The sequence below is a fragment of the Triturus cristatus genome, chromosome 1_2 (assembly GCF_964204655.1).
Source record: "Triturus cristatus chromosome 1_2, aTriCri1.1, whole genome shotgun sequence".
Taxonomy (NCBI): Eukaryota; Metazoa; Chordata; class Amphibia; order Caudata; family Salamandridae; genus Triturus; species Triturus cristatus.
Window position 1 is genome coordinate 314763888 of NC_140580.1, and position 144179 is coordinate 314908066.

General features: G+C 45.4%; 1 protein-coding gene and 1 pseudogene across 1 annotated transcript; both read left to right on the forward strand.

Moving 5' to 3' along the window:
- Nucleotides 1–21229: 21229 nt before the first annotated feature.
- On the forward strand, nucleotides 21230–90903 carry EIF4EBP2 (eukaryotic translation initiation factor 4E binding protein 2). Its single transcript, XM_085603868.1, has 3 exons — nucleotides 21230–21571; nucleotides 53680–53856; nucleotides 85194–90903. Exons 1-3 carry the CDS (start codon nucleotides 21439–21441, stop codon nucleotides 85223–85225), a joined length of 342 nt encoding a protein of 113 aa, XP_085459994.1. The 5' UTR covers nucleotides 21230–21438; the 3' UTR covers nucleotides 85226–90903.
- Nucleotides 28847–31346, forward strand: LOC146867236 (tubulin alpha-8 chain-like; annotated as a pseudogene).
- Nucleotides 90904–144179: the final 53276 nt, after the last annotated feature.

Consider the following 144179-nt stretch of genomic DNA (forward strand, 5'->3'; position numbering starts at 1 on the left):
ACCCTGAAACAAGCTTTTACTGAGGCTCCCATCTTGAGACACCCAGACCCTTCTCGTCCTTTTTTGGTAGAAACAGATGCATCTCAGACTGCTATCGGAGGCATTTTGTCACAAAGAGACGTTTCCACTGGCTATTTACACCCTGTTACCTTCTTTTCCCACAAACTGTCAGCAGCAGAACAGAACTACTCCATAGGGGATAGGGAGCTCTTAGCCATTAAACGAGCTTTCGAAGAATGGAGACAATATTTGTTAGGAACCCTCCATAAAGTTACCGTTCTCACAGACCATAGGAACTTACTGTTTCTGAAATCTGCACGAGCATTGTCCACAAGACAGTTACGGTGGACATCTTTCTTTAGCGAATATGATTTTGTCATCCAGTATCAGCCTGGAAGAAAACATGGGAAAGCCGATGCATTATCCCGATTGGGGTTTGATACGTATGAACCAACCCTTGACCCGCCTCCTATCATCACTGCAGATCGTATTGTAGGGGCCCTGAAACTAGAGGAGGAATATGTACAGAAAGTGAGAGAAACACAAGGCTTAGAAGAGCTAAAGGAATGGGAACAGAAATATCAAGGGAAGAGACTTGAAGGATTGTTTTTTTTGTTTTGTTGTTTTTTTTTTTTGTCCTCATACTCAACCCATTAGGAACCACCCAGGCTTTGGAGAGAAGAAAAAGAATAACACCGCCTCAGTACGCTGGATTTGTAAACTTTATCTTCAGACAAGCTTACCGGTGCTTCTTTTACTCAAACAATGGCCAAAGGCAATATCCACTATGGGGCCCATTGCTCAGCCTTAGAGGCGGTGGCAACTCATCCATGACCTGCATTTAAGGGAGAGAGGATATGTCTAGGAGAAAGGGCTATGTAATCCTTGGACAGGGGGAAAAAAAAACCCCTATCTCCATTTCATAAGTTTCCAAAATTCTTGCTTCTTCTTACTTCCTGGTCTTATAAGGTCCATCTTGGATATCCTTAGGAGAGAAGCCTGCCAGTCTTGGAATTCCGGAGGTTTAGGATCTTTCCATTTGATACAAATCTCTCTTCTTGCTATTAGGATGGAGTAAAATAGCAGATTCCTAGGTGGACCAACCAGGTTGGGTATTAACCCAAAGAAAATCAAAGGTAAGTCAAAAGTAATAGGTATCCCTAAAGAACTGAACAGCATTTTCCCCACTTGGTACCAGAAGCTCGACAAGAGAGGGCAAGTCAAAAACATGTGGACGTCTGAACCAGCCTCTTCTCCGCATCTTGCACAGCAAACGGGAGGACCTTCTGCAAATTTAGTTAGCCTCTGTGGTGAAAAGTAGGCTCTATGTATCGTGAAGATGTGATTCCTTCTTAACCAAGCAGGTTTTACAATATCCCACAGCGTCTTACAGGAATTAAGCCATAACAGTTCAAGGTCAACCTGTGGGATACAGCTATTCCACAGTGAAGATGGTAGTTTAAAGTCTCCATCCATCTCGTCTAGGATAGTACGGTACCAGAATCCAACCTCTTTTCTAAATGGGGGTTTCTGCATGGCCTGCATCTCCAACTGTGTAACCTTACCTAAGATGTATTTACTTCTAATAACATAATTTGAGGCGGCCCAGCTAGAAAGTTGGAGATATTTGAACCTAGAGAGAGAAGAACCTGTATTCTCCCGGAGGACCTCCCAAGGAATCAGTGAGCCTTCCACAAAACGTTCACCCCACCTCACTATGCCTGCCGCCCTCAACGGTAAGGACAAACTATCTTTTAGGCACTCTGGTGTCCCTGGAGAGTCCCAGATTGGAGCTAAGCTGGAAAAATACCCCATCTTCATTGCGGCACGCAGTTTGACCCAAGTTTTTAGCAAAGCCCATAATACCTTTAATCTAACTTTTTTTTTAAACTTGGGATCTTCATATTTAAGAAGTAAGCCATCTTCGGGAAGGCCACTCCCTCTTAGCATGGACAGGAACATCAATCCCATACCGCTACTTATTGGCCTCTTTAGTAGCATCCGCGAGTGGGCAAATTGAAAGGCCCAAGCATATATTTGCAGGTCTGGAGCAGCCAGGCCGCCCTTCTCTCTGCGTCTTCTTATTTTCTTCCAGGCAATCCTAGAGCCCCGAGAAGCCCAGATAAAAGTATTAAGTTCACTCTGTATTTTTGCTAGAAGAGAACTCTCAAAAAATAAGGGGATGGAATCAAAAAGAAAAGTGAACTTTGGCAAGATTGACATTTTGATCAGATTGACCCGGCCCAGCATAGACAGAGGCAAGTTGGCCCAGTTTTTCAATAATTTCCGAATTTCTTTTATGATTAATGATAAATTGTGGGAGGGGATCTTGTCAATTTCATGGAGGATGTGGATACCAAGATATCTTATAACAGTTTTTAGAGGAGGAAGGTGAGAATCTACGTACATATTCCAGGCCATAATTTCGGTCTTCGATGTATTAATCTTGTAGCCTGAAACCGACCCAAATTTCTGGGCGAGCTCGATGACAGCTGGAAACGCCATATTCAAATTTGCTGTAAAGATAAGAATGTCATCGGCATATAGTGCCACTTTCCTTTCCCACTCTCCATATTTAAATGGAGACACCCTGGTATCATCTCGCAACATCTGTGCGAAAGGCTCAATATATAAGTTAAATAATAGAGGGGAAAGAGGGCAACCCTGACGCGTGCCCCTTGTTATCACAAGGGATTCTGTGAGGGAGTCATTAACCAGAATGTTGGCCGATGGATTACAGTATATGAGAGAGATGGCTCGTCTAAATTTGTCACCTACTCTGAATTTGGCCAAGACCTCCGACATAAACAGCCAGTTAACCCTGTCGAAGGCCTTCTCCGCATCCAGTGTCATCCCTGCCAATGGGAGAGACCATGTTGAAGCCATGTCAATGGCTCCAATTAAATCATAGGTTAGATCTGACAGGTGACGGCCCTTAACAAAACCCTTCTGGTCTAGATGTAATAATTCACCTGCGACTACTCCAAGCCTACTGGCCATGATGGATACGAAGATCTTATAATCGGCGGTCAAAATTGAAATTGGCCTATAAGATTTGCAATTTGTGGCCGATTTCCCTGGCTTCAATATCAATGATACTGTTGCATTATTCCAAGAGGGCGGAGGAGGAATGCCTTCTTGTAAGATTTCATTAAACAAGATAGTCAGAAATGGAGCAATCTCTTTAGCCAAGCATCTATATATTTCCGAAGGGAGGCCATCCGGCCCCACTGCTTTCCCCTTTTTTGAACCCATTATAGCCCTAAATACCTCATCATGGGTGATTGGTATATCTAATTTCGTTTGTTGGTCTGGGTTTAACTCAGGAAGATTTATACTATTTAGCAAAAACTGAACTTTAGCAGGGTCAGAATTCCCCTCTTCCCTGTATAGATCCGAGAAGAAGGAATAGAATTGTGTTTTAATATCCTCATCAGAGGTATACAATACCCCGCACTTAGTAACTGAGCTGATGTAATTCCTTGCCCGGTCCGATTTAATTTTCCAGGCAAGAAGTTTCCCAGCACCTTCCCCATACTCAAAGTGGGCGATCTTACTAGCTTCCCATCTTTGCAATAATCTAGAATTGAGAACAGACTCTAGGTCCCCCTTCAGGGACCGTAGAGTCTCTTGAGCACCCTCAATACTGTCTCGGTTGCCCAAATCGATTTCTACTTGGATTGCTTTGATCTTACTCTCAATGTCTGCAATGTCCACCTTATATCTCTTTGACCTATAGGAGGAGATGCTTGTCATATGTCCCCTCAAATAGGCTTTAAGAGCCTCCCATATAGATACCGTCGAGGCAGATTGGGCATTTCTAGCTAAAAATAGTTCAGTTTCTTCTTGAAGGTCCACTATTACCTCTTCCAGCATAAGGAGAGCACGGTCCATTGACCATGTCCTCGCTACAGGGGGTGCCGGTTTATTAATAATTAGGCTTACCGCAGAATGGTCCGAGAGGTGGGACGGAAGATAAGAAATATCCCCTACCCAACTTTTTATTGATTGACTCACTAGAATAAAGTCAATCCTAGATTTATGTCTATATTTGTAGTTGCAAAACGAGTACTCTCGTTTAAGGCCTGACTTTATCCTCCATATATCTAGATAACCCAGTTGTTTCATAAAAGCAATGAGACATGTTCTAGTTTTATGGGATGTAGGTGCCCGATACTGTGAGGTTTTATCTAACAGGGGATTCAATATCATGTTAAAATCCCCTGCCAAAATAACTGGGCTAGAAAACGCTATTAAAGCAGATGTCATGCTGTTAAGGGGTAAAGGGTCGTCCTGATTTGGGCCATAATAACCTGCGATTGTTATCCTTACATCCTTTAATTGAAACTCTGCTATGGCCCATCTACCCCCTGAGTCCACAACTTTAGAAAGAAGTATTGCATGGGTCGCTTTTTTGACCAAGATAGCCACACCCCTGGTGTTAACAGATTGAGTGGTGCAAACGGCGAAATCCAACCACCCCAACCTCTTAACCAAGACAGATAATTCTGGCTCGGTTAAATGCGTCTCCTGCAGTATAATGATCCGCGCACTACTGTCACGTAAATATTGAAAGATCCGATGCCTCCTAGGATTAGTGTGCAGGCCATTAACGTTCCAGGAGAGAATGTCTAAACTATTCATATCGCCGAGTCATCCTCATCATGCAAAGAGATCCTCTTAATAAAAGACCCCACATACCACTTATAGCAAATCTACCACCAAAAAAAACCCAAAATGGGCTATAAAAAAGAGAATGAGGACTTTTTTTTCTTTTTTTCCCCCAATGCAACACCCGCCCCAATCACCCCCCCGTGCCCTATTCCCAACCCCACCCTCTCCTCCCCTGGCCACCCACCCTCTTTCCCACCCGTGGAAACCCTTGCCCCAAAAATCTGGACCTAGTCCAGAATTCGACACCTTAACCGCATAGTGCCAAGCACTCGACTGTATTGAGCTACGTGCCTATACTATTTTTTTTTTTTTGCTTATTTTTTGTCATCCAGAGAGCAAAGAAGGTAAAGGAATAAACTTTTTTTTTTCCAGTTATCTTCCCCTAAGTTGTTGTAGAAGCACATCCGCTGCCTCCACAGATCTTAAATTGTGCATTTTATTGTTATACATCACTCTCAAGGCAGCGAGAAACTTCAACTGGGCTACTGCACCCAGTTTACGGAAATCTTCCAATCTTTTACCTAGCTCCCATTGTCTTTCAAGAGTACATTTTGAGAGGTCTGATCTAATCTGGAAAGTGAAGCCTTTAGCTGAAAGTGACTTCTGTTTAAGAGCCAGGGTTAGTAATTTCTCCTTGAGGGTGTATGTCATGAAATTAATTACAATTTTCCTGGGCTTCTGTCTTTGCGGGGATTTGCGAAATGGATCTCTATGGATCCTTTGTATGTCCTGCAGTAATTCCACTTCCGATATATCTGGACTCAAAGCTTCTTTTAGAAGGGAAACAATAAACTGCTTAATATCGCCCCCTTCTCTATCCTCCGGAACATTAAGAAGTCGGAGGTTGTTCCTCCTACTGTTGTTTTCCAGGGTCTCCATTCTCTCAGCTCGGATAGCTTCACTAGTTTTTAAGGACTTTATTTCATCCTCAGCTTGTTGAAGACTCGAAGTAAGATTAGAGACATTACTTTCTAATGCGACCATTCTAGTATTTAGAAGATCAATTTTTGTCTCTAAAGATTCACAAAAACTCCTAATCTCCAGCTGATTAGCGGTCGAAGCCTGAAACCCTAATTTGATGTCTTGAGAAAGTGCTCTTAACATTTGCCCAACGGAGTACTCTGGATGTTTATCTATTGGAGACAGAGGGGGCTCCCCACTGGGATAGGACTCAATTGTACCATTCTGCAAGTCAGTTATAGCGTCCCCGCACTGAAACTTAACCCCGTGTTAAAATTGCGAGGGCTCCCCTAGAACCAGATCATCCTGAGGAGAACAAATTGATAGTTCGGAGGAGCATGGAGCAGGCAGGTCTAAGGAGTCTTGCATTAAGCTAGTGCAAGAAGTAGGACTTTTAGGAAGTGCCATAATCTGAGGTAACACCTTAAAATAGGACCTCAAAGATGGTGTAATTTTGAGAGTCCCCCCCAGTTGGCTTTTTCGCTTCTGTTTTAGGGTTCGTACTTTACAGGCCACCGGGGCTAAAGCTAAAACAGGAGATGCAGCAGGTACAAAAGATTCTAATTCCGTAGGATAAATGTCGTCTGAAAGGACTTCCAAGCTATCTGACTTAAACTGGCCAGATAACTTACTAGTAGAACATGTCTTCTGCTGCAGCTTCCTAACAGTGGCAACAGTAGCAACAGTGGCGACGATATTTTTAACTGGTTTAATTACACTCCTTTTCACCCCCTTTCTTTTATTTTTAGGGTCCTGTTTATCTAGGGTAACCGCCTGCCCCCCCTGGCGCTTAGAGCTTCGGGTGGCACAGGCAGTCTGGCCTTGCTTAACATTCGCCGTTCACCCTAATAGGCTTACCACCTCGCACACTTTGCCTTCAGTTACCAGCAGCTGCTCAGCTGCCTTTGGGTTGCTTTCTGTATCTCCCTCCAGGATGACGCTTCTCACGAAAGCCGAGTAGAGCGTCCAACCCCGCGTCCAGCCTCGCGTGAAACACCGCTATCCGCTCCTCGCTCTCCGAAGCTCCTGTGACACCCGAATCCAGCGAGGGACTCCGGGGAGAATCAGAGGCTGCAGCGAAAGCCCGGAAGAGAGTCCGCACATTGATGGAGTGCGGGAGCCGGCTGCCACGATACAAACAACGTGGCAACAACGGCAACAATAATCCCCTTAGGGAAAAAGACAAAAAAAACAATTCACGTTGGACTCTCAACCTCTCAATTCAACGCATAGGCTCCATGTTAATTCACCTATGTCGAGCGCCAGGCATCACACAGGTTCAGGTGCCGCGACCGCTAACTCATGGCCGCCATGTTTCCTCCCGGACCTCTTGGAAGGTTCGAGACTTGAAGGATTGTTGTACATCCAAGGAAAGCTTGCAGTCCCTACCGCTGAATTACAAGAACAAGCCTTGAATTGGTGTCACACGCATGTCCTTGTGAGGCATCCTGGTTATAAAAAAACCCTTGACTTAGTACGTTGTTACATTTGGTGGCTCTCCTTGGCAACCGACGTGCAGATGTACGTCCAACAGTGTCACGTGTGCGCACAAGGCAAGAGCTCACATCAAGCCCCAGCTGGTCTATTACGGCCCATGCCAACCCCACCTAGCCCCTGGCACACACTTTCAATGGATTTTATAGTAGAGCTCCCTAGAACAGCAAAAGGGCATACAGTAATATGGGTGGTAGTGGATATGTTGACCAAGTTAACCCATTTCACTCCTCTAAAAACACTCCCCACGTCACAGGAACTAGCAAGGTTAGTTGTGCAACACGTGGTCCGATTACATGGATTGCCCACTGTTTTGGTTTCTGATCGAGGACCCCAGTTCATATCAAAATTTTGGAAAGGGTTGGTTAAACTGTTACACATAGACATGAGGTGTTCTTCAGGGTATCATCCACAAAATGACGGACAGACAGAGAGAATGAACCAGTGTTTGGAACAGTACTTAAGGTGTCAGCTGTTACAAACCTCGGCAGATTGGGATAGTTACTTATGGGCGGCTGAGTTTGCCATTAATAACAGTATACATTCCTCCACCAAGTTCTCTCCGTTTTTCACTTCATATGGTTTCCATCCCCGCTTCTTACCTGCACATGTTCCCCTTACCGCCCCTGTCCCTGCTGCCAAGGAGTTCATCACACAAATACAGGAAGTACATAAATCTGCTGTAGTAAACATTGAAAAGGCCAAAGCGGCGTATAAGGAGAGTGCCGATGCGCATCGTCGTTCAAGTCCTGAATATGCGGTGGGAGACAATGTCTGGTTATCCACACGCCATGTCCCGATCAAAGGGGCCAATAAATTCACACCACGATACATAGGGCCTTATGTGGTCACTGAAATCATCAATCCGGTGGATTTGAGATTAAAACTCCCAGAAACCGTGAAGATACATCCGGTATTCCATGTCTCATTGCTGAAACCTGTTGTGCCTGGTACTGAACTACCGACCCTCCCAGCTCCTCTCGAAGTCGACAACGAGATCGAGTATGAAGTAGGGGCTATAGTGGACTCCCGGAGAGTGCGAGGGAAACTGCAGTACCTCATTCATTGGAAAGGGTATGGACCAGCAGACAGGACTTGGGAACCTGTAGGTCATGTTAACGCTCCCCGTTTAATACGCCTGTTCCATCGTAAACATCCTTGGAAACCCAAACCAGTGGGGGGTTCCGTAGGGGGGCTATACTGTCATACCTGTGCTCAAGAGGGAGTCGCGGCAGTATCCGAACTTCCGCATTCCCCGATATAAAACACATCGCTTCGGAAAGCCTGACGCTTCGCGTTCTCGTTGCTGAATACACACGTCACTTCCGGGTATTCCCTTCCGCCTCCGGGACTCGCTCGTCAGTGGAGAAGCGTCGCGCTGGATTCCTGTCCTTCTGTTTCGGATCGTAGAGGAGAGTTACCTGAACTGAAGTCCCTAGAAACACCTTGGTCTGGTCCTTCGCGGGAACTTCACCTATTTAAGGTGGTAACGCGCGCATTAGAGGGGTTTTTTCCCTCCATTGAAGCTCCCTCAGCGGGCCGCTTTGGAGCTCACGTCAGTAGCACTTCGATATTCATTGATCCACAGGCTCCCGTGGTGGGTAAATAGGGGCTTTTGCCAAGGCGTTGTGGCATCTGCCTCTACTTATAATTTATCGCCACTATACATAACTGCACCCCAATCTCTGCTGTGCTTATCAATCCATGTTGTATTGTCTTATATGTCTCTAAACGTTACGGAATGAATATCCTTTTCTTCTATGCCTTACCTATCATGCTCATTATGGCAAGGAGCCGCAAATAGGTACCATAGAATCCCATAGGGTTGTGACGAGAACAACCTACATTATAGCGCAGGGGTCTCCAACCTTTTCTGTGTTAAGAGCTACTTCTGCTCAAGGAAAGTCCTGCTGAGCTATTAGCATATGTTATCATTGTATAATAGTGGTAACATGTGTTAACATTACACTATGACCACTCTAAGCAGGATTGTCAGTAGTAATCACCCAAGCATTCCAGACAAGGTTACCAGCAGAAATAGCAGGAAAGCATTTCTCACTATTAAATGCCCCCCCCCCCTCACTAATGAAGTTACATTCAAATTATCAAATGCTCTGCGGCACAGAGGACAGAACTAGAGCAGTAAGTCCCCCCCTCAATTCAGCTTGAATTACCATTCGGCTATCAACTTTAAATGTGTTTTAGAAATAAAATATTTTGTCTTCGTCAGCATATTAGTTATTGAAAATACGCATATTTTTTTAAATCAAATACCACTTTCCATTTTGGGCAAACAAACTCAGTTTCCAGAATAAAAATCTTTTCTAAAAAAACATATTTGCCATTAAAATATCAGTTTTCAATTTTAGAAAACACACAATCCACAAATATCAGTACTATCACGTACAAATGCCTCACATAGACAGATTCTGCTTAAAGTGCCCAGGTATTACAATCATAGGCAATGGATGCTCACCATAGCACCAAGGATGCTATTTTATACGAATAATGCCCACAGTGATACCAAGGCCAACGTACCAAGGCTGGGCGCCATAACATCCAGGATGCCCAACGTATATCAGTTATGGCCATTTTTATGCAAGAAACAGTCATCCTTTTGTCAGGGCTGGCTAAAAGTAGGCCAGTCAATATGTCAATGATGGCAGCCGATATGGGAAAACTACACCAAAAAATACCCATAATAGTCAAGGATGACCATTATTACAGCATGGGCACTATTATGCCATGAACGGAAACAATTGCACCAAAGATAAAACCCTTATGATGCAGGCCAGCATACACATTTGACGGTCCTTAACTCTAGACGTAGCTATTGCTATTGGTTTGCTTTCACTCCAAGTGTTTTGAGATGAGCGGTGCTGCCTTCTTTAATATGCATAGATTCTCTGGGATTGTCTTTGCTTGTCTTCAACTCTGAGAGCTACTTTCAGGGTACTGGCGAGCTACCAGTAGCTCCCGAGCTACTCGTTGGAGACCCCTGTTATAGCGTATGAGTGGACTTATTGGTTGTGCTATTAACAACCAAGGGGGATTAATGCTGCCACATGACAGTCCATGACAACGCTTGCTTTAAGAGGGAGCATCACACTGGTCGTTTAAGTTGTTATCACCTTTTTGTTTGGACATCCGAGGAAGAGGGGAGAATTACAGGTAGATTCTGGGACACTTATTGAGTCGTTATTGGTCTGCCTATTAAGCTGGCTGTCTGCTAACGTAACCTTTTGTTTGCAGGACTTCATTTGGATCTCAGTGGGGCTCTCGAGGTGCTGGAAGTGCGCTGGACCTGCCTTGTTTCTCATTCCCTTGTCTCCCCTCTTCCCCCCATCCACTTGTTCTGCTTTGACCTTGTTGGGCGGACTGGTGGTGGAGGGAAGTTGGAAATTGTCTTCTGTTTCCTGCTTCCTGCCCCCGCAGAGACCTCAAGTGAGCCTGACAGTAGGCCTCTGAATTTCGAGGACAATCCTACTGGAGGCTTGGAACACTTGTGGTCCAATGCACAAATTTGTAGAACGTCGTGAAGGGGTTGCACTCGACAATAGTGCACAGTACCCGGGTATTGCTGTTCCTCGTCACTCGTGGGATCCACTCACCTCAGGTTTGCTGGGGACTCACAATGGCCGTCGAGAAGTCAGGAAATCCACTTTTGGGGCTGCAGGGGCTTCGGACTCCGGCGGGAACGGGAAAGTCTGCGACCATTGATTCAAAGTTTTGGTGCCTGCCAAGCAGGGGAGTCACTCCTTGACTCCAAGGGAGATTCTTCAGTCTTCCAAAGGTAGTGGAATGTCGAAGGTCCAGGATTCTTCTTGTAGAGCGTCGTCCAGGGATATCTAGTTTGCAATGGCAAGGTTTCCCTATCTTATACTAAAGGAAAGGGAGGGACTAGCTCTATGACCACTCCTATGGGAGGGTCAGGGGAGTGGGTGGTTACACCCACTTCCTTGTGTCCAGTTTCACGCCAGAGCAGGGGCAGGTAGCCCCTGAACCGGTTTGAGCTGGCAAATGCACAGAGGAGCCTACTGCTCCCCCAGTGCAGGACTTCAAAGCACTCTAGGAGTGCACCCACCCAGCCCCAATACACTAAATCCTGTCTGGAAGGTGGTGACACCTCCCTGTGACAGGATGCCTATTGTTGGGCCTCCTCCACTGCGAGTTTCAGTCAGCAGCAGGAGGGCAGCCCAGTGTCTGTGCTGGTGGCATCCATTTTGTGATGCCAGGCTCTTTCAGATTTCTACTGTGTTTCCACAGTAGGTACATGTCTATCCCGCTATAAGGGTGGGATCATACTCCCACCCCAGTTACTGGTGTGGGGGTATGATTCCAAGGCGTTTGACACCAAACATGACATGTTTTGATGTAGCCATCCCAAAGTTAGCATTTACCGCTAGTTTATAATGCACTTAAGAGTATATGGTTTAACCGCATCCACAAACAGCCACAGAGAATAGACTCTGAGGGCTGCAGAGGCACCCCCTCACATGGAAAACCAAGCACCCTGCCCTCAGGATTGATAGGGCCTGCCTTAGGGGTGACTGATAGGTTTAAATGTGTGTGTGTAAGGTGAGATATAGGGAACCTATACCTCAGTGAGGAGTGCTAACACTACCTCACCCAGGCTGCAGTAGCAGGTCTGTGGTGTCAGATTTAGTCTGCTTCCCAGGGGTGGCATAATACATGCTTCAGCCCCTGGTAGGCCTGTGAAGTACCTATGCCCTTGGCACCTAAGGTACCATATACTAGGGGCTCATAAGGTACCACAGTATCTAATCACTAGTGCATCTAATATGCACTCCAAGTTGTTGAGAGAGAACAGAGAAACTGGGGCCCTGATTAACAGGGACCCAGGCAGACTATAGCCAGAAACCAGTGTAAACAACAGAATAAAAGTGGGGGCAACATAAGTGCAGATCCTACTCTCCTACATACACCATTGCAAGGGTTATACCAAATCATGCCATAAAGTAAAGTAAAGTATCTGTGCCTGTTGTTTTGGGTCATTACAAAACATTTGTCATGTTTGTGGTGAAACATTTGATTTTGCACAAATTGTGCTTTATGGCACAACTTATTTTTTAGTGACGACATATCTAACCTGAAGTTAAGGTAATAAATATGAAAATTAGCAGCAAGATCATCAAATGCATCGTTTCATCATTACTTACTTTAGAAATAATTGTGCTTTATTTTTGCAGGTCTTTGTCTGCCTTCTGCTGTCCTTGAACCATCTGCTGGTTGACAGGGTGGACATGGCTCATCATTATCAACTGAATGTAAAAGAGACAGGTCCAGGAGTAAGCCTCTTGTAGCTATGTTGTGCAACATGGCACATGTAGCCACAATGTTACAGTTAGTTTCAGGACTGTACAGAAGTGCACCGCCACTCTTGTGTAGGAATCTGAAGCGACTCTTGAGCAGGCTAAAGGTCCTATCACATTACATGTGTTTTTATGCACTGCATTGTAATGGTGCTCGCTTGGAGTGGATGGATTCAAATATGAGGGGAGGATGAATGAGCGCGCAGCAAATGCACTGTCTCCTATAATGACAAGAGCAAATAATGATACACTGTCATGAGTTACTGCTTCTGTACTATGTGCTACACAGTGTAAAACAAATTTACCTAGTAGATGCCCTTCTCCAAATTCACCACCAATTAGCCGTGTGTAGATTCCACTATTAGGAATAATAAAGGAATTGTTTGTACTACCAGGGAATCTGGCCAGTATATCACTTATGATATTTTAGGCAGTGCATATCACATGTATGTTTAATGAATGGCTACATTTCCTATTTCTGAAGATATACTCATTTACAGAGGGAGGACATATTGCAACAATTGTCCCATCAATACAGCCAATGACGTGTGGGAATTGTGTTATCAGGTAAAATTTCAATTTAGTGAGCTGCAAGTCCTGCGGTATGTTAGGTAATCTGCTGCGTTGACTGATTTTCATGAGCATTGCATACAGAAATGCATTAAAAGAGGATGATGCTGCACTTTGGGATACCCCTCCTGCTGTAGCTATTACCCCCTGGTAGCTTACTGAGGCTAAGAGGTGCAGGGAACATAACACCTGCACATGGGTGGGACTAGCATTGGTCCTGAGAGTGTCACGCTGCAGTTGCTGGTGATGTTCAGCTATTAAGTCTGATATCGCTTCGTAAACAGTCAGCGGGACCTGCCAGAGAGGACTGCAAGCCCCAGAAGCTCACGGGGCTCCATCAGCTGTCCTGAATTTGCCCGTAACCGAGACCGGGGAAATACCCCTCGCGCCTCCCGCTTCGCAGGAGACGCTTCGTAAACAGTCAGCGGGACCTGCCAGAGAGGCCTGCAAGCCCCAGAAGCACACGGGGCTCCATCAGCTGGCCTGAATTTGCCTGTGACCTCTAAGCCCTATATAATTAACTGAGCATTCCGCCTCGTGGTACGCGCGCGGACGAAGCCCGGACCAAGGGCGGACCCGTCTAATCCCGTCGTAGCCAGGATGAGGCAGGGCAGGGCTACGGGATTACCATCTGCGATCGGGTTCTTTGCCCGGGGCCCTAAGTTGACGAAGTGCTACGAACTCCAAGAAGGTGAGCGCGTCATTGTTCCTGAACCTAATATAGACTGCTAAATGAACGAGGCACCACAGTTGTCACTTGTAATGGATAAGGTTGGGGCATTAAAACCAATGGCTTCCAAGACAATTATCAGGCACTCAACCGAAAAAGTGGGTGGGAAGCTAAAAGGAACTTTGGACGCTTTCTTTGTACGAGCAGAATCGGCTCTGGAACAAGAAATATTGGGGGTTGAAAAAAGACTTTCCCTGGACATGGTGACGGCCCAGAGGAGGCTGTCTCTGGGGACTATTCCAAAGATTAGAACCCCGCAAGTACTGCATAGTGGAGCAATTGAAGGAGAAAATAGTTTATGGTTTGCAGCTGAGAGGGCAAACCATAGGGAGGTGGTCTCGGAGGCCTCAGCACAGGAGACAAATGCACCGGAATTATTCATTGGGGAGCTCGCGCCCAAATCAGTGGGGCTATCTGACCAGGTCAAGGATAAAAGAAAGACTGGGGCACTTGATACTTGGGACTCACTATCATCGAGTGGGGCTGATGACTTAGAAGTAGGGCAGATGCATGCAGGTAACATTAGATGCAACGCCCTGATTACACATGGATCTAGAGAGATGGTGACCCGATCTAAAAGGGCTCTCATAGATCAAGGCAGTACTGGAAAGACCACTAGTTTGACCACTGAGACACCAACAGTAGTGAAGCGCACACGGGGGGCGCCATAAGGGCATTGGCAAATCTAACAAAACCATTCCACACAAAGAAAATAGCATCAAAGGTACTGAGGAAGAAGGGATTATTCATTGTGTTAACTGTGGAGGGAGGGCGATTGGAGAGAGGATAGATGCTGCATTCTGGTTGAGGTTGGACACTCTTTTTTCTTGTCAACTAGCCCCATTCCGGGAAAAAATTACCACTCTCGAGGAGAATGTGTTGCTACTCTTAGCACAGAAAAACAGTATAACGATTCCCAGCACGCCTAGTAGCAGTGAATTATCAGAAAGGCCAATTATTGCATCTTTGGCCGGGTCGAGTGCAGGGCAGGAAGGAAAAGAACCTCAAGATGGGCATTCTAGGTCAGGGACAAATGATAAAGATAATGTCCCCTTAGAATAGCGAAGGGCAAAGACAAAGACTGTTAGCAACAATACAGGAAGAAGGGAGCAGGAGATTATAGCTAGGAGAGAAATAGCACAGGACAAGCAATTAACGGTAAAGGGTGTGAGATTGAGAGACGAGGCGGATGTTGGGGATGAAATGGGCAGCATCCAACCCGCAGCTCAAGATAGCGTGGACTGCGTGCGTAGTTCTCGGGACCTTCCCGTATTGGACCTATTACCAGCGGCAAACCCATATACCATAGTCATGACTGGAGTTCCTGCCCCCACTGACCCTCGGCCTGAGACCACCCATATGCTTATCAATAAGGCAGTCCACTGGCTTACCAGAAACACCGATTATAGGCCTATTGATCATAGGCACCTGCTGATGGCGAGAAGGGTGTTGTGGATCGGTGCTAGTAGGAAAAGTTTCCCTGGTGACACGGTTATTTTGAATTTTAGATACCCGTGGTTGGTACAGAATCTTCTGGCCCAATCTAGGGACAATCACTGGGGGGGGGGGGGGAAATGAGTCCATTCAGTTGCTATCACCGGCCTTTTTTTTATAGGGACTTAAGGAAGGGCAGCCTAGGAGAGAGGAGATGTAATGATTTGGAAGGAAGGAAAGAAGCAGGGCTCTCGTTTGCGTCATACAATCGCTTTGACGTTCTGGCAGATTCCCAATGTCTGAATGAGATTGACTGACACACGGGGAATAGGTGTAAGGGGACAGACCAAGGTGAGGCCATCACACCATTAGGTCATGAGGAAGGCGACATCTCTCCCGCAGGGCATAAAGACCTTTCAAATTCAAAGCTAGGGGCCACAGTGAGAGGGAGACCCTGTCTACATGAGCTGGCATAGTGTCAATCTTTTGAGCCAGTGCTGATAAGTGATCAGTTAAAGGACACTCTAACCCCTTCAATGGAGATAACTTTTAAGATTATATCCTGGAATATTGCGGGTCTCTCATCGAAATTAACTAATAATGAGTGGTTGAGCCATATTAAAACCTTTGATATAATATGTTTGCAGGAGACCTGGGAGTGGGAAAAGGATTCTTTGGCCTTGGAGGGCTATAAGCTGTTCTTTGTTCCAGCGAGGAAAGGGGCTATGGGCAGAGCAAAGGGAGGCCTTGCAATTTATGTGGATCTCAAACTCAGAGGGAGGTGGAAAGATCTGGGTTGGGATTCGGATGTTGTACAGGGACTAACGTTTTGCACTAGGGGTCTCAGGATATTACTGGTAAATTTCTATAATGCCAGATCCGGGCCTTCTCCATTAGCCAGTCTGAAAGATCTAGAATCAAGATTAGAGTTGGTATTGGCGCAGGGAGGTCAAACGTATCAGATGGTATTAGTGGGAGATTTTAATTGTCACCTCTGCCCAAATGCCAGAGGATACGTAAACGGTGATTGGTCAAGTTGCCCAGTGACTAGTGGTCCCCATCTAGATCACACGACCGAGGGATACGAAATCAATAAGGTGCTGGGAAATTATGCCTTGGAACATACTATGGATTTGGTGCAGGAAGGGTCACGCAGTAGGGTTCCCCCCACGTTCAAAGGCAGAGGATGTGAATCCTTTATAGATTTCATCTTTGTGTCAAATATAATGAAACAGGTGGTAAGGGGATTCACTATTCAATCTAGTATATTCAGTGATCATAATCCCCTTGTAATCACCATTGTGGATCCCAGTGGGAATAGACATAGAGAGAAGAGGTGTGAGAAGGGGGTACTAACAGTAGTCGACCAAGGGAGAAGAATTAGATGGGCCCAGACAAATGCAGAGGTTTTCTATGTAAATTTAATGAAAAATGAACAGGAGAACATCTGGAGGTGCCTGAGTCTGGAAGTAGAAGGTACTGACTTAGTCAGGGCCTATGAAAGGGTCACTGTGCAGATCGATAGCTTATTTCGATCGAAGTCTAGGGACAGAGGACAAAAAGCAAATGGTTGGTTTGACAAGGCCTGTACCAGGGCCCAGAGAGATCTTAAAATTGCATTGAAAATAAACCCGAGGGATAAAAAGTTAGTTGTGGAGTATCGGGATCTTTACAGAGAAGCAGTAAAAAGACGCAAACACGCCCTACAACAGCAGGCATGGGAGGACTTGAGGGTAGCACAAGAGACTAAAAACATGACAGCATTTTGGAAGGTTATTAATGAACCATATTTCCAAGATAGGGATAAACCCAAGGCAGTTAATCATATCCTGCCAGAAACATGGTTGAAGCATTTTGAAGGCCTCTATAACAACTGTTCTGATGAGAGTTGCCCAGAAGAGACAAAGGATCAACCTCAGGCAGGAAAAGTTATTTTCTCCCTTGCTGAAATTAAAGTGGGTATAGAGGGCCTCTCTCGAAATAAGGCTCCGGGCCCTGTCAGGGTTCCCCCTGATCTGTTTCTCAATCAAGTGTCATTGTGGGCACCTATACTAACAAGGGTTCTAAATGCAGCGGTAGATACGGGTATGCCACCATCGTGGTCTTCCGCAAAAATTGTGCCAATCTTCAAAAAGGGTGACAGGGATAGTCCATCCTGTTACCGTCCCATTTCTCTCATCGATGTATCTGTGAAAGACCTGGGTAGGGCGATCTTAAATCGCCTTCTAGACTTGGCAGATGACAATAAAATCATCACGGACACACAGTATGGGTTTAGAACTGGACGCTCAACAACGGACCAGTGTCTTAACCTGTACCTGCTGACTGCCAAGTACACGGTCGCTTCCCAGGGGACCGTGTACTTGGCCTTTATGGACTTGACAGCAGCATTTGATAGAGTAAATAGGAAAAAACTCTGGGAACTTATGGAGGGGATGGGAGTGGACCAGGCTTTGGTAAATGTGTTAAGATCTTTACACTGGAACACAGTAGCGCAGATTAGGTACAACGATGATGGGAGTACTACTGTTCAATTTTGCACAAGGGGAGTTAGACAGGGATGCATTCTGGCACCCTTTCTATTCACCCTTTACATCAATGGTTTAGAAAAAGCCCTGGTGAGATTAGACGTAGACTCGCCCAGGATAGGAACTAGAGGGGTGCCGGTTCTGCTTTATGCAGATGATGCAGTGCTTTTAGCTCGAACCCCACGGGGCCTGCAAAAATTATTAGACGGGTTTGTATCGTTTATGGATGGACTGGACCTGTCGGCGAATCTCGCCAAATCATATATCATGGAGGTTGGAAAGGTCCCACCAAAGAAATTTAAGTATATGATTGGACCACACTGCATTGAAAAAAAACAGTCTTTTTCATATTTAGGCATGGTAATTGACTCGAAGCTAAATTTTAAACCCTTGTTGATGGAAAAGTGTCGCACTTTCGCGAGAAGTGTAGGTGCCATCAGGAATTTTGCAAATAGGTTGGGACGCTGGTCCCCGGAGCAGATTTTAATTCTTTACAGCTCTGTTTGTTGTGCAAAAATACTGTATGGCAGCGAGATATGGGGTTTTGCGGATACTAGGATGCTTAATACAGAAGAGAATAAATTCTTTTGGAAACTGCTAAAAGTCCCACAGAGTACCTCGTCCACCATCATTCATGAGGAATTAGGCGCTAGGTACTTGAATGATAGTGTGAAATTAAAACCTATCAGCTGCTGGGTCAAAATTTGGACGAACCCAGATGCAACACTATCTAGAGAGATTATTAATGATTGTCTGAGTAGGGAAAAAGGGTTGGCTATCCCGTGGTTAAAATATGTCAAAGAGTCCTTTGAGGTGTTGGGTCATTCTGAATTCTTTTTTCACCCAACAAAATTGCGGGTGAGGGATAAGGAATTTGTGAAGGGAGAGATGCTGAATCAATTGGGCTCCTGTAGAGAAGACAATGAGAATATTAAACCAACAGTGAGGGCCCACCTGCTAACCAGATCAGCCTTGCATATAGAACCTTATTTATCTCTCATTCACAATGCCCAAGACAGGTTTTTAATGACACGTTTTAGGTTGGATCTAGTACACCATTGCTTGGCTGTCCCAGCAGGTTTTACGAGGACTCTGGAGCTGAAGGGTCCCTGCTGCTGCGATCTACGATCTCCGCAGGATACCCTTCACTTCGTATTGTTATGTCCTTTGTATAGGCATCCAAGAAAGCTTTATTTGAAAAGCATTTTAAAAAAACAAGGGTTTAGGCAGGCAAAAGTGGCCCTCTTGTATCTTAAAATATCATCTGAGATATTAACCATGCATTGCATTATAAAGTTTCTTCGACTGGCGATGCGCCTTAGAAACACTTTAGGGGCGTCTTGAATGGAATTAGTTTAACGGGGCGTGGAAAATGATTTATCAATTTTGTGTTTTAAATGATTTTTAACTGGGAAAATATTAATTATTAATGTATTGTTTTTATTTCATTAACTTGTGCTTTTATGGTATTGTGTTATGATGCCGAATAAAGTATTAATAATAATAATAATAATAAAGTCTGATATCATTGCAGAATCAAATGTATACTTCTCATAGATTTCCTTCTCAGTCTGGTTGAACAATGCTATGTGCATTCTGAAAATGAGCTTTTGTCTCCTTCTCTGCAAATCTGCCAGGATCCTCATCCTCCTTGCCATGACGTAACGTGCAGCCAGCATTGTGGAAAATGCTGAGGCACTCCGGTCCTGTTTATATAGCTTGAACCTGGGTGTCACCTGATTTGAGTTAGTGGTAAAGTGTACATGCAAAATGCTCACTTTGCGACCATTCGAAATTTGCAAATGGTTTGAACATTGAATTTGTGATTACCTAATTGAGACTCGTAATTTGAGAGTCACAATTTGGTACCACAATTTTTTAAAAATCGCAAATTTTACGATTCCCTAATTTTGGGCTGTGAAAGCCTTTCACATATTCAGAAAGGCTATTCTGCATTCGCAAACACTCAAATTTAGCGATCCGCACTGTTTGCGAATGTAAAATCGTTTGATACATATGGCCCATGAATACATGCTGCAGACGTATTTTTTATGCAGTTTTATATATCACGAACTCGCCCCGAAGGTATAGGAGCACTTTACATGAGTATGTTTCTTCACACAAAGACACATTCATTTTTTGGTAGGCACGGGGAGATTAAGTGATTTGCCCAGAATCACAGGATGTTGAGCCAACGCCGCGACTCGGACCTGGTTTCCCAGCCCCAAAATCGGCAGCTCTGGCCGTCAGGCCACATCCTCGGGGTTCTTTTTCTCTAGCCTACCCAAAAGGCAGCCCTCCTCTGGGAGCAGGTTCCATTCTTCCTTTCCCGCGAAAATACATGTGGATTGTAAATCCTTATCACAAGTTAGCTACAGACATTCTTACGTAGTTAAGGGCTGGAAACGTAAGGTCAGCTCCCATAGGCATCGAATGCAAGCTGGTCTTCTAAAAAATGGTTTCACTGCGTACACAATGAACTGTGTAAGTTAAGAAACATTTTCTTTGCAAAAATACTATTTAGTAATGCATTTTGTTAATACGAACAAGAAATAATGTTTTGAATGTGCAACTATTCTACTCAGTCATTATGTGAAATTGGGTGAGATTGGGAAGTTTAATCTTTACAAACAATATGTTGCTTAGAAAAATAATACATTTTTATTAAAATCAGAACATCCTGCAGTTATGTCTAGCATTTCTAAGCATGACACATTAAAGTCCAACTTCTAAATTATCTGTGCATAGTTCAGCACTATTAGGTTCACTTCTAAGTAAAGGAAGCTCGCTTTTTAGTATTTCTAAGGCCTATACGCATAGCTATGTGTGCCTTTTGAAGTTTGCACATTTAAAATGTGCGTCATTGCTTTTAATTGTTAAATGTTAATCTAAATAATTAGCATTTTAGTTAATTGACCTTATCATGTCAGCATGGTTAAGCTTTGACTAACTGTTTGATTTGCATTCCTCCCACAAACCCGACCACAAAAGCATATGTGATATTGACTTTTTGAGACAAATCCTCCTGAAATATTCATGTAAACGCTTACTGGTGAAATTCCTTTTAAGATAATATAATGAATCCCATTCCAAAATGACCGACAAAGGTACAATCCGTCATGTCCACCAAAGCATCATAAGTAATTTAGGCGGGTGGGCATTTTTAAACTCATTCTTTGGATTTACTCTAAAAACAGAATACAAAAAAAATGTAAGACAATGAAAGAAGGAAACGTTGAAAAACTGTATACTGCAAGCTAACGTAAATATATTTATAAAAACAATAGCATAAACTATGTTTCAAATATTCAAAAAAGGCATAATTCTTTATTTCTCACAGTTATTACACAATACTACTGACGATATGGTGTTGTTGATATTCATAAATTTGTGTCGTAACATTTAATATTATGTATATATTCCAAGATGGCCGGCTTTTAGACAAACTTTAGTGGCGGTCGTCAACAAGAACATGCTTACATCCGTAGTATTTTTTCTATATCTATGCTCCTCGCTGCCGCTGGCTCTTGCTTCCTGACGGCGAGACCGAGCTGAAGGGCGGAGGAGAGTGAGCGAGGAGGTGGCGGCGGAGGTTGGGAGAGAGCTAGGGGAGTGAAGAGAGAAAGTAAGGTCCCGTAGGCAACCCCTGCCCGGCAGTCAGGCCTAGCAGCGCAGACCTCCGCCCAAGAAGCCACGGTCTCAGCACAGCCCGGACATGAACACTGGACACCACCACAGCCAGAGCAGGGCCATCCCCACCAGAACCATCGCCATCAGCGACACAACGCAGCTACCTCATGACTATTGCACCACGCCTGGAGGCACCCTCTTCTCCACCACCCCAGGAGGTGAGAGTCTGTTGGTGTGAATGTGTTTATAAGGAGTTGCAAAGGGCGGTGCTAGAGTGGCACATCTTGTTATGCATGGGTAGGGGGCCAGTCGGCTTTGACGCGAGTGTTGATAACCTTGCATGCGAGTGGATGGGTGTGCGTGCGAGGTGTAACACTCGTGGCCTTGACTAGTTGTGTTAAGTACTCGGTATGTTCGGCACATGTGGCTCTTAGCCTATAGGGCCACATGTTAACATGTTGTGCCTAGAGGTTAAACGACACATGGTCTCACAGCCCATTTGCCTCCAGACATGCAACGCACGCCGTTTCTTTGCCAACTGAGGGTCGTACCAACGGTGACCTGCTATGCACCCTAAAACAAGTAAGGAAAATCAGTCTCTTTTCATGGTTGGATAGTTGAAAATCGGTTGTTTCAAAGAGCGTTGTTTTGAAACCCTCAGCCTGTGGGACACATAGTCTTGCATGGGCCCAGTTGTTGATGAACACCTGGCATTTTTTTGCATGTGGCCATGATGAACATTTAAGTCTCTTAATTGTATTCTCCTAAACTGCCTTTTAGATACAATATATGTCGTAGTTGTGCAGTGGTTTTTGTGCAAACCTTGCATATGGAGTGTACCCTGCAACTTACCAGAGCACTGCTGTGTAACCTGCATTTTAATTGGTGATCCTGCATTAGGTTGCGGTAGGGCCAGTATTGCTACAACCTTTTTGGAACAGTGGCCTTTTTGAATGGAAAGTGAGGTTTCTTGAACTAGTTTGGTGCATCATTTATATTTCATGATAACACAGGATCGTCCTTTCGGGGGTAGTAATTCTTGCAAGATAGGCTGGGGTGCCAGTCGCGGTTGTGCGCAATACGGTTTGTCGAACCATATGATTACCCGAATTAATCACCAGATGCTTATGTATTCTCCCCCCTTACACCCGATGAAAAACATCACAAGCCGAGGCCCGTAGTTATATTGCCCAAGACTAGTTGGTCCGGCAACTTGGCCTTAATGTGATCAAAGGCAGTTGGTGCGGTATTTGTAAACAGACGCGTAGAAAAGTGAACCCGTGGCTGTTTCGCAATGGGGGATTTCTAAGCAGTCTGCAGCCTTGTACACTTCATTCAGCTTGTGGTGTCACAAAGTATTTTTAATAGAATCGTACTTTTTTCGAGTAGTTTTTCCTTAACTTTATTTCGGTAGGATTTAACTTCCTTTCCTGTACGTGAACGAGACGTTATGAAAAAAATACAAGTCGTGTTCGGGAAAAATATACAAGACATTTTTATGGAAGCACGTCAGGCCCTGCCCTTTTCTTGGGACGCCAATTCCTAGAAATGCTGCTGCTTGAGGCATGTGTGGCCAAGCGTTCGTAGTTTATCCTCTCTCTCTACATCCTGTTCTCACAAACAGTGACCCCGAGAGTCGTAAACGTTCGCTAAGGAATTGCACAAATTTACACCGACTGTCAGCAATGTATAATGTTAAACGTCAAGCTTCTGGGGCTTGGATGTAGATTGAATTTCTGCATTGCAGAAATCAGAAGTGGCATGTTTTCACACCGATGGGGTGTAAAGTTCACTAACCTTTCTTTATATACCTTAATTTCCTTTTACATATTTTTCCATCTTTAAACAGCATTTGTGTACTATGAGTTTTTTGTTTATTTATTGAAAGCAACGTCCATTAGTCTTTAAAAGATGTCTTATTCCTTGAATTCGAATGACCTACCCTTAAAGCAGTGTGGCCCATGAATGTCCAGTGACTATTACACGGCTTTTCGCTTCCACCGTTTCGGTCTGTTTTAAGTAATTCTGATCAATCGCCAGTTATGCATTTCTAGTAGTTGTTTATGCCTCCCAGTGCAAGTTTTTAGGTGTTAATTCTCTAAGGTTGATAGTGTCTCATGGTTTTCCTGTTTCGGCCAGGGATGTCATAAGTGCTAGTTGACAGTGCTCAGCAACAAACTTTGACGTCAACTGCCATAAAATATGGGTAGGACAGTTATAAAGATTGTTTTATTTTCGGGGGAAATTTGACCACTATCTCCATTTAAAAAAAATGGATCACCGATGGAAATTGAAACCTTGCCTTTTTGTAAAGCAGTTGTTGGCATTTTCTCAATTAATTTTGTGAAACTTCAAGTTATTTTTTTTCCATGATGTAACCCATCACAAAATAAATTATTTATTGACACTTACATTGCCCCCCCCCCCTCTCTGACCCTGCACTAATCACGAAGTTTAAACGTTGGTCGGACTGTGATTTGAACCTTCGTTCTGTTAATCCAACACTCATCTCCTGAATTGCACATGTACATGCATTACTTTATCTGTCCAAGCTGATGGGGTTTAACATTATATACCCTGGTGTATGCCACTTCTAGGCAGTCTTCCTGTTGCGCAGAAATGAGCAAAGTCTCTGTCTGGTATTCTTACCATTCTAGTCTTCTGCTGTTGCTGCTAAAGTAGAGTCGAATGGTTTTTAATAGCTTTTAGGCAAAGTAATAAAAAAACACACTTATTGAACTGTCACTAAAAACCTTTACTCTGGTAAGAGTAATGTCAAAGGGCCCGTGCTCGAAATGAAAGTGAGCAGGTGGGACTCTTACCTCCACTTGCTTTGTTCTCTCCGAACCCTCCTGAAACTATTCCCTTGACCGTCCCTAGGTTAACTGAAAAGCTAATAGGGCAACATATTTATCCTAATAAAAAACTCCTCACATGATGGGGAATGTCCATCCATTAGAACTATCACAAGTAGCATGCTTAACAATAAATATTTCAGTGCTCTAAGTTGACAACTAAGTGGCCTGGTTGTGCTATATTTATTTTGAAAATTAAAGTGCACAAATCCACGTTACAGTTGCTGCTAAACATTTCTAGGCCCTCTTGGAGAAAAGTGGATTCGTGCAGGAACAGCTTGATTTTCAGTAGAATGCTGAAGTCTAGGTGATTGCCATTTGCTCAAATAGAAAGGGTAAGAGTTTGACAGCTTTGTCACTTGCAAGGACAAAGACCGTTAATCCTAATGGTCTATGCAAGCCTTAAGCTAGAAGAGTGACCTTTTCTCACAGTTGAAGGCTGTACTGAAGTCTACAAAACAAAGTCTGGCCCTTTTTTAGTTGAAATGGGCGAGAATCGTATCTTCACAGCTAAGATATTGTACACACTGGAAGACCCATGTATTTTAGGTTAAGTGTTTAAGGACAATAGCAAATATCTTACTTTCTGAATCCAGGAGGACTATCAAACGTTCACCTTTCAGGTGAATGTGTAATAAGCAGCATTTTCGAGGCAATGCTCTTTCTGTGAAATTTCCCAATATACTGGGAGAAGTATGGAAGACCTAGAAATAAGGATTATATTTAACCGTGGTTGTAGGCACACTTAGGGGTTGGTGATGGTGACTTTTTAGCCTGATTTTAGTTTTGCAATCGCTGTGGATGTCCCAAGAGTTGAGAGTAGAACGCTTGGCCTCAGTTAGCCAGAAACCTGATGTAGAAGGCTATTGTCAGTACCAAAGCTCATAGCCAGTTGATCCACTGGACAAAATCCATGCTAAAGATGGTGGCAGTAGCAGTCATGAATCTGTGTGGATCAATGACAATTGTGCATCAGTATGAAGAAACAGCTTTAATGTATTGCAGGGAGTTCGCTGCACTGCACCATCTTAGTCTCATACAGCGTCTGTGTGTCAGGACTCCTCCAGCACATGCAGCCCCTGTGGTTCTGCCAAGGGACTCTTAGATGTGGATGAGGCAGTCTACCTACCCCCATTTCTAGCCAGTTCTGTCTATTTGCCAAGACTTTTCACAAACAGAATGAGCTATTGATTTCTCTAGTGGGCAGTTTCTTACGGATGACCTATAAAAGTAAAATACACCATGGGTATAAGTTTGAATAGAAAAAGAAGTAAAAAAATACCTTCAATGGGTGAAAATACTAAAAAATGTAGGAGGACTGTCTGACCACCTCAAATGCACCGTATCAGGCACTGACATGCACTTCTTTTAAGGCATCTGTGCACTTGTGAAGAGACAAAATGCAGTTGCAATGCAAATTATTCAATGAATGAAGTGGCATATGCCCATTGTCCTATGATGTATAATGTGATGGGTGGAAGCAAAATGTGAATGACGCTTCAATAGATCAATGGACGACGAGAACTTTCTGAAAGCCCTTTTGTGCATTTTGATATATTTTTTAAAATATAACCAGAACGCTGTTTCTAGGCCAAAAATTAACGATTTCCTTTTCAACTATGAATCCGCAAAAAACCCTACATTTCTGTTTCCACATTTTTCAGTCGTTTTGATGATTCAAATGTAGGAACATCCGTTGCCAAAGGGTCTAGCCATGGCATGCTGTTGAGAAGATTATTTTTTTTGTTATTGTAAGGTATGTCACAAAAAGAAAGCCACAATCACAAACATGTCAGCCACATTCTTGCAATAGAACCTTAAAATAAAAGAATGAGAAATTGTCATTTTGACAGAACAGTACCTGTACCTTCCTCCACTGCAGGTGTGCTTAGAAAATAGACGCATTAGGAGTATCCGCGTTGGCTGTTAATGGCCCCGTTGTGTAGCGCGACACTGAATGCGCTTTGGTTCTCGATTCTACTTAGTGCGGACCTCCATTTGTGATCGTTCTACGCTGCGACAAAGCGTGGATATTAAATAATATTGAATTCAGGACTTTGTTCCAAGTTTCACATTTTAACCTGGGCAAATACCCTGCAGAATGTTTTGAATTGTTTGCTTCTGGGACTGCAGTTTATGCCCTGAAGAAACCCACAAGGGTGAACCGCGTTGGCTGTGTTGTATAAATCACAAAGAATTAATTACAGCATTGAATGGAATTACGAAAGCTGTCGCGGTCATCGTGATTCTTTTTTTTTATGTCAGGAATTTAGTCCAAGGATTGAGCTTCAATTGTCCTTGCATATATGCCTCTTATCTTTGTGTTTGGGTGCCTAGAAAAGGTTAGAACCTTTTTAGTTTAGTGCTCATGGCATAAAAATTATCCATACAGGCGACAAAAATGAAACTGATAAAACATAGAAAGAAAATAGCTTTGGCACAGTATTGGCCCACTAAGTATGGCACTGAAGTGCATTTCTCTTTAAACCGATGTGCATATGACATCAAATAAAGTGCTAGTTCCTCAAAGTGCAGGAGAGCCAATGACTGAAATGGGGCGCCCTGTTGCCCTATGACTTATGCTGTGGCGGTTGAAAGCATAATGTGAATGCATTTGAACACAGTTAATGAAGAGGACTGACCCAAAATCTCTATGTACGCATTTGTGGATCTGTTTTTGTATTTACTATCCTTTTTAATTCCATAATTTAATTCTGTGAATTTTGCCCATTGAACATACAAGTTAAAAATATACAAAAGATTTGAGACCAATGATATAATTTTTCTATGAATTAGAAAACCGAAATCAATTAACATGCAGGACATTTAGATCATAGCTACTCTTTCTACTTTTATATATCCTTTTCCTCGGGTCATACACAGCTCAGATATTTTATCAATCCAAAGACAATAAAATCAGTGATGTCTGAATTTAGGATCCTTAAAACGGGTAGATATTGTCTTAATCCTGCGTTCAAGCAGATCGGGCAGAACCATATCCTCCTCGGTGCGAAAGAATAACACATTTTCCTCTATTAGCCCTATTCTCCCAAAAAGGACAACTATCACTACTTGTTCTCCCCGAAGGCCATTTGACTGTAAAGCTATTAATGGGTATAGTACCCAATCTGAATTTCATATAAAGGTTTTTGGCATAAGGGGAGTTAATGGTGTCCATGAATGGTTCAAATTTCATCATAGGCTTAATGCTCAAAAATTGATCAGGTCTCCCTGCGTTACCCCTACACTCCATTTCTAAGTAATGTAAGACCGTTATCTCATTTTTTAGCTGGCCAGTGAGCTTCTAGTTATATTTTTGGGGTTATCCTACAATCTTTATAATCCCAGTGTGTAGAGCTATTGTCATACAAGCTTAAACCAAGGTAATATATTGGAATTGTTAATTCTCATCAGCTCTTGTAGTTCCATTCTATATGCCAATAATTCTGCAGTATGCCATAGCCTCACCTAATACGGACGCAGTCTTAACATTTCTTTATGAGCAATTCTCTTTGCCCGTAGGTCCAGAAAACAAAGTCGTTTTGGAGTGCCTGTAGTCATGTTAAGGAACAATGTAAAGTTTTTCTTGATTGGTTAAATGTAGAATTTTCTGTGTATCATATCTTATCTCCACACAGTGGGGCTCCTTGGCCCTTGAGACTACCTGGACACTGTTGCTTTATGCACCATAAAGACAACTGCAGTTCTATACTGCGCCACCAATTCACATTTAGCAATGGAAATATATAGGGATAATGAAGTTATTTTAACATCTAGGTAGTCAAAGAAGCTGAATGTTTCTAATACATTATATGAAGCAAACACAAGGTGATGATGGACGGAGTGCTGAAATATTTCAGAAACTCGCCCCCAGTCACAGATCTGGGTTGAATCCATCATCGTTCTTTAGCTCACTTCCCCACCCCAGTTCAGACCTAGCCATATGCAAATCAGTGTTGACCCTGTTCCTTATAGAAACGGTCCAGCCCGAACTGCCAAGCCAGGTCTTCCCTGGACCTGAAACAAGCCTCCTGGGGCCAGTTTCGGGGTAATATGCCCTCATCCGTCAGGCTAGTTTGAATCCAGTGGCAAAGTGAGCAAGGGACCCACATCTGGGCATACCCTGCCAACCTAGGGCGACCAAAGTAAACACAAGGAGATGGTAAATGGAGTGTTGAAACTTTTAAGACACTCCACCCCAGTCACTGATCTGGGGAATCCATTGTTGTTCACTTTGCCACTGGATTCAAGCTAGCCTGGCTGATGGTGTGTTCATCCCGAAACTGGTCCCAGGATGCTTATTTCTGGTCCAGGGAAGACCTGGCTTGGCAGTTTGGGCTGGACTGTTCTCATGAGGAACAGGGTCAAGACTGATTTTGCATATGGCTGAGTCCAGGGGTGTGTAATTAAAAAAAATATCTGCTATTCTATGTGGCAGGTTGCTTCATTAATCTACTTGTCCTGTACCAAAATCCTCTTGTCCCTTTTGTGCCATGAAATGCGGCGACAAATTATGGCAGCAATCTAATTCTATAAGTGCTCTGAAATCGCCCCTCTGATTATGCCAGGGCTCCTTCTATAGTAGGGTTTGAATACTAGCAATTCTCTTAAATTGCCACGTTTCCGCGGATCTACATAATGGGGCTGAAGGTAATCCTAAGCAACAGTTAGAGGGTTGGAATGCCTGTTCAAGTCTGTGCAAAACTTCTAACTTGCATGTTTTAAGTGTTTTCTCTAACTCTTCTCTAATCTTTTTCCATACAGAGAAAGGTTGGAATTTACTCCTGACAATGGCAGACATGAAACTTCATCCAGGGTTGGGGAAAAAGTTGGTTGGAGGGAAAGTGTACTTGCAAACACTCAGATTTTCTCATGAGAAAATCTACTCCTGCCTATTTGCTCATGCTAAAATGCAGTTCACAAATATTTTCTAGGAGTACTATTTCTTGGCCATGGGTGCCCTTTTGAGACATTATTTAATAATTGGGACCCTAATTAGGTCTGGCATTAACAATGACTTTTTGTGTTTGTTAACATTCTGTCTTTCTCTCTTTGTCTATCGGCTAGCTTCACTGTGAGTGAAAGCCTTCTGTTCTTTCACAAAGACAATATCAACACATTAGTTTTGTCAGTGGAACTACTGAGGCAATGTGTGCTTTTTGAGACAAATTATTTTGCTTTTGCCAATGTTTGTTATAATGTTGAGGGTCCGACAGCTACCACACCAATAAGGCTTTACAAAAATCATGCCAAAACAAGTCACGCATTGACAAAACCAAAAGGCTGACCAACAATTTCAGACCTATTGGCTTTACCAATGCTTGTTTGTTTTTTGTTTCCCATAATTTTATTAAAACTGGTTACACTGATTTTCCATTATGAATGTTTTGGAAATACTAGCAAACATCAACACATTTTACTAAAACATGCTGCAAAGAAATGGTACCTAAAATTTGACAGTAGTTTAGCGAAATGTTTTTGCATTTTTGTGAACATTTTTATTTTGAAAGCAAAGAATCCTCAACTTGCTTTCAAGCTTCTGAAAATATTTGCATCTAATCAGAGAATTCTGGGGGCATTATACATGACCTCATATTGCTAAACATTGAAAACGTGTTAACACGTTTTTATACGGAACCACTGTCAGTAGTGCAGTCTGAGCTTACAACATTTATTTAGAGAGCTCACATGATAATAAAGGCTGTGCATTAATGAACCATCAATATAAGTTTGAAAGGCATTAACACATGGACACAATTATTACCTTAACTGCAGGCAATGCCTTTCCCTGATCCATAATGTTGTACTGTAAACTGGCAGCCAAAGAGTTTGTGCTGTAGGGAGTTGGGCCTACTTGTCCCAAGGACACAATATACATAAACTTGTTGCACTTGAACCCAAACAATGTCCCGGGCGTCGGGCTAAAGGAATTCCACATCCCTATGAGTCTGAACTGAGATGGTGAAGTGAGCTAAAGAACGATGATGGATTCAACCCAGATCTGTGACTTGGGGTGAGTGTCTGAAAAGTTTCACTGCTGTCAGTCAAGTCCTTGTTTTTGTTCTAATACATCCACTCCCACTTTTAGATTACCATTATAAGATTTTAGTCGTAAACTTACTTTTTGCTGTATTTAACTCCAAACCCCGCTGTTTGCATTAAACCAAGAATTAATTTACCACAATTTGCAGACCTATAGGGTTTTTTAATATTAACATGGTCTCTTGGATTCCAGGTCTTCCACAGCTTCATAGGAGGGGACAGGTTCTGGATTTACTGACTTGGTGATGGAGCTGCTTTCAGTGAATTACAGCTAGATAGCTGTTATAGAATTTTCCTTCTACCCATCTCCAATGGTGTCTACTGCTGTGATGGAACCCTGTAACTAGATTGTAGCCACCCACACAAAGTTGGAATATTCCAACTTCTTATTCATGATGGACAATGAGGACATTTATAAAATCTGCAAGAACATTCTAAATGTAAAGCATCCACCCTACTGCGACTTAAACTGATTGATTGGGCAGGTGCTGTCTTCCGTTACAGCTTCCCTCAGATTTGATGAGTATTGACCTTGTTGAGTTCCAAACAAACTTTGTGCCATACCCTAGAATTCATTTCCTACTGTTCACCTATGCGTCCATTATATCTGTAGAAGGGCTTACCATGAGCAGCTCTCAGTGCTGGAAATTACCAACTCTGGCTTTTAGTACCCAAACCAAATGGTAAAATGTGATCCTAGTCGTAGTAAATATGGCCTGCTTGCTGTACTGTGTAGATGTGGTGTCCAAAGATGTCAATGCATCAGTAGCTTAAATCCATCCAGGTTGTCCCACTGGATTCAAGTTGGGAATTAATTATCAACCTCCAATGTTAGACCCAGGGGAAATTTAGCTGAAGTTTGCCTGGTAGTCTGTATGTTAAGTAACACTACAGCTATTGCTGAAACCTGGGTCCTACTTGACTACAAGTTGGACTTAATGTTTGCTAAGCAGGCTTTTGTGCACTGGTACTTTTGTGAGGGAATGGAGGAGGGGAGTTTTCTGAAGTCTGAGAAGACATGGCTGCCCTTGAGCAAGATTATGAAGTGGAAGTAGAGTCTTCTGGTAATGCTGATAGTGAAGATGACGAGTATTGAATTTAACACAGACTAGTTGAAAAATCTGCCCCAGTGTGTTTGGGTAGCTCTCTGTGCTATTTATGGCTATAGTTATTTTGGAAAGCAGACTATTTCAGTACTGTCCATATCCTGTGTTATATAATGTTTAATACAGCTTTAAGAACCATGGAGTCTAAATCACTAAACTTTTGTACATGCTGCACAAAAACGTGCTAAAATAGACATTTATAACATTTGTTACATTTAACAAGGTGTCATTTGCAAACCACAGGGGCAGGCATTTTAAATTACGTTTAGAGCAGTCATTGACTTGTGCGCAATACTTGCGTTGTTTAATTTCATCACTAATGTAAAGGGGTGAACAGCGTTGAGCCATGTACGCCATTAGCACTAGTGAGCTCACGGATGATTGGATTGAAGGGATCATCTGATTGAAATACTCTATATAGAGTAGAGAAGTGAGTAAACCATTACTTTGGTTGGATAGGATTCTCCACTGAAGCTGTGCATGCTGTCATTGGCCACAATGCCAAAAGGAACTGTAATCATTAATCCTGGCAGCTTCCAGCAGATCCTTCTTTTTTAATCATCCCAGTTCCGTATTATAAGCGCCAGTGTGTTTATTGTTTTCTCTCCACTGTGATTGCCAGTATGCTTTGTGATTTAACTTTGTCAATATGCCCTCTATTCTACATTCTTTATTAAACTAAGGACCCCCTCTCTTGCCCGGAAAAACTTCCTCCAGTTCAACACAAACAGTCTCATCATGCTTCCACATCCTGCACATGCTACTCAAGATTTTCAAGTGGATCCCATTGAACACCAGACGAACGGTCACCCCTGCTCCTATCGCAAGTAGACTTTCTTATTGAAACACTCTCTACATCAGAATTCCAATCCATTTCTTACACGGACTCCAAACCATCCAGAACACTGCATCCAGGCTCATTCTGAACAACCCGTAAAATAACCACATCAGCGTTCACCACTGGCTCCCAGTCCAGGAAAGCTGTTCTTTTAAGCTACTCATCCACGTCTCTAAAGCACTACTCGCACCAGTCCAGCTTATCGCACCAGTCCAGCTTATCTCAACCACTGCCTCAACTCCTGCCACCTCACCAAACGCCTTTGATCTGCATCCCAGGCAAGAACCCATTCCATGCTTATGACGAGCCCAGCTCCTCATGAGTCAGTGGAGCTGGGCTCCTCATAACGGCTGCGGTCCGCCCACGCGCGATTGATTCCCCGCCTGTGCGGGCAAATTAATCAGTGGGTGGAGTCGTGACGAGCCCAGCTCGTCATGAGCACAGCTCCACTGTGACTCATGAGGAGCTGGGCTCGTCACGAGCGCCGCGCCATGGGTGAATTACCCCCGCGGCGAAGGGGTTAAGAAGACCAAAAGCGGAGGTGCTACTCACCTCACAGCCAAAACCCGGAGTGACCTCCCGAAACACTTCCAAATCTCCCCTTCCCTCATGGACTTCCGAAGGTCATTTAAAAATATGGCTTTTCACCCCCTTGCAGGTGATTGGCTGTGCTCTACAAATTCACGTAACAGGAAGTCCCTCTTCCTCCTGATCTTCAGACGCTGGGCTGACTGACCATCAAGTCAAAACCTAGAGTAACATTTTGATGTTGTGATAAGATGCAATAAGTCAAATGTCAGGAAACATAATTTTTGCCTGGATTTCGAAAGATCACCTTAGTAACACACAATAGGATTGTGTCTGACACATTCCTGTAGTAATTAACCAGACAAAGGACTTTGCTGGTTCAAGGCGATGGAAAGATTTTCAGTATTTTTATTGAGCCCTTTGATATTGAGGTACCAGCCCGTTTGCCCTTTTTTGAGCAGGACAGACTTTAAAAACTGCAGCGCACCAAAGGAAGTGTTTGTAATCACCTTGGAGTTGTGCTTTACTATAAATGAGCTATCATGGTTCGTGTTTAGTGAGAAAGTGTTTTGTGGCACTGAAGCACCACCGGCTTTATATTGGAAACTTTAATACATACATATGCCGATTCAACCATAGATTTTCTGTAAAGCTGTACATGCTATTGATAGTATCAGTAACACAGGCTGTGAAAGCTGCCATGATGATCTGTAATCTAAAGTAGGTCTGTGAAGGTTTTTTAAAAGTCTTGCTTGAGGCCTAATTTGGAGGATGGATGCTTGTCTGTTTCTTTTTTTAGAGATTTAAAGATGCCAGAACTCAGGAAGTAACCACCAATAAAAGTTTTGGTATTTATTTTTTGTTGTCCATTGTAAAAAAAGTTTCGGGCTTCAAGCTTGATCCTTTTATGGCGATACTTGCCTGTGAGTCTTCTCAATTAGGATAGGATATATGTTTATAGAGCGCTCGAATGCCGAGGCGTCTTGGCGCTGGTGTAAATGGAAGTGTTGCAGCCTAGGTTACAAAGCCTATGTTAAGGTGATCAGCCAGGTCGTTCTTTCCTTGGAGGCAATAATCATGGTTTCTGGCTAAATTTTGTAGGTACTGTTGTATGCTTTTTTTTTCATATACCACTATGAAGAAAGGGTTGGAGTGGCCTGAAAAGCCCTGTCCGAGAATAGAGGCTTTAATAAACCACACCTCATTTTGAATAGATTAGATTGTTTGCCACCATTAAGCTCCGCACTTGAATGATTTTGTCATAGTATGTAAACTCATAATCTTAACTGCTCTGGCAGTCACCCTCATTGAACCACATGTAAAAGTTGTTTGACCTCAATCCTTTCAAGAAATCTCATCTTTGGAAGATCCAAAGTATATTGGATTTGTTATCCCACTGAAAGTTATTGGCTTTTTTTCAGAGGGTTGCTGGCTTTATTATTGGTATGGTACTTTGGGGTAATTTCAAAGATTCACTTGGTGATGGGGCTTTGAGTAATAAAATGTCCATTGCTTGAACTCCATGTGTATTTCCACATGGCCTGTCTTAGGGTAGGACCTGGACGGATGATCGGGGGGGGGGGGGGGTGTCTCTGACTGCAGAATATGAATTTGCTGTGTCCTCTTTAACCCCTTCCCCACTCACGACGGAACCGCTCCGTCATGAGCCACGGTCGCTGTGTGCTCATGACAGAGTGGTTCCGTCATGCTGCGGCCGCGCCGCCCATGCGGCGCTAATTCCCCGCCTGTGCGGGCGATTAGCGCAGTGGGCGGAGTCATGACGGAACCACTCCGTCATGAGCACAGCTCAACCGCGGCTCATGACGGGAGCGGTTCCGTCATGAGCACCCCCCCCCCCCCCCAGCGCTGCGGCGGAATTCCCGCCGCAGCGAAAGGGTTAATGTGTTCTTTACTCCAAATGTTTATAAGGGTCTCTACTGATCAATGTAGGTGACTGTTTCAAAGGGGATGTTTGAGGGATTCCAAATGCTGCTACAGGCAAGGTGATAAAAGTATCTCTGTGCAAGTGCATGCTAAAGTGGTTCGCTTTTCTTTGTAGTGTCATTTCTGCACTAGACTAGGATATTGACTTCATCCGTATGGTTCTTTTTGACAAGGTCAGATGCATGGCCTCACACAATTAAGAAACAAATACTGTTGATGTGAACATTTTCGCAAATTATTTCATAGTTAAACTCTGACTGGTTTATTGCACTATGTGTATGTGTAATCTATATATCTATCTAAACAACCTTTTATATATAGTAGAAAATTGTTGCACGATGTCAACATGATGAAGAGGCAATTGGGTCCGAAAGTCTGACCCCAATCAGCCGAGTGAACTGGTAAGTTAAAGTATTCAGAGTATTAAGGAGAACCTACACCAACAAAGACCAGTAGTGAGGAGGATCCAGAGGTGCAGCTGCCATCGCCACCAGGACTCCAGAACTGCCAGCTTGCCTACTAGAGCCATGGGAATAGCTGAAGCTAATCATTTTAGAACTTGATGCACACACATATTACTAAGCCAATGCAACACATATCCCCTTTGTACCCCAAAACAACTTAAAAAAAAATTAACAGTACTTCAATTTAAAATCTAGTCCTCCAATCTTACGTTTACAAAATTTCGCTAGAAGACACGTTTGAAGGAGAATCTGAAGCATTTGTTTCTCTTGAGAAAGTGAAGAGGAAATAGTCAGCACTCAGGGCAGGCATGGTCAACAGCCTTCTCTTTGCTCTTCCTCGCCTTCTCTACACCTATCACATTACCATATTCCATTACCCTTACAGCCACTGTTAAATCCTCAACTCCAATTTCCATATGCCCAATTGTAAAATCCCCATGACTTTTCAGAATAAAATTAGCTGAAGAACTTTGCTGGAAACTTTGAGCTTTATTTTCTCTTCATTCACATTACACTTCTGACCCTCCCCAACCTTTACTATGCAAAAGAACAGCGCACTTTGACACACCAATAAAATGTACATGAATCCGGAAACCTCAATAATCCTTTTGCACATACCCTGGACTTCCTAAGTAGCACACTATCACCTACAGCATAATCGTTTTTTCTCATTGTAGAACTCCATGATTCTTTGATGTAGATTGTAACTGCAGAAACCTCTTTCCCTTAAGGGCTGTACCCACTTACATGCAGACTGTATTCAACGTAGTCAATGAATCTCTGCCTCAACAATTTGAAGAGGTTCCCCAATGGCTGAATGTGGGTTTTATGCACAGCACCAACTATCAACATATCTTTGCATAGCCAAGCCTACCTTAAAGTGCATTTTGTTTACCTTTCTTAATTGTTAGTCCTCTCTTTCACAAGTCATTTTTGCGGAGTGCTATAGAGGAAAATGGCAAGTCTTGATTTAAAATCAGCAAGAAATGTCTGCACCCTAGTCCAAACAAACTCCATCCTGTTAGCTGAAACAGACTTTGAAATAATACAAGGGGGTGCCCATATAACCCCAATGAACATGGGTGTATTTGCTAGTTTAAGACAAGCATTGCAAAGCCATTAGGACTCGTATATGGATTATCTAGTGACTTTTTCTTGTTTGTTTTAACAAGCTGAAGTTTTCTGTGTTGGCCTTGCATGAAGACCACGCTAAAAAGGCTGCGAGGAGCCAGGCAGCTCAGCGCGGTTTGCATCTTTGTTTTATCTTGAAACCTGTTGGGTGACTTTTGGATTTTTTAAAATTTTCTGGTGGGCTAGACAAGCAACAATGCAGGAGAAGGGTGAGGTGCAGGACAAGCAATACTGTGGGAGGTAAGGAGGAGGCAGTAGATACAACATAAATTGGCACACAAAACTGGAATGTAAAGAGATGGCCAACTACCCTTGCTACATCAAACCTATGACATCTTTACCCTTCCTGGTCGCATGACTCATCATATGTGTAACTCTCTTGAATTCTAAATAGTCTTTGAAGTACTTTAGCATGGTAATGTGGTGCTTCCCAAATGCCAGTAGATTAATGCTAGAACTTGATGTCATGCTACCTGTGGAAAAATGTTTCAGACACAATGGTGATAGGCAAGCCAGAATCAGCCTTGTCCAAGTCATCTCTTGCCCCCATAGAACGTTCCTTTGATCCATTCCAATGAAGCTACTTCTAGTATTTTTCATCGAATAGCTCACCCTCTTAAGAACCTTTATTAGCAAAACTAACTTTACTTTAGCCTGTGATAAACCCTTGCCTACCATTTACAGTTAGTTTTTCTCCCAACGGCTGGACAATTGCTACAGTCACGTAAGTGATAGTTGAACCCGCAATACTAACACTTGCTGTCTTTCTTAAAGTTATTTTTTCCTAATGTTTCCATTTCACACCTCTCCTTCCTGAACCTCTCTCACCTCAACTGAACTAAAATGAGCACGGTCACATTTTTCTCCAGTGCCCAGAGAGCCGATATTAAGGCTCTTACTATGTATGCCCTTAGCAGTGTTATTGTTTCTTCTAAGGTGAGATTTCTGTAACTAAACAAGCATCCCCGAATGTGAACAAATTGTTCACTGAAATGTTGGTCAATGGGGGTATTAAATTTCTACATTGATTTCAATAGTTGCTGGGCACTTGTGAATTGGACTGTTGCTTGGCTGCCCTACTACCTTATGAAGAAATGGTCTTTCTGCTTGATATTTAGATCCTTGTTAAAGTGGCTTTCGTCCGACTTATGGTGTCAACACTCATCCCCGGACCAAAATCTGCAGATGCAGGTTCAGCCTTTGGAAGATTTTCAAATATTGTATTCCTCATCACTCAAGCAACTGAACAAAATGTCCTTCTTGTGTTCTGGGTCAAACATTTTGACATCAATGGCTACTAAATAGTTTTCAAGATGAGTTGATTCATTGTTTTCACTTAAGCAAGGGTTTCCCTGAGCTGTGCCGAAACAAGTTTTAAAGCTTATTATTTTGCATAATTTATGCCATGGCAAAGCAAAAATAGGTCTAAGCTATTCTTTAGTAGCATTGAAAACCAGGTGTAAGTAACAGTAAGACACAAAGTGAATCAAAGGCTCTTGCTGCTGTATATTCATCAGATTCTCACTTTATATGGTGTGAGCCACTATCTTAAATGTTTCTGAACACTTTTCCAGACTGTGCCTCATGTTTATGCAGTGTTCTGCTAATTATCTTCTCACCTATTGCTACATCTGACGTAATTCCTAAGTGTACAGGGATATTCAGCAACATGCTCGTGTTGACCACTCAAGATGTTACCACTTTGTTTCACATCACTTGTGTAGTGGTTTGATGACTGGATTACCCTAAAATGGTTATCGGGTACCTGATGAACCTGTACAGGTGCGCAGTAACCCCTGATGAGCATAACTTAATTGAATCCACCGATTATTCAGTTTTCTTTTCTGCAGTTCACATTTGTACGGTTCTCAAAATCCGAAATAATGCATAATGCATTGCTCAGCCTGCTTAATCCTCTGGCTGATATCACTTTGTTAAAACACCCCAGGCATTATGACCAATACCCGGGACAGAGCATCCGTGGAGTTTTGCCAAATGTCATGGTGAGCTCTGTTTGAGCTTGTCTGCGTGGTTGAACGTAATTTGGTAAGTTAACGTTTTTATTCAACATAGCAAGAAGAGCCTGTTGTGTAGTGGTAATGTAACGTATGTTGTATACCGAGTGTATGCAGATCATTGGGAGGAGTTGCCAAGTGACCAGGATTCACCAATCTTGAATGGATGTAGATGCACCTGCAGTGTGTCAGTTGTATTGTCTACTGCTCTTCAAATACGCCAGTTTCAGCCATATATCCAGCTGCTTGGTTAGTACACTGGCAACGAGGATAGGATGCCCTTGTGATTCTTGAAGGAAACAATCAGTTGTATGTATCTGGTGTGCTGACACCATAACATTCTCAAGGTGAATAACAGTGGTGTTGGGAGCGACCTGCGGGACTGATTTACGGATTGTAAGGAGCGCGCAAGTCGTTTTTAAAATTTTTATTTTTATTTTTTATTGTGAGATTTATCAGTTTACATGTGTTACAATTTGTTTCTTTGGCAAGACTGAGTTGACTGTTGGCAGTGCTCGTCAGGCTGCTGGCGAAGGCCTATTGGAATCCTCACAGCACAAGTCACGTTCAATCGCAAGCAAACCGATTTGGGTGCCAATCAGGGGTGGCTCCTCCATGTGGGCTTCGGAGCGTTGCCCCACTGCTTTCTCTCAGTGCGAGAAGCAGAAACGTAAAATGTTATAAATACCATTTTACGTTTCTGCTTCTCCCACTGCGAGAAAGCAGAAGGGTATTCCTGGGTGGGCAGGTTGAGGAGGAGTGGCTAACCAGTGTTAGGGCGCTGACTGTTTGGTCGGCCCCAGGGCCGACCAAACCAATCCTAGCATTCTCCGTTTTCTTCATGTAGGCTGCATGAAGGAAACTGCCTCCCCGTAGACTCCTGTAAGGACTGCATCCTAGCCAATCCCACCGCTGCCATTGCAGCGTTGTGATTGGCTTAGGGGACGAGAGGGAGGCTGCCTGCTTGTCTGCTCACAGGAAGCAGAGCGGGAGACGCATCACGGGAGTCCTGGACCGGAGACCAATGCAAGTGTAAACATTTTTTATTTTATTAAATTACGGCCACCGCGCCCAATCATCTTGAACCTACACCTGGACCCAGCCTGAGTTGAGTCCTGGACACCCCCAAGTGGTGCCCCTCCATTCCTGGACCCTTCGTTGGGATGTTACGGGTGCACCAAATCCAAACTTGGGACTTTTGGAAAGGTTTGGTAAAAAATTGCTCAGAGAACATTCTTGGACAAACCTGCTAGTCTAGCTGCCCAAGGTGCATCGTAGGTCAGCCGGACTTCACAACATGTCTTCCAGAGTTTCATCTAGGTCCGATGGTAAGTGCCAACCGGGCACAATCCACTTCTATCCCACCCACACTTCATCAGTAGGCCATATTTTTTTGCTTTGACCCAGTTTCGTGTGACTGGATGTGGTTGCAGTTGGTGCTTTGATCATTTAGGTACTTACTAGTTTTTGCATTAAACTTTAAAAATTCTTAACTCCGATGCTGCATAAATACTTTATACATTGCCTCTAAGTTAAGCCTGACCAGGGAGTTCTGCACATGTAATTTAGTGACTTTTGTTTTTTTTTTAGGACTAGCATTCAAGACTTCTTTTATATACTTTAGTATATACTTGTGTGTATGTACTGTGTGGGCTCTGGAGATCAGCCCTAGGACTTGTCTGCTTTTGCTTAGGGACTTTTTTTTTCTGTTCATCTGCCTCTATTTAACTGTCTTGATAGAAAACATACGCTAGAGGTCAGTAAAATACCAGAAATTGCTTACTTTCCCTCCATGTTGAAGAACAGTAGTTTCAGCTCCCAGGCTAATGTGCTGCATAGCTAAATACATACAAGGTCCCAAAGGTGAGACCGATTGCATTGCAAATGCTTGTTGTGGTTCACCCTGTCTGGGATTGTGGCTGAAGTTTGACTAGTGTTAACACCCCAGTCAATCAACAATCTGATTTCTCACACCGCTAATGTTGAACCACAAGGCTATTTTGGAGTCAAAATACTTGTATGCTTTTTTGAAGAGTTTAGCGTACAAAAGTAGGACAGCATCTGGAAATGTAGATGTTTGTAGAAATAAGGAACTTTGTTAGGATGGAAGGAACAATATGCATTAGGGGTTGTGCTTGATCCTAATCATCCTGATTGAGTTTTGTTCACATCACAATGTGTTGTGGATAATTGAAGACTAGTTATCCCAAATTATCTGCTCAAAAGCTAGGGTATTTACATGGGTTCTGAACACCGTATAATTCTGAAGATGTGGGCAATAATGCAAAATGTATGTAATGTGGCCTTGGCTTTACGCAACCAATGAAAGGAAGATTTGGATGGCGTATTTGAAGCAGAGCTCATTAAACCAATAGGGTTCTGAGTGACTCAGTCCCATACTTGTATCCAAGAAGGCCAATGAAGTTACGCGTGTGTAACTCTTAGTGACTTTATTGATAACATTTGTGTCGACCAGATACTCAAAGTACGTCCTGGGGGCCGCATGCAGACCTCCTAACCTTTACCTGCAGCCCCCTTGGCAACAGCAGCACTAGGCTGCGGTTTACTGGAATCCGCACGAGCATTACAAAATGTTTAAACATCCAGCATTTAACGGTTCATTTCAGTTAAAGAAAGGAAGTAACTAGGGTGTACTTCACCTCAGGTTGTACAGTTCCACATGGAGCAATTCAGTTTAGCCATTAGATGTACATGCTTCACTTCCACTACACCCACTTTACACCCCCCTGGCTGGCATTTCTGCACCCCTCGTTCACACCAAAGAGAACCGTTTGGCCCTCGGGGAAAATGTTTGCGAGTACCCATGGTGTAGACAGGCACTCTCTAACCCATATTCACAAGATGTTGATATATGTGTGATGGTAGGTGTTTTGCCACATTTGGGTTATCTAGCGCTTACCATCCGGTGCGGTTGCATCTAGATTCGTAGCATTTAACTTTTATAACTCCAGAGGGCGCATTTCAGTGTGTACGCATGCACTTTAGTTTTGCGTCTGTTTTCCAGAGGGTTATGCAAGAAGTGCTGCGAGGATTATCCAATGTTTGATATTTTTCAGGAAGATGTATTGGTCTGATGTACTGATGAGAAACAACATGATTTGGTTTTGGAAAGAATGTGGAATAGAGGTTGTACGAGGCTGGGTAAACTGTAGGATTGTAAAAGTGTAAATTTGAAGAAGACTATTTGGGACACGTTATCTTCGCAAGGTGTCAAGCCTAAGTTAAAGTTAATTAAAGCCTGTGAGAAAGCACCTTCACTGAGACGGTTGTATGTTGGAAAGAGTTCCTCAACGCGTTCTCTACAACGATCGTGTCTTAACCACGATTTGTTTTTGCCACATTTTCGTGGTAAAGGAATGCATGGTAAACGGTATCCCTTCCATCCCTTAAAAACAAAGTATTGGCATAGCCAATAGGTCTCGCTTTTGGGACCTTATAAGTATTTATTTACTTATGCAGCACAATATCCTTGGTGCAACATAAACTGCTGCATAGCCAAACACTTATAAGGTCCCAAAGGCGAGAACTATTGTCTATTTGTCTATTTAGGAAAATGGAACACAAACTTGACTTTGCAGTCTTCAAATGTGAATAAAATCCAGTGATTGTTTAGATGAAAAGTAACCAAAGCATGGATCTGTAAATGTATGGATTGGGTGATGTGATGTGAACAGGTGCTGCAGATACCTGCATTTGGTGATATAGAAACCATACTTCCCACTCTATGGGGATTGCTACTGTTGCTAGACAAACTGCAAAAATCATGGTCACTTGGAGAAGGAAAGTAAAAGAGCAACAGGTAAGGAGAAGTCTGAACAGAAGAAAAGATGGCATAAAATGAGATTTGGGTGTGGTAACATCGTAGTGAAGGAGATATCTGAGAAAAGCAAGAGGAGTGGTGAAAGGAGCATTTCAAGAAGTAGGGACAGAGCATGGAGAGACAGGCACCCAACCCTCCAAGTGTACTTTGGGGCCTAGCAGTCTGCATACGACTTGAGCACAATGCAGGTTTCGACCACAGGTTAAGAGCAATACTGAGTTAAGTTACAGCGCTGGAAAGTATAACTCATCAAATTCAGGGGAACAATACTCCCAATTTCAGTGCATGTGTGCCAGAAATACTGAGTAATGGGGCAAGAAGGTCCGATTTGTGAATGTAGGTCTCAGTCTAGAGCCCGTCTGCATACAAAGAGCTTCGGTTAAAGGGGAACCACAGCTGCTCCCCATTACCCCCGAGACCATGGTCCCTTTCTGTTAACTGGTTGGCCAAAGGCTGTTATATTAATCTCGGTGCTGCTCAGCAATGAAACAATTACGGAATATTCACAGGCTGTATCCTGGCTTGACAGTCTTGCAGAGTGAAAATAAGTGAAAGAGCATCAGGACATTTTCTGTCTGTTTATCCCGAAATGTTCAATAACGACTAAATAATTTTGTACAAACTATACACAGGCTGTGTTGGGTTAGAGAGAAACCTTCGTATCGCATATGTATCCCCTAAAGGTTCTGGTTGCAGAGGCTGAGATTCACAGATCACTTGAATTCTTATTTTCAATGAGGCTCACTGCTCTGCCTTCTATCTCCTTACATTAAGCGACCGAGCCTTGTCATTCACTTTGAGTTTGCATGAGTTGCTTGTCCACTCCATGTTTCTTTGCATTCAGATACCTGAATACTATTTCTATTTATTATTGGGTACTGGGGCACAAGAGAAGAGGAAGGACAGTAGATGATACAGATGGTAATGGGGCAGTCAGGAGACATGGGGACTGACTGGGGCAGGGGCAAGAAACAGTGCAGGGTTTGAAAACAGGGACACTAACTGAAGGTCGTAGGGGGTGGGGGCGCCCGTGAGATGTGTTACACAAGCACACATTAAAACAAGCAGGAGTTGTGTGTGCGCGTGCGCAATATAAATAAATGCTATAATGTTCTCTTAGGCGACGCTGTCTCGGATTGCATCCCGGATATGGGACAAGGTCTCATGACCGTTGTGCTGCCATGGGTTTCTCACGGCGCCCCTTTCTCCCTTGTTTTGATTACTTTGCCTGCCAGCGGTGGCAGACGGCTCGCGGGGAGCAGTCTTCCCTGGCACCCAACAATGGCGCGAGGCAAAGTGGCGAGATCAATGTGACATTCTCACAGCCTCTCGTGGGATGGGGTGGAGGGGGGGGTTCCTACATGCAGGAGCCTTGGGGACTGACTGGCCGAGGTGACAGGAGGGTGCAATATACACACACAGCCTCAGACCGGGGTGCAAGGCAGGAGATGCAGAACTGACTGCACGAGTGGGCGGGAGGCAGGTAACACAAACCAAGAGTACCGAGACGGAGAGAGCGAGAGGGGAACAGGCAGTTCCAGGGGCAGAAGACACAGAAATTCACTGAAGGTAGGGACGGGAGACAGTTAAAATAAATCGTACCAGGGGAAGTAGACAAGAGAAGCGGATCGGTCAATAGATCACACAGTGCTGGGGAAACTGGGACAAAAGATGTGGATGCTGACTGGAGGAGAGGGCAGGTGATAGAGACACTAAAAACAGACCTAGCCAGGGGGACAGACCGGAACTGGCTGGGTGGGGGCAGGAGATGAGTATAACAGACAGTGCCAGAGGAACCGGAAACCCGAGGGACAAACTGGAAGAGGAGACATGAAGTGGGTAAAATTGATGGTGCAAAAGGTACCGGGGCAAGAGACATGGGAGCTGAGTGGAGGAGGTGCATGGGATAAAGAAAATAAGCACTGAGGCGAAGTAAAGACGCGCGGCTGCGAAACGCGCTCTGTGGTGGGGAGGGGAGGAGTGGTGTCGCGTGGAAAGCCAGATGGCAGAGGGAAGCCGAAAGAAGCGAGGAGCACAGTGGGGGCAAAGACATGCGCGAAAGGTGATAACCCACATGGCGGCTGCGCGTGTGCAAGCAAGCTTGAGGCTAGCAAAAGCCCCTCTGGTAGCACTCTGAAAACCCCCTTACTAAAAGTCGAGCAAGCAGCGCATGCGCTGCTCTAGACTAGACCTAATAACCCATACCCTACCCCCTAAAAACTAACCCAAACCCCTCCACCACTTAAAAACGAACCCAAACGACTACGTACCCACACCCCGCTAAAAATTAACCAGAGCCCCTTAAAACTACCCCAAATCCCACCCCCTAAAAACTGCCCTGAACCCTTCACACCTCCTAAAAACAAACCCAAACCCCTCTTACCTGTCCTGTTACTGTCCTTCGCTCATCTCCCCACCCATCCCTAGCACTAGACCTACTTAGCCTTAACCACTCACATGGGTGGTTAAGGCTAAGTCGTTGTTCAGGAAAGTCGTTGTTTGGCTTGCGAGACTCTGGAACTCGTTGTTCCGAATGTTTCCTTTGCAAAGATAGAGCATTTAATTTGTTAAACATTTTTCTGAATAGATGCATGCCTTGCGTTCCCCTATAAAAGAGGAGAAAAGTAGGAGTGATTTGAGAAATGTAAGCAAGCTTTGGACAATGTAAAATAAAAAATCTCATCAGTGCTGATTTATTGAAAGCATTGGTCTAAATGACAACTCCATTGTGGTGACATGCCAGTGGGCATGGTCTTGGAGCTGTACTTAAGCAAGTGCACAAGGGACTTAAGAGTTGTGCAGGAGTGTGGGATTCCTTTAACCTGATTCCTAGGACATATTGTTTGGGGTCAAGGACAACAAGTTTCCAAGTTTATTTTGTCCTTTGGACAAGAAGGCCCAACCCACAGCAGCACAAACCGTTTGACTGCCAGTTTACAGCACCACATTATGGACCCAAGAACAGCAGTGTCTGCAGTTAAGGTAATATTTATGCCAATATGTTAATGCTGTTCAAACTTGTATTTGTTTCATTAATACAAAGCCTTTCTTATTAGGGTGAGTGCTCGAAGGAAATGTTGTAAGCTTTGACTACACTACTGACAAAAGGTTCCAATGTAATAGAAAAATGTGTGCACAATTTTCTTAAGTTTAACAATATGAGGCTACATATAATGCTCCCAGAATGCTCTCTAGTTGGATGCAAATATCTAAAACTTCTTTCAGCATTATTAGTAAAATGTTTTGATGCATCCTAGTGTTTAAAAAAAAAAAAAAAAAAAAAAAATTCATCATGGAAAATTGGTGCAACAAGTTAATGGGGAAAAATGAAAATAAACCAGCCTCGGCAAAGCCAATGGGTCTGATATTGGTGGTCAGCCTTTTGGTTTTTGTCAATGTGGGTATTGTTTTGATATGGTTTTTGTAAATCTTTTTGTGAGCTGCCAGGCCCTCACCACATTCGCAAAAAGTAATTATTTCTTTTACTTAAAAAAACTCATTGCCATAGTAGTTCCTGACACTGAAAAAAACTACTTTGTGTGTAATGCTCATTGTGAAACGGCGGAAGCCAGTCGATAGAGCTATAGAATTTTAATAAAAACAAAAGGTCTTTGTTAGCTCCAGACCTACTTAGGGGCCCAATTCTTAGTCACTAAATCGCACCCATGGTACATGTCCTTCCATTTGTGCAGATTTAGTGCTTTCATGAATTTACAGAAGTAGGCCAGGAAATCGTACTCCTATAAACGTTTTGTGAACTCCTTTTTAGCTCGACTAACTTTTGCAGGTGTAGATTATCCCATATGAAAATCTGAGCGTTTACAAATTCACTTTCCCTCCAGCATCTTCTGCCATTGTCCGGAGTTCACTTCCAACCTTTCTCAGTATGGGAAAAGATTAGAGCAGAGTTGGCAAAACCCCCTAAAACATGCAATTTAGTATGTTTGCACTGACTTAAAAGTGCATTCCAACCCTGTAACTATTGCGTAAGGCTACCTCCATCCCCAGTGTGCAGATCTATGGAAAGGTGGCAAAATCAGGAACTTGCTAGAATTTAAAGTCTACTATATGATCCGTGGCATAACCAGAAAGCCTAATATCAGATCTTTCAGATCATGAGTTTGCGCCATAACTTGTCGCTGCTCTATGTGTCACCAAAGGGACGGTGGATTTTCTTTTTACAGGACACGTACATTTATGAAGCAACCTGTCCCATGAACAAGTATATATTTTGTTAAATTCCACACCCCTGGGTTGTGGTATTTGTGTCACATGCTTTGAAGGGAGCAGAGAGCACATACTCTGCTATTAACAGAGGCACTGGCATGCTGGTGGACTGTGCAGTACTTCAGATCCTATAGATTTTGAACAGATTTTGAATTGCGCACAGATTGGACCATTGGTTCACTTCACTACGAGAGGTGCTGGGAAAGCAACACCACACATAGCTAAATTGATGTATCGTTTGCAGGAAGTTGTGTAGCATTAAATATGTGCCAGGATCTAAAAGGATCATTGTGGATTGTTAATCCCTCTTGCCTCTGTTATAATTCGGAGGAAGAGATTAATGATTGGATGGTGTCTGAGATCAAAGATGTATGTAAAGGAGCTGTATGGGAAAATGAGTGGAAGGAGTCATTGCTGGAGGATAAGATTATACAAATTGCTGGTGAACCTGTTACCTGGTTAAGAAGATGTGAAACGTGAAGAAAAATCAAAGTTAAATTACTATTTGCCTGTGTGGACAGAGTTGTTGGTTGTAAATGGCGTTGTTGTGAGGTGTGACCGGTTGGTGGTGCCTATTGTTTTGCATCATAGGTTACTAACACTGTTGCATGAAGGCATATCTGCTATGAAAAGGAAAGCATGCAATGATCTTTGGTTGCCAGGAATCGATAAGCAGGTAGAAAGGTTAGTTTTTAATTGTGTACTGCACATGTAGTGACGCAACCCGAAGTCTCAAACGCCAATTGTGCCTTTGACGAAAAGGTGGCTATTTGAGATTTTTGGTCCCTTTGAGTGTCTAGGTCCCAATAGTATTGGGTAGATAATTGTTTTCAAATTGCCCGAAGTGGCTTTTTTCAAGGATGTGAAAGCAAACGGTGTGATTTTGTTTAGCAAAGTAATATTCAGAAGGTAAGTATGCCCAGAATTTTTGTGTGGAGTTGTATATAGCGCAAACCCGACTGTATCCGAGCACCTTACATGAGCACCAATTGCGTTACAGACTGACACATTAATTTTTTGTTAGCCATGGGGAGTCCCAGGGGTGTGGAATTTAATAAAATATCTACTTGTCTATGGGGCAGGTTGCTTCATAAATCTACTTGTCCTGTAACAAAATCCACTTGTCCCTTTTGTGCAATGTAATGCGGTGACAAATTATGGCAGCAATCTCATTATATAGGAGCTCTGAAATAGCCTCTCTGAATATGCCTGGGCTCATACCATAGTAGGGTTTGAATACTAGCAATTCTCTTATGCTACCTTGTTTCTTCAGATCTACATACTGGGTCTGAAGGTAATAGTAAGCAACATTTCCAGGGTTGGAATGCCCTTTTGAGTCAGTGCAAACATACTGACTTGCATGTTTTAAGGGTTTTCACCAACTCTTTTCTAAACTTACAGTACCGTATTGAGAGAGGTTGAAATGTACTCCTGGCAATGGCAGACATAAAACTTCTTCCAGGGTTGGGGAAAAGTGGTTGGAGGGAATGTGAACTTGCAAACACTCACATTTTCGCATGAGCAAATCTACACCTGCATATTTGCTCAAGCTAAAATGAAGTTCACAAATATTTTCTAGGAGTACTATTTCTTGGCCTACTTCTGTAAAGTATTGTGAACTAACGAAGTCGTATATCTGCACTTAATGCAAGGACATGGGTGCACCTTTGAGACTTTATTTAATAACTGGGCCCCTAAATAAGTCTGGTGTTAACCATGACCTTTTGTGTTTATTAAAATTCTGTCTCTCTCCCTCTGTCTATAGGTTAGCTTCACTGTGAGTGACAGAATGCTGTTCTTTCACAAGAAGCATATCGACAGTTTTGTTTAGTGCCAGGAACTACTGTGGCAATGTGTGCTTTTTGAGACCAAAACAATTTTTGCATTAACCAATGTTTGTTATAATGGTGAGGGCCCGGCAGCTCCCACGCCAATAAGGTTTTACAAAAACCATGCCAAAACAAGTCACACATTGACAAAACCAGAAGGCTGACCAACAATTACAGACCTACTGGCTTTACCAATGCTTGTTTATTTTTATGTTGCCCAGAATCTTATTAAAACTGGTTACACTGATTTTACATTATGAATAATTTTGGGAAATACTAGCATACATCAACACTTTTTACTAAAACATGCTGCAAAGAAATGGTACCTAAAATTTGACAGTAGTTTAGCGAAATGTTTTTGCATTTTTGTGAACATTTTTATTTTGAAAGCAAAGAATCCTCAACTTGCTTTCAAGCTTCTGAAAATATTTGCATCTAATCAGAGAGCATTCTGGGAGCATTATACATAGCCATGGATTGTTAAACATTGAAAAAATGTGTACACATTTTTAGACTGGTACCAGTCAGTAGTGCAGTCTGGGCTTACACCATTTATTTAGACCGCTCACCTGAATAATAAAGGCTTTGCATTAATGAACCATAAATGCAAGTTTGAACAGCATTAACACATGGACACAAATATTACCTTAACTGCAGGCAATGCCTTTCCCTGATCCATAATGTGGTAATGTAAACTGGCAGCCAAATGGTTTGTGCTGTAGGGGGTTGGGCCTACTTGTCCCAAGGACAAAAAACACATAAACTTGTTGCCCTTGACCGCAAACAATATGTCCCGGGCGTCGGGCTATAGGAATTCCACATCCCTGGGGAGATTAAGTGATTTGCCCAGAATCACAGGGTGTTGAACGTCCTTGCTGAGACTCTAACCCTGTTCCCCAGCTTCGAGGTTGACTGCTCTACCAGTTGGGCCACATCCTCTACCCAAATTAATTGTATCCAACAATGGGCCAGTTTGTGTGTGAGAATTTGAACTCTCTCTAGAAAAACAAGCATTGGCATAGCCCAATAGGTCTCGCCTTTGGGTTGCAGTAAGGATATTGCGCTGCATAACTAAATACTTATAAGGTCCCAAAGGCGAGACCTATTGGCTATGCCAATGCTTGTTAATATTTATTTTCACACAAAAAATACTCGCATCTCCCAGGAGTAGAAAAGAAAAAAAATTCATGGTTGTTGAAGCCTACAAGACATTTAATTCTTACGGTAGGTATCGCGATTGATAGGTTTTTGGTGATGGGGGAAGACTGAATTTCCAAATTTGGTAGTTTCTGTGACCGTCAATACAAAGCCCTTCTGTCACCGAGTGAGGTCACTTGGGCCTCTGCCAATCAGCTTTGCCAATACTTGTTTTATCAGTTGCTCTGATAGCACCCGTCAAATACTGATAACTTCAATGACTATCTTGCGATCAACTGGTACCCTGCAGACAACCCCCAATGCTCACTGGGACTTTAAATCCAACATCTCTTCCTCAGCCATGTGTCCAGCATAATACCCCACAGTTGTGCATAGCTTGGGAACACCACAATTCAGCATATCTTCTCATGGCCTGTAAATCTACACTCTGTTAAGTAGAACTAGATACACAGCAAGAAAAAAGTATAAGCACTGGTGAAGCCAATATTTCTTATTTGTATTAGGAGTCATGACTAAAATATTAAAAAGCCTGCAGCAGTGGGAAAAAAATAACTGCATTTTTTTGTATACAATGCATCTGAGATAGATACTTTATCTTCAGATGAATCGGTGCACTTTTCAGAAGTAAAATAGTCCCTCATGTAATGTATTGCTAGCACTCCTTAAGAGGTTGAATAACAAGTCAATAGCATGAGGTGAGAGAGATTACCTCTCTGGGTGATAGCTCACCCCTTCCTCCTCCGCGCAGCTCCTTACGATGTCTGTCTACAGGCAAGAACTTCAACACACATAGGTGGTTTACCAGTACTTAATTTGTGCTGGTGTCTGCTGCGCGTGGCACGGGCACTTAAATGTTAACACCAGCACTTACTTACTACAGTTCACCACATGGTGGCGCGGTCTGCCTGTTCTTGATTGAAGCACCCGAGTTTAACACTTAAATACTCATTTGAAAAACATAAATTCTAGTGCACCCAGGCCATTATTAATGCTTTGAGTGGCTTGGACATGTCCAAACAGTCTCATTTATTGTAGTGTGATGTTTAATATGTAGGGTTTATTATGGCATGTGGCGGTGATGGCAGCTCTAGTCGATACCTGGCACTTGTTGCAAATTAAGCCCTGTGGCTTACTTCATATGTTGTGCTACTTGGATACCATCAGTTCACTGAAATTTTAACTGCACAAGGATATTTCGCCGATCCCTTGGTCACAAGTATAAATGTGTGTTTATCAATTCTATGACCGATGTGTGTTGCTCTCACGTGGCAACCTAAATTAACGCATGGGTTCCTTTAACACAGCAACATAATTTATATTTAAAAAAAAAACAGATTAAACTCACCTCTGATGTGTTGTACGCCTGCTAAGGCAGCCTGCAGGTCCTTCCCCTGACATGCAATGAAGAAAAAAACAATGAATAGGATATAATGGTGCATCTTACAAAGGGCTGTTTCATGGTAAAGAAAGCTGTCCTGTTTTCCAGTCGCCGGGAATGGTGTGCTTACTAAAATAAACCACAACATGACAAAAGAGGAGAGTAGCTGAAAACTTTTATGCCCAGATAGATCTCAATTATGAACACAAACAGTTTTGCAACCCATGTTTCCTCAGTACATTAGAATGTACATAGTGAGTAATCCTGCAATAGTTTTTCCTTGCAGTGTCCAAAAACATCTATCAAGAAGTGGGAGCTGCATTTTAAATCGACAAGCGAAATTAATATAAACCTGTCTTACGGGAACAGGAAGAAAACGGGGTTATACATGTGCTGAGAAACTAAAGACAGTGAATCAAGAAAAACAAGTGCGCGCATCGCGCTGAAAGTTTAATTTAAAGAAAGGCGTGCAGGCTGCAGCGGGAGAGAAAGGCGGAGGGGTGCACCCGTGAGTGGTGCACACGCGCTGGGGAGAGCAGTCTGCTCTTTTTCAAAGCACATACTCGTGTTTGTGGCGTGCCCCTGCGCACTCCCCTTGCGTATGCCGCCAGAAGCACGAGTATGTGCTTTGAAAAAGAGCTGCACGATGGCTAAAGGTCTCCTAAGCAGCGCATGCGCGCTGCAGAAGCGAGACCTAAAAAGGATTAGACATTCTAATCCAAGGGAAAGATTTTAATCGTTCAGTCGTGCATTAAGATAGGGGTGTAGTCAGCTAACGGGGAAGGGTTTGAATTTGATGAAGTGAGAAATATGCTCTGGAGCTATTGAACAACCCCACATTTTACAACTAAGGGAACATTGTTTTTAAAGGAAAGGTGGCATATACGGCTCTGGTTAGAACTTGGATGGAAAGAACCTTTTGAGTTAGAATTGATTAAACCATTGTTGGAGAGAGAATAAGGTACCCTGAATATTATGCATGTAAACACTAGAGGTTAAGGAAGATCTAAAGACTGTTTATTAACCCTTTTGCTGCGGCGGGAATTCCGCCGCAGCGCTGGGGGGGTTTGGGGGCAGCGCGGTGGCGCGGTGCTCATGACGGAACCACTCCGTCATGAGCCGCGGTTGAGCTGTGCTCATGACGGAGTGGTTCCGTCATGACTCCGCCCACTGCGCTAATCGCCCGCACAGGCGGGGAATTAGCGCTGCGTGGGCGGCGCGGCCGCCAACGGCCGCAGCATGACGGAACCACTCCGTCGGAGTGGTTCCGTCATGAGTGGGGAAGGGGTTAAAGGAGATGGTGTGAAGGCGCACAGGTGGAAGTTATAAAAAAGGGATTCCAAGTGGTAGTCTCCTAAGATAGTTTGAGGCTAGTGGCAGCGTTGTACACTTGAATGATGGCAAGTGATGGAACATAAGTAAGGTGACCAAGTGCATTTAAGCTGAACTAGAAATGTGGCGTAGGTGTGAAGTCCGATGTTGATATGAAGATCAATGTGGAAGGCAAACCAGAATAGTGTCAAAAGAAGACCTAGGAAATTTAATGATTACATATGCACATGGGAAATCTGATTATATATGTACATGGAACAAAAAAGTAATGCAGTGTTTTTATTTTTACCTATACATTTTGTTGTTGTACAGATGCTCATTACTATTTTGTTATTATGTCAGGAAGGGTGTGTTATGTAGTGGTAATGTAACCTGTGCAGTGTAACTAGTGCATACAGGTCACTAAGAGGAGGTGCCAAGTGACCAGGATTCTGGTATCTTGATTGAATGTAGCTGGACCTGCTGAGGGTTGGTTGTGTTGTCTACTGCTCTTCAAATAAACCTGTTTCAACCATATTTCCATCTGCATACTTACTAAAGAGCTCACGCAGAGTAACCAGCTTGGGGGTGGGGGGGGGGGGGTCTAGAATTCCAGAACCCTCAATCAGAACATGAGTGGCAAGAGCATTGCACATGTTCTAAAATATGCCACACCCAACATTATCAACCCCTTACAATAGGAATTTTCTCCCCCTATCACTAGTAATAGTGTACAGAAAATAACATCCTAGGTACTAAATAATAAAATGTTTCATGGATATAGACCATATCATAAGATCCGGGAATGGGTTTTGCAGGCTCTAAGTCTTTTCTTAACCTGGGTTATACTGGGTTGTATATTCCTTTCGGTTAAATTCCTTGCTCTTTGATTCTGGAAGTGGAGGGTGTGGGAAACCTGGGCAGCTATGAAAGAATCTTTAACTTATTGCAATCACATCTGTTAGCTGAATGGTGAAACCTCTGCATACGCTTCTCTCATAATGTTGACAAATCCACTTCCAGTTTTTGACATAAATGTCCTGATCAGGATAAATTTGGTTTTAAGTTGAAGTTCGTAGTTGAGCAGTTTCGGTAAGTTCACTTTGTTTGACTTCTGTACTTCTCCAGTTGATTAGTGGGCGTTTTCTGTAGTTTAAATGATAGTGGATTGTTTAGGTCACAATCAAAAGTGTATATATCAATTTTCTACAGGTGAATAAGCCATGATTGTTGAATGACTTATTTGTTTGGCAAATGCCTCTTTCATAGAGTAGCTATGTTTTCTATTAAATTCTGATGCTCTTTGTAGATGTGTTTGTGCAAAATGCCAGAGCTGAAACTTGAAGGCATAGCTATTTCAAGTCTCTTTTCAGGTTGAATTGTTGCGAATGTTGGTTATGATTAAGAATGAGCCTATAGTATTTATAATGCATGTTGCACTTTATAGAAACAGTAATAAAATGTCATACATGTTACTGGAAAACAATGCTACTTGAGCTGTTTTGCTCAGAAACAACCCAGTTGCCACATACAACAAACAGAAGCAAGCCTACACTGACAGATGTGATTCATGTACTTTGCTCATTATCCTGTGAGTTTTGTTGGGTAATTTGTAATTTTGGTGCAGCATACTGACTGACTTTTTTGGGGTCTTCATAGGCACCAGAATAATCTACGACCGCAAATTTCTGTTGGATCGTCGTAACTCTCCATTAGCTCAGACACCACCACGTCGCCTGCCTGACATCCCAGGGGTTACCAGCCCTACCACAATTGCTGAAGAGCCCAAAGTGGAAACAAACAACCTGAACAATCATGACGGCAAGCCCGCAATTGGTAAGATGTAGGACAATTTTCAAACCTCTTTAGATTCCTATTGCGCCCTTAGTTGTGAAGCAATAGCATTTTATTTTCTGGTTATGTTTTGTGAGTTGGAACATTCCCCATGTCTTCTGAAATGTGGTAGGGAATGTTGTGGGTCAGAGGTGCCAGTTGGTTGAGCACCTGGATGGTGAAGAGTCCATTTGGTGTTGCTCTTCTGCCATCTTAATTAACCTTCAAAATAACAGGAAAAGCTGGATTTGTTGCAGTATATTATAGCAAGAACACAGCATGTTTCTCCATTATACAAAATTATCCCACATACTTATTTGGGACGGTGATAATCTGTTTGGCACGTGTCCATAAAACCTAAATAGAGGGATCATTAGAACACAGCAATCTCAAACCATCATCTTTACATAACCTCATTAAAAACGAACTCTTGATGTTTATCAAACATTAAAAAAACATGCAGTACCAAAAGCAGCATCAAAACATCTATTTGCTAATAAAGCAATTTTCTTCGATCCGGCCCAAATCAAATATTTTAAAACAGGCTTATATTTTTTTTTATTTTTATAGGAGTGAGTAGATTGTATTGTAATTGCATTTGTATAGCACTTATTACCCCTGAAGAGGCGTTGAAGCGCTTTTTTCGGCGAGTAGCACGCTACTTCGGCACCCATAGAGGATTGCTGCATCTGGCCACCTAGCCTGCCCTGCTGGTGTCTGATTTATTATTGACCAGCTCTGGGGCTGATCTGAAGATTACTTGGGCATTCCAGGTGTCCCTGTGGTCTAACCACTGAATTTTCTCTTGATCCGCCTCGGAAAGTACCACCTTGTAGGAAGGAGTATGGACACCCTCTGCGTAGGTGAGCAGCCTTCAGACGCTGTAGTGCCCGATAGTGGAGAGGTCCTTGGAAAATGGCCTGAATCTATGCAAAGAGGAGGCTCACTACCAGAGCCAGCTGTCTGACAGACACCTGTTTGGTGAGGATACGCCTCAGTTTGTGTCAAATCTTCGACATCTTCCTGGAGGGAAGACCTAGAGTGGATGAGGTGAAGTCTATCACGAATCCCAGAAAGGTAAAGCTCTGAGTAGGCGTTAAGAGTGACATTTTCTCATTGACCACAAAGCCTAAGCTCTGAAGCAGATCCACCTTTTGGGAGGTGGGACAACAGCTGGCATGGATTCATCAGGAGCAAATTGTCCAAGTACACAATCATTCATATACCCCGAGCCCTCAGATATTCCACCACCGGCTTGAGAACCTTGGTGAAACACCAAGGGGCTGAGGATAGGCCAAAGGGAAGAGTGGAGAACTTGTACGTCTGTTGCCGCCAAATGAACTGGAGGAACCAGTAGTTAAGTGGGAAAATCGGAATGACCAGGTAGGCGTCTTTGAGATCTAGCCACACCATCCAATCCAAGGGCCATAGGACATCCCTGAGGTGAACACCCTCCATTTTGAAGTGGCGGTAAACCAGCCATTTGTTTAATTCGCTGAGGTTTATCACTGGTATTTGGCCCCCGTCGGTATGGTTCACTAGAAAGATATTGATGATGAACCCCTGGGAGGGAAATGGCGCCCTTGGTGAGGAGGGATGCGACTTCTCTCAGCAAGAGGCCCCCCTGGTGGACGAAGAACTGGATGGGACGGGGTCTGGCTCGTTGGGAGGGCTCTCCAAAATATTCTGTGTGGAATCCTTGTATTGTTTGAAGGACTCGTGCGTCCCCTGTGATCAGTCTGGAAAAAATTTGCTAGCCGCCCCCTAACTTTAAGTGGGAGGAAGGAAGAACACTCACCGGGAATTGAGAAGGTTGCTGCTCCACGCTATCCTCTGCCTTTTGCCACGTCGTCCTCTCGTGGGGTAGAAATTCCCGAATCAGGATTGGTCCTGGTACTAGCCTTGCCCTTTTGTGGGGTGCTGGTTGGAACAGCCATTCGAGCGGCCCCTAACTTGACCGGCCCTGTGGAAAACATGAGTGAACACCTTTCTAATGGATGTCTGGGCTTTGTCAAGGGGAGGTAAAGGTGTTCATGAATTTACCTAGCTCCAAGACAAATGGCTCTCCAAAGAGACCTCCCTGCGCATTGGCCCCTGCCTCTGACTCTGCCAGATCTCCCAGCTTGGGGTCCACCTTATTGAGAAGGGAGAAGCGATGCTGGGTGGACGGGGCGCAATTTGTGTTGCCCAAAAATATAATGGCTTTGTTCCCACCCTGAAAGTGCTTCTGGGGAAATCGGGGAGCCCGTTGGCTAGGCCTCTTCGGCCATATCCAGGATTTATGTGAGAGGACCCAGAGTATCTAGTAGCTTGTCCTGGCATGCCCTCCAGGACCTATCAATCCCTTTCTTGGGGTCGTTTATGATCTTCTGTAGGAAGGTGGCCATACGTGTGTCAATTTCCGGGATATGAGCCACTTTTGCCTCCAGGGAGGGCGAGGGCACTCGGCCCCGGAGGCAATAACAGGCGTCTTTCTCTAGTGGCCTGCGAATGCACCCGCCACAAGTTGCAACATTGTCGGCCGGGGCAATTCGGAGGACCGAGGGTGGATGATGTCTGGGTCGAGCATATCTGAAGTACCTAGGGTGGTCTAAGAGGGGGCAGGAGGGGATCCACGGCCTGGATGGTCTGGGTTAATTGTCTGCATCCTCTGTGTCGTCGGTAGGGGCACAGTTATCAGTAGTCAGGAAACACTCCTCTCTTACTGGTAAGGAAGGCTGGCTGGCCAGGAAAGCATGCTTGAGCCTATCAAAGGCGTCAAAGTCCACCCCATGCTGTGGGCACGCTTGGTGGCAGTATGTCCGCCGAAGGGGGAACCCTTGGTGTGTCTGAAGGGGGTGGGAGCTGTGGTGGGGGGCAGCAACTTTGCAAAAGCTTGGGCAAATTGGCAGACAATCTCCTCTAAAGTAGTCCTGGTCTCTGCCACTGCCCTGTTTATGGATGCGTCCATAGCATCGTAGAAGTCGTCGTCCTAAGGGAGGTCGGACAGGGGGATTCATCCTCGTAGTCCATTATAGGCGTGTACAAAAGGACTGGATGAGGTCTTCAATTAATAATGGGGGTCTGGGTGGCAGATATAGGCGTCCATTTATGGGAGGCTGGGTGGCAGCCTGAAAATTCTGTGCGATTTTCTCACTAACTTGAAGTGGCTCTCAGCCCTGGGACACCTTACCCTGGTGCACAATTAGTAGGGTGCCGGCCTGGGTTAGTGTCCGAACAGGCCTCTGGGGCCTAATTACACTGACCCAGAAGGGCATAAGAAAAAGACAATACAAACTCTGCCTATTTTATATTGCCGCATTCAGCAAAGTGTTAACAAAGCTGACCCCATCGACCGTGATTTTGCTAAGGCAACCGCTCGATCGGCTTACGGACTCCACCGGGGCGTCCCCGTCAGGCCGGCAAGCTGGATGGACCACTGCGCATCGAAGTAATTCCTCAGTGAGGAAATTCAAACTTGCGCGCCGTAGTCTTGTGCCGCCTCCAGTGCCCTCTGGTGGCAGGAGGTCGGTGACTTTAGCTGCACCAGAATGGGCCACGTAGGAGCAAAAAGCGCTCCAATGGTCGTGACAAAGTGCAAGAAGTCCGACAAAACAGCGAGAACAGACGCAGCGGAGCCGCTTCACAAATTGATTAACCAAAATTGAATAACACGATGAAACCCAAAGGAAACACGTTCAACTATAGCACACGGTATCCAAAGTACTTCTCTCTGCTGCGCAGCAGCGAAGAAAGAGGATGAAGGGCCATTAAAGACGGACTGTGTTTGGCAGGGGTGCCCTCTGATTGGAGATCACGGGACTGTTTCCTGATTGGATGTTTTCCTCTACAGTTTTTTCCTAGTGTTCATGGGAAACGTAGCTTGTGTTTATCAATGATGGCTCCTGTAAAAAACAAAGTGTAGAAAGAAGGCATAATCCTCGCCTCCAGTCCTGACATAGAATTGTAAAAATAAACAAATTTACTCGCTTGTCCGCCGTGACAGGTTCACTAAATAAATGCTGCCAGTTATATGGACACTAAACTTAACGCTGTGAGAATTCCTAATGAGCCAATGTCGTCTTCGTAATCCGACCTGCTGCCAGTATGACTGGCAGATGATTTTGGGCATAACCGGACATCCCCTGACTGAGGCATGTACAATAGAATAGCGGTGTACAGGTTACTGCAACTGTTTCCAGCCCTGCTACAGCTTGTCTTGAAAGCAAGTCCAAATCGTGTACATAAGGGAAAGCACGCCTAATCTGGTAATCATCAAGACTGTAAATAGTCTTCATCCACATGAATACTAGATCATGTGACACAGGTGCACACCCTGGCTAAGGCTGTCTGATGTGGAGGACACTGGTGGGGCTGCAGTGCTGCAAAACTTCAGTTTCATGTTAGAAGAATTTTAAAGGAACCTTAAGCAAACTGTTTGTTCAGGCTTTTTCTTCTGTAGTTTCCACTATACTGCACAGGGTTTCTTTCCTTAAAATAATCGCCAAAAATATAATAATCACGAGTCAAGTAGCCTAGGTGTATATTGTATATAAGGTGGTTTATTAGTTTTAGTTGCAGGTAAGTAATAACTTCCAACAATAAGCTTCACTGATCAGCCCCACACGGGGCAGTTTCCCTGCTGCTCAGCCCATACTCCAACTGCCACTCCAGCACCTCACAGGCACCCAAATATTCCAACATCACCATACACCAACATTCCACAATGGACTCTCCTACTGGCTGAGCAGGTTATGTTGACAGAGGCAATAAAGGAGGATTCTCTCAAAGTGTGGTCATTAGGAAATTGCACCTATGTGCCTATTGTACCAAGGGATCTATGCATAGTTATAATCTTTTTGACTCTTAAGACCCATGGCCCTTACAAGAATCTCTTCCCTACATAATTTTCAGATGTTATGCCTTTTCACAAGAGGACAATTTATTAAAGAAGCTTAAGAGGCATGAGCCTTCAGTGATATACCAATATGCAATATTAAATTCATGCAGTATACCTTAAATCATGGTATTAATGGGCAAGACCAATATACATTTAAACGCTATACTCTACAGCCTCCCAGATATTCTCAGTTTCTAACATTAGATCCTATGCTCTGTACAAGACCAAAGATGGGATTTCACTTTCAAAAGGGGAGATAGTGAAAATCCCTTGTATGTATGGTTCCATTTTACTGAACACCCTGTTTGTAACTGGGCTCGTGCCCTCTTTTTTTTTTTTATCGCATTTCTTATTGAGTTTCAAACAAACATGCAACAAGTACAGTTCTATGTGCGCATGCGGTATGATGTACAGTGATTCTAAAGATTGCCCCAACAGGAAGCCTAAGGGTAAAAAAAAAACAGGGGGGGGGCAGAGGTAAAGAAAAGGGCAAATGAAAAGTATTGCCCCTCCCAACAGGTACGGAAGAGTGGCCATCAAGATCATGTCTCGTTACAGTCACAATTACTCTAGTCGATGGGGTTACAAGTCAAATTCAACAAACATTGCACAGGGCATGTTTAATATCCCCTCAAGACTTCCTCCTTAGGTCACCTTTATAGAGGCAGTCTGTGTGGAATATTCTCTAGTGTAAAATATCTCCCAACCGTGGACCAATAAGTGGTGATTGGTTCTATGTGCTCATGTCCAGATAGTCTCAAACAAAAAGGTATTGCAGGCCATTAAAACCCAGTGCCTGTGGTCGTTCTCTAGCAGTTACAAATGGGGGGGAAAGGGCACCACAGCTCACAAATTTCTGTAGTTACTTATTGACTCTATAAATCTTTTCATAGAAGTCCATAGTGTGGATGTCAGACAGCCATGAGCTGTAAGCGGGTGGCATTGCAGTTTTCCAGTGGTTTCCACCAAAGCTGCAGACATCCATCTATTTGCATGATGAGGCAGCATTGACGTGTCATGAAGTAGTGCTAGTCTGTTCGTTAGTGTCTTTAGCATCCCTAAATCTGTTTGGAGGTATTCCCATATCGAACAACTAAAGTGAGAAGGAGTTGGGCATTCCCAGATAATGTGTGCAATATCAGTCTGTAGCTGTGCATCTCCAGCATTTATAGTCCTCTAGCATATGTACCCATTGAAGCCTAACTGGTGACCAGTGCCACCTGTAGTGGACCTTTCCTGGCCTCCTGTAGTGGTTTGTCATGGGTTTCTAGTTATGTATGGAAAGACCAAGTCTGGTGTCCCCCCCCATTGATGTAGACTGCGTGCGGCCACCCTCTAACAGAATATCTGTTGATGGTTCTTGTAAAATGATTCCATGTAGTGATATATTGGAGTAGCAGGTCAGTCTCCCAAGTCGTACGGGGCAGTACCTTATCAGGCTTGCAAGCAGTAAATGAGTTGGAGGTGCTTCCAACGGTACATGGGTGAAAGTCTGTAATTAGACACAAGTGAGGTAAAGGGTAGGAAGGTGCACTCCTGCAACAGGCCCTCAGTATGAAGTATGCCCTTGTCCCTCCACTCTGACCATTCTCGTTTCCAACCATCCAATTTTCTGCCCATTAATCGTGATCTGCCTATTCCTTGCAGGTGCATGTAGGTGTAGGGTATGGGGAAGTTTAAGCAGGCTGTGTTCTTGCACCCATGCATGGAGTGGTGTGTAAAACCAGATTGGCAGTAGAGCTGGTTTGTGCACCTTTGTTGTTTTTCACGTGGAGGGCCCATTTCAGGTTATTTTGAAAATAATCCTGGATATTTTATATTAATTAACCACCTCAATTTGCTTTTCATTCAATAACCATTTTGGTCTTATTACCTTTCCCTCAAAGATCATTATTTTTGTCTTTTTAAAGATTCTTTTTTTTTTTAATTTCTCCCTTCCGTAAAGTGTTACTGTTAAGTTTCTACTGCAGGGCTACCGCTATATAATCCATTAAAATTAAATTATCAGCATAGGGAGACGAGAGGTCTCCTGGTGCCCCATCTTTGGTGAGCAGGACTGGTAGGTTTTAAAACTCCTGGCAAGTCTGACACAGACTGAAAAGAAAAGGTGCCAATACACAGCTTTGGCGTAGGCCGTTAATTATGCTAATTCTGCTTGATAACTGCTCCAAAGTATTCAATTCTAACTAGGCCCCGGTTTGCTGTATGAAATGACTGTATACAGATAGATCTCCTTGGGATATCCATCCTCTTGGCTTCTCCCAGAGATGCCCTCTTTCCACCGCATCAAAAGACCACAAAACAGCACAACCTCTGGTTCGCGTCTAAATATTTCTTAATGATCGCCCAGAGGGCCAAGCAGTAATCGGTGGTGGTATGCCCATCATGGAATCCTCCCTGTTCATTCAGCTGAAGGTTGTTTGACCACACCCATTCTTCCAAGTGAGCTAATAAGATTTTTGAAAAAACCTTTCTGGGAATATCCAAAATACTAATTAATCTAAACTTGGAGGGCTGGTTTCAGTCACCTTTCTTCTATATTGGTTTGATTCAAGAGCCCTTCGAAGTATCAGGGAACAGACCAGTTTTCACAATCCAATAAAACCGATTTAAAACCAAACAAAAAAATAATAATCTGCCCACCATTGACTGTTAGATTTGATACCAGGAGGGACATTATCCGGGCCTGCAGCTCTGCTGTATTTCAGTGATAAGATTGTAGATCAAATTGTTTCCTGAGAGAACCAGTCATATGGGATAGCACTCTTTGGATAATTTGTTGGAAGAATCAGTAAGACCGGAGATCCGTATACATTCTTAAAATAGGCCATCCATGTATCTTCCTCAACTATACAGGACAATAAGCAAGGCCAATCACTATTTACACTGGTAACTATTTTCCTGAACTACTTCTGATCACCCGATTAAGATTATCTAAATCATTTTTTCCCATCAGTGAAAAAGTTTTCTTTTCCTGTAAATAAGATTTAGACATATTTCTCAAACAGACTTCTTCTTTTGTAATATGAGGGGGTCGCATGTTTGTATTTTCACTGTACCCTAACGCATCTGATTTTAACTTCTTACAAGAAGGGTCAAACCAAGGTTTGGTGGAAACCGTTGCTTCCTTTTCAATTTGTAAACGTTCGTGATTTACATTTATTCGAATACAATCTAGTACATTTCTTATGATTCGTGTACCAGGCTATTTTATCCTCATCAGTTCATCTGGTCACCTATCAGTTACAGAAAGTATGGATACTGGTTATGAAGATGCTGAGGGTTGAGACGGGTGGTAAGCCTTCGAGGAAAGTTTATAACCAAGGAAAGAGCATTCTCAGATACCAATGTTTCCGTAGAACACACACTTGCTTCAATTGCACGATCACTACTTTTGGTGTGCAATACCTTAAAACTTTTAAATAACCATGTTGTCTAACAAATAAATAAATGTAGTCTATAGGGCAGCCATGGACAACTGATTGAAAGGTTTGTACAGCGGAATATCCTCATGAAAGTGACTGTTAAAGCAGATCAGGCAGTTTTTTAAAATGTATTTTATTTATTAATTATTTCAACGCCCACTTTAAAGGATCATCAGAAGTTCCAGGGAACAATTCAGCATTAAAATCACCTGCTATAACCAAAATGGCCTTTTTGCTATCTATAAAAAACAGAGTAGACTATCGAGGTCATCCAGCCATTTACCTATGCCTAAAAGTTATACTTTATGGATATAAATATTTATTCATGCAAACAATTGATTTCTTTATTTACACCCAATTCCACTTGTCGGACACTTTCCACCAAACTGGTCCTAGGATGCTTGGTTCCAGTCCAGGGAGGACCTGGCTTGGCAGTTCGGGCTGGACTGTTCCCTTTAGGCACAGGGTCAAGACTGATTTGCATATGGCTGGGTGCAAACTGGAATGGCATGGTGAGCAAAAAATCCCGATTGATTTAGGCCCAGATCTCTGTACTGGGGTGAATGTTTGACATTGTTCTTCATTCTGTCCAACTGTTTTTGGACCCTTTCCACCATTCTAAATATTTTGGTGGATCCCAGAGTTACCAACCCACTGAAAGACAGCCCCGTCCACGTTTGATCCCCGTGCTGTTGATGGCCGCAAAGCCATTTATACATTTGCTCTCCCGTAACCAGGTTTCCTGACAAATAAGAAATAAATACATCATTCTATAATACATCCAAGTAACTTTTTTTTAATTGTCATGTCCATGAAAGTTTTATTTTACTATATTTTTGGTTTAGAAAGAACACAGTATTCTGTTTGATCAGCAGCCCAGCCAGCCCATTCTTTATCCTTTAGACCCATAATAGCAGAGGGCCTATTACAATCTTAATGTCTGGAGGTTGACCTATAGCAATTTGTATAATTTGTACTAACAATCCTAGGGTTACCATTTCTCATGGGACTGGTAATATACTGACAATGCAAAAGGATAGTTTTGTTACTGGAGTGGGATGAGATGTATGCTCAGCTTCTCAGTCTGGCTGTAATGACTGACTAAGTGGGATTTATAATGCTCTCCTTACTTTCTATCTCAGGAGGAGTAGTGATACTAAATTCGAATGATAAAACGGTCTCTTGGGCACACAATGCTATATTTGCCGCCACGGGAGAGATACATTTCCTTTTGTTAGTTCTCGCCCCTCATCCCCAGTCTGAAAGCCCACCCAGGCTAGATCCTCAGACAAGATTTCATATAAAATGGAAATTGCTTTAAACAGAAAGCAGCTTTGATCTATTTAGGTGGATGCAATATCTCAGCCTTTTCCCCTTTTCTAGTTATTCCAAACAGCAACTCTTGTCCTGAGGGCTTTCAATGCAGAAGGCTATTGGTGTGAACTAATATTCCCTGTACGCTTGACCCTTCTGGAATCTTATTTCCTGCAGTTGAGGAATACTTATTGATTGCATCTTTTAGTTTTGATTTCCCATTCAAATTATCATCTACCAAGCCTTTCCTCTTGTTTTTAGAACCCTTTCATTGTTGATTACTAAATTTTAGTGCAAGGTCACTGCTCAGCTTTATAAGTTGACTTAGACTAGGCCCAGCTGATCGAACACTATTCAAAGGTTGAGGGCTCAGTGTTCTAATTTTTTGAATTCATTTTTGTAACCTTCTCCGAAGATACTGGAAGCTTTTTTTGCCTCTTAATTTTGGAAAATCGTTTCCTATTGATCCGGTCAACAGAATATAATCTGAAGAGAATTTTAAGCTGCCATAGTTGAAATACCCCCCCCCCCCCCCCCCCCGACAAAAACATTAGTCACTTGGAGACATTAGTATGACTAGGCCGCACAGAAGGACTTTAGGTCCTACTACACTGCACCACAGTTTCATTGCTTGGAAAGAGAACTAACGCAGAATTTACCTCCACCGGCCTAGTTATCATTGACAAACCAAGTGTTCACTTTTCCCCCAGTTCTGCTGAGATTTTCTTAAGACCGGTGTGATTTTGTTAGTTAGTATTTACCACAACAAGGCTTTTGAGATACGATGCAAAAAACACTGCAGGGTAAGGACAACATCTAGTGATGAGGAAGTAGATGTAGTGGACATTCGTCGATGATGATATAGAGGCTGACACTAAACCATTCTGCTCTAAATGCGATTCATATTTGGATGAACCAGCTTAAGAAGTTGATATCGGAATCTGAGATGGCTGATAACTTCTTAAATCAAGATCAGAGGAATCCCTATTAAAAATTAAAAGTTGGCATATTTAAACACGGAGAGGAAAATAATCTAGGGCCCTTTTCGGTAATCAAATCTGATTTGGAGGAACCATCATGCTATTCATCTGTAGGTCCGTTAGACGGTATATGTTTAATTTCATGGCCCCTTAAAAAAATCACCCAGATCGTTCCCTTGAGATGAATTGCGAGTTGCATTAATGTGTTTGGTAAAGCTTCCAAATAGTTGTAAAGGGGGGGGGGGGGAGACTTATAAACCACTTTTTCCTTTCTCCCACAGGTAGTGGACCTCCCTTGGGTTTATCATTGTTTTTTCCGGCTTTCTCCAATTCCGTACTTTTATTGGATACTGCATGAGCTTTGTTTGTTTTGAGCACAGTAATGGAAAGGAGTAACTTGGCTGCCTATCTTTCTGAGTAGGATAGATTGAAAGGTGCTAAATCCAAAAATACAATAGAGGACAGCCGACACTTGCCGCCTCTTCCTGGGGCATAGACCCTGTTAATTGCTACCGTCTCTATCCGAGGCAGGAAAGGTCATTTTCAGTCCAAGCCTCAAAAGTCCACTGGCAAACAGTGACTCCGGTGTTCACTATGATGCAAATGTCTTGTGCCACAAACATGAAACCACCCTGCTGCATGCCCAAACCATTTTTGCTTCCCAAGAGACTAGGACTCAGTGGCGGAAATTGACTTTGAAATGGATTGTAGAAGGAAAAATGCCACAACCTTAGACGCCTGTGGTAAAGAACCAGTCCTTACCTGTGTCAGTCTCCCAACTGCTGTCCTAAGACAAAACTAGGGCACAGCAACTGGTTATCCTGGAAGCGGAAAGGGCACATTGGGTCGTAAATTCTTTAACTTTTCATCGGCAGCCCGAACACAAAAAGCACAAGGTGCTCAGCTTTGGCAAATCCACCCTTTCTTTAAAGGTTAACTTCTACCCTGCCAACCCTATACCCAGTCATGATGTGCCCTCCACGTAATCCACCTACAAACCAGAAGATTAAAAAGTACCAGCAATGGAGTAAGGGTTGGTTCGCTACCCAAAGCAAATCAACTAGCAGCTGAGCCGGCCACAAACTGTGTTCCCTGCACCCTTTTTTGGGACTGGTCCTATTTCATGAAGGCTGGTGGTAAAGTATTGTGGACCATTCGTGGGCTACGGGTGGAGAGAGGAACCCCGTCCACCGGCTGCACCCCTGGAAGTGAGCGGGGGTGGCACGACTGCTTATAGTCGAAACTGCAGTGTCTTCCAGTGACATCTGCAAGCAACCATCAAGCTGATAGGTGCTTAGCAGAATTTTACAGGGTGCAGAGGTCCCAGCAAGGCATCAAAGCCTTTATCAGGGCCTCTAGCTGGACTGTGATGGGCCTGCCAAGGCAAGCAGGGGAATGCGGGGCTGAACAGTGTAGCCTGCTTATTTGGTGTTTTCTGTCACCACTCTGAAATCCACTAAGCGGCCTCTATAGGAAATCAGGTCTGGTTTGCTAAAAGGAGGGCAGGAAAGAGCAAAAGAAGGGCAGGAAAGAGCAAAGGGAGAGCAGGAAAACTGGAGTGTTTAAGCCAAAGTAAGCATCCGAGGAAAGATGAGTGTAAGGGCCAGGATAAACACTGCTATGGGCGGTCCAGACATTTGCGTACCTGCTGTGTCCCTCTCAACATTGCTGTCAGTTGTGTGGCCTTAATGTAGAAAGCCTCTCAGACTACCTTCAATTCTTTGTGTAGCTTATATTTTAGCCCTGCATGGTGGTGCCTTACATCACACCTTTTACTATGTTTTGACGGATGAAAGGGATTGATTCTAGGTGGAACAGGAGGGAATTACTCATCTAATCCACTCCGGATATGCTAGATTTGGCTGGTCTTTGTAATTGCCATGTCTTAGTTTTGTGAAGAGTTCAGTTTCCTGCTTGATGTCTTACAGCAAAAATCCTGCCTCTGCAATTCTCTCAATGCGTTTGATTTATTTTGACAATGATAACATTTATATGAAAACGTAAAAAGCACTGTACAAAAAAAATTCCCGAAAGTGCATTGGGATTTCTATGGAAGCGATCTGCTCCAACAGGTTTTGTTTTTACATCCTTTGGAAGATTTAGTAAAACCTGCATTGACAGCCTATTACAGACTTTAGATCACATTGCAGGTTAGAGGCCATTGGCCACCCTGACTTCTAAACTTTCTCCTTTGAGCCCCACAGTGAGCAGAAGCTTAAGAGCCGCCTCTTACGCTATGTTGGAGTCTGACAAAAGATTTGTCCTATATTGTGAAGAGTGGCTACAAGCTCCACTGGAGGACTTGCCTGCCAACACTGCACCCAGGGCTCAGACCCCCATCTCCAGTAGTCCGTGGTGCAGGATTCTAAGTGGCAATTTGCAAGAATGAAATCGGGGTTTTGAGGGAGTAAAATATGGTTGCTACTCCTGGAACCAGTGAAATAGTTGATCAAGTAAAACAGATTCCTAATACTTCCACTGCATGAAATGTAGTCGCATCTCCAACAAAGGTCCCAAATTAAGCTGGAATTTATCATCTTGAAGCAAACCTTAGTCCTGCAGGCGAAATTAGTAGCATATTGTTCAAAATTACAGCCATGTCTAATACCCGAAGGCAGTTGCTGTGGAAGAAAACCCAGGAGCTGAAGTGCAAATGAGGGGCCTGCCTTAGGAAGGATACCATCCTTTGGTTGTAACTGTAAGGGGGGTACGGCAAGGGCAACATTTTATTTTTTACTGTCATTTTAATTAATCGAACAGTTTATAATCGATTCATTCTGATTCAAACTAAAATATTCACCGAATTCAGGCTCTTCTGTCAAATCTTAGGCTCTCCAAATGTTTGCTAAGGGTGCAGATATTTCATGACCGTGGCCATCCTGAAAACACCAAGGGTTTGTAGTTTATTCCTACGCACTCTTTATCCTTCTGCCAGCTCTTTAGACAGCAAATTACCTATGCGTTCTGTTTTTGAAATTAAATGCACAGAGTTCTATTCCAGTAGCTTATCGGTCTTGACCACACAATCCTTGCGATTTTTTTGCATATGACCATTTCAGTGACCTCCGATGCAAATTCATCCACATGGTAGACTGTGTCCCCTCTGGGCACCATGGCTTAATTAATTTTTATTGTTCCAACCAGTAGACTGCTTAACTCTACTGCAGAAGAGCTTGGAGGACCAGAAAGAATGGACATTTGTTAGAAAGTGACAGTGCCTGTAGATGAAGACCAGTTCTTTACCATGTGGGGCCTTGGTGCAGAGGGGTGCCTGTTCTGAATTCTGTTTCCAGTGAATCAATTTCATGACTTCTCTGTGCAAGGTTGGAGAGCTTGTTTTCTGATGGTCCATGGGAAACTATTCCCCTCAAGAGTGCTGCTTGGCTCTGAAGTAAATGCCATATGGGTAACTGGCTGATCCTGTGGAAACATGTTGCACTCTGCCAGGGCAAAATCAACCACTGCATCGCTCACACTTTTTCTTGGTTCCCCAAACCGGAAATCTAAGGCAGAGCAGAGACCGTGCTTGGCGAAGCTTCTTTTATGCAATTTATTTTCTTAAATGCTGTCCTGAAGGGCGTCTATTCTGAGTTTTTCCCTCAACCAACTCTCTAATTGATTTAATAAACGGTGCTTGGGGAATGGTCTTAGTAATTCTAGTTCTCCACTGCAGGTGTTTTCCTTGGATTCATCAACCCTCCTTTAAGAGAGAATAGAGAAAACGTAATATGTTGGGCACTCTTCTGGTAGCTCAAAAAAGAACTACCTAATCCATCATGAAAGGCATGCTGGGGCCCTACACCTCCATTCGTAATTAAAAGGGAAGGATCAAAACATCTGTGTAAAATGCGGTTTCTGTGGTACTATTCCTTGCTTTTTTGTGTTTGGGTGGGGGGGGGGGGGGGAGGCGGCGGCGAGGGAGTGATGATTCTCCAATTAATATTGAGAGAATTTTGACTTCATTAAAGACAAACGGAGGCTAACTTTAGGCAAATACTTTTATTTGCTACCGAAACATGCAGCCCTTTAAAGAATGTCAATACGTCATAACACAAGAATGTTCATAACGCTATAAATGGAGCACGCTCCCATCTTCCTCTTAGGCTGCGATGACACCAAGGACACATCGTGGCATCCGTTTGCGCCTAAGCATTGTTATCCAAAGGATCAAGGATTTTTTTTTTTATAGTAAAGGCGTATAGAAAAGGTGTACTGAAGCAGTAAAACACAAAAGCAATAAACAACTTCAGTGAGCATTGCATTAATTTAAGAAAATAGTAAGAATATCTAGTCCATACTCCTCAGGGTGAGGAGGGTGGGATTAATGTTTGCCTCCGTTTGTCTTTAATGACATCCAGAATCTCTCTGCATATTAATTAAAGAATCGTCATTTCATTACAAGACCAGAGGCTACCAATATGCATGTTCAAAGCCATGTAAGGCTACTCTGCTAACATGCTCTACTGGTCTCAAGTAAAATTTTGAGAAGGTGCTTGCTTTGGACCAATCGCCTGCTTTCAGTATTTCAGGCAGGGATCCTCCTGCCCAGATTACTTTATTAGCCATTGCACCTCTAGAAGAGTGTGCCCCAAACCTAGAGAGATTCACGCCTGCTTCATGCATAATCCGACGCTACCATCTGGCTATGGTAGCTGTAGAAACAGGTTTATATGGTCTAACATATGATAAGAGAAGTTGGTCAGTGTCGTGAGATCTGAATGTTTAAATTTTTATTCTCGTAAGCCTTCATACAAACTACACAATTTTTTACTCTCCTGGAAAAAGGGATAGAATATAGACACTGACATGGTTTTGGTTCTTTTCCAAATATCGAAATGGACACCTTCAGAACAATAGAATCTATTGGAAAGTTCAAATGCTTTAATGTCTGAGACTCTTCTAAAGGAGATTAGACAGAGCAAGGTCGCCAGTTTCATGGACATGTGCTTAAGGGAAAGTAAAGGGTTATTAAGCCAGGCCATGAAGAGTTTAAAAATTGACACCCCATAAGGATTTGTAACTTGCTTTAGGGGGTCTTCTCAGTCTAACTCTTCATTACTCTGATTAAGGGATTACTACCCATTGTGAGATTATTAATACAGGCATGACCTGATGAGATTGCAGATCTATAACAGTTGATGGTTCTGTAAGAGTCCTGAATCAAAAATGTGCTAGATAGTTGGCTATCTGTTGTATAGAGCTTTCCACAGGATTCAGATCCCTTTCCACACACCAAGTACACCATTTCTTCCAAACGCCCCTATATCTTTAGTTTCTGGTGCCCATGAATCTTCCAGTAGGCTTTTAGCCTCTCCCGAAAGGTCTGAATATCGATCTGATCCCCTGAAATCTTCAGAACAAGAAGGTTCATTTTCCCTTCTAAAACCAGTGGATGCTATTCTCCATCTGGACCTTGAAGACCTAACGATGATGGGATCAGGCGTGGAAAATCCACCGCCAGTTCCATTACCCCAGGAAACCATACTTGGGATCTCCAGAAGGGGGTTACTAGAATGATGGAGCTTGACTCTAGTCTCACCTTCCACAAGAGTCTCTGTATCCTGGAGAATGGGGGGAATGCATAACCGTTGATTTCTCCCCAGGATTGAAGGAAGGCATCGACTGCTGTTGTGTTGGGATCCGGTCTCCAACTGAAATACGTTTGTACTTGGTAAGTTAGTCTGCTTGCAAAAAGGTCTATCTGAACTGGACCCCATAACTTTTGAATTAGTGCAAAGGCCACTGGATTCAATTTCCAGTTGCTGGACAGGTGGAGAAAGCGAGATTTCCAGTCTACCCTGATTTTGAGTTCCCGGTATAAATGCCGCTCGGATCTTTTGATCTCAACAAAAATACTGAATCTGCTTTGCTATATCTGAGTGTTTTGGATTTCACATTCCCCAGACTGGTTCTATATGAGACAGCAGAGAAACTGTCTAAGCGGATCAAGGTGTTGGAGTTCTTTAATAACTTTTTGAACTCATAAGGGCATTTAAACCCACTAACATCACTAGGCAGTTTGTGTAAGGACTGTTCCTTGAATGACCACCACTCCCGGTTTCTAGATTGTTTAGGCGAGCTCCCCATCCGTGGTTGCTCACATCTGACTAGGGTAAAGTCTGGAAGGTTTCCGAAAATGGCTTGCCCGTTCCAGGCTTGGAGGTTCTTTAACCACCCTCCGATAGGGGTATTGAGTCCTCTTACCATAAACCCTTTCTCAAAACCAGTGCTTTAAGGCTCTGCAGGCCCCTGTAGTGGAGGGGACTGGGGGAAATGTATTGGATAGAAGATGACAGCAGACCTAGAACCCTGGCTAGGCCTTTCAAGCGTATTTAGACTTGATAGGACAGAGGATACTTGTTTCTTTATTTTGGTTACTTTTTTGTGAAGAAGAATGAGATTGGATAGAAAAGGATTTACCTTGAATCCAAGGAATTCTATCTCCTGTGTCAGTATCATGATAGGCTTCTCTATATTTATTATGAATCCTAGATTCCGTAGGAGGTCTACTGCCAATGACAAGTGTTTTGAACCTCTGTTTTGTCTTGAGACATAATAAGGATGTCTAGATAAATAATTAGCCAAACTCCTATTTCCCTGAGGTAGCTTACTACTGGACGAAGGACCTTGGTAAAACACCAAGGGCATGAGGACAGGCCGAAGGGTAGACAAAGGAACTGATAAAGATTTCCTTTCCAAGTAAAACCAAGGTACTTCTGACTGTCCTTGTCCATGGGTATTGTAAAATAGGAATCTTTGAGATCTAATTTTACCAGCCAGCCCTTGGCTTGTAAAATGTTTCTCAGAAGATGGATCCTTTCCCTCTTGAAATGTCTATAAGCTAAGAACTTTTTTAGATCCTTTACATTTATGACAGGACGCCAACCCTTCTTCTTTTGACTAGTAAAATTGTGCTTATAAACCCTTTTGAAATCTGTTAGATACCTTTACGAGGGCTCCCTTGTCTAACATCTGGGAAATCTCTAGATCGATTAGTTTTGAATTCTCTATCTAGAATCATTTCTCTGGGTCTCTTGAGTTGAAGTGGATGTTTCCAAAATTCTATTTTGAAGCCTAGAATAGTTTCTAGAACCCAAGGGTCTTGTGTAATCTTTGACCAATTGCGTGTGAAGCGTTTCAACCTCCCTCCCACCTTTGTATGGGAATAGGAAGTCGGGCTTACCTTACTAGCTTTGGTTTGAAGACCTGGGTCTGCCGCCACGGAATTTTGAGTTCCTCCCTCTCTGGGGATAGAAATTGGAGTTTCGGCGAAAGCCTCTGTTGAAATGAGAGGGGCCTCTCTGGTCTTGGTGGAAGAATTGGGACCTGTAGACACCGTGGCTGACAGCCAGTCCCCTCCTGTCAGCCCTTCCAAAAATTGGGCGTCCTCCAAAAACTGCAAATGTTAGACTACCTTTACCGCTTTTAGCAAAGTGCAGACACACCCTTTCCCTGTGATTTCACAATGTTGTCTCCAAAGAGGAGACCTTTGGTATCGCCCATGTCCTCCCTAGAGGACAAATCGGCTAGTTTAGGGTTCATTCTCAAAAGAACCGCTTTCCGACGCTCAGTAATTAGGTTAGCGTTGGCATTGCCTAAACAAGTGGCCCGTTGGGACCAGCCCCTCAGAAGATGAATATTGACTTGATTCATATCCAGAATTAGAGGGAACTGCCCAAGGATCTTGTCCTGACACCGTTTCAGGCATTTCTCTATCCCTTTCCTAGGGTCATTCCCGAATTTGTACAGGAAGGTTATCAATTCTGGATCGAGGTTGGGGTTGTTGCACACCTTACCCTCAGTGGAAGGTCTTGGGCATCTCATTGCGCAGAAGGTTGCAAGTCTCTGTCCAGAGACTTTCTTACCCACTGAGTTAAATATTTATTGACGTGGTCCATGGGCCACCATTCGGAGCTGCGAGGGTGCCTAATGGATGTGGGGTTGAACATTTCCCCGCCAAGGCAGTCCTTAACAGACTAAATGGAAGGTTGCTCCAGGTCTTGGTCTGGATTCTCTGGGGTATCATGGGTATCTGGAGGATCGAAAATAAATGTGTCCATGTCCATCTTATCAAACTCTATGGGCTCAGTTTGTGAATTAAGTGTCTCCAATATCATTTGTTCAATGAAGGTTACTTCTATCTCATGCCGCTACGGGCAACTTTTCTCAGTGCCCCAATAGGTTTGGCTTCACCTTTTTGTGCTGCAGTGAGCACAATTATCTATTTTAGCGCGGGGGCTACCAAAATCATTAGCATAAGTGGATGCTTCCTCAAAGTGTTTCCTCTTATGGGAAACCTTTCCCCCTCTTGGGGGTCCTGAGGTAGTAGGGGACTCTCTGTTGGAGAGAGAAGTAAATCTCCTCAACGGGGGACACCCTCTTCCTCTTGGCTAGTGCGGCACCCTCCGCCTCCTTAACGGAAGACCGAAGATCTTCCTCAGGGAACCTCTTAAGGCTCTCCCCCCTTAAGAACCTCCTAAGAAGGCTGTTGTGGATTATTAACGTCCATTAATTCAAAGGGAAAGCTGGGGTGGATAAGGTTGTATTAATAAAATAGCCCTTAAAAGGTTTACTCGCAGTTAGTAGCTTGTAGAGGGGATATTATTCCCCAAACTTCGTTAACGGGACTTCTTTCCCTTTCACCTTTTTAATTAGTGTCTTATTTTCCCTTTCTCCTCTGTAATTCAAAATGTAATTATGATTTTTTGAAAATAAGCTGAGCCCAATTATGCGCGAGACCAACGGGTAGCGTCGCGTTAAAAGAAATATGCCAGAAAAATAAGGGAAAGTCACTTTCCTAGGTGAGGAGGCATCCGACTCGCAGCAGGCACCGTTGCGAGCTTGAACGGTGAGATGTTACCATGGTAACATGCATGCCGAGACACAGATATCCCCCCCCCTCCCCCCCACTGTTGCTAGACCTCGCATCACTACGGGCACGTGCTCAGGCAGGAAAGAGTCTCCCTTGGGTCTCCTAGGAGGTTGCTAGGAGACACTGCCTCCTTGAATCACGCTAGCGAGTTCGCCCGTTTCCTTTCTTTATGAAAAAAAATAATTCTTTTCAATTCAAGCCTCATTAAGAATTAAACAAATGGTGCCAGAGTCACCGGGGGACCTGGCCGAAATTAAAACTGCCAGTATGAGTAGCCACCTGGCATGGGCATGATTTCGGTCATAACCTCGGTAAGTGGCGTGCAAGCAAATCGCTGTATTTGTGTTTATTAAATCGACATGAAGGACATAAATGGGAAACCTTTGACAATAGAACTAAAGGGAAAATCTTAACCAGGCACTTACCTGGCCCCGCCATAATTTGAACAGGGTTAGAACCTGTTATGAGAAATGTTAATGCAGTATGAAACTTAAGGAGTATCAAATAGAGTATAACACTCTAAATTTACTAAAAAATACAACTATAATTAACAGTAATAATTCCACGATGAAGAGATACTTAGCTGTGTCCGGAGCAGCGAATAGAAGAGGAACATGGGAGTGTGCTCTGTCGATTTATAGTGTTATGAGCATCCTTATATTTTATGATGTATTGACATTCTTTAAAAGGCTGCATGTTTGAGCAGCAAATAAAGGGATTTGCATAATGATAGCCTCCGGTCTTGTAATAAAATAAAAAATATCGGTAGGTGATCCTCAACCAAACATCATTTATAGTCTGCACACTAAATTCCTTGTTGGATAGAAGACCGTGTTGCCTTTTATAGTTCAAGTGATAGACTGGCCTGTAAGTAAAGATTTCCCCGAAGGCTGCTAACTCTGAAAGGTAGGTCGGCCTAGCTGGTTGGTCGTATGCCTTAGATTGAACAAATACAAAGACAAGCTTACGAGTCAATATCTAGCAAGCAGTTACGCTGTTACTCTGGGTAGGGTCACTTTATCGAATGCTCGCACATTTTAGTTTCTAGTTTTTTCCATGTTTTGAGCAGGTTAAATAATATCATCAATCTTTATTAGATTCAAAGAATTATCAAAGCTTATAAAACAGGTCTTTGTACATATTGTAATTTACATTCATCTAAATATAAACATAAAAACGTATTATATTTACAAGGGTCTAAAATGCAAGACATATATACTGTTTAAAATTTCTCCTTTTAGTCTTGGCCCCTATTGCACTTAATTTGATTAAAATTCTTCCCAATACAGTACGAAGATAACAATTCAATTGGCACGAGCGGACCAATTTGGTCTCCACTACTGCTGGGATTTTCAGATGATTCCGACTAAAACCATAAAAAAAATTAGAAATGCATACAAAATTCTAAAAATCCGTCTTTGAAAAGCATTTTAAAACTTAAGCCCATTCCTATATCTTATGACTGACAGCTAACAAAAAATTTCTAATGCCAAATACATTAAGTTGGCCACTGTCCGCTTTCAATATTCTAAGGGACTCTAAGTAGCTCCTGATGTTCAAACTTCTGCACAGGGGCTTGATCTACTTGCGTCTAGGGCTAGAATATGTTGCGCAAAAGAATAAAACATGCGCAGTATCCTCATTAGCACCTAATGTACACAGTGAGCATTTAGGATCACTAGCCCTCAGTTGAACGTTTGCCCATTTAGCTATAAAAGCATTAACTTGTAATGTCTCATACCTGAATTTCATATAGAGGGACTTTGCCAGATGGGGTTCAATCTCGTTTAAAAAGGACTCAAACCTCAATCGTTTAATAGACAAAAATTGAGTAGTCAGTCTCCCCAACTCAGGATTTAAGGTGATTTTGTGCATTATGAAATTCCCAGTATATAGATTTGATCTCTTTGAATCGGGGGTCAGCAGGCTCTGGGTTGTCCAGTATCTGCTCAAACCTAGATCGGAGAGCCATTTGTGGATGTGGGCCAACCAGGGAAGAGTGACCAATCCAAATGCAGTTGCTTCCTCAAGGTCTGCCTGTAAATCTCTAATTCCTTCGTTGTCCAAATTCTGATCCAATAGATCAGTAGCCCCCATACAGCAAGAAATCCTATCCTTTTTATTCTAATATCATATGTAAGAGGGATTATCAGGGTATTTTTGGGCATACGTGTAAGCATTCCTAAGATTTAGTTTCCCCCAATGATGAGAGGCTGAAGATTTTCTCCCCCCATAGCTCAGATCCATAGTGTAGCTGATTGAGCTCTGGCTTTATAAACTTCTAATGCAGGAGTGATGGCCTTTAATGAGGTAGTGCTGTTTCTTCACTACAGGATTAGAGTTCTGCATTAGGATTGTATTTGACTTATTTATTTGGGACTTAATGTAAGTTTCGAGTCTAGTGTAACACCTAGATATACAAAATTTGGGTATATTTCAAAAGCTCCCCATTCAATGTTATTTTTTTCTAAAAGTTTTTGTGTGGGTTGATAGCCATGTATTTAGTTTTGTTTGCGTTTATCTCAAGTCCTTTTGTCTTGCAATAATTATCAAGGCTATGAAGTAAGTTTTGGAGACCCCTAGGTGTTTGTGATAACAGTATTGTCGTCTGCAAAGGTGAGGGCACAAATGGGTGCCTCCAAGCTTGGAGGAATCATGTAAAGCTGAGCGTAGATGTTCTACCATGTCGTTTACATATAATAGGGAAAGGGTTGGCGCCAGGACACAGCCCTGGAACACCCCTCTCCTAATCGGAATTCCTTCCGACAGCTCTCCTCCCGGACCCCAGTGAACCTTTGCAAAATTCCTGTTGTGAAGTCTAATGATCTGAAATCTTCACTGGGACTCCCCTACTCCTTAATGATTTCCATAAAAGATCTCTGGGAATGGAATCAAAAGCTGCCTTCAGATCTATGAAGGCAACATATAAGTGTCCATGTTTTATCTTTGTGTACTTCTAAGCTATACTGAAGAGTCTGAATACTTGATCTATTGTGCTTATTCGCTGTCTAAAGCCAGCCTGACTAGGTGAGAGGATGTCTTTTTCTTCCATCCAAGCATTTAGCTTGGCCAGAATTTGTTTGGCATGCACCTTTTGTGTAATATCAATCAAGCGGATAGGCCTGTAATTCGCTGGATCGTCCCTACTACCCTTTTTGTGGATGGGGACGATCTCTGCCCCCTTCCATGTGTCTGGGATAGGCTCTCCCTGGCTATTGCATTGCACAGTTAGTTCATATAAGGATCCCAAACTTCTGGGGCATGTTTCAAAAGGTCCCCGGGCAATTTTATCTGGACCAGGCACCTTTGCTGACTTCATGGTATCTATAGCTAGCACAGTGTCCTCTAAACTAAATTGAAGGTGTGTAATATGTCCTTCAGGCAAAGATACCTCAATGAGTCTGGGGCAAGTACATCTGGTGCGGCATAAAGCATGGAGAAATGTCTGCTCCATGTACCCGGATCCAACAAGTGGTCGGTAGTCGCCTTACTAGCTTTGTTCGCCTGTGCTAATAATTTCCAAAATTTGGATTAATCTTTGGTTTTTGCAACTGCGATAAGGTCACTACAGCTAGCGTCCTCCCAACCCCCTCATAGCATTCATTCGTATCTTTTTGTAATTTGATCTTTCAATTCTGATCTGGTTTACATCTTTAGATTTTAGAGCTCCAGGAGTCTGCGTTTGACATTGGAACATTCCTTGTTGAACCATAGGTTCGAGGATTCTGGTAGCGATCTTGGTTTATTGATATTCCTCTGGGTTTTAGCTAGCTGTAGTTTTATAATCTCAGACATTTTTGGGTGGATCTGGGTGAACAATATAGCCCCCGGACATGACTGCGTAGCCCGTTAGTAGTTCGCAGAAATTGTTGTTTATGTTAGTAAGGGGTTCAACCTGATCTAATATTGTTGGCCATTTAACTGCTCTCCGATACTAATGGGAGCCAAATCTCTTCTCTAGGGGTTTGTTGGATTCTATGGGTTTTTAGCAAACCGCTAGATCTAAACATAATGGGAAATGATCGCTCTCCCATCTTTTTTTCAACCCTGAAGTCCTGGATTTTATTCCAATGTGCTATGCTTGCCATCACATCAATACGGAAAGTGGTATTTCCTCTAATAAAAGTATTCGAACACCCAGTGTCTAAAGGAACTGCCCATTGCATGCCCTTAACCCTCTTTCAATGGTAAAGTGCAATATTTGGGTCAAATAATATGAACATTCCAACAAAAGGGCCGTCGTTCAGAAGGCACTCCATTAGTCTTCGGTTGTCGCAGTGGCGCAAATACTGTACAGTAGAGCCAGATGAGCACTAGTTGCATACTTAAGACCGAAGCTTACTTTAACTAATTTGATCTCGATTCACTAAATCAAGAGGAAATTACGAAAGCAACTACTAATTCGTTTTTAGGCCTCGCCTAGCGTTGCTGTGCACATGCGAGATTTATTGCTAATGAGTTTTAGAAAAGGGCTTGAATACCCGCCCCTTATTTCTATTGGCTTGCGTCGCCGTTTATGCTAAACGGTGGCCTGCCTTGGAAATAAGCTTTTTGGGGTGCCTCCTTTTCGCTTTTTTGTCCGGCCCACCCGGACTGGCTCGCCTGCTTCGCGGCTGTGAAGACTTTTCTTATCTGCTTGTTTATTTAACAAGCAGATACATTTCTTCATGGCAGCTGTGAAGCATGCGAGCCAGTGCACAGGGCTTCCTGCAGCCACGCCTGGAGCATGCACCAGTCAGCTCTGTGATTGGTTGGCAGCAGGCAGGAGACACAGAGCTCCGAGGCACAAGGGGTCATGGGGAGGACAGAGGTATTCCGGCAGACTGTGGGGCTAGTATCTCTGAATACAGGAATGTCTTTACCTTTGAGCAGGTTATTGCTTCTAGTTAATCTCCCTGTGCCTCACAAAATCAATGTTCCGTCTGTAACGCCACTGGTGCTCATCTAAAGCGCTGACGTACTTTAGGTCGAGTCCGCGCTATATAAACAAGCATTTGCAATGCAATAGGTCTTGCATTTGTGGGAGATTAAGCTCTTGGCATTTCAAATGACAGCTCCTTTTTTTTTTTTTTATCGGTTTTGAAAACCAACACATTTTTCAGTACATAAATAACAAAAGATATCGTGCACCTCCTCAACCAACACGCAAACACATATATCTGGCACATGCATGGAGCAATGGTCCCTCCCCCCCCCCCCCAACAAAATTCCTGAATTATTTTTTATCTTTACACTCACTGACGTCAGTAGGAAAAAAGACGTAGGCTATCCTGTGGTTCTCCTGTGCTATTAACCAAACTAATACATCTGGTCCCTGCTAGAACCCACCAAAGTACTTGTACTGTAGTGCACTACTACTTACAGAAATGCACCGCCCTGCCAGTACTATACCAACCTCACTTAAAAGAATATCTGATCTATACTGTCTCCCATCTAAGTAACACAACCCTTTCCTCCACGGTATAAATATCCAGTTTTCTGCACTCTCCATCTATTAAGAAAGTACAGTTTTCTAGTGCACTCTTTATCGAGGCATACCTGTTCTCTCCCTTCCAGCAATTGGTCAACATGCAGCACCCACTGTGTGACTATGAAGGTGTTTCCGTGGCAGGCAAACAGCTTAACATTAGTGTTACCAGTGGAGAACGTTCCAAACAGGAATAAACTGCCCCACAGTAACAGCTATTTCCGAGACGGTGCATGTGGCTTCACAGCGCCCTAAGACTTGCATTTTCAGTAGTAGACCTTTTGATCAGATTTTGGGTCCCTTTGCAGCTTTCTTTTTCAAGTGCTAAAGGCAGAACAAAGGAAGGTGGTACAAGCCGAGTAAGAGAAACCATATATGATTGACAAATATTTATGAAAGCGGCTTTTTTGTTTTCCGAGTATTTCATGGTTGCTGGAATTGCCCCTTCAAGCTTTTGAGTGACTGTGGCCTTCGCTTGACTTAGTGACAAAACAAGCTGTTAGTGAATTATTCCTAGTCCTACCGTGTATGTCTTTCCCAAAAGGCAGGAGGAGGTTGAAATGTAGCAGAAAAGTTAAAGCATGAACAGAAGAGGAGGCTTCTGGAAGAGCGGTTCTGCATGCCATGTACACATTAAAAGCTCTGCATGGAGAGACGTGGGACAAACCATTAACTACAGAAGCCTGCCTCCTTTCCCTCCCTCCCCCCCCCCCCCCCCCCAGTAAAATTTTCTAGGAGTCTCACTACCTACTAGAATGAAGGTAAACAATTCTTTGGAACTACAATCGGTGTTGTGCTGCCTGCCGTACACTAGTGCTGAAGGGGGGGGGGGGCACGTGGGTAGGGGGGGGGGGGGGTTGAGGAGAGGCACCCGAGCAGCCGTTATGCATTACCAGTGTGCAAGGCAATAAAAAAACATTCACTACCAAAAAGTAGCCTTACTTGTTAGTGGCCTCGCAGGCTGGCAGTGCCTGATTTTGCGGTGCCGTTGATGTCTTCCTTGTCCTGTGAACAGTTTGTGAGCTTAACTCTGTGATACTACCATCTGTCGCTGCTTTTGATGTAACTTCTAAGATACAATTTTTCGCAAACATGAGGTAACAGAAGACCATATTCATTTTTTGAAATACAGGACGTTGATCGGACTTCAGACTCGAACCCTGCTTTTTAAGCTGGAATGTTGGCAGCTACTTGTTGTAGTACTAGGTGGATAAATGGACAGAAATCGGAAAATACCACTCGGACACAACCCCTGCACCTCTTGAGGACTCGCGCATAATTTTGGTGCTCGGGGCTCAATCTGTAAAAAGATAAAGGCACGCAAGTATTTCCGAGGCAATAATACTCCATGGGAGTAACTTTTAAAACAAGCTCTCGAAGTGCAATGGCTGCAACGCACGTTAAATAAAATAAACATGGTACAGTAAATACAAATACAACTAATAGCAAGCAGTGACGGGTGGAAGGTGGCGGTCGGACGTCACAGCACAGGGAGATTAATTGAACTGGGAGCACGTCGTGTGCCAAATGTAAACCCGAAGCTGAAAACTCACGTGCAGCTGGGAATAACGATGGACAGCAAAAGACCGTGGGAGTGACCAGTAAAACAAAGTGCCTACACCGAGTAACAAGTGGTGCACGCGCGCTCATGTGAAATCTGACACAACAGACGGCACACTGTGCGCACCGCTGCTCGTAACCGCAAGCCATAGGCCTTTTCACACGCAAGAGCGTGTGAAAAGTCCAGAGCGATTCCAAAAGGTAGTTTTCCTAGAGCAGCGCATGCGCTGCTCTAGGCTCGACCTAAAAAGGATATCCGGTTCTTTTATACAGCGCCTTCTTTAATACAAAGTGTGCTGGTGCGTACATAATGCTGGTGCTATCTTGAGGGGACGTGCTCTCAGCATGCCTCTGCGACCGTGTAGTATTATGGACAATGGCCAGAGGTAACAAGGCCGTCAGGAGTATTAGTGAATGTGTGCCACTAAGAGGTGGGGCAGTCCCTTGGTGGGGTTAAAGGGAGTACCTTGGACTCGTACGGTCACGAGCCATCCCGCTTTAGGCGGGTGCAGTCACTCACTACATCTGCTTGCACTGTGAAAGACTGAGTGGCTTTGAACAGCTGCTCTACATTTCATTAATGTGCTGCCCCGAGGACAACCACAAGTTCACGTCTGGCCTGGGGTCAGCACATTCACTGCAGTAGGGTGCACCGACCCATTCTGCATCCAGAGCACACTGTTAAAATTGCGCCACAGTGCAGACAGGGACATTGTACTCTTTCTATAATGCAGATCCTTGTAAGCAAACACCAACTTGGTCACTAGATCAGTTTGCCCAGGAAGAGGCGTGCTTGCCCATTGTTCAAACAAGATTTCCCAACATGCAGATACCTCTCAATGTGTGACTGTCTCCCAAGATGACAAGCATTTGCAAAAGGTTCAATCAGATTTTGCCTAAATGAGTCTGTGCCAGTGGAAAACATCGGTGCATTTATGCTACTGAGGATTTTTATACATGTCGCTTAAGTTTCATGTAGTGCTAGCAAGGGTTGTCTGCCAGTTTTTTTTTATGAAGAACAAGGGCTCACATTAGTCATGAAGTGTACTCAAATCATAGTACGTTTTTCTAGCCTTAACTTCATGTAGCTGGCTCTGGTTCAATACTCTCTATATCACTATTTCCAAGCTTGTCCGTAAAGCACTGGAATATTTAACAAAAGCTTACCATATTCTTGGGAATGACAGAAGCCACCACAGTACCACACAGGGAGCGACCAGAGCAGCTGCCATGCCTATATCCTGAAGACATCGGACATTTGACAGAGCAGCAGGCTGCAGCAGCTGCTAGAACACAAATGCACAGAACGGACGATAACAGTGGAACGGACGTAAAGCAAGAGGAATATCGCAGTCACCTGTTGAAATGCACTTGTTTGTGTGCAATGAATCCTTGCATCCCATTTTTCATTTTTTTTTTTTTAATACACATTTATCCATAGTTTGGATATTTTTTAATTTTCTCAATGATGGTAAAAAGCAAACAGTGTGTTTCTTTACAATCACCAACATGTGGATAAATGGGAAGCATATGTCGCCTCGATATCCTGTTTTAAGGGGGGTAAAAGTTATGAAGGCTCACGGCACAAACTGTCCCAAATATCAAAACGAAAGCTCAGAACTAGGGGTGGGAAAGGGGAACCCTTGGCATTTATGGGATTAACATCTTGCATCTCATCCATGAGTTTGATAGGGGCATGTAAGACTACATCTTAAATCTGAGAGTAAGACAGGATTCTAATATGCTCAGTTAGACTTGCAAAACCGACATCAGGTAGAGGCTTTGTAAGCTTTCAGCAACTAAACTGTTATTTTGTCAAGGAGGTGCTACACAAACGGAACCTTGAGGCAAAAAAAGCACCTAATTATCTTGCACAAGTACACAACTTTTCGCTTTTCCCTGTCTCTGATATGACGGATTTTATGTGTGCATTGCCACGACATGATAGCAGACAGAGCGTATCCTTCACCTGTGACGCGGCTGAAGCGGCATAACTAAACCTGATTTTTACCACAAAACCAGGGTAGTGGGGAGTTTGTCTTGCTTCCATTTGAGCCTATGGCGCTCTTGTTACTTCACTGCTTGCCGAGCGCCACAAAAGCCCATGTGTGCTCCCTTCCCACAACTTTGCCATGGTACAGCGCCAGGGCAAGCGTTTTCTGCTGCTTTGGTGTGATGGTGGGGTGGGTGGGGGAGCATGAAGTGAATGTTTTCCGAGACTGCAGAGCTCACCAGAGGTCCGGTGTTATCCAAGAGCCCTTCATGCTGTATGGCATTATGACTTTGGCATTACGGTACTGTTTTTGTTTCAAATTCAGCATGGCTTTCCAACTCCTTTGCCACATGATTCTTGAGGTGTATATATGCTCAGCGTGTTATTGTATCTGAGGAATCCAAAGAGTGTTAGCACTGTCCAGTATACTATTTCAATGAGATCGGGGGCATATAAAATTGTGTTTTTCTATACTTCCTACAACTAGATTTATCCACTTCCTCGGATATCAATTCTCATAGCTCAGTTAAGGTCAAGGATGTCACTTCCGCAACACCTGGAATTTTAGTGAATCAGTCGGAGGGATCAGCGTGTGGAAGAAGGCCACAATAGACCTCTCAGTCTGCATTTTTCTAAAGAACAGTATAGTTTAGACAGTTAACATATCACAAAAGCGTATTAAAGTATTTTGAACAAGCGCGCACGCCTCGTGCTAAAAGAGGAGGAGGAGGCAGCAGGGGGAGGGCAGAGAGGGGGCGGGGAGAGAGGGGACCTGCGCCTGTTTCCCTTGTGGGAGCGAGCAGGAACCATCTGTCAAAGCTTGCTTCCGTAAGGAAATCTCCAAACGTGCATGCGTTGCCTTTCAAAGCAATGCAACGCATGCACGTTTTTGTCTGCAAAGCTGAAGCGTTTACTAATGGTCTTTTTCCTAAGCAGTGCATGCACGCTGCGTAGGTGAGACCTAAAAACCCCTAAAAAAAAAAAATACTAATTATCACCAGTGAAATTACTAATTTACATCGTCCCCAGTGTCCTTTGGAAATTTGAATGTAAAATTCACTGGTAAAGTCACACAGAATCGAGCACGCGCTCTCCACACCCTCCCTCTGCATTGGGAGCTCGGAGAGCGAAACTCGTGCGACTGAATAGCCAAGAGGGCAGCCTTTGGGCGCTCTGCTGACTGCACACCAAGCGGGGAACAATGGGGCAGGTTTTTAACATGGTGCTTCTTACCGCGGATTCCACTGTAAAATGTTTTAATGAGATCTTGTAAAAACACCAGATGCCCAGCACAGCTTCATAGCTCTATAGGTTATACATTACAAAGACCTTGTTGTGGTTTAGGATGGATATATACAGCATGAGCTCTTGTGATTAACGTGTCCTGCTGGGCCTACCCACAGCAATAGGATATGGCCTAACGGCTAAAGCGGTGGATCTTGAAGTTGGGGGACCAGGTTCTAGTCTCTGTAGTAACCATCAACATCCTGTGGTCCTGAATGGCGTGTTTTTATAACTTTCTAGTAAAAGCCCTAATTCTGAGGCGTTATGATTTACTATGTACAAATCTCTTCACTCTTATGAAAGTTCGCTTTTTCCATGTACGGCCAGTAAGTGCTGCTTCTAGGCGCTACCATATACTTTATCTGTGACAGGCTGGGGTGTCTCTTCTCCCCCACCACAGGCCCCTGCTCCTTATCTAGTGTTCCACTTTGCCTCGGGCTGCAGTGCATTGTGGGTTTATCTACCCCCACTGCTTCCTCCCAAACGGCCTATTTAAAATTAAAATGCCACAACAATGGGCAGTGACCACACCTCGCTGAGCAAATACATTCAGCAGCAGTAAAAGAAAGGGTCTGGTGCCAGCCGCGGCGAGGTGGGGGGGCATGGTGGCTCACGGCAGGGCGGGAGGGGACGTGGGGATTTGAAGCCTGGAGCTAAAGGGATAGGAAAAAAAGTGACAGCGCATTTGTTTAGTGTGCACAGTAAATCAATTGCGTCTCAGAAGATAGAGGAGAGGCGGCCAAGGCCAAAGATTGAAGTTTAGGATAGAGGTGCATTGAGAGAGATCTGGTGCCCATCAAGCCATAGTGTAATGGACAATGTTGGGCGCGAGGGCAGCGCTCAGTGTGGTCTCAGTACAGGAACATGGGAAGCTGCTTCTGAGCACTAATGAGGCTCCATGGCAGAGCTGTTTGGCACACACTTCGGGACTTAGGAGCATTACAGCTTTACTTTGTCAAACTTTAACAGAATATCAGGCTTTGAAGGCCCAGATTGCCGCGCTTCAAACCTCGCTCAAACAATGTGAGACACATACCATTGTGTAGGTTAAAACAACCTGCTGGAAGAACCAATCGGAAGTGGAATTCTAATGATGACTGCTAACCTTTAACAAGCATTTCCAATGCACTAGTTCTCGCATTTACGCGAAATTGAGCTATTGACATTGCAAATAACTGCCTTTTATTTTTGTTTTCATTTTTAAAACCTAAATGAAAGGCATTCTCATATACAATGCCAATAGATTAAACTTGTTTTAAAAGGCATTGCCATTTACAATGCCAATAGCTCCAAAACTTACAGTTGTGAGACCTATTGCATTGTAAATGCTTGTTTCAAATGTGTTGTGAAAGATTATTGTAACTTTAACAGTATCTCCGTTAATCTCAGTTGTTGAAAGTGCCCTGTGATGGCTGAAAATGATTTTTTACCCATAATTAACTTGAAGACTTTATTGTAATGATCAAATAACACATTTTGTAATGTATTTTTTACATCATTTGGTGCACTTGATGTTGAACGAAAGTATCAGGTTTTTATAACACTTTGTTTTTCCTTACCGCCCAGGGGACGATTCTCAGTTTGAAATGGACATCTGATTTCCTTTGGTGATGGCAAGACACCGGAGAAGCTCCCACAAACAACTTGTACCTGACTTGAAGTGGAAGATTATTCTACGCACCCGAAGATGGCACACTGTTATTATGTCAATCTTTCCTTCTGGTGCGATTCTATCAAGAATAGGCTCCACCTATTCTGTCCTATCATACACCTGAACATATCCCAAATTCTCAGTTTTTGCATCCTTCAATTCCACAGCACCTACACCTTAGGTGGAGAGACACAGAGGATATGATATAGCCCAGGCCAGCCATATCCGATCATTGACCATGGTCAGCAATCAATCTCAGATGAGCTTTCATTAATTAGTTTGCAGGCTGATCTGTTTTGTGGTGCTTTTAACACATTAGCACTTTCAAAATTCTGTCCGAATGTTGTATTTTTTTGCCCTTTTGTTATCATTAGGAAACACTCCTGCTGTGGCTGGTTGATTGGTTCTAGGTCAAATGCCCACATCCGTAAGTGAGTGTGTTCCTTTGTACCCAAATTATAATTGCTGTTTTTATTTGCACGTGTGCCAGTAATGTTTATGGGACACCAGATTCTTTAAATCCTTCAGCAATACAATGCACATCGTGATTATCCACTTTACTTAGGCCAACCTTTTCCTGAATAAAATATTTGCGACACTGCAATGTAGAGTGCAAATACAAAGGATAATAGACTTTTGTATTGTTGGCTTCGATTTTGGAAACTAGGGCGAATTAAGCAGGCTTCTGATCTGACTTGGCATCTTGAACAAAGTTCAGAATTTGGATTTTTTTTTTTTTAAAGATCTTGTTCCCCTTTGCTATGGGTGTATACACATGGGATTCTGCCACCTTGTGAGGGACTAATATGTTGCTGTGCGCACTGATTCTTTTTATTTTGCTTGAGCTGTTTGTGTTGGTATAGTTGAAGGAGTGATGGGGTGAGTGATAAATGATCACACTTACAAAATCCGTGGGAATTTCCAGCCTTTACCTTTTTTGAAACCATCACAAACGGTTTTGTTGCTCTTAATGTCGGTAATACAAATGACCGTTTTCCTTTTAATATGGCAGGTCGCAAACCGAGTAAAGTAGTTGAACTCTCTGCTCAGGAATTAACTGTCTGAATCGGCTGTTTTTTCCTCAAAAGTGTAATACACAGAACTCATGCGTTTAAATGCCCGCTCGATGAGGAGTGCTTTCTTCAGTAATTTGCGATCTTCTTTGCAAATTCCTCCTCCCACTTAGATGATTTAATTTCAAATATTTGTTGCAGTAACGATTTACGTCATCATTCTTTACTGTCATAATGCGATGTACAATGGACTTGTAGAGAACTACTTGTTTCTGATTTCGGTGATACATTTCACTGTTTGACAATCAGATGTTTTGTTTGCTATGGTAACTCCTCACTGGACTACGAGAAGGCAATAACGTGTTCCTGGCAAAAACATATAACAAAGCAGAGTGTCTTACACGTATGCTTAAACCGTGAATCTTAAGACATTGGCCTGTGAGGGCTTGTGGAATACCCATGACGCACACGACTGATTGTTGAACCCGACTCACCCTCCCTCAGTGGTCCTGCTCTGCATTCTGCTGCATCGAAAAACAATACCTTAATGTTTCTGTTTGAAAACTTATTTTTTCTTTGTAATTGGAATCATTTAATGTGTACTTTTAGTCATCCCCTCATATGCAGTTGAGGGAGATGGCTATCAATGCAAAGTTTTAAGTCACTAGTCGTACATTGAGCCCTTACTGGTGGTCACCCCACACTGAAGCCCAAGACCCCCCCCACCCCAGGCAATGCCTTTGCTTGGGTAATGTACAATAATTTTGATCCATCAGTGTGCAGCTCCTTGTTGTTGTTCTAGTTTCAACTTAATTTGATTTGTGCGAAATTTGATTGGTAGAATGTTTGTTCTACTGGTGTTTAGTTTATATGCTTCCTCCAATGAGCTTGGACAGCTTGCTAAACTCCGTATGTATTCGAGTTGCCTCACAATAGTAAAACATTGTGCTTTATTACTTATATTTTTTTGAAAGGGAGCATCTGTACACATTGAGGATGATTTGCTGATCAGTTAAGGGTGTTCACATCCCCTTCACCCCTCAACATGGAATATAGATGCTGGCTACTTGTCTACCAGTTTTCAGCGGACTCGGGCTTCCTCTGCAGAACCATGTTGGGGTCACTTTTTTTAAACCGGTTTACTCCGGAATCCTCTGTGTACATTTTGTGTACCAATCGCCCCAAGTTATTGAACAGTCTCGGTGACTGATAGGAGTTATGTTGCTGCTTTCATTTCAGAAATGTTTTGAGCCTTAAATTAAGGACGTGATTGGCTAGGGAATGTGGAGTGAATGTTTAGTTCTTTTGTAGATAATCAGATGCAGTGCTGCCTTGATACTTACCTAAACTGTTACTGGTGCTTAATAGGATACTTTGAAATTGCACTTTATATTTCACCTATTTTCTAAGCTTTATAATCTGTGGTTAAGAAAATTGTATTGAAAAGTGTTGCTCTGCAAATGTTTATGAAGTATTGGAGAAGTACGGGTGTGCAGTTTTTTACATACAGCCCAGATTGAAAATACATGAAATATAAACCAAAATGTGTCCAAGCATACTTTTCAAAGTTTTCCATTCACTGGTTCAGCAGTGCTATTTTAATTTTATAGCACATCAGGAATTGGAAGATAGTGTCCTTCACATAGTATTTACTGATTGTTTTACCTTTTGATCACTTAATCTCTCTTGGTCTTGTTGACTGAAGATCATCCTTCCCTGCATCTTTTATATTGATGCTGCTACCAATCGACCCCTTCTGCCCACAGTTGTAGCGTGGAGTATACAGGAATTTCTACAGTGTGATATGAAAACAAAGGATGGAATTCCTTTGGCATTTAGATACTCAACAAAATGCTGCAATGAGCGACCAGTGAAGCCTAAACACAGCCTATTTTGTACTGATTTCCTACCCATAGATGGTCCTCTAGCAGCCTATGTACGACTTGTTTGGCACATTGGAGTACTTTGAGAGCTTCAGACCGTACCTCTCATTCACCTTTATCCATAAAAGGAGTGCGCTTTCACTACATGCATTTTTGACTGTTTTTCACAAACCATTTTCTTCTCAGAAAAGTAAATAAAGACTTATGGAATTCGTTTATAATTTGAAACCACGAGAATTCTCCTAATGAATTGTTCAAATTGGATATGTAGATCCCTTTTTTTTTCTTCGAGTTTTCTTCTACATGTAGTGATGTAGGCTGAAGTATTGCAACATTGGTCTTGCAGATGACAGAGCAGGGTCGTGTAAGTAAGGCCCCTTCACCGCAGCATTATAGAATTGGTACTGCATCTCTTTACCACAGCACAGTATCCTTTTTTGGGATATCCCCCATCACTTGTTACAAAGTGTTTCTTAATGCTAATTTACTGTTTCTTTGTAATGCATTTGACTGTGAATTCAAATTGCTGCTTATTTTAGTAAGAATGATTTCCTTAATATTTGGTCAGTTACATTCTGATGGACCACATTTCAAATAATGGCAAGTAGTAGAATCGAAGGTTGGAACAGTTTATTTCTGTCTTCAGGCAGTGGTTAGAGGGTGTTTTTTTGGTGTGCTCTTCCAGCTGTTACCAGTACTACTCTGTGTATTACACAGGTTAAACAGATTTGAACTCTTAGTTGGGGTTTTGCCTTTCGTATTCAGTCTGGCAACTAGCATGCTCACTTGCTTTACTCAGTTTCCTGTTCTCAGAGAATCCCAGACATGCGTATGACTGTATGTAATGACAAGAATATTAAGCAAAAATTGAGGCAGATGATAGGTTGACCTACAAGCCCATGATATACACTGATTTTAAGTTCTTTATGTATCAAATTAAAACTGCGTAGTGCAGTGAGTGATGCTTGTGTTCTTATTTGAGCATTTTCTGTTGGTTCTGAGCTTGGCATCATTTACTTTTCCCAGATGTAACCACTTAAAATGAATGTTGGTGATCTGCGTCCCTTTTCCTTGCTAATGCAAAGACTCAGTCAACAGCTTTTTAAGTGACCACCAGCCTCCATAATTTTTTATTCTGCACACCCATATCTTTTTGGCTTGTAGGTTTACGATGACTATGTATTCCCATTACTTAGTTTTTATAAACCTTGATCTTGGATGACTTGTTTTTCGAATTCAACAGGTTAAGCTAATGGGTGTTCTGCCTTTGCCCTGAGGATTTCTCACTTTGGTATAAGAAAAAGTGCTTTCAATAAAATCGACCTCTATGCAAATATAGGAGCAACCGTTTTGGAGAACTTGGTTGGGAATTAAATGGTCATGTGTAACTGTATAAAAGTGAGATTACATGTTTTGTATCCCTTGATATGTAATTTCTGTTTGAGTGTTGGTAGCAGATTTGGGAAAAGGCTTAACCTTTGGTAGACTGAAGATTTGGCCTTGTCTGCGTGGACTAGACTTTGTTGATTAAAACCTGGAAATCTGCAAACATATGAATTGTTATGCTTTTATACTTTCGCTTTGGAAGTATCTGCATGAGAAGTTGATTACCGGAATGCTTAATTTGCCAATTCATAAAATGGAACACTGCAGCACAAAATTGCTTGAGCGCCTCCATGAGCGAGTTTCTCTCTGGCATTCTAATCTTCCCAGTCGTTTGAACCAGATCACCTCTGAAATAGCATTGTAGGTTTCATCTGATCATTTTGGTTTTCTTAGCTTCCTGCACTGGGTACACGTGAGCTGCAGCAGTGGATCCATTTTAGAATATTGATAAAGTGTTAATTTATTGTCCCTTCATCCTAAATAGAAAGGATGCAGGAGAGCTAGCAGTGTGCATGCTGGAAAGTAGTGTGCCAAGGAAAAGCTGACCAGTGGTTTCTTCAACAGTCATAAGTACTTCATCATGGTTGCAGTTTAAATTTTGTTCTGTGGCTGTTGTAAATAACACATTTAGAGTTGGGTGTGTGACATGGACCAATCAAGTAATGGCTTCTTTAGTTCTTATACAAGGGTAACCATGCTAAATCGAGTGATGAGCCAATTTAAGTGGTGGATGTAAGCAATGCCTGTATTGAAACTTACACCAGCAATATGTACATTAAACCACTCTTGATTTCTACCAAATTCATTATTTGAATGAATAGAGCAGATGATTGTGTTTGCTCTATTAATTTACTGTACGTGTCTGACTGTAGCGAGCCTTAGTTAAAAATGTTCAGAAAGATAATTAAATCTAGTTTTCATATGTTTAAAAGCTGAAAATAGAAGTGAACCAGCGTGTTTTCAATGAACAGGATCAAACTATGGTCCATTTTCTTATACCGACTGATATGAAAGAGGCCATACGTTGTCTCATACTGCCCCAGACCTAATATAACATCCCCTTCTACATTTTCCATACCTTTCCACATGCTATATATAGCAGCCCTGTCCTCAGCCCATTGCAGTCCTACCCCTCACTGGGTATTGGAGTTTTAAAAATCTTATTTGATTTCCACTCTCAATGGTCATTCTAAACGTGATTTAGTACAAGCATACTTTTGAATGTTCTCCACGCTCTGGACAGTGACTAAACAAATTACATGGAAACAGCCAGGTGTCTAGATCAATCTCTTGCCAATGGTTGCTGTTACCTATGCGATCAATAAAGGTTCTAGAGTATAAAATGGTCTATTTCTTTTGGGGGGCGGGGTGTTGGGAATTGCTGATGTATGTACAAATTTTGTCCTGCTTTTGATTCCAGCCATTACATAGAAAGAGTTGTATAGAATAGTGTCTGCTACTAAAGCATTAGTCCAAAAATCTTGATGGAAATATTAGTTCAAAGCACCTGCAGGATATGGTTGAGGGTCCTGAATCGAACCGATCCACAAAATATCAAGGATTTATCTGCTTCATCCTAGCTTAAAATTTGAGCAGTGTAAATTTCAAGGAATGCTCCACATAGTCTATTCAGACTGATGATTTCTATATGATGGGTAACCCCAAACCTGCAGATTTACTGTGGATAATATCTGGGTTTGCAGTTTTAATGAAGTTTTCTGGATGACTTTTATTCTTCCATTGCTCACGTTTAGGGAACTGCTTTTTTTTCTTTCAGTTCTCCGAGAGCGCAGAATTTTTTATTTTTTTGCTCTTGCCTTTGTGTGTTGCTTTCCTGCTCATTCAGTGTTACTCCCTCCTTCCCCCAGTGCGTACATTGCTTCCGACACGCCTCTTCGCTTTTTTTTACTTTCTGTAAATTTTGCCACTGTTGCTCCCCTACCATCTCAGTATTGCTTTCCCGTGCTCTTCTGTAACTCACCTGCTTGTCCTGTTCTACCTGATGGAGACATCTAACCGCAGATTCCTTACCGTTGAACTTCCAGGTGTCAGGCTGGATCCGGAAGATTTTTCTTAGCAGTACCTCTGTGCGCCGGTAGGTGGCATCTGATGACTCAGCATGACTATGTCTGCGTCGTGTTTGTCTTCGTGACGTCCGTGTCGTCAATTTAACCACCACTTTGGCACGCTGACGTTATTTATTTGTCTTTCTGTGCCAGACGGCGCCGATCCGTTGAAGAGAGCTACCCTCCTGTCATTTTTTGGAGGTCTTGCTCTGCAGAGTGGATGCCTGGGTTGGCTCCACATTTCCCTACCTTTCTGGGTCCAGGAGTGAGTCCCACCCAGCTTAAGGAGTTTTATGATTCCATGTGTGCCATATTTGGAGGCCTGACCCTGCCGGCATGCTGTCGAGCCCTGCAGGCATGGATGATTGAGGCCCTGTGGGTTCCTCGCTTTCGGACCCTGTGCCATGGCCACTGCCGAGGCCCTCTGCATCGCTGGAGCCCACTGGTGGCACCTCCCCAATCCTCGACGACACGTAGCTGGTCGGGCGGACACCGAGACCAGAGCCGTACGACTCCATGCTGTTCAACCTGCCCTATTAGGAAGGGTTAGGGATGGATGAGGGGGAGCAGGATCCCTTGGAAATCCTGCAACCCCAAGATATGGCCTGGTACGAGGAACTGGGTGATGCCAGTCGTCTTGACACATTCTCAGAATCTGGCATGCGGTCTCTACCTAACCTGGCTATGGAGGGGAGTGGGGGGGGGGGGGGGGGGCGGAGAGAGAATCATTTACTATAGTGGTGCGAAGGGCTATAGAGGTCCTGGACATGCAGCTCCCTACGGTGGCAGTTAAGACCAATGTCTTGATAGAGGTTCTGCCGCCAGGTGTCTCCAGCTTGGAACTCCTGCTGCCTTTCAATGAGGCCTTAACGGACGTCCTTCTGGGTACCTGGTCAAAACCCAGCGCAGGGGCTCCTGTGAATAGGACGATTGCCTGCTGCAATCACCCTGCGCGACCCAGTTTTCCTCCCTGCCCACCCCACAAAGCCTTGTGTGGTCCAGGCTTCGACTTCCTGTGGGGTGTTCCCTTCCGCACCGCCAGACAAGGATTCCAACAGACTGGAGAGTTTTGGAAAGAACTCTTTTTCTTCTGTCAGTCTTGCATTGCGGCTGGTGAACACCACATGCCTTTTGCGCTGTTATTCCCATTCGATATGGGACATGGTTGCGCAGGTGCTGCCCAGGGTCTTGGAGGAAGATTGAAATGGCTTGGGAGAGCAGGGCCCAGACGGGAGAGATGCAACAAAGTTCGCCATCCGATGTGGCTTGAACACAACGAGACTCGCTATGCGGAGTGAATTCCAAGACGGTGGTTTTACGTTGCTATGCCTGGCGGAGAATGTCAGTTTTTCTTTGGGGGGGAAAATATCCTAGCTAATCTTATGGACATGCCCTTTGATGTCTCCCGTCTCTTCGGAGACAAAGTAGATGCCATCCTTGACCGTTTCAAGGACTCCCGGGCTGTGGCCAACTCCTTGGGCCTCACCACAACTTCCTGGCATGCACCTGCTTTTTACTTTTGTGGCTATGGAAGTGGCTACCAACCGTGCCAGCCCTATTCAGGCCAGTGCACCATGCAACTTCAAGGCTTCTGCGGGGCATGGATGTGGTTCACCCTGACCCCATGGGTCAGGAGGCCAGAACATGAGCCAAGCCACGATCCCCCTCCTCTACCGCAAAACCTTCCTAGTCAAATTCCCCCATGACCATTCACGACTAGTCGGCAGAGTATACCATCATCTCCCCCACTGGCGGGGCATCGCATCAGACAAGTGAGTGTTGCCAATAATCCAGAGGGGCTGCTCATTCCCCTTTGTCTACCCCTCTGTCTATGCCTCCAGTGTACGATTGGTGATGGAGACCTTTCTCCGCTCTGCAAAGAAGTTAAGACTCTCTTGGCCAAGGGAGATATTGAGGGAGTTCCCGGGCCAGAAATAGGCTGTGGTTGTTCCTCCTGCTATTTACTGGTCCCTAAGAAGGACTGAGGCCTTCATCCTATCCTAGACCTCTTCGATTTCCCCCCCCAACTACATCCTGAGAATGAGAAGTTCAAGATGCTCACTCTAGCTCAGGTCCTGTCTCCCCTGGACACGGGAGACTGTATGGTAGTGCTGGACTTGCAGGATGCTTATTTTTATATCCTGCCTGCCCATCGTCTCTACCTGTGGTTTGCGGTGGGCCACGAGCACTTACATTTTACAGTGCGACCTTTCGGCCTCACCAGTGCCCCTCGGGTAATCACTAAGGTGATGGCGGTGGTTGCAGTCTTCCCCTATCATGATGACTGGTTGTTGAAGGCTGGCTTGTCCCAAACAGTTGTCTCCTACATCAAGACTACAGTGAACCTCCTGCATTAACTGGGGTTCACTATTGAAGGAGCCAGGTTCCATGTTCAAGATCTGCTCTGGATCCTCAAGGTGATGGTACTTTTTCCTCAGCATTAAAGCGTGGGGGGGAGAGAAATAGTTATCTGATCAATCATTTCAGTTACTATAACTCTTAAGAATCATAGTCTACCAGTTAAGATTAGTTGGTTTATTACAAAGCCAAGATTAACTGAACATACAGGCACCTTAAAGTGAGGGTGTAGAAATACATTGGGACTAATACAAAGCCAAATATGCGGATTAAGTTAATACGGAGCACAATGCATAAAATGATTCGTTTGAGAATTGGGATACAAATAATGAGCAGACGTCCGATTTCCCCTTTTATCTGCTGTTTGTGGGTATAAAGCATTAATCTTTCCTTACACTACCACTAACGTGACTGCTCTACATAGCATTTCCTATGCCAGATCAGGTAAGATGTCGGCGTGTGAAGCCTTCCTAAGAAGTCTCTCCACATCAGTTGGGTCAAGCAGCATGAAGCTACAGAGCTCGTTCTAAGATTCTCTCACAAGATAGAAGTCCCTGGAACCTTTCCCTAGTTACGATACGTCAGTACCACAGGTATATCCCAGGGTCCTTTGTCGATCACGCCATCCAGTCCGGCCACCTCCTCATAGGTAACTTTCCAGTAGGCAGCAATGCTCCTAAGCTTGGTGAGACGTCCTTGATTCCCAGGCTCACTCCAATGAGAAAATACAACAGTTCTCCACTATCGACATTCAATGTATCCTCTTCTCCCTAAGCCTAACTCAAAAAACAAAGGCATTATTCTAACAAAGATGATTCTTAAACCTGCAACAAATTTAAGAAGGAACATATTGAACTTGCGCATGAAATTCAACTATTAAATCTAATGCAAGAGCTTCCAGGGAAAATGCATTTCAGGCCTACAGGAAACAACCAACGTAAAAATGTCACACAGACGTTCGAAAATTCCATATAAAATGAACACTCTAAATTACCAAGTTACATAAGCATATCGAATACGTGAATAATTGTCAGCAGCATACAAGAATTCTACGCGTTAATGTTTTCAGCTAATCCCGTCTAGTTTCAACGTTAATCTCTCCACGTTTACACTGAAATGTCCCTAGAACACCACAATTCCTATTATAGTTCACGTTCTACTGTCAAGTTAATACAACAAAGGAATATATGCAGGAGCGGACAACTCGTGATTATGAAGCACCCCTACAAATGAAAAAGTTAATTTTGTGCTACATCACTATCCCCCCTCTGACGCTCCCTCTCATTCGAGCGGTTCTGGTCAAGGTGCACTTTCGGGCTTATCCCGAAGGCGATCCAGGATATTCAGGCTATGATACCGATGTTTCAGCCACTATCCTCGATTGTGGTGAGAATGATACTCAGGTTGTTGGGCCTCATGGCTTGCATCTTGCTAGTGAATCATGCCTGGTGGTAAATGTGGGCTCTGTAGTGGGACCTTAAGTTCCAATGGGCACAGCATTGAGGAAATCTCACCGACCTTGTTCAGATCTTGGAGGGCAGTGCGAAAGACTTTCAATGGTGGGTAACAGCGATTGGATCAGGGGCAGACCCCTCCCTCTTCCCTGCCCAGATCTCACAGTAGTGACAGATAGGTCCCTTCTGGGATTGGGTGGCCATCTGGGAGAAGTGGAGATCAGAGTACTCTGGTCTCCGGAGGAAGCGAGGCTCCATATCAATCTGTTTGAACTCTGGTGATTCAACTGGCACTGACAGCCTTTTTACCGTCCATAAAGGGAAGGCTAATACAGGTGTTCAACACTACCGCCATGTGGTACTGCAACAAACTGGGCATAGTGGGGTCGTGGACTTGTTGCCTAGAGGCCCTGCGTCTCTGGGCTTGGCTGGAAGAACAGGGTAATTTCCCTGGTGGTTCAATACCTTGCCGGTTCTCTGGACAACTGGGCGAACAAGCTCAGCTGAATGTGCTTTGCGGATCCTGAGGGGTGTCTCCACCCGAAGGTGGCACAAGGGCTCTTTCTGCAGTGGGGAGAGCCTTGGTTAAATCGGTTCGTCTCCGAAGAGAACATGCAATGTCAGCAGTTCTGCGCGTTGGAGTTTCCAAGGCAGTTTTCGCTTGGCAACGCTTTTCATTGCAAGTGGAACTCAGGCCTATGTGCAGTAGAGACTTGAAGCAACTCCTGACTGTCCTGAATAGCCGTTCCCACTCCCAAAGTTGTGACCATGCTAAGGCTGATAAGGTTTGCTGATATGCCCCAGTAGAGAACATTAGAAATGTAATGCCCTGGAAAGGATTGAATAGGAGTACCTTGTCCTCCCTAAACTTCAGCCTCATCCAGAGATCAAGGGTGTGCTTGGACCCTTTCATCTGATGGTGAGCTACCCCTCCCCTTCTATTTTGTGGTTGACCGGTTTCTTGTTCATTTAGAGCACACAGGTTTTTATCTCTTGGTTTTTCATTAGTTTCCTTTTGGCTGAGGCGGACTCCTCTGAATCTGAAACCACTTGAACCCTTGCAGTACTTTTGCATAGATTTGCTGTCAGATACTGATCCTACATCCCTGTTCCTCAAACGCTAATGAAAACGAGAAGATTTCTGCATGTTCCATTGCTACCTTCACCACCTGAAAATACCCACTGCTATCAGCTGTTTGAAAGTTAGAGACCACAAAAAGTCATTACCCATGAGGGGACCTTCTATGGTGAATGTTGATCTCCAGCAGCCACCCGAGACAGCTGAGATTTTTCAATCCTGATCGTGGTGGATACTATTGTCCAGAGGTCTGACCCCAAAGTTATTTCAGTTGTAGAACCTTACTGTAAAAGCACTTTGAAACTTTAAGAGGTCCTAGCTCAGATTTAGTCATTGCTGGGGCATTCTTGTCTGTTTTGTCGATCATTATTATAACTTCCCCACAATTTCTGTTTAGAATTTTATATACCTGCTCTGTGTAATTGCATTTCTCATGACAGACTTTTACATTAATTATATATATTTAATGTGTAATACCCCTATCTAAGTTCCAAACCTACAGTGGCTTCCTGCACTAAACTTTGACTTATCCACATAGCTACCTTTCATATCTAGAGTTGCTATTAAATCCTCTGAGTGTTAAAATAACATTTTGCATTGTATCTAGGTCCCAGACGGTCCTGCAAACTTATGTTTTTAATCTATTCCTTAGTTGCCTTACCTTTGCTACAAATAAATATCTTACTTTATATGTAACTCATTCATTAATTTATTAGATCCCCATGGAAATGTCCAGGGCTTTACTATGTGAAAGTAAATGAGTCCTTTCTTCATGGTGAGAAATTTAAAGGATTTCTTAAGGTAACCTAAAGGACAGTTGTTTTAACTGGGCCCAATATGACAACATGCAACAAAATTTGTAAGAACTAACATCCGCTAAGGGTCAGTAGATAAGCCACCTGCGTTTCCACATCAAAAGGGCTACACCAGAACGCCACTGGAATCTTCATGTCTTTGAATGTTGTAAACATGCACCCTATATATCTCAGTAGGTTGTTTCAATTAACTGACCATATTACTGCACAGCATATGTGAATGGCTCTCTGGGATTCTGGGGCTAGCAGGTTTGTGTACTGCAACAAGAACATCTTAGACAGTATAGTCACTGGAAGTATGGTAGTTGTGTATGCTTCTAATTTGACACAGTACTGCTCACGATCTGAGACTGAATGGAGATGCCAAGTGTGGGAGTGATGGATGACCTCAGCATGGACAATCTAATATTACCTAGTTCTGTAGTAGGGGATCTCTGTGTATAGTCATAATCTATGAATAGTCCCGCCCATGTGCGGGGACCCCGGAGCAATCAAAAAATATCTCTTAAGCTGTCCTGCATTTGCAAACCTGCAAAGACACTTAAGAGACAGACAAAATAATACAGCCTAATCACAATATGGCTGCACTGGCCAGCACTTCCTCCGAAGTGAACACAAAAGCCAAAATAAAGTTTAAATGTCATTTTTGTTCACATCTGACATGTTCCTTTATCATCTCACACTCCCTTCACCAAAATCCCTTTAAACAATAGAGAGGAAGGGGTGGACAGACAAGCCCTATAGGCTGTCATTATGTGTCTGCTAAAGGGATACCGTGCCTTTAAGAAACTCTCCAGAGACCCCCGGTATCCCAGGATGCACAGCCAAAGCAGGTTATTTTCAGTTCTTTTTTCCGGCTCCTGCTTGCAGGACCCTGGAGCTTGAGCTCTACCCTTTTGGGTGGTTATTTGGATAAAATTTGATATTTTTGGAAAATAGTTTGTTCACTCGACGTCTAGCGCCTTCCTCTACTGCATCCTGCAATTTAGGGTTGACACCAGCTGTGGTGAAGTCGGCTCCCTCAAGGTTGCAGAAAAAGTACAGGGCCCCTGACACGGACCCCGCGGTCCTCAGGGTGGACCCTCCCCCGGACTCTGTCATTGTGGTTGCGGCTCGTAAACTACACTCCACGACGCCCTCTTCCACGGCCCCTCCGGATAAGGAGAGTCGCAAGATGGACTCCTTGGGGAGGAGAGTGTGCTCCACGTCGGCCACCACGATGAAGGCTGCTAGCGCCTCCGCTCTGTTGGGTCGCTATGACCGGTCACTCTGGGACTCCTTGCAACAGTTTGCTGCCTCCCTGCCTAGGGATAAAAGGGAGGACTTCCAGGAGGTTCTGAACGAGGGCATGATGGTCTCCAACCAGATCATCAGTGCTGCGGGGGATGTGTCGTTGCTGGCGGCCCATGGGTACTGTCACGGGGTACACATGAGGAGGCATTCCTGGCTGAGGCTCACCTCTCTGAAGCCTGAAGCGCAGCAGAAGATTGCCAATTTGCCTTTCTCCGGCACGACGCTGTTCGGGTCTCATGCGGATGACGAGATGGCCCGCATGAAGGCCGAAGCGGAAACCCTGAAAGCCGTGGGGTTTGAAAGACCCAAGGAGCAGAAGAGGTCGTTCCGCTCCTATGGCAGGCGCTATTCGAAGCAACGAGGTCAAGAGCGTCAGTCTGGTCACCAACAACAGCACCAGCAACAACAACAACAGTTCCCCAGGCAGTCCTTTCAAAAGCGCCAGAGGGGCAGAGGACAGCATCAATCCTCGTCGGGGAACAAAGGCCCGGCCAGGTCGAAGCCCTGAAAGATCACTTCCCCCTCGTCCGTTACCCGCTCCGGTGGGGGGAAGTATTCAACACTACCTGGCAGAGTGGAGGACAATAACTCAGGACAAGTGGGTGCTGAATATTGTTTGCAATGGATACAGTCTTCGTTTCACCAGCCCGCCTCCACAGATTCCACCAGTGCGCTCTCCCTACAGCCGATCGCACTAAAGCATCGCAAGTTCCTGAGTTTTCTGGTAGGCAACAACCATTACCAGTATACAGTACTCCCGTTTGGTCTGAAGTCTGCCCCACGGACGTTCTCCAAGTGCATGGCAGTGGTGGCGGCACACTTGCGGAAGAGCAAGGTGTTTGTGTATCCATACCTGGACGACTGGCTGATCAAAGCTTCCACGTACCGGGAAGCCCAGTGTCACTTCAACAGGACAGCTGCCTTGCTGCATCGCCTGGGACTGCACATCAACATGTCAAAGCCAGTGCCGATCCCTGTGCAGTGTCTCCGGTACTTGGGGGCCTCAGTCAATACCTTGAACGCAAGCGTGTGTCCTTCGGAGGAGAGACGCTTATCGATCCGTGGGAAGGCCCTGCACCTCCTGTCAGCCCACTCTCCTACAGTGACCTCCTTGCTGGGGTCGATGGCTTCATGCATTTTTCTCACCCCCAATGCACGTCTGCATATGAGGCCTCTGCAGGAATGTCTGGAGGATCAATGGGACCAACGGAGGGGGCGCTGGGAGGACACAATTTATCTGTCCCAACACCCTCTCCAATCTCTGAAATGGTGGTGCTCCTCAGAGAATGTTTGCAAGGGGACTCCCTTTCACAAGGATATTCCGGTCCAGACCATAGTGACCGATGCGTCTCTCCAGGGCTGGGGAGCGCATTCGGGCCCTCTTCAGATTCAGGGGATATGGTCACAGACGGAGATGACTTATCACATCAACTTTTTGGAACTCAGAGCAGTACACTTGGCCCTGAAGGTGTTCCATCCCTCCTTCACGACGAACTCCTTGCTAGTTCAGATCCACAATACTACTACCATGTATTACCTCAACAAGCAGGGGGGCTCCCGTTCACGCACGCTGTCTCGGGAGGCACAGATGATCTGGAATTGGCTGGTGGCCAGGAACCTGACGATCACGGCAACCCATCTGCCGGGAGTGCAGAATGCCCAAGCCGATGCGCTCAGCAGGCTCGTTCAAGAAAATCACGAGTGGGTGCTAAACTACGACGTGCTAAGAGACGTCTTCGCAGAGTGGGGCACTCCGGACATCGATCTGTTCGCTACGGCAGAAAACAGCAAATGCCGCGACTTCGCGTCCAGGTACTACCAACCAGGGACACTGGGGAATGCCCTATGGATCAGCTGGTCCAACAGCTTTCTCTACGCCTTTCCACCCATTCCCCTGATTCCGGCGGTGCTGATCAGGCTGTCGCAATCCAGAGCCAGGATGATCCTGATTGCTCCGGAGTGGCCGAGGCAATGGTGGTTCACCGACCTTCTTCACCGGTCTTTTCTGCCACACCGGCGCCTGCCGTGTCGGCCGGACCTTCTCACGAAGTTCGGAGGACAGATGGTTCACCCCAATCTCTCGTCCTTGAGTTTGGCAGCATGGCTCCTGAGCTAGTGCAGTATGGACACTTGAATCTACCTCAGGACTGTATGGAGATCTTGAAAGAGGCGAAGAGACCGTCTACGAGGACTTCTTATGCCTATAAGTGGAAGAGATTCTGTTTATGGTGCAAGGCAAAGGACATTGACCCTACATCCTGTAAAGAAGATGTTATTTTGCCTTATCTGCTGCAGTTAGCTCAATCTGGGCTTAATTTTCAGTCTATTAAGGTTCATCTCGCAGCTCTGACTGCGTATAGGAAGGGCCCTTCCCAAACCTCATTTTTTCAAATCCCTGTGATTAAAGATTTTTTGGAGGGTTTGCGTAAGGTGTTTCCCCCTGTTAGACGACCTTCGCCACCATGGGAATTGAACTTGGTGTTGTCCAGGTTGATGAGGGAGCCTTTTGAGCCTATCCATAAGGCTTCTTTGCAGCATTTGTCCTGGAAGGCTGCCTTCCTTGTGGCCATTACATCGGCCAGGAGGGTAAGTGAGATTCAGGCTCTGTGTTGTCAAGAGCCGTATACTGTATTCCATGCTTCTAAAGTGGTAATGCGTACTCATCCTAAATTTTTGCCTAAAGTGATATCAGATTTCCACGTAAATCAAATGATAACTTTGCCAACATTTTTTCAGCATCCCTCCTCTCCGGCGGAGAGGTCTCTGCATTCCCTTGATGTGCGTAGGGTGTTGAAATTCTATCTAGATAAGACAAAAGACATCCGCAGGTCGGATCAACTGTTTGTAAATTATGGTTCAGTCAGAACTGGTCTAGCTACCTCAAAACAGTCCATCTCCAGATGGATTGTGTCCTGTATTCAGCTTTGTTATCAGAAAGCTAATAAGACCTTAGGGGGTAAGCCTACAGCACATACGACTAGGGGCAAAGCAGCGACTACAGCTTTGCTTAGGAATATTCCAATTGCTGACATTTGTAAGGCTGCCACCTGGAAGTCAGTCCATACGTTTACAAAGCATTACTGCCTGGATTCTGATGCTAGGGCAGATGCGCAGGTTGGACAGGCTTTGCTGAGGAACTTGTTTGCACAGTAATTTGTTGGTGTTGGGGTTTTACTCCACCGCTGTGTGTTGTTGGGATGGGCTTGCCATTCTATTCATAGATTATGACTATACACAGAGATCCCCTACTACAGAAGGAGTAGTTTCTTACCTGTAACTCCACTTCTGTAGTAGGGGTATCTCTGTTATAGTCATAAGCGACCCTCCCTCCTCCCCGGTGGAGTAACCTGGCAGTACTAGGCCTGTTGTTATACACCTTCAAAAAGAACTGAAAGTAACTTGCTTTGGCTGTGCATCCTGGGATACCGGGGGTCTCTGGAGAGTTTCTTAAAGGCACGGTATCCCTTTAGCAGACACATAATGACAGCCTATAGGGCTTGTCTGTCCACCCCTTCCTCTCTATTGTTTAAAGGGATTTTGGTGAAGGGAGTGTGAGATGATAAAGGAACATGTCAGATGTGAATAAAAATGACATTTAAACTTTATTTTGGCTTTTGTGTTCACTTCGGAGGAAGTGCTGGCCAGTGCAGCCATATTGTGATTAGGCTGTATTATTTTGTCTGTCTCTTAAGTGTCTTTGCAGGTTTGCAAATGCAGGACAGCTTAAGAGATATTTTTTGATTGCTCCGGGGTCCCCGCACATGGGCGGGACTATTCATAGATTATGACTATAACCGAGATACCCCTACTACAGAACTGGAGTTACAGGTAAGAAACTACTCCCTCTGGATGATGGATGTTTGTTGATACTCCTCTAAGTATCAGCTTAGGAGTGTCAAGGGAAGATGAGAAGACATCTCAGATGAGTTACGACTCACCTGGCTCACAAGAGCAGTGTTTAAACCTTCCAGAGCTTACAAAAGCAGAACCAGAACACCATGCTGCTAGCCAAGTGATGCAGGCAGGAAGCCTACTAGAGCTGCAAGTGTCGTTGGAAGTCCCAGAAGGACAGCGTTTTACAATGCCAAGACAGTGTCCAAACTGTTGAGTGAGTACATTAGACATCAAAGGTGTATTCTGAAGGTGAAGTAGCTGGGTTTTTCAAGGATGTATCTGAAAATAGACTACAATGTAGTCAGTAAAAAAAAAAAAAAACAAAGATGGGTCTAACTGGAGATAGTAGATCCCCAGTACTTTAGGAGCTTTCTTTTACAGCTGGCCGAGGCGATGTCCTTGGTGAGGCACCTTCAGGGTTAGAACAAAAGGAATAGCTGTAACTGTTATACTGCTATTGAATTGGGCACAGATGTAGAGCTTTTGCTGCTGCCACTTTGGTAGCCAGAGACCTACAGGGATGATTTCTTATGTTCGGCTCCCAAGGGTGATCATTGTCAATTAAGGAAGTTACTTTGCATCAACCTACATGAAGGACTTTTGGGACAAATATTTTGTAGATTGAAGATATAGCACTTTGTTCTGTCCTCAAACTAACACGTTTGTGACTATTCCAGGAAATAATTTGGGCCGTTTTCTCACATGTCTGTTTTTTACCTATATGGATGTGCCACAGAAATGAGTGGGTTTCTGCTTAATTTAGCGATTGAGTGTTGGGAAGACAACCCTATTATCAATGATGTGCTAAATTCTGTCACGGAGCTGAAGCCAAAGATGGACTATTTGATGCATAAGGCATTAACGTGGACATGCCAGAGGGTTCATGTTTTTTCCCAGGAGGGTTGTGAAGTACTTATCTCCTGTATTCTAGGAATACACAGCAGAGCAAAGTTGCCCCACTGCTGCTACCCAGCAGAAGCAACAGTGAAAAATAAAATGATAAAATTATTTTATCACTTTATTTTTCACTGAGCCAGCCGAGTCACAGGATGGGGCGGGCTGGGTCATCCTGGGCATGGCTAAGTGCGCATGTTGGTTTGGCTGGCTGTCTTAGGACAGCCAAACCTACACACGCACTTAGCATTCCTCCAACATGAGCTGTGTTGCACAGCCAGGTGGAGAACAGACTCTGGCTCCCAGGCCCTGTCTGAGCACCAAACCAGGTGCCTCAGACTAATCCCAGCGCTTCTCTCATGCTGGGTAATAGTACTTCCAGCATGAGAGCAGCATCTGGATTGGCATCTCGGATCCTGCACAGTGTGCGCCCGTTGATGATCAGGAGGGGAGCAAGGTGGCAGATGAAGCATCAGGTAAGTGATATTTGATGTTTTTTAATGTTTTCCTTTGTCTTTTTTTTTTTTGTATTCCCCCGTGCTGCCGCCCTCCAACGTCACATTGTCAGCAGCCGCCGCTATTCCTCTCACTAGGTTATGGAAACAGTCTACTGGCAATAGCAGATAACTGTTTTTAGGTCTCGGGACCATCCGGTCTGCCGAAGGCAGAACCGGAAGTCGAGAGATTTAATGTTTTGGAGAAGAGGGGCTTGAACCTGCCCCTCTTCTCCCCTGTTCTCCATTGGCTGGGCTCTTGAATGCTCGCCAGCCATTGGAGAAGAGGTTTGTCTCTCCGATCAGGCCCCGTCCTTTTCGGATCGGGGGGCGTGTTTTTTGCAGAAAGTCTATTGGCTGGAGGAGATAACAGCAAAACACGCCCCCGAATCCGAAAACGACGCTGCGTTTCTCCGAGGCATTTCTGCTCTGCTTCGGAGAAAGGCGGCGGTGTTCGATGACTGCTTGGAAATATGCAACAACATAGAATGCCTATGCACACGTTACGATTAAGTACTGTATCAATACAGAAAGTAATGGTAAGAGCAGCAGTATAGACACAAATTACAGAAATCCAACACTTTTCTTTTTTCTTGGTTTAATATGATTCCGTTGCCCAGCCAACACGTGTTTCGTCCGGGTGTAAGACCCACGACTTCTTCAGGGCATCAGGTGCAACGTGAACAGAAAATGGATCTCTCCGCCGGTTATACTTCCGTCCCGGCTGCGCGGGAAAAAAAGTGCAATGGTCACTATTTGGATGAGTTACACAGGGGTGAGTAGCCCAAGTGAATCAGGACCTGTACGACGAGTGCGTCAGGAAGTGTAGTTGGAGTCCGGTTCGTAAGCTTACGAACCGGACAGCCGGGACGGAAGTATAACCGGCGGAGAGATCCATTTTCTGTTCACGTTGCGCCTGATGCCCTGAAGAAGTCGTGGGTCTTACACCCGGACGAAACACGTGTTGGCTGGGCAACGGAATCATATTAAACCAAGAAAAAAGAAAAGTGTTGGATTTCTGTAATTTGTGTCTATACTGCTGCTCTTACCATTACTTTCTGTATTGATACAGTACTTAATCGTAACGTGTGCATAGGCATCTATGTTGTTTCCTATTCTTAGACTCCGGTCTACTGGAGGGGTTTAGGGTTTGTTTTGCCCTCGTCCTACTTGCACCGTTTTACTCTTCAGCTCCAAACTTCTACGTACACACTGTGGGCGCCATCGCATACCGTTAAACCTAAAACCCTGCATTAGTATTGCTTGGAAATATGCTTTTTACAAAACGCTGCAAGTACTGAGGTACCGAAGATTCTCTGTTGCAGCAAGACACTGAGTGGCGGTAAAAGGAGTTTGATGTAAATATACATGCGTCAGCAGCGGAGGTGCAATAAGTGTACTTGCTGATGGTGCAGTGTTGTGGATATATCTAATTAGTTGTCGATATTCCCTCTCGCCATGCCAGCCTATAACCCTCTAAATGCCCCCTGGTTCTTACTTGGTAAACTTCTCTGAGCCCGCACCAGGTCCTCAGGAGGTGCCCACCCCCAGCCGGTCGGCGTACCACCTCCGCAGCGTGGACATGGTCAGGTTCCAAACGAAGCGGCTGCCGTTGAAGAGCAGGCCCTCCACGCCGCACATGAAGGCTGAAGCCATGGGTCGGGCGGCCCCCTCCTCAGAGCCGCGCCGCGCGCCTGTGCCTCCGCCGAGGGCTCGTGCCGCACTCCGCGCTGAAACTTCTCTATCATGGGGAAACATCACTGCCAAAGTTCAGAGCTTGTGAAAAAGCGACCAGCGAAATCACTTGCTAGTTAATGTTCGGGGGGGGGGGGACGGCTAAGCAAAAATTTCAGGGGGGGGGCTGAATCTTTAAACAGTAGGCAGAGTGGCGCTGATTTCGGGGGTGGGGGGGCTGAATCTAGGAGTGGAGCTGCGGGGGTTCTTAGAAGGGGTGAACCAACAGCGAGGCCTCATTAACATGCAAATGGTCTTTTTAAAGACCTGTGAAGTGCTCGGGCGCGGCTTTGTGTCTGCCCGGGAAGCGGTCTCATCCCGGGCTGCCACACACGATGGGGGGGGGGGGGGGGCTGAAGCCCTTTGAGTTCAATGGGTGTTGCGCGCCTGATCACAGGTAAATGCGGGAGAGAACGGGGTTGTTGAGCAGGGCCGGGCTTGCCCGGGCATCCGGCGTTTCCTGTAGCAAACGTGCTTCACAGTTAACCTCCCCCATGACCCTCCAGCTGGTCCGACATAATTGCCAGTCCTACTTTGGGGTTCCAGTTCGGCCCTGTTGTTGAGTATCCTACCCAGGGCTTTAAGTGGGATAAAAAAAAATGGGTGGGGGGCGGTGTTGCGCGGGGTCTATACGACTTGTATTTTGCTGTCTCTTTTGTCATTGCATCCAGGCATAATGATACAACAAGTAACATGATACCTACAACAAGTTAGGACTATTGGCTTTGTCAATCGTTGTTAGTTGCATAAGATAAATTAGCAGTAACTGTGGCTTGTATATAATATTGAAAAAGCATCCACTTGAAGCCCTAGTGACACCACGACAATGTTACTGCTCCTGAGTTTCAAAAAGAGACAACAATATAATCATGCAGTGGCTGAACGCGACAGATTAAGAAATATATCCCAAATTATATATAACAGTCGGTAGACGCATGCCTCTACAGTGTTCTCTTATATTTTGAAAGCAGAATTGGTCAAGTTCGTATCCTTTCAAAGTTCCCTTTTCAAACAATCATTATCAACGCCAAGTCTGGCCCTGGCACGGTAGTGCTATTTTTGTTTAGTATTAATAAAATTTGACACTTCAGACAGCAGTTTCAGCAGAGAGGACAAAGAAGGAATGGGCATGGAATCCAAATACTAATCATGCATATTAGTCTGGGCTACTGGCATTTTGCGATGCTGCAGCGTTTTCCTCATAATTATGGATTTGCCAAACTTCCCAAATAATGCTCGCATAATAAATCTCGCTTTTGAGAGTGATTAAGCTATTGACATTGTAAATAATGCCGATTCTTTAAATGTTTTAAAAACAAAAACATAAACAAAAATAATGTCATGAGCAATGCCAATAGCTCTAACTTTAACAATGCCGAGACCGTTGCATTGTAAATGCTTGTCTTTATGTCCTTCGTAGAGTATCTACAGATCCTGTTGAATAACATCAGGTCAGTCCCCAATAACTGGGGTAATTCACAGTGTATGTTGCGTGACTGCTTACGTGTGATATGCGTGGAGACCATGTGCTGAATGAACTCTGTCCTGTGTGGAAACACATCACAAGACAAAAAATATGTATTGTAAGGAAATACCACTTTTTGTACGGTCACCCCCCAATTTTTCCTCTAATGCTGCTGGGTTTTCAACTCTGAGTGCCCTGAGATCTGCCGACCGGACCTTAGTGCCAGTATCCTGACACTAAAATGTATGTCGAATGAGTTGTGCCCAATTGTTAAATGGCTAACTTACCTGTAAGTCCCTAGTAGGTGGTAACCAGGGCAGGCAAATTAGAGGGTACCCCAGGGCTTGCAGCACTGTTTGTGACACCCTGAAGGTCCCTCAAGTAAAACAAGCCCCCCCCCCCCGTCTGCCAATACAGACAGGTAGAGCAGTCCTGCACTTCTATCCTGACTTTGCCATTGAAAGTAATGGCAAAGCCACCACTTCTGTATGTGTGTGTGCGCGCCATCCCTCTGGCAGGCCTACTGACTTTAAAAGGTGGGGTGAGACCTATGAAACAGGCAGGACATGTACTGTACATGTCCTGACAGTAAAACCCGCAACGCCACTGTTTTACTGTGGAAAGACTTGGTTACCTAATTGGTGAGTATAGGGTTACACGCTGACCCCTCAGCTGTGCTAACTCCTGAATGGTGAGACTAAAGTGGGCACTATAAGGTATCAAATAACTCGTTACATTAAGCCCGACTTGTATCTCAAGTTCTAATTAATTTAACTTGTAGTGTACAACTTTAGCATAGCTGACCCTGCTGCCTTTAAAACACATGGAGCCTGCTCAATGACACCGCTTTCTGGAGAGGCGTGCCAATGACGCTCAGGAAGGGTAGACAGTATTTTACGTGAGGCTGAGAGGGGAAATCAGCTGCCAAACCAGTTTCCCCAGAGGTGTGTAGCCTTCGGGTAGCCACACCCCAGGGTCAGCTGGGAGGTCTGAACACGGAAAGAGGGGTCTCTCAATTTTGGTAGTGGGTAAAATGGGGCATCCTAGGATAGCCAGATGCCACACTCCACAGGAAGTGGTCATCAGATGGGAGGGGACCTTATAGCCCATTGGCTACCAACTGCATCTTGCCCTGAGGGCCATTTCCCAACATAAGAGGGGTACCCCTGGCATCCAGACCTCAGAAGAAGGAAGACTTTGAAGAAGGAGCGAAAAAGGACTGCACTGCTCTACCGAGGGGCCAGCAAACAAAGCTGCACTGTCAAAGACAGCACCTGGTGGCTAGAATAGACCGGGATTGTGCCTGCATGTCCTGCTCAATGAGAAGCTGTCTCCAGAGCCCACTCAAGCCCAGAGAATCCAATCACCAGTCAACTGGCCTCCTGTTCGCTGCACATGGACAGAACAGCTAAAGAAACCTGCTGGGGCAAGTTGGTAGCCCAAAGTCTTCAGGTCGCTACCACCACTGCTGTGCAGCACAAATGACCAAGATCCGACACAGAGTACCTCCTGAGTTCACACAACCTGGGAGTTCTGTCGAGAGATGGTGTGACCCTCAGTGGGTGAGTTACAGACTTGGGAAGGATTAGCTTGTGACAGTGACAACAGGTGACTGATATTACAGTGGGAACTAAACTTAATCTAGATGCAGAGGACAAAGTGGGATGTTGACCTTGCGACCAGGGTCCCCTTGTTATACGGTTCCCATTAGAAAATTTAATACTGCGTATTAGAACAAAAGGACTTCCGAATGCAGGGACTTGGTCCATCTACGTCATCAGAAACTGTTGGTCCGATTCCTGGCTATCTAACTGTGCCTCACATGATCGCCTTATGCCTTCTGGGGTGCCATGTGATTTGGCAAACTCAAACATGACACTGATCCCCAAGGGAATCGTGGAAATAGATCTTGCCCCTTTTGTTGCTTACTTATGCATGCTTTTTGTAAAACACAGGAAAGATACGCATAGAGTTTTCAAAACATTCATTGAAACAATCGTGGTCTTGCATAGCAACATCTTTGTGGACCGAAGATTCCTTGCAGGAAGAATCCCATCGACTGAGTTGCATTCACAGCATCCTTGGAGCATCTTCAGCATCCTTCATCCCTTGCATTAGGACCACTACATAGAAATCCTTTGCAACGCAGATAAAGTGCCTGGACTGTTGAAGGACTGCTTCTTCTGTGAAAGTAACTATTCTTGAAGACCTTGGTGGTCCCCCTGACTAGCACCCTGCTGGAGTTGGTTGCTCCAACTACTTCTAACCGACCAATTTGACACTTATCCTAAGCCTTCTTTAAAAAAGTTTCAAGTGTTGAATTTGTTTACTTTGCCATGGCTTGTTCGCAGTTGAAATTGATTTACATTTAATATTGCTTGTGAAATCATTATCTCCTGAACCGCCTGTTGGATCTTTTTTTTGTTCTAGTCTCTAAATTTGTATTTAAAAAAACAAAAAAAAAACCTGAGTAGTTTTTATAAGTTGGTATCAGATTTCTTGAGCCATGTGGATTTCTTCTTCAATTATTTGGTGCTGTTTAAATGCTTAACACTTGTTCCTCTGTGTAAGCCTTGCTGCTCAATGCCACATCTACCCAGTGTTGAACTGAGTTTTTTTTACACACGAAACATACTGGACCTAAAAGTATTGGACAGACCATCCAGGATTTCGCGATTTGCCAAAAAAACGCGAAATCGGCAGTTTTGTAAAAACGCCGCAATTTGGACAAAACTGCCGACGAAATTCAAAATCCTGGGGGGTCTACTTAAATTTACTCGCGGGACAGCTGCATTTTGACCAGATTTTAAATGTCACTTTAGCCTCATTAACTCCCCTGATTACTCTAAGATGCGAAAGTGCAATCATTGAAAAACTGGAGCCGGAGGAGGGCAAGCTAGGTTATTTTTAGTCACACATGTTAGCCTAGTGGCGCAGCGGCATGCTTACTGGAAAACCGATTATTCTAGTGCCTTGAAGAGAGAGCATTGTACTCTGGCCCGGTTCTAGCATGAGCCTGGCCCACCCAAACAGGAGCCTTGGCCCTTGCAGTGAGGGCTTGAAGGCAGGGGCTCAACGCCATTGGGCTCAAAGTGCTTCAAATCCCCCCCGTCGTGTGTGTGCGCGACAGTTTTTGAGATTATTGCAGCCGCACCTGAGTACTTCACAGGTCTTTAAAAGACCATTTACATGTTAACAAGGCTTTGTTTATTTTTTCACCCCTTCATCTCCACCAGGGGCATGGCGAAAGGCGACAAATCCTTTCTTTGGCTGCGGTAACCTTTGCCTACTGTCCTGCTGCGTGGATATTCTTTTTCTATGCAGCGCAGGAGAAAATAAGTTTATGTATTCCTATTCACCTATCCCAACCCCTGTAGCTGCTTATCACATCAGGCTGCGACACTAAGTTTGACTAATGGAGTTGGTAAGAGAATGTGTCCCTGTTTGTTTTTCTTTTTAAAATCTGCACAGGCCCAGCAGGACATGTGCTTCATTTAATCAGTTTTTATCATTATCATGGTCGATGCAGGACACAAATAAGACAATAAAAAATGCCCAGATAACGCTGGTAATTAATGATCCTGCTGGAGAGCAATCATTTCTCTGTTAGTAGTTAAGTGCAGATGAACTGTATTTTATGTGGAAGCTCAGTAGGTTACTGTCATTGTGACAGAGATCCTGTTACTTGCAGTTCAGAAGTTTTGCAGCGTGAATCTTTCTGGATTCACTATGCTGTGCATTATTCCGCGGTCTGGTGGTTGGGTCCGGATTCATAGTCTTTCTTTTGTCTTTTTTTTTTTTTTTGTAGCCTAGGTGGGCGTTGATGTCCCACCATTTGGTGCACCTCTCGTGACGTCGTCCTGCTTCCTGCGGCAGTCCCACCTCGGGGCGCCATCTTCAGATTCTTTTTTCCACCGTTGGGTCTGGATCGTCACCGTGAAGCTCCAGAGTTTTTGGGCGAAGCAAGAAGAAAAAGCACGAGTTTCATCGAAGAAGTTGAGGAAGACTACAGAAAGGAAGAGCAACAAGCCGGGACGACAAAGGAGGAGGAGAACCTCGAGATCTTCAACGTCCAACGGAGAATGCGCACTAAGGGACACTGAGCGCAGGAATGGACAAAACACCTTTTAAATTCTGCCGTAACTGCCACCACAAATACGCGCAGAAGGACCAACAACCTTTGCCTGCCAGTTGACCACGAGAGCAAGGACTGCAACGCCTGTTCGGCCTTCACACCGAAGACGCTCCGGGTGAGAGAGAGACAGATGAGAGCCAACGACAACATGGAGGGCAAGGGGAAGGCCCCGACACTGTACGAACTGGGCCTCTCCACCGACGACGAAGACCACGTCGCCGAAGGACCTGATGACTTCACGGTCGCAGAGACCGATAAGAAAACGTCTGACAAGGTAGGAGAGACGTCGAGCACTAAACCCTCGACAGGGCACCGAAAAGCAGTCAGACTCTCGAAAAACAGAGTCAAAGTCCTCAAAAGGAACACCGGCGCTGAAAATTTCGATGACCGTGAGTGGATCCAAGGACAAAAGGACCGGCGGGTCCTTCGAGAAGGACTCCCAGGTGCCGAAGACCGCCGAAAGGCAAAGGTCGTCGAAGCAAGGCCAAGAAAGTGGGTGTTCGACTTCGAAAGATAAGGTCGCATCGACACAAGCTCCGTGGAAAAAACCGACGCCGAACACTCCTCCGAAATGGAGAAGAAAAAGAGGAGGCTCGAAGCAGAGATGGAGAGCATCCTTCAAAGGAAAAGGGAGTTCGACGAGAAGATGAAAAAATTCACTATCCCAACGAAACCACCGTCGATCATCGTCGAGGTCGAGGAACAGGAGGAGTTCGCAGAAGAACTGTCCAAGACTCCCGGAGAGGAAGAAGAAGACCTTTTACTATGAGGGAGAAGAATAAGAGGAACAACAATCGAACTACGGCTCGGCGCAGTCGACGAGGCAGGACCTCGACGCCGAAAATCCAGAAGAGCCTGTGGAGACTTACCCTTCGAGGCCTTCGCCGCCAGATGACATAGGGGCTTACAACATGGTAGTCAAAAGCGCGGCTGCAGCTTTTGGTGTTAAGCTGGAGGAAGAAAAGCCGAAAGCAGACTTTTTACTGGAGACACTGCTCGCTATCCAAACTAGGAGCCAGTTCCTCCCCATGCTCCAGAGTGTCATGAACCAGGGGAACGAGGCGTTCAAGGACCCAGCAACATGCAGGTCCATCACACCTAGGACGGAGAAAAAATATAAACACTCCTCCCAGGACCCTCCATACATCAAAGGATCCGTCACAGCAGATTCAATCATTGCATCTACTGCCAGGAAGAGGGCAAATGTCCCAGCAACCTCTGGACCACCTCCAGACAAAGAAAGCAGGAGGATGGACCTGACTGGGAGAAAAATAGAGAGAAACGCGGCAATGCACTGGCGCATGGCGAACTCCAATGCCCTACTGAACAGGCACCAGTACCAACACTGGGACGAAATGGATGAACTGATGAAGGACCTCCCCGAGCAATACCAACAAAGGGCTGCGCACCTAGTGGAGGAAGGAAAGAATATAGCAAACTCTTGCCTTAAAACAGCGTTGGATGGAGCAGAAACATCAAGCAGGCTGATGGCAATTGGAATAACAGAAGGCAATCCTGGCTCAGGATTTCAGGCTTCAAGCAAGAAGTTCAGAACAACATCCTGAACACCCCTTTCAACGAAGAGTTGCTGTTCGGGGCACCGGTGGATGAAAAACTCACCCAGCTCAAAAAGGAGAACGAAACAGCAAGGTCCATGGGGGCCCTGCAATTCAGAGGAATGAGAAGAGGTACCCCGACACGGAGACCTTACGGAAGAGGAGGAAGCCAGCCGGGAACGTCACACCAAACATTCCAGCAGGCCCATCAAGACGACAATCACGGGCAGCAGGCCCAGCAGAAACTACACTGGCAGTACCAGCCTCGGGGCCAGTCTTTTCGGAGCAGGGGGAACGGACGAGGCCAGAGACGCAGAGGGGGAGACCAACCCACCTCAAAGTGACTTCACACGGGAAAGAGTGCTCACCCACAAAAACCCTCAGAGGGTGGAGCACAAAAGATCAAAGATGAGCGGGTTACACAGACCAAACGCCAACGAACATGCAACACCAGTAGGCGGCAGACTGAGACGTTTCCTTCAAGAATGGAAAAAGATAACCGACAAATGGATACTCAACATCATACAGTTCGGATACTGTATAGAGTTGAAAAGGAAACCACCAAACAGAAAAGCAAAGAGGAGGGAGCACTCAGGACAGGAGCTAGTACAACTCGTAGAAGAAGCACAAGAACTAGTCCTAAAGGATGCTATGGAGCCAGTACCTTTCAAAGAAATGAACAAGGGAGTGTACTCAAACTACTTCCTGGTACCAAAGGTGGATGGAACACTAAGACCCATCCTGGATCTACGGTTCCTAAACAAGTACATAAGGATGCAAAAATTCAAAATGACGTCCCTACAAGAGGTACTCCCGCAAATGAGAGACGGAGACATCATGTCAACCGTGGATCTCGAAGATGCCTACCTGCACATCCCAATGAACAGGCAGCACAAAAGTCTGTTAAGGTTCGCCATTAGCAAGGAACACTACCAATTCACAACCTTGGCATTCGGGCTACAGTCCGCACCAAGGGTTTTCTCAAAATGACTGGCGGCAGTGGCAGCGTACCTGCGGAGGGAAGGGATTCATTTATACCCTTATCTCGGCGACTGGGTAATAAAGGCAAGTTCACGCGAAAAGTGCAAGGAACACGCACAGTGGGTCAAGAACACACTAACGAAGCTGGGATTCTCAATACACTGGGGGAAATCCTCAATGGAACCAGAACAGGTGAAGATCTTCCTGGGGCAAAGATCAACACCTTACAGAGAACAGTGATGCCCAGCGACAAGAGAACACTGACCCTGCTGAAGGAGACGCGCCTCTACCAGAAGGGGCAAGCTCTGACAGTGAGAACAGCGAGCAAGATCATGGGGATGATGGCGTCATGCATTCACCTAGTTCCCAATGTACGCCTACACATGAGGCCTTTTCAGGAATGGCTGCAACAGCAATGGTCACTGGCAAGCGGAAGTTGGGAGGATCTAGTGGTTGTAACGCACGCGGTGCAAGAAGAGATAGCATGGTGGAACAGGGAGAACATAACTATAGGGAAGCCCTTGACACCACCAAACCCAACGGTGACCATCACCACAGACGCATCTCAGATAGGATGGGGAGCACATATGGACAAGCTCAAAGTGAGGGGTCTGTGGACTCCAGCGGATGCGGTCAGACACATCAACTACCTGGAATTGAAGACCGTATTCCTAGCCCTGAAAGCCTTCCAGAAAAAACCGTACAGCCAGAAGGTGTTGATACAAACAGACAATACAACAACGATGTTCTACATCAACAAGCAGGGAGGAACACAGTAATTTCCCCTATCCAACCTGGCGCAGGAGATTTGGAGATGGGCCATCCCACGCAAAATAGACCTGCTGGCCATTCACCTACCAGGGAAGGACAATGTGGAATCAGACTGGCTCAGCAGGCAGACTTTGGCGTCCCACGAGTGGGAGCTCAATGGACAGGAAACGCAAAGGCTATTCAGAAGGTGGGGTACACCGACAATAGACCTGTTTGCAATACACCAGAATGCAAAATGCCAAAGCTTTGCATCCAGACAACCAGAAAACCAATCCAAGGGGAATGCCCTATGGATAAGCTGGTCAAAAACATTTGCCTACGCTTTTCCACCAATACCACTGATACACAGGGTACTCAACAAGTGCAGGACCAGCAACATGACGCTGATCCTAGTGGCACCACAGTGGGCAAGACGGACCTGGTACTCGCAAATAGTGGAGATGGCACAGGGACCACCACACAAGTTCACCAAAAGAAAGGACTTACTCTCCGTGCAGAACGGAGAGGTTCTACACCCAGAGCCAGAGAGCCTCGGCCTAGCGGCATGGCTCCTGAAGACATAGAGTTTCCACACCTTAAGCTACCTCAAAGCACTATGCGAGTGTTCCGGGAGGCAAGGAGACCGACGACATGGAAATGCTATGGGGAAAAATGGAAGAGGTACACACATTGGTGCAGGAGACATAAACTGCAAAATAAGCTGACAAAGCAATCAACGGTGCTAAGATACCTCACGCACCTACTAAAGGCTAAACTATGTTCATCCTCACTAAGGGTACACCTCGCAGCGATTGTTGCCTACACACGAGGTGAGACGGGTGAAAGTTTCGTTACATCAAGAGTTGTAAAGAGGTTCCTGGAGGGGGCAAAAAGGATAGCGCCACCAAAAAGGATGCCGCCGCCTGCGTGGAACCTCAACTTATTCCTAACGGAACTTATGAAGGCGCCCTCTGAGCCCATTCACAAGGCCTCCCTTCAAATGCTAACAATGAAGACCGCCTTTCTGGTGGCAATAACCTCGCTGCACAGAGTAAGCGAGCTGCAAGCGCTAACGCTGCAAGAGCCCTACATCCAGATACACAAGGACAGAGTCGTAATGAGAACGGACCCACACTTCATGCCGAAGGTGGTGTCGACATTTCATATGAACCAGACCATACAAATACCAAGCTTTTTATAACCCTACCACAGGCGCAGAAAGGGCACTGCACACTCTGGACGCTAGAAGGGCGGTGAGGCACTACATTGAGAGAACCAAGGAGCACAGGAAAACTAAGCCGTTTTTTGTGTCCTTCGCAACCAGCTTCCTGGGTAGGCCAGTAACAAAAGGCACCATCGTGCGATGGATCGCACTCACGATACAGTTCTGCCACAAACAGGCAGGGCAAGAACTATCAGAAAGGGCACGGGCCCACTCCACAAGGAAGAAAGGAGCAACCATTGCTTTTCTGGCAAACACACCCATTCAAGACATATGCCTGGCGGCAACATGGGCTTCAGTGCACACGTTCACTAAGCACTACTGCGTGGATATACAAATGAACAAGGAAGCACAAGTAGGACAAAAGGTGCTTCAACATATATTCAACGACCAACGCTCATCTTCCACCCAGCCACCACAAAAGTGACAAACTGCTACAAAAACGATGCACAGCATAGTGAATCCAGAAAGATTCACACTGCAAAACGAATAGTTTCTTACCTGTCGGTGTAGTTTTGCAGCTTGAAGATCTTTCTGGATTCACTAGCGAACCCTCCCACCTCCGCCAGAAAGATGAGGATGGAGAAGAGGGGGGAAAGACAGAGAATGGAGAACAAAAGTTTTGAAAAGAGATGTGAGAAAGGTTATAATTGAGAAGAAATACGGTAAATGGCCTAGGGTTAAAAAAAAAAATTATCCGAAGATGGTGCCCCGAGGTGGGACTTAAGCAGGACAACGTCACGAGAGGTGCACCAAATGGTGGGACGTCGACGCCCACCTGGGCTACAAAAAAAAAAAAGACAAAAGAAAGACTACGAATCTGGACCCAACCACCAGACCGCGGAATAATGCACAGCATAGTGAATCCAGAAAGATCTTCAAGCTGCAAAACTACACCGACGGGTAAGAATCTATTCGTTACAATCCTAACAAAGGACAGTGACCAATGAACTGTCATCAAAGAGCTGCATGCAAACCTGAATGGTATAGTTAGAACTTCGCTTTTTTTGTTTTGTGATATAGTTAGAACTTCCCCAGTCTTTCATTATTCTAATGTTGCTAAAATGAGTATCTTTGGGCAGATATACATTTTTATCAGTAAAGCCAACCCCTATCCACTGGAGTACTCTTTAAATCCTGAGTTTGTGCTTCTCCAGACCAAACCCTCTTAAAATATACTGCCCACCAGTATGGATGGCATGTGATTCATACACCTTGTAATCATTGGCTTATGTGACATTCCCTGTAGGCTGATTTACATACTTGTATGATTCGTTGTCTCTGTATAATGTGTGCGTGGTGTAAAGTACTGACACTGCACTGATATGAGTAGCGCTACACAACAAATGAAATGCATATGAGAGAGAGGCTACGTAAAGATGAGGGGCACTGTTGGAGGGTTGCAGTGAGGGAATCTGAGGAGGTGGTAGTGGGAGGGGCTATGAAGCGGAGGGGCACTGTTGGAGGGTGGCAGTGAGGGAATCCGAGGAAGAGGTCATGGGGTGAAAGGGGGAGCTAGGGAGAGATGAGGGGCACTGCTGGAGGGTGGTAGTGAAGGATTCTGAGGAGAATGTCATGAGGGGGAGGGGCTACAGAGAAATGAGGGGCACTGGTGGAGGGTGGCAGTGAGGGAATCTGAGGAGGAGGTCATGAGGGGGAGGGGCTATGGGGAGATGAGGGTCACTTGTGGCGTATGGCAGTGAGGGAATCCGAGGAGGAGGTCAATAGAGGGGCCATGGAGGGATGAGGGGCACTGTTGGAAGGTGGTAGTAAAGGTATTACGGAGAAAGAGGTTATTGGTGCGGCGCCAAAAAAGACTTTCGCATCAGCGCTAAGGCCGACCTGATCATGGCCTTTCTGTTTTTGTTTATTTAATTAGCATTCGGGTCATAAGGGCTACTGTGGAACATACTTTAAAGTGTGTGCTAATTATATTTACTGCTATATTCAAAGTTTAGTTTGAAGGTGATTTTACTAATGTTTTTACTGGGAAAAATGAAAGTGGAGCCCGATGGTACCTGATATGGGGCAGGGGCCCAAGGTCAGCTGTGAGATAAGGTGCACTGGAGAGGAGTAGTGGATAATCAAGCCTGCAAGGGAGTGCGTTGCAGAGTCTGGGGTCAGGTGGAGGTAGTAATGAAGAGGGATCCTCCATGAAGGCTCGAACAGAGGGAGCCCAATTAGTGTCACTTGCCTGATACTCCCAACTCAGAAACCTCCTCTTCCCATCAAGGAACATTACATGGAAAAACACTTTTTGAGAGTTATAATATTTAGAAAGAGATTTGCAAAAGTGTGTTTTACTGGACCTTGTAAGACTAAGAAGAGATAAAGGAGGGCTCTGAAGCAGGCCTGCCATATCTGCAACAAATCGAGCCTGCAGTGGCCCACCCAAATGCACCCTTGGCCCACCCAAATAAGAATTCCTGGAGCCGGGCCTGATTGTACTAAGCAGAATACATTTTACTTACCCATAGAAGTTGTCGTGGGCAGCTTAACTTAGCACGTGAAAAACATAGGTCATTTATCTTAGAATGACATGTGCTGTAGGACAGACTTACACATGCAAATGCTCATATGTATTTTGAAAGAATACAGATTTTCCACTCATAAAAGGATTTACTCTCGCTGACATTTTCATTTTAGTAAACCCACTTCATCGATCGGTGATTTGCTTACATCAATGGGAAAGGTGTTACCTTTTCATAGTGGGAGAGGACGTGGCATTACGGCAAAAGCTGCCGATTTTGGAACTGAGAACGAAGTTAAAGTCTCGGCGTCTGCTCAACTTCATGTGATTCTGGGCAAATTATTTATATATATCACCTTCTGCAATGTAACTGATGGCCATGTAGAGCACTCGAAAACCTTCAGGTCAAGTTGGTGCTATATAAAATTGTTAAAAAAAAAAAACATGGGGGCGTGGCTAGCCGAGCAGCGAGATGGCCGCTCTTTGAGTGAGCTCCGCCGGCTACTCCGATTAATCCTTCCATGATCCTGTTCCTGGCGACTGTGGAACCCCACACCTCCCGGGTTCTGCTGCCTACACCCTGGTGATCCTCCGACCCGAGCCGGGAGCGCGGGGACGGCTCCCCCTCGCAGCGGAGACGGTCGACTTTTTTGCCGGCTGGCGGGCTGATCCTGACCCGCGCCGGAAGTGCCTCTCGCCGGGAGCCGCGAGTCACGGTGGGCCGCGGCTGCAGAGGCCCCGGCGGATTGAGCGGCACTTGCTGTGGTCGCCTCGCAGCTAAACCCCCATTGCTGCCGACGGAGGGTTCCCCTGGCGGAAGGCTGCGGAGAGATAGAAGAGACCGGTGAGTCTTGGCGGAACAGCCGCGCCGTGGTGCGGGGATCCTGCAGCCGCCGAGGGCGGTACTGGCTGGTGTCGAGCCCGGCGGAGATCGTAGAAGTTAGCCTGCGCCAGCTACAACACGGCGACGACCGAAGGGGAGGTGAGAGGGCGCCTTGGAGGGACGAGGGGCACAGTTGACCCTGCCGCTTCGCAGAAGCGCCGGGACTTCCCACTGATCTTCAGCTCGGCAGGTCACACGATTGAACACCCGGAGAGGAGCCTCGCAGCCCTGAGCCCCCTGAGCCCCGGTGCGGCGCTCTGCTAGTGGAGTGAGCGGACACCTCGTTACACTGCGGGAGCCCGCCACTTTGAATCCGGAGAAGGCCCTAGGTACACGCTGAAGCATGCTGAGCTCACTGGGCACCTACGGAGTTCACTAACGCAGCTGGCCCTACTGGCCGCGCGCTAAGAGTAACGCCTGACGCGCACTGGCGCCGCCTGGACAGTCACGCACATACGGGGCATTTACTAGCGGTGGCACAGAGGGGTGCAGCCTAGTCGCCTGGCCGGTGGATATCTCTTGACTGCTGCGATGGGGAAAACTGACGCCAAACAACCTAAGCTGACATTTGACGGTAAAAAGCCTCCGAAGAACGCGACAATGGAGCCGGATGCTGGCACATCGACGTCGCAGGGTGCTGCCCCAGACATAGACTTTGGGGCCCTCATCATGGAGGTGAGGACCAGCCTGAAGAGCATAGATGCAAAACTTGATACCATGACGGCGCAACTCGAAACCGTGACGGCCAAGGTGGACGCCCACGAGAAGAGACTGGACTGTCTCGAAAATAGCCAAACTGAGTGTTGCGAATTCCAGCAACAGGCTAAGCGGCACATCACGTCAATGGAGCGCGAACTCGACAATTTGCGCGCCAAGTCGGACGATTTGGAAGCGCGCTCCAGAAGGTCCAACATCCGCATTACGGGCGTTCCAGAGACTACAAACACGGGAAGGATGGAATCGTTTGTGTCGAACCTCCTGCATGAACTGTTCGACCCGGACTTGTCCCCGGTGTTCACGGTGGAGAGGGCACACAGATCACTGGGGAAGAAGCCCCCGGTGGGGGCCCCACCGCGTCCGATCCTGGCTAAACTACTTAACTACCAAGATAGGGACGTCATTCTACGATTGGCGAGAGAGAAGGGCAAGATCACGCATCAGGGTAATCACGTTTCCTTCTACCCAGATTTCACCCCTCTGGTGCAAGCAGCCCGGAAGGAATTTTTACCAGCAAAGAAAGTTCTCTTACAAGCCGGCGTGCCCTACTCTCTCCTATACCCGGCAAAGCTGAAGGTCCTCCACGACAACACCTCACACTTCTTCACTGACGCCAAATCAGCCCTCAAGTTCGCTAAACACATTTGTGCTGGGGTTAGGAGAAAATCGCCAAGACTCGAGGAAGCTTCGGAACACCTGAGTGATAATGACTGAGGTCTCTGTCATGCTCACCCTGCAAGGTTGCAAATTTACTCTCTGCGATACAGCTGAAAGCCGGATTGAACTCTCGCACAGGTTTGTTCCTCCCGCACTGACTAATTGGGGGTGGGTTGCTGAGGCGCCATTGTACACCGGCTTGTGCTGCCGTCTCCGCGCTCCCACTGAGACACAGGTTGGCTGCGGACCTTGAGGAGTGCGAGGTGGGGGCACTGCCAGAACCCAGGACCGCTAAAGTTTGACAGTAGCCACCCCGCGTATACGGGGGTGTTAGCCGAGCGCACCACGCCTCATGGGGTGCCTCCCTTTGTTGTTGATGTTGGGGTATTTCAACGCATTGCGTACATGTTACTGGGATATGTCACGACCTGATTGGGGGGTTGCTGAGGGCAGGGGGTGGAGGGGGGGTTCTATTACGTTGCGAGTTTTGGTTCGTATTAGGTGCATTGTACTACTACACAGGCCTATATTTCAGTGCGCTGGGTCTACGGATGCGGGGTCTAGGTGCCAGGACGGCTTCCGGGGGCGGGGTTGGGTGTTGAGGGTCCGGGACTGTCAAATGCTTTAATGGGAGGAATCAAAATCTGGACTTGGAACATTAGAGGCCTTGGGGACTTCAAAAAAGCCCGTTTGCTGCATGGCATGTTGTCAAGACACAATGTAGATATTTGCTTCCTACAAGAAACACATCTGAATGTCACCCCCTCAGCTAGATTGAAGAATTCAAGATGGGCGCACGCTTACTCTTCCATTTACTCAAATTATGCGAGGGGCGTAGCTATACTCATTCGCAGAGGGTTGGATTGGCGGGAGTACTCTCATGTGAGGGATGCGGAAGGTAGATATGTCCTGCTCCATGGGGCTTTACAGGGGCGTCCCATTGTCCTAGCTGCAATCTATGGCCCAAATGTGGACGATCCTGACTTTTTTAGAAATGTTTGGGCGAAAATTGTGTTGCTGGATTGTCAGGCGATCGTGTTAGGGGGGGATTTCAACGTTGTGTTAAATGATGATGTGGATCGCATAGGTGCGAGCAGACCGCAGCACACTAGAGCGCGCCAAGCGATTTTTGATATCATGAGGGAGGGTCTACTTTCAGATGTGTGGCGAGTTAGAAATCCGGGTGCAAAAGTAGGGACCTGCTACACCTCTCATAAAGCTGCTTGGTCGCGACTGGATTTCTGGTTGGTGTCTCCTGAGGTTGCGACATGGGTGTCAAATGTTGATATTATGGCTAGATCACTATCAGACCATGCTCCGTGTAGGTTGGTGTTGCATCCCCCTGACGCGGTACATAGGGCGTTCCAATGGCGTCTTCCCCCACACGCGCTCACAGACCCTGTGTTTGTAGAGGAAATAAGAGAGGATATCACTAATTACTTTACTGAGAATGCTGGGTCAGCCACTTCTGAAGCCATTGTGTGGGATGCATTTAAAGCTGTTATAAGGGGTCAATGTATTGCACGAAAAGCAGGGGTCCTACGCACCATCAGAGACACGTTAGCTAAGCTCGAGGGGGAACTGAAGGACCTAGATGTTGCTTTTAGCTCTGACCCAGCGTTGGCGACTGCTGGCGCTCTGAAAACTAAACTGCTGGCATTTAATGAGGAGGCGGAGCGAGAGGTGCGGTTTCTAGGGCGGCGGGCAGAGGCGCGTAGGTATGGGGAGGGAGATAGGCCAAGCAGGACTCTTGCCAGACTGATTGCTCCTCGCACACAGTCGAACTACATACACACTATCTATGACAACACCGGACGTCTAGTGGTAGGCCAAGAGGCGGTGTTAGGCGCCTTCGCAGACTTCTATGCTGCTCTGTACACCTCGAGACAGCCCACGACACCGGCGTCACTACGGGACTTCCTTGACTCCATAGCACTCGTGTGGTTCAACAATAATCACAGACAATACATGGACCTCACCGTTACAGTGCAAGATATCGCCCAGGTGATTAAAAGCATGCCGGCCAATAAAGCTCCTGGCCCAGATGGCCTGACCACCTCCTTTTATAAAACCTACGTGGCTGAACTAGCGCCGAGACTACACTCTGTATTTGTCGAGGCTCTCGAGTCAAATTCCCTCCCAGACTCCATGCGTGAGGCTCTCATTGTCACGCTCCTCAAGCCAGACAAGGATGACCAACAGCTGGACTCTTACAGGCCCCTGTCCCTTATAAATGTAGATGCCAAAATATACGCTAAAGTAATTGCCGATAGATTGCAACCGATGTTGCCGATGATAGCGCTCCCAGATCAATCTGGATTTATCCCTGGCCGTGCAACATCACATAATCTCAGAACGATCTTTTCGGTCCTTCACTATTTACACCCGTCAGTACAGGCAGCGGTGGTGTTTTTAGACGCCACCAAAGCCTTTGACTCCCTAGAATGGCCCTACCTCTTTGAAGTGCTGAGACGGATGGGATTCAGCCAAAACTTCCTGACCCTTATTAAGCTCCTCTACACGAAACCCAGAGCCCGAGTGAGCGTTAATGGTCTTGTCTCCAAGCCATTCGATGTCTCGAGGGGTACTAGGCAGGGCTGCCCTCTATCCCCGCTCCTCTTTGCGATTGCGATGGAGCCGCTAGCGGCTCGAGTTCGGCAGCACCATACTGCCAGGGGCATCGGATTCAGTGCTAGAAGCTTACTGATCTCGCTGTACGCGGACGATGTCACCTTGTACGTTCTGAACCCTAAAGACAACCTGAGCCCGCTACTTCGTGAATTTGTGAGGTTTGAGGGGTTGGCAGGGATATCCATTAATTGGTCGAAGTCAGTGGCCTTCCCCCTGACGGAGAGTACTGTTAGACCTGCCCCTGACTACCCCCTCAGATGGGAGACGGAAGCTGTCAAGTACTTGGGCATCTGGATCAGCCGAGATGTACAGGAGTTGTGGTCGCTGAATTTTGGTAGGGCGGTGGACTGGTTGGAAGGTAAGGTCGAAGTCTGGAATAAGCTACCGCTGTCCCTGGTCGCTAGAATTGCACTGGCCAAAATGGTGGTCCTTCCCAAATTCTTGTACTTGTTCGTTAACGTACCGCTACCTATGACAACGCACTTCCACACCCGGGTCCGCTCACTACTGCTGAAACTGGTGTGGGCCGGTGGCCAGGCCAGAGTCTCCTGGGACTTACTCACGCTTCCGCTCCGACAGGGAGGCCTGGGGGCCCCGGACTTGAAGCTCTATTCACTCTGTGCACAAGCTCAGTTCCTGCATTTCTGGGCTTACCCAACCCCCTACCAGCCGCATGTGGCGGTGGAACTGGCAGTAGTCGCCCCCTTGCCATTACGAGTGGCACTATATGGAGAAGTTACGTGCCCGTCGCGTGATGTGGACACAGTGGAAATGGTCCGCTGGTCCTGGCGTGAACTTCGGAAACGAGCTGGTCTCTCCCTGCTTTATGCGCCGGCGGTTCCTCTGCGGGGCAACCCGATGCTGCCTTGTTTGACGGCAAGAGGTGACGTCCTCACTATCCGTGGGAATCGACTTCTCACCTTCGCTGACTTATATCCAGATGGCTCATTTTTCGAGATGCCTGCGGATGGGGATTACCAGCCCTGCACGTTTGCTGACAAATTACTATATCATTCCCTTAGGGAATCTTGCAAGAAGATAGGACCGTGCTTCCCGGAAGAGCCTTGCGCACTAACCGCCCTGCAAAACTTGCTCTCACGACCCTCCCCTAAAAAGCTGGTATCCAGATTATATAACTGCATGCAGGAACAAGCCCCGGCGACAGTAGCCGCGGCCGAGGCTGCTTGGGCTGAGGACCTGGGGGACCAGCTGCCAGATGACGCATGGGAGTATTGCTGCGCTCAACTCACAGCTCTATCACCGAGTTACCGACTGCGTCTTATCCACTTCAAATTCCTACACAGATACTACCGCACTCCGACACTACTACGCCGCATGGGTATACGGGAGGATGCCTCTTGCTGGAAATGTGGGGGCGACGATGCCACCTTTCTTCATGTGGCTTGGAGCTGCCCAAAGCTGGGGGCATACTGGTCAGGGATCTTCGATACCATCAATCAAATCACACAAAGGAGTGACTCACCGTCTCCGCTGCTGGGATTGCTGGGGTATGTTAAGCACACTGAGCCTTGCGACAGGAAACTACATGCATTACTCCTGTTATACGCCAAACGACAGGTCGCTATACACTGGGGCAGGCCGGCCCTCCCCACGCTTGAGAGCTGGATCAGGGATGTGACTTACGGCCACACTCAACTGACGCACTATTGGGAGACCATGCCCACCGCTTCCAGACCCACTGACATTTGGGGCCCGTTTGTACAGTGGACTACAGAACGCACGGCCCCTGACTCCGCCGGTACCACACGTGCTACTAGTATTTCAGACGACATGGGCTAAAGGTGCGCGCTGCGTAGGTTAATGATAGAGGTCCCGTTGCCCCGCGCTTACACTGCCAGGAACTGCCCAGACGTAAGTTTTGCGTTTACTGCCTCCACTGACCCGGATTGAGTCCCCTGCCCCCCCCCCCCCCCTCCCGCCCTTCTGGTCCAATTGTGGATACTTCACTGCCCCTCCCCCCCCACCCCACCCGTCCTTCTCTAATTCGTACATGGCCAAGATACCTTTCCGATCCCGCCCTGAACAGGGCTGGCCCTCTATCTGAAACACCTGTGGCGGGCCCGCGCGACCCCTTTGTGAACTGGAATGTGGTATAAATGCTGTGTTTGAATACTTGCACCTATGTTTGACGTTTTTGGTTTAGCTTGTTGGGGGATCCTGTTGGGAGAAACTTGGTGCTGACCGACGCCTCCTTTTTATAGGCTGCTGCAGCGGGTGGTTGACTGCTGCTTATTCGTGGGCGGCTTCACTGATTTTCGACATTTTTCAATTGTCAGCAGCACTGGGAATAAAAGTAAGACCGCTTACTCGCTAGAGATGCACAGTACACGCTGAAGATTTTATTGTATCTTAAGTTTACCTCCGAATGAACCACCGACCGGATGTGGGCCTTAGAGATATTTATATGTAATCTTTGTATAACCTACTTGATAGCGGCCTGCCTCCGGGTTGTTGGCGTGACGCAGTGTACACCATCTGTTGCATTTGTTCATAATAAATGTCTTACAACAAAAAAAAAAAAACATGAAAAACACTCAAAATTAGTAGGGTGCATTGGAGGGAAAGCAGTTTTCCATGATAAAATCATATTTTCCATATGAAAAAATGAAGTTAGCAAGTGCGTTTTCACTGCTTTTGAAGGTTTTCTCATGAGAAACGGGTGTACATTTTTGCATGAGAAACTGGAATTGACAAATGTTTTCCGGGGTAACGCTTGCAAAGCTAAGTCTGATGTCCCACTGTACGTGGAAATTAGAGTATTTTTGTGAATTCCGGAAATTAGTAAATCTACACCACTACGATCTTCAGAATGCTAATTTCTTTGAACATGTTGCTCAAACTGCATAGTGTAGACTGTAAAACATCACTGTTCAAAGTGTCTGCCATAAATTAATGTCTGCATGCAAAGTGTTCATTAAACAGCTAAACCCACTATCAAGCAGCAGCTGGGCCCATTGTTTGAGCAGTCCTAAAATAGATGGGATGTGAGTTTGTCTGGACTTAGAACTGTGGAAGTAGATTGACATTTTTGCAATCAGATTCATGAGTTATTGATATTTTAGCAAGAGATGTTTTAAGTCAGTGTTTTGCAGGTCTGTCTATTCAGTTTGTGGTTCCACATGAAACTACCTGACGTAGCTTTCAGGCCGATATGGACCCTTCTGACCTCTCAGTAGGATACCCTGACTGTGCCAATCAACAGAGTGACAGAGCAGGAGGGCTCTGGGACATATACAATAATGAAGTAAAGATGGTGCTTCTGTTTCCTGTACTATGTGCAGGCACCTTAGGGGTGGGCGTAACTTATGTAATAATCTTGTAAAATGGCTGTAATGAACACTGGGACGGAGTCATAGGAAGGAATGTAAGCCACGGATCAGAAGATTCCTGTTTGGGTTTGGAGAATCCTCTGAGGCTAGGTGAGGGTCCTAGTCTGCTTTGAATGAACCCATGGAAACTAGACTCCACTCAGAGAGGTCTACTTAAAAAAATTACATTTAGAAATACAGCTCCCTCCTACGAGGTTAAGACTGGAGCTGTGCTTCCGTAGAGCTGCAGGCACTTTAAACATGCCTATTTCAAAGTGGAATACTCTACTAAAACAGTTTCCATTGATTTTAGGCGGAAAATTAATGATTATGAGTAAAATAAAGTGCCGCAAAAATGCCGCTAAATTTCCATATTTGTGCCGCTAAATTTCCATATTTGTGCCGTTAAATTTCCATATTTGTGCTGCAATATCCTGGGGGGTCTGATTGGAGTGGGCTCTGTCCACTCCCCTTCCTTTTTCGTGGGTTTGACTTGTAAGGGGGGAGTATAATGAACAGAGCGTCTGGATTATAACCCATAAGAGAAATGCACAAGTCTCTTTTATTGTAAGAGCACAGCAGCAAAAAAGTGCAACTAAACAATACAGCTTGCCTCCAGCTTCCGGACAGGACAGTCTTGGGTTATGCTATTTAACCGTCTTGACAAAGTCCTCCTGAAATAGCCTTCTCTTCTTGGCTTATTCCCAGCTTCACCTGGGTTTTCCTGATGTTCTACAGGTCTCCGGTTGCAGGGAGTGTTCTTGGAAAAGCCTCAGGAAATGATGATAGAAGTGGAAGAAAACAATACCAGCAAAAAAAAGGAAGAGAAACAAAATGCACCTCGTGAACGAGTTGCAATCTGAATACTTAACCAAGTAGTGTCTCCGTCAATGCACCTGTCTCTCTGGTGTTATAAGGTGAGCCTCAATAGCGCTGTGCACTCCCCGCCCACCACCTGTGTGCTACCAGAAACTTAATTAAAGAGCTTGCCTATGGCCACGACCCTCTTGAGACGTGGCTGGGGGTGTACCGGCAGGTTCCTGATTAGGGACGTCAGTGGTAACAGAAGAGCCTTTCTCTAGTCTGTCGGCGAAGGAGGATGAAGTAGTGGCTCTGGTACCTTCGTCCAGGGAGCTCCTGCTTTCAGTTCCCTCCACCTTCTGGTCTGGCTCGTCCAGCATATTCATTTCGTCTATCACTGGCTGCCCTGTTGGTATCCGGGGAGGCAGCCAGTGCTGTAGTACACTGCTCCCCGTTAGGTATGACTGCTAGGGCCAGACAGACCGGACACCTGGATAGGAAATCGACATTTCCTTGGAGTTTCCCAGGAACATGGTACGTCTGGAAGGAAAAAGGTTGTAGGGCTAGAAACCAACGTAGTACTCTGGGATTAGAGTGCATTTTGTTAGACAACCAGGTGAGATTGACATGATCGATTAATAACACAAAGGTACGTCCTAGTTAGTAATATTGAAGGGCTTCAACAGCCCACTTAATAGCTAGGCATTTCTTTTCAATTGTAGAGTAGGGGCGTTCCTTTGTGTTAGACCTGTCAGCCCTTTGGGTGGTCCCTCCTCATCATTATTTATTTTGTCCCACTTTTGCCTCAAACCCTGTTTGAATTTTTTCCTTTTTGGGAACCACCAGACTTTTTCGTGTTGCTGCAGATTCAGGGAGCCATTTTAGCTACCCCTGAAACTTCTGTCTGAGGGCCTGGAGCACAAGATGGTGGCCACCTGTGACATCACCAGCATCCACTGGAACCTACCAGCACCTTCCAGAACATTCCAGGAGATTCCAGAACTCTGTGACAGTTGGAGACCGTTTAGAATGTTGGGAGGATAAGAGAGGCAGTTGGCAGTTGGAGCTGGCAGTTGGCACCTGACTGGTGAAGAGAGAGGAGCACCACAGTGAAGGAGGAAGGAGTGAAGCAGCAGGGGTGGAAACTTGTGCCTGGAGTGGGGTCCATAAACCCACCCTTGATACTTGTCCCTACTGATGGATCCCAGCCTATAGCCCTGTGTGGGAAGAAGACAGAAGAAAACCATCCTAAGGACCTGGACAGCAGGAACAGGCCTTAGAACCAAGAAAACAGCAAGATTCTGACCTGAGAACTGGTTTCCCTGGAGTCCGGCGTCGAGTAGCCTGAAGACCTGGAGCCCGAGGTGGAGAAGCGGCGCTGACTGAAGTAGCAGACGTCGTACCCGGAGCCGCCTGAGGTCGTGAGAGGGCGCCGACGGGGGTCGAGAGGAATACCAGAGGTCGAGGAGGAAGTGAACCGAGGTCGAGCGAGCGGCGTCATCGGAGGAGTGAAGTCCGCCCTCCGGAGTCGTCGGAGACCGAGGTAGAGGAGCACCGGAGGTCGGGAGTGAGGATCGCACTCCGGAGTCGCCCGGAACCTGTGAGGAGGAGCACCGGAGGTCGGGGGTGAGGATCGCACCCCGGAGTCGCCGGAAGTCGACATCGAGGCCAGGCCGGCCGACGTCATCGGAGCCGAGAGCGCCATCGGACCGGAGCCGCCCGAAGTCGACATCGTGAAGAGACTGCCCGACGTCGTCGAATCGGAGGTAGAGATCGAACCGAGGCCGCCGACATCGGACCGGAACCGCCTACCGGCGTCGTCAAAGAACTGACATTGTGCCGAGGCCGCCGAGACCGAACCGGAACCGCCTCACGGCGTCGACCCGACTCCAGCGGCGTCGGAACATCAGAAAAAGGGCAGTAAGTGGAGTAGAGGGCGCCTAAGGCCCTGTGGAGACCTGAGAGACTGCTCTAAGGGGCTAGGGAGGTGCTGAAACCCATCTGACTGTGCCTGGGGTGAACTGGGACTAACCTAGAGAGGTTGTGTGGAGAAGGAAAGCCAGGGCATTGGTATTTCCCCCCCCTTTGATCTACCTCAGTTTAGGCCTCAGCCTTGTCCCAGCCAGGGAGTAGCCTCCCCCCCTCAAGCCTTCCACAACCCTACAAGCTGTGCCTGGGCCAAATCAGCCCTTAAGAAGTGAAGTGTCATCTGATTATATGAGGGTTGCTGTATACTTTTAATTATTTATTGGGGATACTGTATTTATTGAGTTTTTACCTATTTATTGTTGCACTATATATATAGGTCCACAGGACTGGTTGGTGTACAATATTTATTGATACAGTATTTATTGCCTCAAAATATTTAATTGTCTGTATATATTGCACTTGTATTTAGGCCCTGTTATTTATGATCACCCCTATTTATTTCAGCAAACAGCCAATATTTATTTGACCTGCACTATTTAAAATGTATATACTGTGATTGACCTATTTATTTTTCCAATCAGCAACTAAGAGAAGAAAGATAAAGAAGAATATTTTCATAATTTTTACGGTGTAGAGTCGTTTTTGGAACGGATGCACGCATGGTTCTTGTATGGGTATATTGTATGCTTAGCACTGCGCCTGTTTCCTGACCACTCGAGCCAAGCTACCACAGTGTGTCCGGAAGACCACCACCACCCTTTCAGAGTGGGAGTGGTTTTCCAACATAAATTGGTGTTCAGTGGTGGGATAGAGCTGTGCCTACATATACTCAACAATAACTGTGGGTAGTCCATAGGCCTACACCGGGAGTTTTCTCACAGCGGCCTTCCTAATTGTGGGATTTTGTTTTTTCCAAATTTACTCTGGTGGTGGGAGGAGGTATTACTAAAGGTACCCCCCTACATTGTTACTGCACAAAACCTGTCCTCTAACCTGAGTGGGCAAGATGGAGTTTGTACTAGAGAATCTAGAAACGTACACTGTGGCCCAACTCAGGGAGTTTTGCCAGCGGGAGGGGGTGTACTGTCCCCCAGGAGCAAAGAAGGGTGCACTCCAAACCAGCTTAAGGGCTTGGGGGGAGGCACGCCGAGAAAGCAAGGCTGAGGAGGAAGACAGGGATGGAGAGCCTGACCCCGAGGGGGCTGAGATGTACCAACCTGAGGTGGGGAACCTGTCAGCAGGGCCCAGGACACTTTCTAGGAAGGGCAGCACTGTCTCTAGCGGGGGCTTATCCAGCGTGGAGTTAGCAGATCGGAGAGAGAAAAGACAGCTCACATGGGATTTAGCAAAGCTGGAGAAGGAGAAGGAGGAACAGAGGTTGGCTCATGAGACGGAGAAAGAGAGGATGGCTCATGAGATAAGACTGAAAGAGATAGAGCTTCAGATCCTAAGAATTGGAGCACCAACTGTTCCTAATGGTGGCAGCCAAATCCAAGAAATCACCAGGGAATCCAAACCTTACCTGCCAAAGGACATAGTAGCTAGCTATGGGGCGGGTGACGACATCGCCAAGTGGCTAGCAGCCTATGAGGTCTCGTTGAGGGCCCATGGGGTTCCAGTGAAGTATTGGGGAGGAGGATTGTATAGGTACATGCCTCCAGCTGGTAGGGATGCTTTATTGGCCCTCGAAGAGGATGAGCAGACCCACTACCCCACCATGAAACTGGCGCTCATCAGAAAGTTTGGACTAACACCTGAAAAGTACAGACAGAAGTTCAGGGGTAGTCACAAGCTGGGCACACAGAATTGGGTGGACTTCCTGGACTATGCAAAGAAGGCACTGGAAGGTTGGATTCAGGGCAGTGAAGTAAGGAACTACGAGGAGCTGTTTGACCTAGTACTGAAGGAACACCTACTCGAGAAATGTTTCCCTGAACTGCGGCAACACCTGGTGGATAGCAAGCTGACCAGCCCCCGGAAGCTTGCTGAGGAGGCGGACATTTGGGCTAGTACCCGGGTGTCCACAAGGGGGACTGGAGGGGATACTCAAAAGGCCGGACAGGGCGCCCCCCAGAAGAAAGAAGGAGGGGAAAAGAAAAAGGAGTTCTCCAAAGGCCCCCAAAATAACTTCCAAGGGAAGGGAACAGGATTCACCTCTAAGGCTAACCCACCCAGAAACCCTAATCCTGGCCAGAGTCAGCAGCCAAGGGTTGTCCATTGCTACGAGTGCGGTGGCGTTGGACACTATAAAGGAGATCCGAAGTGTCAGAAACGATCACCCCCTCCCACTGGAGGAAAGCCCCCCGGAGTAGCTAGTGTAGTGCTCGGGGAGGAGATGCCCTTAACTAAGGGAAGGGAGTGGGCGGGTGTCACTTTAGTGTCCCTGGGAGAACGGGAGATGGTTCCTAAGATCCAGGTGCCCGCAAATACCGCAAAGTATGGGCAGTGGATCACCATCAACGGCCAAAGAGGGGAGGCTCTGAGAGACACAGGAGCCAGTATGACTATGGTGCGTAGCCAGCTGGTGTCTCCAGAGCAGGTAATTCCCGATGTACTCCACCCAGCCGCGATGGCTGACGGCAGAACAGGTCACTATCCAGTGGCCGAGGTTCCCTTTGAATGGGGGGGGGTTGCAGGTTCACTTCGAGTTGCCGTAAGCCCTGCCGTGCCAGTCGATTGTCTGCTGGGCAATGACATGGAGCACAACGCTTGGAAGGAGGTGGAATACCGGACTCACACCGAGATGCTGGGTACACCTGACTGGGCCTGTGTTAGCACAAGGTCCGCGACTACCCGAAGAGGGAGTTCATTCCGGCTGGAGCCTGGAACAAAGGCCCAGCCAGCTGCCAGTCAAGGGAAGAACCGAGGACAGGAGGAGCCTGCCTCGGCGTCTCCACCCCGTAGGACGGATAGGCCACCGGAGGTGGTGGACCAGGAGTCTGCGGAGGGAGACGTTACCAACCTGGAGGACCTACCCATCCCGGCCGAGTGGCACGTGGAGGGAGGCCTGTCCAGGGAGGAATTCTGCCAGGGCCAGAGGGAGTGCCCTACCCTTGAGGGGCTGAGGCGACAGGCCGAAGCCCAGGCAGCAGGGAACGTTGAAGGGAACTACAGTGTTTACTGGGAGGATGGCCTCCTCTACAGTGAACCCAAGGCACCCCTACATGGATCGTCACGAGCCTTGGTAGTTCCTCAACGTTATCGAGCCTTCCTTTTGGAGTTGGCTCACGAGATACCATTGGCAGGACACCTGGGGCAAGACAAGACCTTCGCCCGTCTTGTCCCACACTTTTATTGGCCTCAGATGAAAGTGTCGTCCGATACCTACTGCCGGACATGTGTGTCTTGCCAAGCCAGTGGGAAAACAGGGGTGAAGCTGAAAGCTCCCCTGGAACCACTTCCTGTCGTTAGCACCCCCTTTGAAAGGGTGGGCATCGACATTGTGGGTCCATTAGATCCACCGACTACAGCTGGTCACAGGTTTATCCTGGTTCTGGTGGATCATGCCACACGGTACCCAGAGGCAATACCTCTGAGGACCATAACAGCACCTGTTGTGGCAAGGGCCCTGATGGGAATCTTTACCCGAGTGGGTTTTCCCAAGGAAGTTGTGTCCGACAGGGGGACCAACTTCATGTCAGCGTATATGCGGGCAATGTGGAAGGAGTGTGGAGTGACCTACCGGTTCACGACTCCTTACCACCCCCAGACCAATGGTCTGGTGGAAAGGTTTAACAAAACCTTAAAAGGCATGATCAGAAGTCTGCCTGAAAGCCTGCGGAGGAAATGGGACGTCCTCCTACCCTGTTTACTTTTTTCCTACAGGGAAGTGCCACAGAAAGGAGTGGGCTTCAGCCCCTTCGAGCTTCTGTATGGGCACCCTGTACGTGGACCTCTTAACCTGGTGAGAGACGGATGGGAAAGAACTCCCAGAAAGCTCCCCCAGGATGTGGTGAGCTACATGCTGGCCTTCCGGAGCCAAATGGCTAAGTTGTGGAAGCAAGCTTCTGACAACTTGGAAGCCAGCCAAGCAGTAATGAAGGCGTGGTATGACCACAACGCTCACCCGGTGGAGTTGGAGCCTGGCCAGAAGGTGTGGGTGATCGAACCAGGAGAGCTTAGTGCCCTCCAGGATCGCTGGTCAGGACCCTTTGAGGTGTTGGAGAAGAAGGGTAAGGCTACCTACTTGGTGGACCTGATGACCCCTCGTCAGCCCCTGCGGGTGCTGCATGCCAACCGCCTCAAACCCCACCACGAGAGGCCCGAAGTCATCTTGATGATGGTGACTGACGGAGGAGAGGACGTGGAAAGCGAGCCTCTCCCTGATCTGTTTGCGTCTCAGGAAAAGGATGGGTCGGTGGAGGGAGTGATTCTCTCCCCATCTCTAACTCCTGAACAGCAGGAGGACTGTCGCCAGGTCCTGGGGCAGTACTCTTCGTTGTTCTCCCTTGTCCCGGGTAGGACTCACCTGTGCGTCCATGACGTGGACACAGGAGACAGCCCACCTGTGAAGTCCAAGATCTACCGGATGTCAGACAAGGTGAAGGCCAGCATTCATAGTGAGGTCACTAAGATGCTGGAGCTAGGAGTGATTGAACCTTCTAGCAGCCCCTGGTCCAGTCCGGTGGTGTTAGTACCAAAAGCTGCACCACCGGGTGCCCAACCAGAACTGAGGTTCTGTGTGGACTACCGGGGACTGAATTCAGTGACAAAAACTGATGCTCATCCGATCCCTAGGGCGGATGAATTGATTGACCGGCTGGGAGCTGCCCAATATCTAAGTACCTTTGACCTTACCTCTGGGTACTGGCAGATCTCTTTGACTGATGGAGCAAGGGAAAGGTCAGCCTTTTCCACGCCCAATGGCCACTACCAGTTCTGTGTGATGCCCTTTGGGCTCAAGAACGCACCTGCCACGTTTCAGCGCCTGGTAAACCAGATCCTCACCGGAATGGAGAGTTTCTCTGCTGCTTATCTGGATGACATAGCCGTCTTCAGTAACAGCTGGGAGGATCACTTGCGTCACCTGCAAGCTGTTCTCCAGGCCCTGAGACAAGCTGGATTGACGATCAAGGCCAGCAAGTGCCAGATCGGGCAGGGGTCGGTAGTGTACCTTGGACACTTGGTGGGTAGGGGAACGGTGCAACCCCTCCAGGCGAAGATCGAGGCCATCATGGCCTGGGAACCCCCCAAGACACAGACTGAGGTCCGAGCATTTTTGGGCCTCACGGGATACTATCGCCGCTTCGTGAAGGGGTACGGTACCATCGTAGCCCCTCTTACGGAGCTCACGTCCAAGAAACAACCTCGACGGGTAGTCTGGACGGAGGCTTGTCAGCAAGCCTTTGAGAAATTGAAGAAAGCCATGTGCGAGGCCCCGGTCTTAAGGGCCCCAGACTTTTCCAAGAAGTTCATTGTCCAGACAGATGCATCAGAACATGGCATTGGGGCAGTGTTATCGCAACTCAACGAAGAGGGTCTGGATCAACCCGTGGTCTTCCTATCCAGGAGACTACTTCCCAGGGAACAGAAGTGGAGTGCAATAGAGCGTGAAGCCTTTGCAGTGGTATGGGCTCTGAAGAAGTTGCGGCCATACCTGTTTGGCTCGCACTTCCTAGTTCAGACCGACCACCGACCCCTTCGTTGGCTGATGCAAATGAAGGGGGAGAATCCCAAGTTGTTGAGGTGGTCTATTTCCCTACAGGGGATGGACTTTCAGGTGGAACATCGGCCTGGAGTGGACCACGCCAATGCAGACGGTCTCTCAAGGTATTTCCGCCTTAGTGATGAGAACTCCCAAGGGGTTGGGTAGCTCTCCCCACTTTCAGCTGGGGGGGACGCGTGTTAGACCTGTCAGCCCTTTGGGTGGTCCCTCCTCATCATTATTTATTTTGTCCCACTTTTGCCTCAAACCCTGTTTGAATTTTTTCCTTTTTGGGAACCACCAGACTTTTTCGTGTTGCTGCAGATTCAGGGAGCCATTTTAGCTACCCCTGAAACTTCTGTCTGAGGGCCTGGAGCACAAGATGGTGGCCACCTGTGACATCACCAGCATCCACTGGAACCTACCAGCACCTTCCAGAACATTCCAGGAGATTCCAGAACTCTGTGACAGTTGGAGACCGTTTAGAATGTTGGGAGGATAAGAGAGGCAGTTGGCAGTTGGAGCTGGCAGTTGGCACCTGACTGGTGAAGAGAGAGGAGCACCACAGTGAAGGAGGAAGGAGTGAAGCAGCAGGGGTGGAAACTTGTGCCTGGAGTGGGGTCCATAAACCCACCCTTGATACTTGTCCCTACTGATGGATCCCAGCCTATAGCCCTGTGTGGGAAGAAGACAGAAGAAAACCATCCTAAGGACCTGGACAGCAGGAACAGGCCTTAGAACCAAGAAAACAGCAAGATTCTGACCTGAGAACTGGTTTCCCTGGAGTCCGGCGTCGAGTAGCCTGAAGACCTGGAGCCCGAGGTGGAGAAGCGGCGCTGACTGAAGTAGCAGACGTCGTACCCGGAGCCGCCTGAGGTTGTGAGAGGGCGCCGACGGGGGTCGAGAGGAATACCAGAGGTCGAGGAGGAAGTGAACCGAGGTCGAGCGAGCGGCGTCATCGGAGGAGTGAAGTCCGCCCTCCGGAGTCGTCGGAGACCGAGGTAGAGGAGCACCGGAGGTCGGGAGTGAGGATCGCACTCCGGAGTCGCCCGGAACCTGTGAGGAGGAGCACCGGAGGTCGGGGGTGAGGATCGCACCCCGGAGTCGCCGGAAGTCGACATCGAGGCCAGGCCGGCCGACGTCATCGGAGCCGAGAGCGCCATCGGACCGGAGCCGCCCGAAGTCGACATCGTGAAGAGACTGCCCGACGTCGTCGAATCGGAGGTAGAGATCGAACCGAGGCCGCCGACATCGGACCGGAACCGCCTACCGGCGTCGTCAAAGAACTGACATTGTGCCGAGGCCGCCGAGACCGAACCGGAACCGCCTCACGGCGTCGACCCGACTCCAGCGGCGTCGGAACATCAGAAAAAGGGCAGTAAGTGGAGTAGAGGGCGCCTAAGGCCCTGTGGAGACCTGAGAGACTGCTCTAAGGGGCTAGGGAGGTGCTGAAACCCATCTGACTGTGCCTGGGGTGAACTGGGACTAACCTAGAGAGGTTGTGTGGAGAAGGAAAGCCAGGGCATTGGTATTTCCCCCCCCTTTGATCTACCTCAGTTTAGGCCTCAGCCTTGTCCCAGCCAGGGAGTAGCCTCCCCCCCTCAAGCCTTCCACAACCCTACAAGCTGTGCCTGGGCCAAATCAGCCCTTAAGAAGTGAAGTGTCATCTGATTATATGAGGGTTGCTGTATACTTTTAATTATTTATTGGGGATACTGTATTTATTGAGTTTTTACCTATTTATTGTTGCACTATATATATAGGTCCACAGGACTGGTTGGTGTACAATATTTATTGATACAGTATTTATTGCCTCAAAATATTTAATTGTCTGTATATATTGCACTTGTATTTAGGCCCTGTTATTTATGATCACCCCTATTTATTTCAGCAAACAGCCAATATTTATTTGACCTGCACTATTTAAAATGTATATACTGTGATTGACCTATTTATTTTTCCAATCAGCAACTAAGAGAAGAAAGATAAAGAAGAATATTTTCATAATTTTTACGGTGTAGAGTCGTTTTTGGAACGGATGCACGCATGGTTCTTGTATGGGTATATTGTATGCTTAGCACTGCGCCTGTTTCCTGACCACTCGAGCCAAGCTACCACAGTGTGTCCGGAAGACCACCACCACCCTTTCAGAGTGGGAGTGGTTTTCCAACACTTTGGAAATAGTTTTCTGCTGATATGTAAGTAACCTTGGTAATCTGGTTGGGACAAGACCGCTCCTATTCCATCAGTGGGAAAGGTCTTTTCAAAATCCGGAAAACTGAGCACAGGATTATGGATATTGGTATTTGCATGACTGTTAGCAAATCGGTGAAGGGTCATGCCATTTCAGAGAAGTGAGAAATAAATCGGCAGTAGTCACCTACCAGGCCGAGGATGTATCGTATTTCTGTTTTTAGAAGAGAGCAATGGGAATGTTGCGTATAGCCTCAACTTTGCTTACTTGAGGATGGATGTGACCTTGTGTGCTAGAATACCCTAATTAGTTAATATGGTTTGTGGCAAGAAGGTTTTGTTTTTTTGGATTGAGGGTTAGGCCAGCTTGCATGAGGGTGGCTAAGATTCGCTCCAGGTGGACCAAATGTGTGTCCCAGTTGGGGATACTGCGATGTCTAAATAAGCGGCTGCATGCTGATGGTTTGCTTTTACTATAATGTCCATCAAACGTTGAAAGCTGGCTGGGGCACCATGAAGCCCAAAAGGAAGGACTTTAAAGTGATATAATCATGACGACATAGAGAAAGCAGTTTTTTCCCGTGCTGTTTGTGTACGGGGAATTTGCCAGTAGCCTTTGGTAAGGACATACATTTGGCCCTCCCCACCCTTTCTATTAATTGGTCGACCTTAGGCATAGGATAAGAATCAAACTTAGATGTAGCGTTCAATTGTTTAAAGTCAACACAAAAACGGAGACTGCCATAGGGCTTATTTATAAGAACTACGGAGGAACACTAGGCGCTTTGTGAGGGCTCACTTATATCTGCTATAAGCATGTCTTCGACCTCTTTTTCGATGGCTTGTCTCCTAGCAGCGGGAACCTTATACGGTTTTAGCCATACTAGTTTCCCTTTTTCTGTAACTATGTTGTGTTCTACGCGGGAGTGTGTCCTGGAACTTTTGACACAACCATAGGGTATTTTTTTTAGTAATGTCCTGTTGTTTTTGGGATGGGGTTAAGATTTGACCAGTCCGAACTTCCTCCATGGAAACATCTTCAAAGAGTTTGGGGAGATTGTCATGATTTTAGGTGAGAGTGATATTGCCTACCATTAGGTTCTTTTACTCTGTCAGTGGTTCCATATTTTTCTTTGTTGAGATTTACATGATAAATGTGTCTGTTACTGTGTTTAGTAGGTACTGCTACTCTGTGTGACTGGAGTAACCTTCTCCAGTATGGGGTAAGGTCCTTGCCAAGTGGCTAAGAGCTTTGTGCTGGTGGTGGGTAGAAGAATGAGAACTTTCTCACCTATGGGAAATGCTTTTAATTTCGCCCCTTCTCCTAGCCTCTTTTCTGCCTTTCTATAGCTTTTTCCATGTTTTGGTGCACGGTTTCCCATAGGGAAGTAAGGGTCTCCTTAAGTGACGCGGTGTAAGTCAAGAGCAGTTTACCATCATCAACTTCCTCTACCCATTGTTCAAAAGCCCTATCAAGAAGCAAGCGAGGTTTCCGTCCGAAGACTTGCTCAAAGGGAGAAAAAACAGTGAATTTCTGTACATGGGATCGAATAGCAAATGGGACCAATGGGAGTTTTTTTGTCCTTATCTTTTCCCGTGTCGCGTATGATTTTCTTTAATATGGTTTTGATAGTTCGGTTGTATCGTTCTACGAGTCCATCAGTCTGGGGATGATATACGACGGTACATATTTGTTGCACACCGAGAAGTTTGCAAACCTGTTTCATTAATTGGCAAAAAAGGAGTTCCCTGGTCGGTTAAGATTTCACGCGGAAAGCTAACTCTGGAAAAGAAGGTTATGGCTTGGGCGATGGATGGAGAGGTTGTGCTTGTTAGAGGTATGGCTTTAGGTTAAGGGGTTGCATAATCTACAATAACCAATATATACAGGTGACCTCTTGCAGAGGCCACTAAGTCCATTCCTACCCTTTGGAAGGGAACTTCAATAATTGGGAGAGGTCGTAATGGTGCTTCGTTTACATGTGGGGGATTAATTGGCACCTTGGGCACGAGAAACAGAATCCAGCCACCTCATGATATATGCCAGGCCAGTAGAACCAACCTAATATGTATTTCAGGGTATACTCCTAACCATAGTGACCCCCAACCGCCTTACTGTGGGCAAGGTACATAACATGTTCTCTAAAAGGCTAATGGCACTAGGAGTTGTTTAAGAGTGTGGCCACCACTTTGATGAACTCTATACAGTAACCCTCGTTTTACACAAAAATAGGGGCCCGCCTGGTTAGGGTTGTCCTCCTTCACTCTTTCCCAAGCATATTTCAAGGTACTATCATCCTTTTGAGATGTTCGGCAACTTCGAGGAGGAGCCATATCCACTTCTGAGGACGAGAGGATTGAAGTGACAGGGGGTCGAAGTTTTCTGGTGATTCTTTCGCTCCTTTCTTTTCTCTTTTTCGGGTTTTTGGGATCTTTACTTCGGGTGTTTCTATTTTAGAGAATAGGGCCTCTCCTAGCCAGTCCACTGTTTGCTTATCTTGTGGGGTATTGGCGAGGAACTCAGCAAAACGGGGCAACTCTGTTCCCAGTATCAGTTTTTCTGTTGGGTGGGGAACAACCCCTACTTTACATAATTGAGTCTCTCCGTCTACTGTCAGCAGTACTTCGGCAACAGGGTAGGACTTTATGTCACCATGTACACAGGATACTGAGACACTCGTTCCTTATTTGAGCCTGGGGCACCAACTCCTGGTAAATAACTGAATGTCGACATCCTGTGTCTAGTAATGCTTCCACTGGCTTGCAATTGAGATAGACAAGTTTCATATATTGATTCCTGATCCTCCCTGTCACTAATACTCTTCCTTTTGCATAACCCACTTCCATTGGCTAAACGATATCAGTCTTATGGGGGCAAATCTGGGATATGTGGCCCCATTCGCCGCAGCAAAAACACTGAGGTCCTGTACTGATGCCTGGAGCCTCTGGTTCAGGTTTAACTACAGGTTTTGCGTGACTATAGTGTTTTTCTTCACCACCCCGGGACATCATACGTGAAGATGTTTTGGATTGGGGTATGGGAGTCTTTTGGGTGGTGCTGCAAAAATCAAGGGAACGATGGTAAGCACACGCTAGCTCTATCGCCGATTGAGTTGTAAGACGGAGGTGTTGTTTCATCCAGGTACGCCTATTATAGGGTAAGGCCTCAAAATATTGTTCAAGGAAGACCTAAGTAACCTCCTCTACAGACGGTTTATTGGTTGTAGCCAGTGGTTCCCTAGGTCTTTAATTCTGTAGTATAGGGCCCTAGGATTGTCACCCGGGACTCATTTCTCCTTACGGAACCTGGTACGATAGTGCTCCTCATCACAACCAAGGCGTACTAAGATTGCTTTTTTAATCTCTGGATAGGGAGTGGTACCAGCTGGGTTAGCTGCCTGATAGGCTGCCTGTAACTCACCAGACAAAAGAGGAGCTATATATAGGCCCCATCACTCAGGTGGCCAGGCAGCACTGGAAGCTACTCTCAAATTCACAAAAAAGTAATCCGGGCCTCTCCTTCTTGGAATTTTTGTAGGACTGAACCCGGTAAGTTTGGGTGAACCCTAGCACTAACATCTGTAAGATGGAGTATAGGTGTGTCCTCTACCTGTTGATTGGCCGTAATCGGAGAGGCTTGCTCTTTCAGTGCGGTTTGGAACGCTACTTGCTCCTCTTGTGCAATCTTTGCTAGTTCCAAAACAAGCTGCAAGTCGCACTGCCGCTCAGCCAGCTGTGCTAATACGTCCTGCATAGTGATGGGCTGTGTCATTGTACTCTAGATACGGATCGCACTTCTGACACCACTGTGGGCTGTCCCCTCCCCTTCCTTTTTCGTGGGTTTGACTTGCAAGGGGGAGTATAAAGAACAGAGCGTCCGGATTATAACCCATAAGGGAAATGCATCTGTATTTTTTATTGTGAAAGAGAGCACAGCAGCAAAAAGTGCAACTAAACAATGCAGCTTGCTTCCAGCTTAGGGACAGGACCGTCTTGGGTTATGCTATTTAACCATCTTGACTAAGTCCTCCTGAAATAGCCTTCTTTTCTTGGTTTATTCCCAGCTTTGCCTGGGTTTTCCTGATGTTCCACAGTTCTCCAGTTGCAGGGCGTGTTATTGAAAAAGCCACAGGAAACTATGATAGAAGAGTAAGAAAACAATACCAACAAAAAAAGGAAGAATAATTAAATACATGTCGTGAACGAACTGTAGTCTGAATACTTAACAAAGTAGTGCCAACGTCACGCACCCGTGTCGCTGGTGTTATAAGGTTAGCTTCAGTAGCGCTGTGCACTTCCTGCCCACCACCTGTGTGCTGCCAGAAACTTAAATAATGGGACTTGTCTATGGCCAGACATGGCAGGGGGTGTACCGGAAGGTTCCTGATTAGGGACGTCAGTGGTAACAGAAGAGTCTTTCTCTGGTCTGTCGGCCAAGGAGGACAAAGTAGCGGGTCCAGTGACTTTGTCTAGGTAGCTTCTGCTTTCAGTTCCCTACGCCTGCTGGTCTGGCTCGTCCAGCACATTCCACACCTCCGACCGACGTCCAGCAGCACTCGCCCGACCTCCCCGATGCTCTTCTGGCCTCTAGCCTCTCAGCGCCGTCCTCCCCTTCCGTTTTGCGTACTGCGGACACTGGTACACTAAGCTCTGGTTCATTTTGTCCATCACTGGCCGCCATGTTGGTATCCGGGGAGGCGGAGAGTGCTGTACTACAGTTGATAAATGTATTACATGGTGAGGTTTCACAACCACACCATAAAATACACCCTATTTCCTCACATGTATGTTTTGTGTATCATGGTTGAAGCAACACCAATTTTGCTCCCTTGGAGCTTACAATGGAATCTGTAATTCTTGGATATCTTAGACGTTAAATCCACACCCGGTTTCTGGGCAGTTATCCATATAACTTTCCAAAGACGACAACTGTAAAACTGTCAATGCCTGGATGAAACTGGTTTTGCAGTCTGGACAGCCCAGTTCTTCCAATCTGCCCATTAGTCCCTGAATCCTAATTGGCATATCTGTCATATTTCTTCCCGTTACTCAATTCAGTGTCTTTTTGCTATGTCTAGTGTGTCTGGCTCAGTAAGACACTGCAAATATGGTTCCTTCTCTAGTTGCCCTACTTTGGAAAACCTAGGAGCCAGAATGTTGTGTTTGCTTTGACTTCACATAAAGCGTTGCAGCACAATTTATTGTGATATCCACCCGCAGAGTTATAAAGAGCCCTGTTCTCACCCATCAGACAGGAAGAGGCTGGGCAGGGCTACCCTTCTAAGTCCTGCTACACAGTGATGTAATCATCCGTGAGGATCAAAAGCAGAGCTGTACCGGAGAGTTTAGAACATGCAGGCTTCCCTGAAGCAGGACTTGTCTTATTCGGTTCTTTGGCTGGGGTGACAGTGTATTCCAAAGGTGAGTTAACTGACTTTTATGTCACACCACTGCCTAGTGCTGCAAAGTATGGGGGTATTGAATTAAGTATTCCCATCAGAAGTTTTGCCCTCAATTTGTAAATTTATTGTGTGAAGTTTTGTGAGCAGTAAGTTACCCACGTGGTCACTCAAATATACGCATTGACCACAGGCTACTTATTAAGTATGAAGCTTGTTGGAGTTGGCCCTTTTTGCAGGGTCATCCCTGAACTTTTTGCCTTCCTCCTGTATTTTGTGTTTTGTTTTAATGACTCTGGGCACTTTACCACTGCTGATCAGTGCTAAAGTGCATATGCTCTCCCTATGGTAAATTGATGTATGGATTAGTGTTTCCATGATTGGTTGGTTTTGTTTACTTATCAGACCCTAGTACAGTGCACTGTGTGCCCAGGGCTTGTAAACCAAATGCTGCTGGCGGGCTTGCAGCACTGGTTGTGCCACCCACAGCAGCAGCCTGTAAGTGTCTCAGGCCTGCCATTGCAGAGCCTGTGTGCAGTCTGGTACTGCCATGTTGACTGGGCAAGTGCACCCACTTGCCAGTCCCTAAACATTCCCTTTTCTGCATATTAGTCACCCCTATGGTAGGCCCAAGGGCAGGGTGCATTGTAGGTAAAAGCTAGGACAAACACTGATGTGTGTGGCATGTCCTAATAGTGAATTACAGCCATTTTCATGTTTCACTATTGCAAGGCTCCCTGTTCTTCATAGGCCAGAATGGGCAGTTTGATTATTACATCTTATAATCCTAACTGACTCAGGGAACTAGGTAGAAATTCGAGTTTAGTATGCCTGAACTCAGAATGATGAAATGCATCTTTTAGTAAAGTTGGTTTTAACATTGTGTTTGAAAATACCACTTTTAGAAAGGTTTTTTTTTCTTGTCTAACTGTCGAAGTCTGCCTCTGCTAGGTTGTGTATTCCTTGTCTGTAGTTTGAGTGACAGGGTCTGAGGGATTCCAGGAGAGAGGGTGAGTCAGCACAGGGCTGAATAGAGAGATATGCATGTAGATGGGTGGGAGGAGTTGCACCTGGGACCTGAATAGGGCTGTGCCTTCCCTCCAAAATGCTGGCTCCACCTCCTGTGGTGCATCTGATGTCCCTGGCCTGCACTGTGAATGGAAAGGAGTCATGTAAACGGAGTGCTCCAGGACTGACCAGGACTGGTTTGGAATAGGCAAAGGCCTATCTGTCTTCAGAGAACAAAGAGAAACTGTGTATAAAAAGGGGGACCCATACCCCAGAACTTTAGATCACTTTTGGGAAACCAGAAGAAACCTTTGCTGAGGAGAGGAACCAGAGAGACTGAGGAGAGACTATCCCTAAGCTTGAGGGATTGGCCTGCAGTGGTTGCCTGACTGCCAAAGAAAGGAGAGAGGAACTTTGTGTGTACTTTCATTAACTTGTGAAGGATCTCCAAGGGCTTGAGAAAGAGCTTGCCTCCTGCTGAAGTCTCAGGGACAACAGACTTCACCCACCAGCTCCCCAAGAGTTCTTTGGATGTGCCTGCAGTTGTGTTGGGCATTCTGAGGGACTGCGTGTCGCAAGGAGCTGGAAGCACGATGCACAAAGAAGAGTGTCGCCGAACTGCCGCTTCACAACTCGAAAGCGCCTCGCATCGCCGGAGAAGAGGATCGACGTCGCACCAGACACTGCCGCATCATCGGAGAAACATGTCGCAGCCGCTGTCGTCACATCGCTGGGAAAGCGTGTCGCTGCTGCAGTTGGCGCATCATTG

Excerpts from the sequence above, each read along its gene's own strand:
- EIF4EBP2 (XM_085603868.1), top strand. The coding sequence starts at position 21,439 with ATGAACACTGGACACCACCACAGCCAGAGCAGGGCCATCCCCACCAGA. Across the intron at positions 21,572-53,679 it reads CTTCTCCACCACCCCAGGAG|GCACCAGAATAATCTACGAC; the intron begins GTGAGAGTCTGT and ends GGGTCTTCATAG. Across the intron at positions 53,857-85,193 it reads TGACGGCAAGCCCGCAATTG|GGGACGATTCTCAGTTTGAA; the intron begins GTAAGATGTAGG and ends CTTACCGCCCAG.